At 52.8% G+C, this 112,072-nt stretch overlaps 6 protein-coding genes and 2 long non-coding RNA genes across 22 annotated transcripts; 6 read left to right on the plus strand and 2 right to left on the minus strand.

Annotated features, from left to right (window-relative positions):
* The first annotated feature begins 12,026 nt into the window (after nucleotides 1-12,026).
* Nucleotides 12,027-13,886, plus strand: LOC130683276 (testis-expressed protein 19.2-like). Its single transcript, XM_057499549.1, is given in 5 exon segments — nucleotides 12,027-12,088; nucleotides 12,385-12,617; nucleotides 12,620-12,703; nucleotides 12,706-12,753; nucleotides 12,756-13,886. Coding segments are annotated over 5 exon segments (954 nt in total). The 3' UTR covers nucleotides 13,283-13,886.
* Nucleotides 13,887-19,172: 5,286 nt separating this feature from the next.
* Nucleotides 19,173-24,043, plus strand: UTS2R (urotensin 2 receptor). Its single transcript, XM_057501888.1, has 3 exons — nucleotides 19,173-19,538; nucleotides 19,988-20,358; nucleotides 20,682-24,043. Exon 3 carries the CDS (start codon nucleotides 21,412-21,414, stop codon nucleotides 22,543-22,545), a length of 1,134 nt encoding a protein of 377 aa, XP_057357871.1. The 5' UTR covers nucleotides 19,173-19,538; nucleotides 19,988-20,358; nucleotides 20,682-21,411; the 3' UTR covers nucleotides 22,546-24,043.
* A 5,173-nt stretch (nucleotides 24,044-29,216) lies between these two features.
* OGFOD3 (2-oxoglutarate and iron dependent oxygenase domain containing 3) lies at nucleotides 29,217-50,097 on the minus strand. 9 transcript variants are annotated; one of them, XM_057501890.1, is made up of 10 exons: nucleotides 49,330-49,470; nucleotides 47,400-47,617; nucleotides 43,640-43,715; nucleotides 42,491-42,533; nucleotides 40,465-40,529; nucleotides 40,152-40,208; nucleotides 38,238-38,391; nucleotides 34,877-35,000; nucleotides 33,824-34,057; nucleotides 29,394-29,528 (listed from the first exon to the last, which is right to left on the minus strand). In XM_057501890.1, the coding sequence occupies exons 1-9, from the start codon at nucleotides 49,401-49,403 to the stop codon at nucleotides 33,867-33,869; spliced, it is 1,002 nt and encodes a 333-aa protein (XP_057357873.1). In that variant the 5' UTR covers nucleotides 49,404-49,470; the 3' UTR covers nucleotides 29,394-29,528; nucleotides 33,824-33,866. The 9 variants fall into 9 exon arrangements, with proteins under 9 accessions (XP_036766650.2, XP_057357876.1, XP_057357873.1 ...); XM_057501891.1 differs by having other exon boundaries at nucleotides 29,401-29,528; nucleotides 33,834-34,057; XM_057501896.1 differs by lacking the exons at nucleotides 29,394-29,528; nucleotides 49,330-49,470 and adding exons at nucleotides 33,595-33,713; nucleotides 50,008-50,097 and having other exon boundaries at nucleotides 47,408-47,617.
* HEXD (hexosaminidase D) lies at nucleotides 49,359-76,057 on the plus strand. Of its 4 annotated transcripts, none has more exons than XM_057501884.1 (14): nucleotides 49,589-49,805; nucleotides 50,106-50,232; nucleotides 51,702-51,839; nucleotides 62,502-62,611; nucleotides 66,862-66,949; nucleotides 70,397-70,561; nucleotides 71,706-71,889; nucleotides 72,578-72,649; nucleotides 73,073-73,268; nucleotides 74,051-74,133; nucleotides 74,607-74,685; nucleotides 74,753-74,854; nucleotides 75,007-75,096; nucleotides 75,631-76,057. In XM_057501884.1, exons 3-14 carry the CDS (start codon nucleotides 51,756-51,758, stop codon nucleotides 75,836-75,838), a joined length of 1,461 nt encoding a protein of 486 aa, XP_057357867.1. In that variant the 5' UTR covers nucleotides 49,589-49,805; nucleotides 50,106-50,232; nucleotides 51,702-51,755; the 3' UTR covers nucleotides 75,839-76,057. The 4 variants fall into 4 exon arrangements, with proteins under 4 accessions (XP_057357870.1, XP_057357867.1, XP_057357869.1 ...); XM_057501886.1 differs by having other exon boundaries at nucleotides 75,509-75,814; XM_057501887.1 differs by lacking the exons at nucleotides 49,589-49,805; nucleotides 62,502-62,611 and adding an exon at nucleotides 49,359-49,471 and having other exon boundaries at nucleotides 50,184-50,232.
* A 175-nt stretch (nucleotides 76,058-76,232) lies between these two features.
* LOC118925161 (cytochrome b-245 chaperone 1) lies at nucleotides 76,233-81,542 on the minus strand. Of its 4 annotated transcripts, none has more exons than XM_036910758.2 (7): nucleotides 81,386-81,542; nucleotides 80,680-80,797; nucleotides 79,945-79,986; nucleotides 79,275-79,348; nucleotides 78,492-78,588; nucleotides 77,832-77,976; nucleotides 76,233-77,486 (listed from the first exon to the last, which is right to left on the minus strand). In XM_036910758.2, exons 2-7 carry the CDS (start codon nucleotides 80,762-80,764, stop codon nucleotides 77,366-77,368), a joined length of 564 nt encoding a protein of 187 aa, XP_036766653.2. In that variant the 5' UTR covers nucleotides 80,765-80,797; nucleotides 81,386-81,542; the 3' UTR covers nucleotides 76,233-77,365. The 4 variants fall into 4 exon arrangements, with proteins under 4 accessions (XP_036766653.2, XP_036766656.2, XP_036766655.2 ...); XM_036910761.2 differs by having other exon boundaries at nucleotides 80,680-80,766; nucleotides 81,386-81,429; XM_036910760.2 differs by lacking the exon at nucleotides 81,386-81,542 and adding an exon at nucleotides 80,896-81,228.
* Nucleotides 77,845-79,264, plus strand: LOC118925162 (uncharacterized). The gene is made up of 3 exons (XR_005029929.2): nucleotides 77,845-77,991; nucleotides 78,581-78,756; nucleotides 78,885-79,264. It is a non-coding gene; the product is annotated as an uncharacterized LOC118925162 (long non-coding RNA).
* A 63-nt stretch (nucleotides 81,543-81,605) lies between the features above and the next one.
* LOC130683628 (uncharacterized) lies at nucleotides 81,606-84,478 on the plus strand. Its single transcript, XR_008997523.1, has 2 exons — nucleotides 81,606-81,913; nucleotides 82,358-84,478. It is a non-coding gene; the product is annotated as an uncharacterized LOC130683628 (long non-coding RNA).
* A 5,643-nt stretch (nucleotides 84,479-90,121) lies between these two features.
* On the plus strand, nucleotides 90,122-109,026 carry NARF (nuclear prelamin A recognition factor). The gene is made up of 11 exons (XM_036910765.2): nucleotides 90,122-90,277; nucleotides 91,327-91,407; nucleotides 94,145-94,288; nucleotides 97,805-97,937; nucleotides 99,475-99,609; nucleotides 103,078-103,196; nucleotides 104,368-104,497; nucleotides 105,564-105,627; nucleotides 106,464-106,601; nucleotides 106,845-107,002; nucleotides 108,403-109,026. The coding sequence occupies exons 1-11, from the start codon at nucleotides 90,251-90,253 to the stop codon at nucleotides 108,642-108,644; spliced, it is 1,371 nt and encodes a 456-aa protein (XP_036766660.2). The 5' UTR covers nucleotides 90,122-90,250; the 3' UTR covers nucleotides 108,645-109,026.
* Nucleotides 109,027-112,072: the final 3,046 nt, after the last annotated feature.

The raw sequence follows: 112,072 nt of genomic DNA on the forward strand, positions 1-112,072 counted from the left end.
GGAGAGACCGACGCGGAGGCTCTGTCATCACTTTACTCGTGTTGATGGCCCCTTGGATTCTCATCAGCATCGGTTATCAGAGAATTGCTGGTTGTCCTTGTCTTCATGCCTTTCTGATCTTTCTGGAAAATAACTAATTTTGTGGAGCAAGTCAGTGAAGAAAAACAAAGTTAGTGGACAGGCAGTTTTTCAGAGCACATCAGCTCCCCATGGCCCCAGGGGTGGCCACTGCCTCTTTGCCCCCACCGTGTGCCTGTTCCCTGGAGGCAGAGGTCTCGCCTTACATCCATAAGCCACGACTCTCTGGAGTCTCTGCAGTGGATTACACAGGGAAGTTATAACGCTGCCCACCTCCTTTCCTGCCTGTGACCAGGAATCCTAGCAAAAACGCGATGCAGCCCTGAGGAAGCTTCCTGGCTGACCTCTGCTTTGTAAGGTAAGGGTGGCGATGTGACTGTTTGGGGTCCAAGCACAGCTGGCCCCTGAGCGCTGTGAAGGTTAGGGGCACTGATCCCACACCGTCAAAAAGCTGTATATAACTGACTCCTCCCAAACTTAACTACTAGCCTACAGTTGATTTTATGGTCACAAACGATAAAACAGACTAATATCTGCATATATTTTAGGCATTCATGACATACTTTTTTCCTATTTTTTGTGATATTTTGAGGCTCTGTGGTTTATGTGTTTTTTTCAAATTATTGCAAATCTCCAAAATGTTTTCCAATATATTTATTGAAAAAATCCATGTTAGTGGTCCTGTGCAGTTCTAACCTGTGATGTTTAGGGGTCAATGGTACTCAGCCTTCATTGCAGTATGCAGTGTCCTTTCCTAGTCTTGATTATTATAAGTTTTCAAGAATATTCTATTTGGTGAATCACTTGATTATCTAAACACACTTTTCTTTCTTATTGGGGCTTGATTGCAACTGGGTCCCCTGTCCACAAGTCCGAGCCCACGTGGCCCTGAAGGCTTCTCGGGTTGGGCGTGGCCAGCCATGCTTCAGTCAGATCCCAGACACGCTGGCAGGGGCTGTGCCCGGGAAGGGCCAGGCCAGGCCGGCCCTGTGCCCAGGAATGCGCAGGTCAGTGGCGCCTCAACACTTATCCGAAGGACAGAGCCACAAGCCAGCCAAGAAGCAGGAATGTGTCCACACCACAAACATCTCTGGAATGTTCTCTGAGCCTCAGGAGCTGCATAAAGCCTGTGGGCGAGACAAAACAGCTACACCTCCAACACCCTGGGCACTGGCCTTGCTCCTCTTGAGGGTGTTGGCTCTCGATGGTGCCTGGCCTCAGGGCAGTGGGGCCCTTAGGCTTGGCCAGGGCAGTACACTCACGCCTTGCCCAGGCTCATCAGCTCCTACCCCTTCACCCTTCTCCACTGCAAGGCTTGTGGTCCCAAGCTGGTGGGGATGGGGCTTTGGAACGTGGGCAGGTCTGATTACCAGGCTTGGGTCCTGCTGGCCTCCAGGTCGTGACTTTGGCCCCATGAGGGCCAAATGGGTTAGGAGCATGTGGTGGGACCAATTACTCACTTTCTGTGGTGGGTCACAGTAGGGGTCTGAGTCCAGGGTGGGGGGACTGGGTGGCTGCAGGGACTATGGCTACTGCAGGGCCCTGTGGACACTCAGTTGGGCATCAGTTAAAGACCAGGTTTATCGGGGCAGGGAGGAGGCACCAAAGGGCCTCACATCTGTGAAAACGTCTGGCCTCACCCAGTGGTCAAGGCCCCAGTTCTCGAGTGGTGCAGCGTTTTGGAAGTATCTGAAAACATTTAAAAGACGGATGCCTGGGTCACGTGAAAATTGTGATATAACTGGAATGGAGTGAATGTTAGTTTTCTAATTGTTGCTGCATAACAAATCACCAACCTTCCTGGCTTACCACACACGTTTGTGTTTTAGTTTGCTTTCATACTTTCTATGGATTAGGAGTTAGGCCTCGCCCTGGCTGGCCCTGCCCAGGGTCCCCTACAGCTGCCACCAAGGTGCCGGCCAGGCTGCGCTCTCAGCTGGCAGAACTCATTCCTGTGGTTGAAGGACTGACCTCCGTGGCTTTACTGGGCGTACCCGCGGTTCCCTGCCCTGGTTTGTCTCCTTCTCAAGGCCAGCAGGTGAGAGCAAGCGCTGGCTAGGAGAGTCACACCAATGTATGGCAGTGTCATTGTCAGTGCAAAGGGACGCTGCTTTGCCCCATAATGTGGCTTCATGAAGGCAGTGACAGCCACGTCCCTTACCAATTCTGTTGATGGAAGCGGCCGTGGGGAGGTGATGCCTGCCTGGGGTCACCTTGGCTGTGCTGTGATATGGCAGTGGGACTCTTCAAAGCTCCCAAGAAAAGTTTAACGTGCAGGAAATTTGGGAACCACTCCCCTGAGGACTTTGCTGTCATCTAATTCTAGAGGCCGCTTGTCCCCTTCCTGCAGGCACCGCCCAGCCCAGGCCCAGCTGCCAGTCAGGCCCAGCTGTGAACGTGTTCTTACTGGGATGTTTGCCCGACGTCTAGGGGGACTTGCTGGTGCAGTAGGAGGCATCTGTCAGAAGTTTAGAAAGAATTGGATTACCTGATTAATTTGGTAAGTCATTGCAAAAGCCATCTAGCTACATTCTTATATTATTAGTAAAAGCAACTTCCATTTACACTCCATTTAGCATAAAAATGCAAAGAGAAGTGGGAGGGACTGAATTCCTGTGTGGAAGCCCTGACCCCAGGGTGACTGTACCCAGAATGGAGGCTTTAGGACGTCATTAAGGTTAAATGAGGTCATGAGGGTGGGGCCGTAATCAGATAAGACTGTGGCCTCTTAAGAGGAAGGGAGAGACATCTCCCTCCCTCTCTGCCATGTGAGCACATAGAGAGAAGGTGGCCATCTGCACAGCCAGGAAGGGGCCCCCCAGCCCTGACCATGCGGGCACCCTGATCTCAGACTTCCAGTCTCCAGAACTTGGAAGTTTTTCAGCCACTTATTCTGGTATTTTCTTACGGCTGACTAACAGAAGAAGCAACCAAACAAAATTATTAAAGAAAAAGGAGAATTTGCAGGAAACTAAGATTATGGCCTCGGAGTACTAACATGTACTTCGAAAGATGACAAAAATCTTTTGAAAGAAAAAATTAACATATTTGATAACATCCAAAATATTCTAAACAAGTCTTTGTTCAAAAAGTATCTGTTACCCACATAATTATAGTCCACTCATCTTTGACAAAGGAAAACAGGCAACACAAGAGAGAAAAGACAGGCTTTTCAACAAATGGTACTGGAATTAGTGGACATCCACATGCAAAAATGTAAATCTTTTCATAGATCCTTCACAAAAATTAATGCAAAATGGATCATAGACTTAAATGTAAAATGCAAAACCTTAAAACTCCTAATAGATACCAGCAGAAAATCTAGATGACCTTGGAAATCGTGATAATTTTTTTAGGTATAACACCAAAGACTCAATTTATCAAAGATATAATTGATAAGCTGGACTTAATTAAAAATTAAAACTTCTGCTTTAAGAAAGACAATGTTGGGGGAGGGGCGGAAGATGGCGGCGTGAGTAGAGCAGCGGAAATCTCCTCCCAAAACAACACATATCTATGAAAATATAACAAAGACAACCCTTCCTAGAATAAAGACCAGAGGACACAGGACAATATCCAGACCACATCCGCACCTGCGAGAACCCAGCGCCTCGCGAAGGGGGTGAGATACAAGCCCCGGCCCCGCGGGAGCCGAGCGCCCCTCCCCCCAGCTCCCGGCGGGAGAAGAGCAGGCAGAGCGGGAGGGAGACGGAGCCCAGGACTGCCGAGCACCCAGCCCCCGCCATCCGGGCCAGAGTGCAGGGCCCCGGATACTAGGAAAACAGGGCAGCAAGAACAGTGAGCGGGCACTGGAGGCTGGGTGTCGGAGGACATAAGAAAAGCGTGCGACCATTTTTTTTTTTTTTTTTTGCTTTTTTGCTGCTTTGTTTTGGCGAGCGCTTTTTGGAAGTCTTAAAGAGACAGGGACCCCAATACTAGGGAAACAGGGCAGAAAGACCGGTGAGCAGAGGCCTGAGGCTGGCACCGGAGAATAAAGAAAAACGAACGACCACCTTTTTTTTTTTTTTTTTTTTTAATTAAAAACTTTTTTTTTTTTTTAATTAAAAAAATTTTTTTTTCTCTTTTTTTTTTGGTGGGCGTTGTTTTGTTTTGGCGGCTGCTTTTTGGAAGTCTTAAAGGGGCAGGGCGGGTCACTTAATCCAGAGGTAGGGAATCTGGGATCTCTGGGCACCCTAACCCCTGGGCTGCAGGGAGCAGGGAGGCCCCTCACGGAGATAAATAGCCTCCCAGCCGCTCCTGCTCCAACGCGACTCCACCATTTTGGAGCAGCGGCCCGAGCCAGGCCACGCCCACAGCAACAGCGGAGATTAACTCCATAGCAGCCGGGCAGGAAGCAGAAGCCCTGTCTGCACGCAGCTGCCCAGCACAAGCCACTAGAGGTCGCTGTTCTCCCAGGAGAGGAGGGCCACAAACCAACAAGAAAGGAAGTCCTTCCAGCCGTCACTCGTCCCAGCTCTGCAGACTATTCCTATCACCATGAAAAGGCAAAGCTACAGGCAGACAAAGATCACAGAGACAACACCAGAGAAGGAGACAGACCTAACCAGTCTTCCTGACAAAGAATTCAAAATAAGAATCATAAACATGCTGACAGAGATGCAGAGAAATACGCAAGAGAAATGGGATGAAGTCCGGAGGGAGATCACAGATGCCAGAAAGGAGATCGCAGAAATGAAACAAACTCTGGAAGGGTTTATAAGCAGAATGGATAGAATGCAAGAGGCCATTGATGGAATTGAAATCAGAGAACAGGAACGCATAGAAGCTGACATAGAGACAAAAGGATCTCCAGGAATGAAACAATATTAAGAGAACTGTGTGACCAATCTAAAAGGAGCAATATCCGTATTATAGGGGTCCCAGAAGAAGAAGAGAGAGGAAAAGAGATGGAAAGTATCTTAGAAGAAATAATTGCTGAAAACTTCCCCACACTGGGGGAGGAATAATCGAACAGACCACGGAAATACACAGAACCCCCAACAGAAAGGATCCAAGAAGGGCAACACCAAGACACATAATAATTAAAATGGCAAAGATCAAGGACAAGGAAAGAGTGTTAAAGGCAGCTAGAGAGAAAAAGGTCACCTATAAAGGGAAACCCATCAGGCTAACGTCAGATTTCTCAACAGAAACCCTACAGGCCAGAAGAGAATGGCATGATATATTTAATACAATGAAACAGAAGGGCCTTGAACCAAGGATACTGTATCCAGCACGACTATCATTCAAATATGACGGTGGGATTAAACAATTCCCAGACAAACAAAAGCTGAGGGAATTTGCTTTCCACAAACCACCTCTACAGAACATCTTACAGGGACTGCTCTAGATGGGAGCACTCCTAGAAAGAGCACAGCACAAAACACCCAACATATGAAGAATCGAGGAGGAGGAACAAGAAGGGAGAGAAGAAAAGAATCTCCAGACAGTGTATATAAAAGCTCAATAAGTGAGCTAAGTTAGGCAGTAAGATACTAAAGAGGCTAACCTTGAACCTTTGGTAACCACGAATTTAAAGCCTGCAATGGCAATAAGTACATATCTTTCAATAGTCACCCTAAATGTTAATGGGTTGAATGCACCAATCAAAAGACACAGAGTAACAGAATGGATAAAAAAGCAAGACCCATCTATATGCTGCTTACAAGAAACTCACCTCAAACCCAAAGACATGTACAGACTAAAAGTCAAGGTATGGAAAAACATATTTCAAGCAAACAACAGTGAGAAGAAAGCAGGGGTTGCAGTACTAATATCAGACAAAATAGACTTCAAAACAAAGAAAGTAACAAGAGATAAAGAAGGACACTACATAATGATAAAGGGCTCAGTCAAACAAGAGGATATAACCATTCTAAATATATATGCACCCAACACAGGAGCACCAGCATATGTGAAACAAATACTAACAGAACTAAAGGGGGATATAGACTGCAATGCATTCATTCTAGGAGACTTCAACACACCACTCACCCCAAAGGATAGATCCACTGGGCAGAAAATAAGTAAGGACACAGAAGCACTGAACAACACACTAGAGCAGATGGACCTAATAGACATCTATAGAACTCTACATCCAAAAGCAGCGGGATATACATTCTTCTCAAGTGCACATGGAACATTCTCCAGAATAGACCACATACTAGGCCACAAAAAGAGCCTCAGAAAATTCCAAAAGATTGAAATCCTACCAACCAACTTTTCAGACCACAAAGGCATAAAACTAGAAATAAACTGTACAAAGAAAGCAAAGAGGCTCACAAACACATGGAGGCTTAACAACACGCTCCTAAATAATCAATGGATCAATGACCAAATCAAAATGGAGATCCAGCAATATATGGAAACAAATGACAACAACAACACTAAGCCCCAACTTCTGTGGGACACAGCAAAAGCAGTCTTAAGAGGAAAGTATATAGCAATCCAAGCATATTTAAAAAAGGAAGAGCAATCCCAAATGAATGGTCTAATGTCACAATTATCGAAATTGGAAAAAGAAGAACAGATGAGGCCTAAGGTCAGCAGAAGGAGGGACATAATAAAGATCAGAGAAGAAATAAATAAAATTGAGAAGAATAAAACAATAGCAAAAATCAATGAAACCAAGAGCTGGTTCTTCGAGAAAATAAACAAAATAGATAAGCCTCTAGCCAGACTTATTAAGAAGAAAAGAGAGTCAACACAAATCAACAGTATCAGAAACGAGAAAGGAAAAATCACGACGGACCCCACGGAAATGCAAAGAATTATTGGAGAATACTATGAAAACCTATATGCTAACAAGCTGGGAAACCTAGGAGAAATGGACAACTTCCTAGAAAAATACAACCTTCCAAGATTGACCCACGAAGAAACAGAAAATCTAAACAGACCAATTACCAGCAACGAAATTGAAGCGGTAATCAAAAAACTACCAAAGAACAAAACCCCCGGGCCAGATGGATTTACCTCGGAATTTTATCAGACATACAGGGAAGACATAATACCCATTCTCCTTAAAGTTTTCCAAAAACTAGAGGAGGAGGGGATACTCCCAAACTCATTCTATGAAGCTAACATCACCCTAATACCAAAACCAGGCAAAGACCCCACTAAAAAAGAAAACTACAGACCAATATCCCTGATGAACGTAGATGCAAAAATACTCAACAAAATATTAGCAAACCGAATTCAAAAATACATCAAAAGGATCATACACCATGACCAAGTGGGATTCATCCCAGGGATGCAAGGATGGTACAACATTCGAAAGTCCATCAACATCATCCACCACATCAACAAAAAGAAAGACAAAAACCACATGATCATCTCCATAGATGCTGAAAAAGCATTTGACAAAGTTCAACATCCATTCATGTTAAAAACTCTCAGCAAAATGGGAATAGAGGGCAAGTACCTCAACATAATAAAGGCCATCTATGATAAACCCACAGCCAACATTATATTGAACAGCGAGAAGCTGAAAGCATTTCCTCTGAGATCTGGAACTAGACAGGGATGCCCACTCTCTCCACTGTTATTTAACATAGTACTGGAGGTCCTAGCCACGGCAATCAGACAAAATAAAGAAATACAAGGAATCCAGATTGGTAAAGAAGAAGTTAAACTGTCACTATTTGCAGATGACATGATACTGTACATAAAAAACCCTAAAGACTCCACCCCAAAACTACTAGAACTGATATCGGAATACAGCAAAGTTGCAGGATACAAAATCAACACACAGAAATCTGTGGCTTTCCTGTATACTAACAATGAACCAACAGAAAGAGAAATCAGGAAAACAACTCCATTCACAATTGCATCAAAAAAAATAAAATACCTAGGAATAAACCTAACCAAAGAAGTGAAAGACTTATACTCTGAAAACTACAAGTCACTCTTAAGAGAAATTAAAGGGGACACTAACAGATGGAAACTCATCCCATGCTCGTGGCTAGGAAGAATTAATATCGTTAAAATGGCCATCCTGCCCAAAGCAATATACAGATTTGATGCAATCCCTATGAAACTACCAGCAACATTCTTCAATGAACTGGAACAAATAATTCAAAAATTCATATGGAAACACCAAAGACCCCGAATAGCCAAAGCAATCCTGAGAAAGAAGAATAAAGTAGGGGGGATCTCACTCCCCAACTTCAAGCTCTACTACAAAGCCATAGTAATCAAGACAATTTGGTACTGGCACAAGAGCAGAGCCGCAGACCAATGGAACAGACTAGAGAATCCAGACTTTAACCCAGACATATATGGTCAATTAATATTTGATAAAGGAGCCATGGACATACAATGGCAAAATGACAGTCTCTTCAACAGGTGGTGCTGGCAAAACTGGACAGCTACATGTAGGAGAATGAAACTGGACCATTGTCTAACCCCATATACAAAGGTAAACTCAAAATGGATCAAAGACCTGAATGTAAGTCACGAAACCATTAAACTCTTGGAAGAAAACATAGGCAAAAACCTCTTAGACATAAACATGAGTGACCTCTTCTTGAACATATCTCCCCGGGCAAGGAAAACAACAGCAAAAATGAGTAAGTGGGACTATATTAAGCTGAAAAGCTTCTGTACAGCAAAAGACACCATCAATAGAACAGAAAGGAACCCTACAGTATGGGAGAATATATTTGAAAATGACACATCCGATAAAGGCTTGACGTCCAGAATATATAAGGAGCTCACACGCCTCAACAAACAAAAAACAAATAACCCAATTAAAAAATGGGCAGAGGAACTGAACAGACAGTTCTCCAAAAAAGAAATACAGATGGCCAACAGACACATGAAAAGATGCTCCACATCGCTAATTATCAGAGAAATGCAAATTAAAACTACAATGAGGTATCACCTCACACCAGTAAGGATGGCTGCCATCCAAAAGACAAACAACAACAAATGTTGGCGAGGCTGTGGAGAAAGGGGAACCCTCCTACACTGCTGGTGGGAATGTAAGTTAGTTCAACCATTGTGGAAAGCAGTATGGAGGTACATCAAAATGCTCAAAACAGACTTACTATTTGACCCAGGAATTCCACTCCTAGGAATTTACCCTAAGAACGCAGCAATCAAGTTTGAGAAAGACAGATGCACCCCTATGTTTATCGCAGCACTATTTACAATAGCCAAGAATTGGAAGCAACCTAAATGTCCATCAATAGATGAATGGATAAAGAAGATGTGGTACATATACACAATGGAATACTACTCAGCCATAAGAAAAGGGCAAATCCAATCATTTGCAGCAACATGGATGGAGCTGGAGGGTATTATGCTCAGTGAAACAAGCCAAGCGGAGAAAGAGAAATACCAAATGATTTCACTTATCTGTGGAATATAAGAACAAAGGAAAAACTGAAGGAACAAAACAGCAGCAGAATCACAGAACTCAAGAATGGACTAACGGGTACCAAAGGGAAAGGGACTGGGGAGGATGGGTGGGTAGGGAGGGATAAGGGGGGGAGAAGTAGGGGGGTATTAAGATTAACATGCATGGGGGGGGTAGGAGAAAAGGGAGGACTGTACAACACAGAGAAGGCAAGTAGTGATTCTATAACATTTTGCTATGCTGATGGACAGTGACTGTAAAGGGGTTTATAGGGGAGACCTGGTATAGGGGAGAGCCTAGTAAACATAATATTCGTCATGTAAGTGTAGATTAGTGATACCAAAAACAAAGCAAAAAAAAAAAAGGGCAGTTCCTGTGTGGTAACCTCCAACGAGTTCTACACAAGGGTATAAAGGGCATATAAAAGTGTAGGCAAAGGGTCTTTTTGTGTTTATACAGAGGATCAAAGCCTAATTGGGCTACCCCGAAAATGAACTAAGATACGATATGAAAAAGAACTTCCAACATCTGCACTCTCTGGAAGACTCATGCCAGAAGATGATCATCAAAAAACCCCAACAAAGATCCACGCACTGCTACAGCTGTAGATGCACTCATCCCACCAGTTCCTGGACTTGCCATGGGAATGAGGAAGGAGACATCTAAGCTGGCCTGTGCATACAGTAAAACAACAAATTTGACTGGATCTCTACTGTTGGAACTCAACCAAGAATTTGGAGAAGTGCAAATTGTAGCGCTCCAAAGTCTTACAACTACAGACTATTTACTGTTAAAAGAACATATGGCATGTGAACATTCCCCAGGAATGGATTGTTTTAATTTGTCTGATTTCTCTCAGACTGTTCAAGTTCAGTTGGACAATATCCACCATATCATAGATAAATTTTCACAAATGCCTAAGGTGCCTAACTGGTTTTCTTGGTTTCACTGGAGATGGCTGGTAATTACAGATATGCCTTGGTTATGTAACTATACTCCTATTATGTTAATGTGTGTGCGCAATTTAAGTAGTAGCTTAAAACCTATACATGCTGAAGTTACTCTACAAGAAGATATGTCAAAGAAATAATCAATCTTCCCATGTTTTCTTCCGCCTGCTACTTCTATAGCTTTTCTTCTTCCTTCCTAATTACAACACTTAAATAGAATTCGTGCCTCATATCAAATTTACCGAGTATCATAATTCTTCCAAGTGGTAAAGATACCTCAAGACAAATGCTGGGCATAGAAGCCACAGGGCATAAATATGCAAAGAAGTAAAAAGCTAACCTTTTCAAACAATAAGGCTTCCCTCTCACTTACCAACTCTACATTTCCCTGTATGGCCCCGGAAGATGACTGGTTAGCCAGAGACGGGTAAGATTCCTCAAGGGAGGAACAACCTAAGACAGGCACAGTCGCAGGGGGGCCATCAGGTGAGAAATTGGGGACCAACAGAGGTGAGGCTTAGAACCTCACCCCCCCTGTTCTGAGAGAAATCTTCTGCATACGTGGATGTTTTATTGCCCTGGTCTAGCTTGGATTAACACACAGTCTACAGGCACACACCTGATCATCTACATTTGCTCCCTTACAACACTAAACTATGTTTTCTACCTTTATCTTGTATCTACCTACCACTTCAGCATTTTATTAAAAATAATAATAATAAAGAGAGAAATGTGGTATCCACATATAAATCAAGTATAAAAACCAAATGAGTATTCATATTTGAACCGACTGTTTATAGTTCATAATGCATGAGCAAAACCGAAAGTTTCTGTGATGACAGCCCTTGTACTGTTCACCATGTAACTTATTCATTATGTAAGAATTTGTTCTCCATGTAAGAACTTGTTTGTTATGCCTCAGAAGATTGGAGACTGACGAAAATTAGGCTTGGGGTGGATTAATGATTGTGCATTGAGCATTGACTCCCCTATACGGAATTTTATTGTCGTTAACAACCATTTGATCAATAAATATGAGAGATGCCCTCACAAAAAAAAAAAAAAAAAAAAAAAAAAAGGACAGACTTCCAATGGTAAAATAAATAAGTAACCGGGATGTAATGGATAGCGTAAGGAATATAGTCAAGATATTGTAACAGCCTGGTAGGGCGATAGCTGGAACCTAGAATTATGTATATAAATGTTCTACCACTGTGTTGTACACTTGAAACTCATGTAATGTAATACTGTGCGTCAACTACCCTTCAATAAAAAATAATTATTTAAAAAAAAAAAAAGAAAGACAATGTCAAGAGAATGAGAAGACAAGCCATAGACTGGAAGAAAATATTTGCAAAAGCACATGTGAAAAAGGGCTGTTATCCAAAATATGCCAAGAACTCTTGAAACTTAGCAATCAGAAAACAAACCACCTCATTTAAAAATGGGCAAAAGACCTGAACCAAAGAAAGACCTCACCAAAGAAGGTATATAGATGACAAATGAGCATATGAAAAGATGCCCCACATCACATGTCATCAGGTAAATGCAAATTAAAATGACAGTGGTCTGCGATCCCACAGTCATCCCACACAGATCTACCACAATGACCAAATCTGCCCCCGCCTCACCACCACCAAATGCTGGTCAGGATTGTGGAGCCTCAGGGATTCTTTACCATTGCTGCTGGGAGTGCAAAAAGGTCCAGTCACTTTGGAAGGCAGCTTGTAAGTTTCTTACAAAACTAAACATATTCTTACCAAATGATTCATCAGTTATACCCCCTGGTACTTGCCCAAATGCGTTGAAAACTTATGTCCACACAAAAACCTGCAGCTCTATTCATCAATTCCAAAACTTGGAAGCAGCCAAGATTTCCTCCAGTATGTACAGGGATAAATGGTTGTACATCCAGACAACGAAATATTATCCAACACAAAAGAAATGAATTATCAAGGCGTGAAAAGACTTGCAGGAACTTAACTATGTATTACTAAGTGAAAGAAGACAGCGTCCGGCCCCCACCTGCCCGCCTGCCCCCAGCCCCCGCCAGCCCCGCTCCTGCCTGCACCCTGCGGGAGGCGGGCCGCGTGGCCATGTGCCCCCGGTCAGCGTGCCGCGTGGGGCCGAGGGCGCGTCCGGCCTCCACGCAGCCTGGACGTATGGGCTTTGCTTCGCCTGCTTCAAGGCGGCCTTCCTGGAACTGAAAGAAGCGCTGGAGCTCGAGGACTGGCGGACGACCGCTGGGGCCCCGAGCTGACGGGCTCCGCCGAGGCGGGGCCGGGCTTTCCGCAGTCAGCCGCCGCGGGGCCGGACGGGTGGGCCTGGACCGCCGCCCCGTGCCCACCGAGCTGCAGCCTCAGGATGCGGCCCCCTGGGCCTGGGTCCCGAGGACGCTGACTGGACCCAAGGCCTCCCCTGGAGACTCGGGGCGCCCCCTGCCTGCTCGCACTGGCCGAGGCCCCCTCCTCCGTGGCAGGGGTTCCTCAAGGTGGGCCTGCCCCCCGGGGAGCCCATGGCGCTGGAACTGGGCACCACCCGGGCGGTGGACCCGACCGCGGCCGAGGCCTGGTTACTGGACCTGCAGGGCGTCCCCATGGAGGGCTGCTACGGTGCCACCTGCCTGCGGAAGGGGACGCCGGGCCGGGCCCTGAGGCCCTCGGGCCAGTGTTGGAAGCTGCTGCTGGGGCCCGAGGAGGTGTGGGTGGTGAGCCTCCACGATGCCCCGCAGGTGCAGGAGCCGCAGAGGTGGAAGCCGAGCATTCTGGAACCCTCTTGCCCAGGGCAGAGCCGAGAGCTGGTCCCGGCGCACTCAGCCCTGCTTGAGAGGGGGCTCGCCATCCTCCCCCACTCGCCCTGGCCTGGAAGCGAGGCAGGCGGGGGGCTCAGCCTCTAGGCCACAGTCCTCCCCGCCAGCACGGGGTCCCAGCACCACGGGGAGCTAGAGCGGCGGGCCCAGGGCGCCTGGGGAGAGCCTGGCTGCCCTGGGAGCCTCGGCTCTGGGGGAGCTGCCCCGTTTCCAGCCCTTCAGCCCCGGGCCCCAGAACTGAGGGACGGAGGCAGGCCCACCTGTCCCCTGCCTGCTGGTCCTGGCTGCCCCCCCACAGGAGCCAAGGGAACAGGTGGCGAAGGATGGGGACTTGCCCCTGAGGAGGAGGAATGCTGAGCGGCCTGGAGACTGAGCGGGGGACCCACCTCGTCCTCCTTGGGAAGGGCTTCATGCCCATCACGGGGACACGTTCCTCCCCGTCAGAGGTCACAGTCAGGCACGTGACGCTCTCCAGGACGCGCTGCGTGAACACATGCCGTACAGAGTGCGGAGAACCCCGCCCTGGATGCGGGGAGAGATGCCATGTGGGACACACTCCCAGGAACATGCTGGAGCCCAGGGGCCGCGTGGTGGCCTGAAGGGCTCTGGGACGCCACAGGCCCCTGTCGGCAGCACCGGCACTGCGGTCTGCAGTTGGGGACACCTGGTTTCACATGCAGGCCGTTTTATATGGTTGGCCGTCTAGTTCCCGTTTCTTTGGACGTTGTTTTTAATTAAATAGAGCAGCGCCTGTGCTGTGACCCCTCCGTGCGCCCTTGTTGGTCAGCCTTGTTGTCTCGGTGTCTGGGTGGTTTCCCTGTACAGTTTTCAGTCCCCTGGGAGGGGACAGAAGTGGGAGCAGCACAGGACAGACGAGGGTTTGGGTCAGGTTTTTGGCGCATGGTAGGAATTTGTTTCACAGGTGTTTATTACATTATTTGTAAACATCGAATACAAATACACATGCTTAAAATAGGAAGGGCCATGTTTTGGACAATAACAAGAGTATATCATCACAGATTTTTAATTAATCTAACTCTGTGCCCCTGATATACATGCATATACATATATATATATATAATGCAGGCAGAGCCACGTGTGAAGGGAGTGAACTATGTTTGTGAGAGGGGAAGGGGGGCACGGGGGCGTGCAAGGCAGCTTTCCCGCTCTGAACAGATTCATTGGAGAAGGAAGCTCGGGTCTGGTCACCAAGGTGCCATGGGCATGGAAGAACCTCTTAATGGGCAGCTGCTCCTTGTAATGACGGGTTGGAAGTCTCCACTGCCTTCCCTCGGTGGTCTCTGGCTGGTACAGCCTTCCAGTGATTCGCCAGAGGGCTGTGTCATTTCAGTGAAGTATGCAGGTCTCAGGGTTCGCATTGTGGGGTTTTACTGCTGCGTTAAGTATTAGCAATAGTGGCAAGATCCTTTCATTAAATTTTTAGGGCAGTCTTTCTCCCATGTACCTCTCAGAAGTGAGTCTCCAGACCTTAAATCATGAAATCTTCTGATTTTAATAAATGGAGAAAAGGCATAATGAGAAGTCATTGGAAGATTTTCAACATACCATCATAATTCTGTGAGCATTTAGTGACCTGGAGTCTGCATTCGAACAGACAGCTGCCTCTTCTCCCAAACAAACAGCCTGGTCTTGCTTCATCCCCTCCTCAATCTGTCCCTCCAGGTTAAACAGTCCATTCATTATTCCAGCAAACCCTTGTTTTGGCCAGCCTTTTTTAAAAAACATGACCCGGCTGCTCTGCAGTACCGGGAGGGTGCTGAGGTCAGGAGGGGCAGCCCTGTGGGAAGGCCCAGGGGGAAGTCCCAGGTCTGTGCATGAGGCTGCAGCTGGTTCCTCAGCATTTTTCATCTGAAGATGGGGAAAAACAAACTCACAAGGTTATGGTGAAACTGAAATGTGATAAAATGTATCCTAAAAACTAAAACATATCCTTATTGTATGACCTAGCAATTCCATTCCTAGGTATATGCCCAAATGAATTAGGAACATGTATGTGTGTGCTCATAGCACTTGTCACACCAGCCACAAGGTGAAAACGAGCCAAAGACCCACCAAAGGTGGGTAGAAAGGTGCAGTATGGCACGTCCACACAACGGAATCCAATTCATCCATAGACGGTAATGAAGCCCTGGCCCAGGCCAGGGTAGACAGACCTCAGAGACACGATGCTCAGGGAAAGAAGCCAGTTGCATATGACTGCATTCACATGAAGGGTCTGGGGCAGGCAAATCTAGTGACGGTGGTAGACAGTGGTTGCCAGGGACTGAGGGGCAGGTAGGTGGGGAGTAATCACTTAGTGGATGTAGGCTCTCCTTGTGCATAATGAAATGTTCTGAGACTAGAGGGAGGTGACGGTCACGCAGCAGGTGTTGTCAACTTACAGCCATGGATCACTCACCTAAATAGTTAATTTTGTGTGAATTTCACCTAAATTTTTAACAATTCAAATCTAAGTGTCACAGGGGTGGGGCCCTAGCTGTTAATGGCAATGCAGGTCTTCACAAACCACAGCCAATCACACGATCGACATTTGCAGTTCGGGCAGCGTCCTGTGGAGGCATGTTCTATCAGGTGTTGCAAACAGGTTAAAAATTACGTCCTCTTGTTGTTGACTAGAAACCCGAGTTTAGCTGGGAGTCCTGTGTTCTACCAGGCGATGCCACACTGCCCACAACTGCAGACCCGGTGTGTGTCATGAGGAACGGGGCCAAAGGCACTGGACAGACCTCTCAGGACAGCGAGGGTGGGAGCACGAGCCAAGGAAGGGAGCGCAGGGCGTGTGGCATCAGACCTGCAGCGCAGGCCCCTTCCGGGAACATCTACTGAGGCGTGCTGACAGCACCCCCAGCCCTGGGAGGGGCGACAGAGGCATGGGATCCCTGCAGGTCGTGGAGTGTCCTCCCACCTCACGGGACTTCCATCCCTCCCGAGGGCAGCTGCCCATCAGGTGGAGCGGGAGGTCCTATGACCCCAGGGGCCTCAGGATTTCCAAGGGGAGCCGGAGGTCAGGACTGGCCAGGTCTCCTGACATTCTGTGCTGGCAAGAGCTCTGTGAACGCCGTCAGGACGCATGTCCAGTTGCTGACCACAACCACGCCTGTGGCTCACCACCCCCCAGGGGACTGCACTGGTCTGAGTCCCTTCCCCAGGGTGTGGGGGCATCTTTGCATTGGAGGAGCCTGTTTCTGGGGGTGGCCTGGACCCCAGGTACTTGGTGGGACACTACAGGAAGGACAAAGTGTGTCCATAAACTGCCCTGCCAGAGTCCTTTGTTGGGGGGCAACATGGGTAGCAGTGGGTGCTTCAGGGAAAGGAAACTCTGCGCCAGTATGCAGATACAAATCATTTGCGTTCCTTGGGATTCTCTAGAACTTTCTGTCTTAGGTGGGGAAGACAACTGGAGACTGAGACTCTCCTACCCCAGCCTCAGGGTGATGGGCATCCCCAACACCATCTGAAGGCTGGGCTGCAGTCACTGCCAGGACATAAGGAGGTGACAATGGCTCCTGATATGGCCTGCACACCTCTTGGAGTCTGGTGCTCCGAAGACTGGGGTCTCTGGCCTCTTTGCTGGAGCTGCTGTGGGGCCTCACCCCCTGCATGGGCTCCTGCAGTGCAAGGCAGGCGTCCACATGTCCGGGGCCTCACAGCACCAGGGGACAGCCAGCCACTCCTTGGCTTTAGCCAGGACACTTGCGGTGGTCTGTCCCATCTCAGCCTGTCTTCTCAGGGCTTCAGCCTTATGCCAGGCAGGCCATTCTGCACGGACCCCTGAGACTTAGCGAAATCACTTCCTTCTTCCATGTCTCAGCAGCCCCAAGCCCAGAAGCCCTCTCCTCCACGACCCCCTCTGGTGCCAGCCCTGCTCCCACCTCTGTGACCGGAGGTGATGATCCCTTCCCCTCACTCAGCCAGAGCCACACACTGCTGCCCTAAGGCAGCGCCCTGCTCTCGCCGATGACCATGTGCATGGTGAATGCAGCTCCTTCCCATGGACTGAGAACTCCTCGAAGGCAGGGACCAGGGCATCCCCTCCATCCTCATCACCGTCATCACCCTAACAGCCAGTGGTTTCCAGCACTGTGCCAGCACTTCATAGCCATGAACATGTTTAAATCTCACAACACTCTGATGAGGTTGGTTCTACTTTTGGTTGCATTTTACGGATGAGGAAACTGAGGCACAGAAAGGTGTGGTACCTCCCCTAAGGCCCACAGCTGACAAGGGAAGGCGCCTGGATTCACACCGAGGCAGCTAGCATGCAGGCCTCTTTGGCCATCTCTATGTCTGGCCCAGAGCCCTGCCCCACTCTGCTCAGCATCCGGCCCTAGCAATGTGATGGAGAGGGGGTCCCTGTAAATTGCTGGGCTGTGATGGTGGTGGAATATCACAGAGCCTTTCCAAGGAGTGAATGAGCTCTTATCTGTCAGGTTGAGGTAAAAGAGGACCGTGCTAAAGGATAGATGCAGTATGGTCCCATTAATGGAAAAGATAAAGCACATTATTAGTTGCACATTGAAAAGATGTGGTCAGAAAAAAAGTTTGGGAGGTTCCCCTAAGTTAGGGCAGTGGTGCCTCTAGGGAGGGAGGAGAATGGGAATGTGGACGCCTGGGAATGTATTATTTCCTAAAACAATCTGAAGCAAACATGGAAAAATACTATCATTTGATCTAGTTGGGGGTGCCCGGGTGTGTGTTGTGTACTGTGTGTCTGTAAAAATGATGGTGGTGCTGGTGGTGGTGCTGGTGATGACAGTGGTGGTGGTGGTGGAGCCTCTGCGATTTCCACCCTCTGGCATTAAACCCCACCTTTTAGTTCCCAGAAGGGTTCTTGGGGGCTCTTCATGCAGCCTCTTCACTCAGAAGGTGAGTTTTCTTGGGTCCTGAATGCAGGCCCTTCTCCACAGGTCATCCAGCCGGAGTGGTCCCCCTGGGCCCTGGGAGGCTACAGGGTTCGGACTCCTGGCCTCTTTCCAGCAGGCAGGCGGCCCATGCGGCTTCCCTAGGGCACCCCATGGGTGGGTCCTGAGAAAGCAGTACTGTGTGCACTTTAAATACTTTCTCACTCTCCCCGCATTTCCACCTGCCTGAGTTTGGGTGTTTTTGCTCTGCACTCCACCATTGAGATGCTGGAGTCGCTGCACTAATTAACAGGGGCGGGGCCCAGCCGGAGACCTGTGTGTTTTAATTGGCTGGATTCATATCATCCCTCCAGCTGGGACTCAGATCTAGGAGTGTCTGGGACCAGGAATGGGAAAACTCGTTTCTGAAATTGAAAGCAAGGAAATAACATTTGTAGCAGCATCATGGGGAAGGTCCCTGGGGTGGGAGGGGCCCTGGGTGGGGAGGGGCCCCGGGAGGCACAGTCAGCCACTCACTACAGAGGGGCGCTGAGGGGTGGGCCCAGATGTGTTCCCCCTTCCAGGGCATGTGCTCTCAGCGGTGGGCACTGGGGCAAGCCCACAGCCGGGCAGGGTCCCATCTGCTGAAGATGGAGCTCTGGGGGCGGGCTTCCCACAAGCGCAGTCTGTGCAGAGCTCTGCTGAGCAAGGCAGGCCAGGTTCTGTCAGGGGCGCATCTCCAGGCCCGCGACCGCGAGCCCCACTCCAGGCATTTTGGGGGGCAGGGACAGGGTGTGCCTCTTGACAAGTCTGCAGTCGGGCAAAGGGCACCTGTAAAGGGGCCCATGGAGCCACATGCTGTCCTTGGAACCTTATTTTCCATGGAATTTGATAATACAACTGGAAATGAGTTCTTGCAGAAATACCATATTAAAACATAATGAACCCAGTATGTGCAGAGCAAAGCTTTGAGGTCATATTTGGGGAAGGTGCCGGCTTTATGATTGTGGTTTATGATTAATGGTCCATAACAGAACCACAGGCGAGTAGAGTCTCTTTTGCTCTCGAAACCGGGGGGAGGGGGTGGGAGGGGAGGGCCCTATCCATTCGGGCCTCGACCTCCCTCTCCAGGCCTGAGAGGTCTTGCCTCCACTCTCCCGGCCCCCTGCCCCTTACGCGGCCTCATCCCCCAGGGGCCCCCCGCCCCCACCCCCATTCCCCCAGGCCCCCCGGCGCCCCTCCCCCGGGCTCACCCACTCTCCCGCGCCCCTTCCCCCGCAGCCTCGGGTTATTAATACCCGCTCGCGGGCGCAATCCCAGCTGGCGGCCGGGCAGGTGACAGCGGCGACCAGGGCCCCAGTGGAGCGTGGCTTTCCTGGCGGGATTCCCGCGCGCCCTCCGTTCACGCGGAGCGCTTGGAGAAGTGCGACCGTGCAGAGCGCGACTCCGGCGGGAGCAGAGGGGACGGCTCAGCGAGCGAGGTGAGCGCGGGCGCTGCGAGGCCACGCCGGGACGCGGGAAGGGGGTCCCGGTGCGCGCAGGGGCTCCCACCCAGGAGCTCGCAGGGCCGCCGCTCCGGGGCTCGGGTCACGCGCGGGGTCGGCGGGAGTTCGTCCTTGTTATCACCAACCCTGGACGTGCGGGGGAAAGGCTCGGGGCCAGTTATCCCTGGGCTGGGGGGAGGGTACAGGGCTTCTCACCGTTTAAGTGTCCCCAGTTTTACGTCTTTCTTCTTATGAGGATAACTGTCATACATTAAGCGCAGATCTTAGGTTTACACGCGTCCACACCTGGGTAACTCCCACCCAGACCAAGACCCAGCACCTTTCCGCCCCCACAGGGCTCTCCAGTGCCCCGGCCCCGCTGACACCCCCGGGAGCACTCTGACCCGCGGGCCGCCTTCACCTGCTATCCCATTTCTTTTGCTCAGCACAGTGAATGCGAGTTTCATCCACGCTGTTGACTAGAGATCATTCCATCATCTTCACTGTCACGCAGAGTGTTCATGGAGATGTCACGGTGTGTTCGTCTGTGTTCGTGGACATCCGGGTTGTTTCCAGCTCCAGGCTACTCGAAATAAAGCTGCTGCGAACATTCTCAGCCTTGTCTTTTGTGGACAGTCGCATGCATTTCTCTTGGGTCCGAGGGGAACTGCTAGGTGAGGGGCACGCAGGCGCTTAGCGTCACTGACGGTACCGGATTGCCTTCCAGCGTAGCCGCACCGTCTTGTCCGGCCAGAGGTGAGCAAGAGCTCCAGCTCCTCCCAGCACCTGGCATCGGCCTTTCGGACTCACCGTCCTGGTGAGTCTGACCTGCATTTCCCCAAGACGGATGGTGTTGAGCATCTTCTAATGGGCTTCTTGGCCACTGGGTAATCCTCTTTTGAGCTGTTCCCATTCAAATCTTGTCATTTTTTTCCCCCAAATGAGCTGTTAGTCTTCACTGATTTGTGGTCTTTCATGTATTTTGGCCACTAGCTCTCTGTCTGATCTGTCTTCTGATGATCATTTCCCACACCACGGTTTACGGCTTTATTCTCTCAGTGAAGTTCTTCATTTTAATGAAGTCCACTTTTTTTTATTACAAATGTTTCTGTTCTTTTTTGAGAATCTTTGCCCCCCCAGGTGGTGCAGATACTGTTTCCTCGGGAGGCTTGCTTGCTTGACTGAACCTGTCACATACTGTCCCCAGTCCGTCTTGAGTTATTCCCTGCATGGCGTGAGGTAGGACTCAAGGCCCCTCTCCCTCTGTCTGGGTAAGGGGAGACCGCAAGGGCTTTCCTCTCTTTACCGCACGTATTTTCCTTTTGAATCTTAAAGTCAACAGATACTATTTTTGCAATCTGAACATTTTTTTGAACGTGTAGGAGAAATAAATTGGGAGAAAGCACTCTGGGGTCAGCATGGCCCCTGCTCATTTGCAGATGAGAATGTGGGGCCTGAGGAGGACTCTGGCTCTGTCCGCTGCTGACCCCACCCTGGGGGCAGCCCTGCTGTGGTCGGCAGAAAGGTCCCCTCAACCCAAGGCCTTGCGTGGAGACCCAGGGGCACACCCTGTGGGGGTTGGGTCCAGGTGATTCTCTGGTCCCCCTGGAAGCTGGGGAAAACGAGGCACAACCACAGTTCTGAACGGAGAGTCCCTGCAGAGGAGCCTGGGTGGTGAGCCCTGCCTCTCTGCAGGCCCCCAGCCCAGGGGGAACTGTGCCTTTGCATGGCCTCCCGGGAGGAGGGGGTGCGTGACCCACATCTTGAGTGAACATATTCTCCTTCAGGACAAGCTTGCTGCCTACAGAAGCCACCCGCCGTCTGCAGGAGCAGCACAGCTGCGACCCAAGCCCAGTGTGTGTCAGTGGAGATGGCACTGAGCCCACAGCCATCGAGCAGGCTCCCCGCACTGGCTACAACTGGCAGCGCCACGCACGTGCCTCCTAGCATCCCCAGTGCATCCCTCAACAGCTTGTGGGCCAGCCCGACAGAGCCTGGCTCCCTGGAGGACATGGTGGCCACAGGTGCCATCGGGGCAGTGCTCTCAGCCATGGGCATAGTGGGCATGGTGGGCAACGCGTACGCGCTGGTGGTCACGTGCCTCTTCCTGCGCACCTCGGCCTCCATGCACGTCTACATCATCAGCCTGGCGCTGGCCGACCTGGTCTACCTGCTCAGCATCCCCTTCATCGTAGCCACATATGTCACCAGAGAGTGGCACTTCGGTGATGTGGGCTGCCGTGTCCTCTTCAGCCTGGACTTCCTGACCATGCACGCTAGCATCTTCACCCTGACCGTCATGAGCAGCGAGCGCTACGCAGCAGTGCTGAGACCGCTGGACACAGTGCAGCGCCCCAAGGGCTACCGTAAGCTCCTGGCGCTGGGCATGTGGCTGCTGGCACTGCTGTTGGCGCTGCCCATGATGCTGGCCATCCGGCTGGTCTGCAGGGGCCACAAGAGCCTCTGCCTGCCAGCCTGGGGCCCGCGTGCCCACCGCGCCTACCTGACACTGCTCTTCGGGACCAGCATGGTGGGGCCCGGCGTCGTCATCGGGCTGCTGTACGCGCGCCTGGCCCGGGCCTACTGGTCGTCGCAGCGGGCCTCCCTCCCGCAGTTGCGGCGGCTGCCCAACCCCAGGGTGCCCTGCCTCATCCTGGGCATCGTGCTGCTCTTCTGGGCCTGCTTCCTGCCCTTCTGGCTGTGGCAGCTCCTCGCGCGGTACCGCGGGGCCCAGCCGCTCACGCCCCGCGCCACGCGCACCGTCAACTACCTGACCACCTGCCTCACCTACAGCAACAGCTGCGTCAACCCCTTTCTCTACACGCTGCTCACCAAGAACTACCGCCAGTACCGCCGGCGCTCGCTGCGCCCGCGCGCCGGGGGCGCCCACCGGCTTGCTGGCACCCGCAGCTTCCTGCAGGGCCGCGTCCGCTTCCAGCGCCACCAGCAGGCCGCCGGGGCCGTCACGCTGCCCCAGGAGGCCCCTGCTGGGGGCTGTGCCTAAGCGTCCTGGACCCCAACATAGACGTGGGGGCGGCAGTGCGATGGGGCCCTGCAGGGCCCAGGTCACGCCGTGGAGCCCCTCCCAAGCTCTCTTCCAGAAAGTTCCCAGCTCTCCCCCCTCGCTCACTTGAGCTGTCAGCCCAGCCACCTTCCTCATGATGCCCAGGAGCCCCGCCAGGCCACCTGAGAGGGTCTAAGGAGCGGGCCCAGAGCCAGCTGCTCGGGACCTCGGCCGGCGGTCACCAGCCACGGCAGTAACCACGAGCACACACCAGGGCCTGCTCAGCCCTCCCCTCTGGCTGGGGTGCGGCCCGGTGCACCCGACCCTCCCGTTCCTGCCCAGTCCCAGCCCCGGCGTGGCTCCGTTCCCCGCACTGTCAGCACTTGGAGCAGTAAACCCTGCGCTCTGGGACCCAGTCTTGCTTCGGCGGTGGGTGCACGTCGTCGGGGGAGGACCCTCCTTCAGGGCCCAGCAGTCCTCCAGGATATATTCCAAGGTGGCTGCACATCTTGGGCTCCATCGCACATACCACGGCACATCCTGTGGCGAGGGTCCCCATCCTCCCAGCACTGTCCTCCCTCTGGGCACGCAGTGATTTTATAAGGCAGCTGTTCTGGGTGAACCTGGATTAATAATGGACAGCTGGGTTACAGTGACCATCTCTGAGTCACGTGTCTGCAAGGCTGGGGGCCACAGGCCTGCTCAGATTGGCCCAAATTGTGCCAGGATGAGCTATCCACATGCATCTCGGCTTCCAACAGGAGCCAGCCCAGGCTTCCTTCAGTTCTGTCCCAGGAACCTGGGGCTTCCCTGCCTGACAGCATGTTAGAGGAGGCGGTGGCCAGCAGGGCCCTTCAAGAGAAAGGGATGTCATCACTGTGGATCATCTGAACGCCGTTTGGCTAGTTCCACTTGTCCCTGGGAAGGCACTGACCAGGTCCCCCACCCCCTGCCCCGCAAGGCCCCAGCTGGCTCCCCCAGGGGCCGAGCTGGCCTCAGAGCTGCAGGAGGCTGAGGGCTGCTCCTCGAGCTGGGACTTCCCGGCAGTCCCAGGGAAGGGAGGAGAGCTCAGGACCCAGCCCCTATGGACTCTCTGGGGTTCGGGTCACGGGCAGCTAGAGAGGCCTCTTGGCTCGGGCTGCTGGGGACCCAGTGGCCCCAGCCAGCTCAGGGACACAGGGGACTGTGCCCTCCTGCCGGTGGCGATTATCACTTGAAACATGAGGCTTGTCCACTTGTTTGGGCTCAGCAGGGCGTTGCTGCTGATCCTAGGGACGCCAGGCAGCATCGGCCCTTCCTGGGCAGTGGCTCTCGGGGAGCTGCACTGCTCGGGCTGCCACAGGAAGGGAGGCACCATGTCCTGCAACACTGGGCCTTGAGGGAGACAGAGGAGGACACAGGGCAGGAGGGTGCAGGCCGTGCTGCCAAGGAGCAGGGAAAGCAGCCTGCTGGGTCAGCCCGGGGGTGGGGGGTCCCTGAGAGCTACGTGAGACCAGGAGGGGGCAGCCACAAGGAGGTCTGGGCACCAGGACCCAGGACTGTCCAGGTGTGCCCCAGACACAGCCTGGAGCCGGAGCACTTTGACCTGGGCCGCGGGGACCCAGGGCAGTGGGGCGTGCTGGTCCAGCTGATTCAGACCAAACCCGGGGCCTGGGTCCTCCGGGGGCCCGGCTCAGATCCCGGTCACTCCTGAGTACGTCTGAGCTCCGCCTCCAGCAGCATTTCTGACCGCTGACCCTTGGCTGCCGTGTGACCATGAACCTGGTCTCCTATTTTGCTTCCCACAGCCTGTAACTCACCTCCCACCAAGGCCAGGACCCACATGTGCCCCTTGCACCCTTTGCACCTCACAGACAATAGCCCATGAACAGCAGAACGGTGGGCAGTATGGACACCACGGTGGCAGTGTGGACCCCATGGGGGGTAGCATGGACCCCATGGTGGGGTGGCCTACAAGAAAAGAGCTAGGGAGCCCCAGCTGGTTGCTTGGTCTGCACTGGTCCTTCCGAGCTGGGCCCCCACATGCCGGGTCCTGGCTGGACCCTGACAAGCTCTCAGGCCTGGGTGGCTGGGCCACCTCAGGATAGGCACGTGTGCTACAGGCACAACTGTGGGCTGCTCGCCTGTCTGTACCCCGTCCCTCCCCACACGCCCTAGATCTTGGGCCTCATGGGTGCTCCTGGGCCAGGACCTCTGCCTGGGGTCCTTTCCCTGGGGTCAGTGCGCCACGCGACCTGCACTGGGTGCCCTGGACAATAGCACTGGCCTCTGCTCATCCTCAAAGCTGGAGAAAGCTGAGTCCCAGGACTGTAGAGCTGTGCAGAGTCACTTCACACAGATCCAGCGTAGGGTGGACGTGGCCACCACTCTAGAAAAGTGAGTGTCCCTGTCCACTCTGTGAACATGAGACCCCAACCCAGAGGCCTCACCTGGGGCAACCTCCCTGCTGGGCAGAGGGGAGGTGGGTGTGTGGAAAAGGGGGAGGAGGGCTTGGCAGGATGTCCTCTGAGGCTATGACCTCTCTGGTGAGGTGGCTGGGCTGGGAGATGAAACAGACGGGAGTCCAGGAACCCCCAGGAAACAGGGCACCAGCACAGGATGGAGGTCACTCCACCGGGGGTCCTAAGCAAAATGAAATTCAGATGGAATTTGATGGGCAAATGAGTCATAAGGAATAAAATAAGGAAAAGAAAATACAGTGAATATATCTTTAACATGAGGAATGGGAAGGCCTCTGAAAGCAGGACTAGAACCCAGAGACCACAGAGAAATGAGCCCTGAAGAAAAGACGTGGCTGAACTTGTGCAGAGGCAGGTAAATGTTTATACTCCTGCTCCAGTAATCCTAAGGATTGTATCCCAAGTCAAAAATTGAGATGTGGATAGATATTTATGTACAAAGATGTTCGTTTTAGCAGTACTTTAAAAATCAGAGAGGGTGTGGGATGCTCTGCAGTGATTAAGTCGCAGCCTGGGGGTGAGACGCCCTCAGAACAGAGATGGCACCATCCGAGGGTCCATGGTCGCTGGTGGGACAGAGCGGAGACCACGGCAGTGGTGGGGGAGGGGGCGTGAAAGGCTGTGATGTGATCCCGTTCCCTTTAAAACTAACATGTGTGTGAAGGCGTGGGGCTCTGTGTGCACACGTGTGTGCATCTGTGATACAGCCTGACATCAACATTACCTGTCATGAGGTCGGGGATGCAAAGAGGTGGGAGGGACTGGCAGCCAATGTGCTCGTCCCCAGGGCACTGCCAGCCCCAGGGGCTCCAGGAACCCGCTCCACAGTGTCCCTCACTTGGGACCCACTGTCCTTTGTCACTTTGTCATTTGTCTTCCCTGGGGTGGTGGAGGTGGTGGAGGACAGGAGAGGAGCCAGGAGCCGGGTGAGCGCATGGCCAAGCCCGAGGTTTGGCTCTTGGGAGGCTGCTGCGTGGGGTCCGGAGCCTGAACAGTCCCTTTACCAGGTGTGGGCACATTCCTGCCCCAGGCCACAGCCCCCTGGTGGCTCTGGCTTGGCCACCGTGGCTGCTGACCACCACAGGGCAGTGGGGGTGGACCTCACCCCTGCCAGGCGGGGCCCCAGCCATCTTTGAGCTTTCTCAGGCCCTCCTGGTCCCCAGGAGAGTGGCACAGCCTAGCCCAGGAGCCGTGGGGTCCCACCATCCCACCTTCCCTGGGGCCCCAGCAGGGGTGGGGGGAAGAACCAGGGCAGGGAGGATGTCCCGACGCACAGGCTTGTGGAACGTGCATCACACCTGTCACCAGGTTGCACATCCTGGCCTGGCCCTGCGCTTGTGCAGGTTCCTTATCAACAAAGAAACACACGCTGCCGAGGCCCCTTTATCCTGATCTTTGCAGGAGCTCATTCTCTGAGAAGCGAGTTGCACCTACACCAGAGACACCACTGCAAACCCAGAGAGCTCTCTGCTTTGGGAGACAGAAATCCTCAGTGGAGCTGGGCTGGGGGCAGCACCGGGGCTTGTGCAGATGTGTGGCCCTGCCCAGGAGGCCAGGCTGGTGTGCAGAGGCCGCGACTCTTCCCCAAGTCCACACTGTGCACACCCAGCCGACAGGCGATGCTGACAGGGTGGCTTTAAGGGTCATCAGGGGAAATACACTAGGGCTCCCTTATGCCCCAGAGAAAGCATGAGGGCCCCCATTCCGGTGCAGGGGAGGCTGGGGTCTAACCTGGGCCCCCTTACCACACCCATCAAACCAGGAATGCGGGGGCCCCAGGGCCACATGCAAGGGCAGGTTTTTCTGCGGGGATTCCAGACAGATGACGGGGAGGGCGCAAGGCTGCCAAGGGCTGCCAGCCAGGAGCGCCGGGCTCTTGCTCTGAGGACGGCTGAGGGCCCAGTGCCACGTGGGGGCAGGAGGCCAGCTCTCCAGGGCTGGGCCCAGGCCCCAGAGGGGAGCCCTGGCCCCTGGGCAGGCCTGCAGGCCACGTGGCTCTAGGCTGGCACTTCTCCCCACACGGCGCCTTGGAGATGGAGGCTGGGCATGCCTGGTGGCAAGTGGGGCCAAGTGGGGCAGCGGCCGCGGGACTCAGCCGGAGCTCCAGACCCTCTATGTCCATATGCCGGCCCCACAGGGGGGCCCCTCTGTGAACCCACCACTGCGTTCTCTCTTTTCTAAATGTTCTTCCTGCTTCATAGCTAAGGAACTTGGACCCAGGGGTTGCCCAGGGCACATGGGACCCCCAGGTGGAGGTCGAGCCAGACGCAGCCACCCCCCAGTTCAGGGGGGCAGGGCCGTCCTCAGCCCTCCGTGCCTCAGGCGCCCCGCAGCATGACTGAAAGCCCAGAGCCTGTCTCGCCCCAGAACCCTGTCAGCGTGGAAGACGGCGGCCGCCCCTGTTGTGGGGACACAGCTGCCACCCTGCACCAAGGTCCCGGCCTCGGCCGAGCTCAGTCTGGGCTGGGCCTGGGGGCTGACCGGGTAGGGGGCACCTGTTTCTGCCCTTGGTGACCCAACCGGTCCTTCCCCTCCCCCAAGCCCACGGGCAGAGCTGTGGGGCCAGATGTGCCCCATGGGCCAAGAGCCCTTCCCATTCTAGATGTGGTGGGAGGTGGTCCTGGGTGGGCGAGCCTCAGTGTGCAGGGTGGAGGAAGGAGCCACGCGAGCCGGGTGCCCACCCGTGTCGGGCAGGTGTGGGAAGGGCCCTGAGCTGACAGCAAGGTCAGGGCACCAGCTGGGGCTCCAGAGCGGGTCCTGACGGGCTGAGGGCATGAGGGTGGGGCCGAGGGGGACAGCCCCACTGGCCTCATAGGGACATAGGCACAGAGGGGCCACCATGCTGCTCCACCTCCCTGACCTGTCCCCCTGACTCACAAGCTCTGACAGCCCCCTGTAGTCCCACAGTAAGGGGGTCCTTGGCTGTGTGGGATGGGCAGGGAGGGGCAGCCAGTGTAAGCATGTGGCCCACTTTTTCCTGGGTCCAGGAACCCGCCCCGGGGTGTGGAGACCCTGATGGCCCCCCTCTGGGCACAGTAATTTTCCTGAATGAGCCTTTGCTGAGCACCATCCCCCCTACCACCACCTGCTCTTTATTGAGGTGCACAGGAAGAGATGGGTGGTGCCCCAGATTGGGGTGGCTCAGGGGTGGCTGGAGGGGCAGGAGCTTGGGCTCAGCACCATCCCGCTGTGTGACCAGTGAGACTCCCCGCTCCCCACCCCTGCCTTCCGCAGGGAGTGGGGCAGCCGGGACCCCTGCACTGCAGGGGCCCCTGCAGGCCTCCTGGCCCTCTCAGAATGAGGACTGCCTACACCCCCAGCCCCAGTGGGACCTGCCTGGCCTCAGGGTGCTGAGAGAGAAGCCACATCAAGCTGGGGCTCAAGACCTGTGAGGGCAGAGCTCAGGTGCCTGCCTGGCTCCCCCGTCACTGCACACCTGCCCCGGCCACTCCCTCGGGCACTGGTGGACAGAGGGGCAGGACCCCCAGGGGTGAACAGGGGTCTGGAGAGGCTGCTGGGAGACTGGGGCAGTCAGGGGCTGCAGGGCCTCTTCTTGGGGGGCATGGGGTGTCAACCAAGTGAGGTGAGGGCCCCACAGTTTCTCCCAAAACATGGACAGCAGGTAAGAAACTGGTGTTTACAGTGGCAGCCCTCAGAGAGGACCCTGAGAGGGGGACAGGCGTGCAGCCGATGAGGACCCTCCCACCACTGGCCGCCAGGGACCCAGCTGACCAGCTCGCCGTCCTGCCTGCTTGGCCTCAGTCCATTCTCTTTCTTCCGTCTGCTTTGTGCTTTACAGGTGCCTCCCAGGTCATACCTACAGTGGGGGATGCACTCCTGTGGCCCCACCTGGCCTTCCCAGGGCTGAGCATGGCCCTCCCACCTTGCTAGGGGCCTGAGTGGGGAGCAGCTGGCTTGGCCTCCAGGGAATGTGGCAGGACTCGTGGCTGGAGACGCAGGTCCTCCACCCAGCAGCCTGCCGGAGCCGCTGCTTACTGGAGCTTCTGCAACAGTCACGGCCTCATTCTGCCTCCCCAAGCGGAGACTGCTGGCCTCATGACAGCAACCACATTCCACCAGTGGTCAACGGGCTAGGCGGGGTCTGAATTTGGACGAGCCCAGGCAAACGACTCTTCTGTCTGCCCATAGAACCCAGGGCAGGAGACCCCTTCCTGGGAAGGGCACTGTGTCCACAGCACAGCAAGGCAGACACCCAGGTACCTGGAGGGGAGAGCAGGGCCCCTGCGTTTACTTGCAGATGGAAAGTGATGGAAATGTTGGCAGATCAAAACTGGGAGGACCTGCAGGGCACCTACGGGCTGAAATGGGCTGAAACTGGAGGGAGGGGCAGGTGCTGCTGTGGCGTCCCCGGCAGAGGGGACCCGTGCTACGTGAGCGCTGGGTCTGCGATGGCATGGTGGGGGTTGCAGGTGAAGGCGATGGTGACAGCATAGCGGGTGCCCCAGTGAACCTTCTCCACCCGGTGCAGGTTCTCAGACCCTGAGGTGAAGAAGGACACCCGACCTGCAAGAGAGGGAGGCAGAGCGGTCTGGGCCCCAGGGACAGCTCTGCAGGCAGCCCCCCAGGAGAACTAGAGAAACCCACCGGCAGCAAGGTAGGTCAGAGGGACAGGCCAGCAGTGCTGGGGGACCTGCCGGCAAACCCCTGTGTAGGATGAGGGGCGCCCCAGGCCCCTGCCCAGCCACCAGGGGTTCTTTGCTGTGGGGAGGGCTGGGACTTGGGGCTGGGGTCCTGACAGCCATGCGATCACCTGGGCCCATCCTTCACGGCCTTTAGGCTGACACTCAGGGCCTTATTTCCAATCACACATCAAACAAAACCAGACCCTGGGGGTGATGACAGTCAGGAAGGTCAGGGGTCAGCTCCCTCCAAGGGGCGACACAAGACAGGAAGGCGGCGCCCGCCAGTCCAGGTGTGCTGCTCAGTGTCTGACTGCTCCCGCACACATCCCACAGGCCTCTTCACAGGGGAGCCAACATCAAGCCCCGAAGGAGGGGCCCTGGGGAGCCACAGGCGCCATCTTCCTGCCACGTGGCCAGGACCCACACGTTCCCTTTGAACGTCGCTGCTGGAAGCTCAGTTACTTCCTTTTGTATTTGTAACCTGCCTCTAAATTTTTGGAAAGGGGAGAAAAACCCACCCCTGACATGGGCTACTTGCTAGTTGTAAACAGAGAACTGTGCTGTCTAGAAATAGCAGCAAAAGAATCCACCTGAGCCAACGGGAAATCTCTGAGCACTGCCCTGGGGGCACCTGGAACTCACACAGGGCAGCTGTTTCCTGCTGTGGACCAGCCCAGCTGCCCCTGATGTGAAAGAAACGCTCTTTCACATCGTGGAGTAATGTGGAGTCATGACGCTTTCTGAGACCTACGCTTTTAAAAGACATTTTGTGCCCAGTTTCTTCCACATTGAATCAAACTTGAGACATTGGCCTAGTGGCCAGAGTGTATGCACAGTGCTGCCCGACAGCCTCCCACGCCCGCAGACAGACACGCTTCTCAAGGCGGCTGACGCGCACGAGGGCAGGGGTCCCTGCGGGCCCTCCAGCACGCCTGCACATACTGTAAACGGAAGCACCAATGCAGAGAAGGAAAGACCGAGGAAGAACGGAGAGCCTCATGAGGGTGGCACACGAGCTGCCCCCCCCCGCCGTGTCCTTGCAGCCTCACTGAGGAGAGCGGAAAGAGACAGCCTGAGGTGACAGCCCCCAGAACTCTCCCCAGCGTTACGGAAGACTCTGACTTTCAATCCAGTAAGCTCAGCAAACTCCAGGCAGGACAATCCAAATAAATCCACACAGAGGCATGTCACCGTGGAACTGCTGAAGGGCAGCCCCCACAGGGGCTGTGACACGGATGGTGGTTCCTGCCCTCCGCGGGGTGGAAGCCCGATGCATGAGGGACGCTTCTAAAGAGAAAGGAAAAAGTCTACCAACGCACAACTTCATATCCAGTGAAAACATCCTTTAGAAAAAGGCAAGATAAGGGCACTTTTGGAAAAATCACCAACAGACCTGCACTGTAATAACTGGTAGAGGCAGGCGAGGCCACCTGCCAAGCGCTGGGCCCGCAGACCCGAGAGCTCTGCAGGGGAGTCAGCCGGGAAGGCGCTGTGCGGCCTCCCTTAATTTCCACCAGGGAAAACTGTTCACAGAAACGCATAACAGATTTAACATGGCCTTGCTTGTAGGCAAGCCGGCCTGCCCTCTCCCAGGCCAAGCACGGCCCCGTGAAAGGAGATAGGCCATGTCCCTAAGTAACCTGGAATGGAAATTCTCTGACCCAGTCAAATGCCAACACAGGCTGTACATTTTGCCTCAGGCCCACTTCTGTTTTTAATGAACCAGCAATGAGCCCCACCCACGCTTCATTCTGACAGCGGGAGTCCACAGCAGTTAAGCTGACCACAGGGACTACAGCGGCGCCCTGGGAGGGCCCACGGGCAGGCCCGGTCTCCAGAGCAGGCGGGGAGCCGCCATCTGGGCAGAGCCAGCGGTCGCCCGGTACCTGGCCCCCGAGGCAGAGCAAACACTGCACATTTACAGGGGGGCTGTTGTTTGAACGACCGCCCACCCAACTTGGCAAGTGACACATTTCAGAATTCAGGAAAAGGTACTTTCTGCCTCTTAATTTTCTTCAATAAACAACTGTTAGATTATTACCCACTTCCTTAAAGAGGGATTTAGTTCAGCAACTGAGTAACCAGAATTATGAAACAGTGTCAGTCTTTGGAACCCTACATGCCTGTCTCCTCCCGGGCAGCAGGGACCCCTGGAAGCCTCCCAGACGCGCCCAGCCAGTGTTACAGCAGGTGGGCAGCCAGACAGGGGCAGGGAGGGGGCTGGGGACTTTGGCCAGTGTTTACATTCAGTTAGATGCTTGTTTGTATTCTAAATATTCTGTGTAGACTGTTCTCGGGAATGTGGGGAGGGAGGGTACAGAGAACAGACCTGCCAAAGCTGGATGGATCCAATGAGCAGAAGCTGACCCTGACCTCACTTCCTAATTAGACGCTCATTAGCATACCAAAACCACGCCCCTCGGCGACACCACAGTTCCAGGCTGACCATGTAAGGACAAACGAGGGCGTCACCCTATTTCCCAGAATCCCCTCCCTATCCAGGGAAAACCCCACCTCGCCGGATGAATCCTGCACCCCCGCTTAACCTCCAGCCACGGGGCGCCCAGCCCGACCCCAGCTGCCGCTCCCCTCCGGGGCCCACACCCCCGCCCTGGGTGCGTCCTTCCGCCGTATTAAACTGCTCTTCGCTTGTACCTGCTCGGCCTGCTCGGGTTCTTCCTTGATCCGAGTCAAGAGCCCTCCTGGGGGATGAGGTCTCACCCAGCGTGCAGGACATCTCCCCAGGTCGGGCTGCCCGACAACAGTTCGGGGACCCCGAGGGGCCTGACGCTGCGCTCGCTAACAGGTCGGGTGGGGAGGGACCCTGTGCTGCTCTGAGGCGCCCCTTGCCTTTTCCTCCTGGATCCTCGGCCGTTTTTGTCCCCTCCTTGGTGGGCATGATCGATCATTTAAAAGCCACAAGGGCGGTCACCACCTACAATGAGTCTCCTGTGTGCGGATAAGTCGGTTACAGAACAGGTTAGATTGGCTCTGGGCCACAGGCCAGCCGCAGGACAGTGTCCGTGCACTGAGGTCCGCGTGAAGCAGGCCCACCCGCCCCGCCCGGGGCAGATCTCCCTCCAGGCTGTGGTCAGCCTCCGAGGACCCATTTCCTCTATGCCTGGCGCTCCTGGCGCCTCCTCGACTCCGCCTGGCACCTCTTCAGTTCCACGTCTCTCCCACTGCTGGCATTACACCAGGCAGTCAGTAACACGCGGGTGGCCAAAGGAGGGGAGAGGTGGGAGCAGGCAGCCTCTCTGGGTGGGTTCGTACGGTCCGGGAAATCCCCGGGGCCAACTCCAGCACAAAGGACCCCGAGCTGCTCCTGAGACCTCGGCCCAGCCGCAGGATCGAGACAGTGCAGGGACCTGGGACGAGGGTCAGGCCACTGTACAATCTATTCTGCCTGTGAAAAAGGCCCCGCTTATTCCTTAATCTACATGCTGTTCTTCGTCTTCTTCCCACCCCTTCATCAATTAATTTTGTGACCAGGATGAGAGACAGACCTTTGAAGTGTAAATGAACCTGAGTGTGTAAAGAATGCGGAGATCTGCATCAACAGCACCTGAATAGCCCTTTCTTAAGAGAAAACTTCAAAGGAATTATGAATCATGTCTTATGCCGACCCCTACCCAAAAAGCCTTGTATAAAACCCCAAACCCTAAGCCCTTAGGTGCACCTCCTGAGGACGCCTGCACTCCTGTCTGACTGTGTACTTGTCTTATCGAATGACCTTCCTTGTTGCATAAGCTGACTCCTCGTGTGTCTGAGCTCTTCTCCGTGATAAAGACAGGAACTCGCCGCACTCCACCTCTGGTGGCCAGTGTCTCTGTCACTTTGCAGTTTCAGTCAGCTTTCTGGTCTCAACACAATCCTTTCTCTCCCCCAGTTTTATTTCAGACCAGTGGGGAAGTGGAAGTTCTCAGAACATCATCTCACTCCACCCAGGGCTCTGCGGCTCCCCCAGATCCTGGGGTGGTAGGGGCTCAGTTCCCGTGCTGCGCAGATTCAAGCAGACACTGGCCGCCAGGTGAGCCGGGCTTCAGGAGTTGGCAGGGGGTCTGCCCTGTGCTGGGCAGGAGTCCAGTGAGCCTCCCTCTCCTCCCTCTGCCCTCTGCTGCCTGCATGGCCCCTGCCACGCGCTGCTACTCTCGCTTTAATGAATTCCTTCCTTACCTGCACTCACCCAGCCAGGTGGAGAATTCTTTCTTGATCAGATTCAAGAACCCTCCCCCGTCCAGGCTGAGGCTCCACTTAGTGGGCCTGGTGAGGCCTCCCAGACGCAGCTGCCTGACAGCACGGTCATCAGCGTTCTCCCCATGTGTTCTTCTGTCTGCATTCTGAGTATGAGCATGTGCGGGGCCGCAGCGGTGACATGGTCTGCCACGGTTAACCACCCCTCATACTTGCCTGTAAAACCGAGTGTTCAGATAATCAGGGCTTGTCCTGACCTCCCAGGCCACCTGCTCTCCCTTCGAGAGGGTGTGTTCTCCTTGCTGAATAAGACTGTCTCTGGCCTCATCTTGCTTCATATTCCTCATCCGTGGGCACCAGAGGGGTGAGAAAGACCCTCTCTGTAACTGCAGCACCAGACGCTTCCCCGCTCTGGGTCCATTAATTCTTGGGGCAGCAGAGTGTCCTGAGGCCCCTCCTGCCCCCGGCTCTGCACCCTCCCGGCTCACCCACTGAGGGGTGTCGGTGAACCCTGGGCAAGTTAGTCCCTTTCTGACACCTCCTGTTTCGCAAGCCACTTTCATGCTGACCCAGCGCCACTGAAGGAGTAGTCTGCACCTGCTGGCTGGAAGGGCTTCTTCACACCGGCCAGGACATACTGAACCAGCACGAGTGCCGGGTGGAACGGCCCCGACCCCCAGAGCACAGGAGAGCAGAGCCCAGGCCCGAGGCTCTGCCCCTTAGGAAGCCAGGCCACCCTCCCGTCCCAGGGCCTGGCTCCCTCTCCCCACAACTTGGAGGAGGTAGATGACTCATCCCTGGGTGCGCTGAGCTCCACGCTGTGCGGGGCAGTGGGGCCAGGCCCTTCCCGCCTGCGGGCCAGTCCCATGGGTCAGAGCCATTATTGACACCACTAGGTCCAAACTACAGCCTCGTCTTAAGCTGCGGGTCCGGTATGTCTGGGAAGGGACTGGGCAGGAGCTGGTGAGGTGGGAGGGTAGACGCTGAGCACTGTGCTGCTGCAGCAGCAATGGCCGCGGACCATGGGCATCCTACCAGCTCTCGGCTCCACCGTCCTGTTGGCCCCCTCGTCCATGAACACGAAGCGCCCCCCGCCAAAGTCGTCCAGGTAGTCGGACAGGTACAGCAATGAGGTGTAGTCGAAGGAGCCATAGGTCACCTGTGGGCAGGGTTCCAGGGAGCACATCAGGGCCTGGCTCAGAGGCCAGACACACATGCAGATGGCCTGGACGAGGCACTTGTGCCTCAACCTTGCAAGCCCGGGAGCTGCTGACCCTGGGATGCCTGTGCGGCTCTGCATGGCTGTGCTCTGCAACGGCAGCGTGTGTGGGGTGCAAGGCACCCATTCCCCGTGCGCCCTGGTGGCACGCCATCACTCTCACACACCCAACCCCCAGGCCAGCACAGGGAACGCTCGCAGAGCTTCTCCCTTGCTTCAGATGCGGGGCAGCCCCATCTGCGGAACCCAGGCAGAATGCAGCTGCCCTGCCGCTTACCATCCAGCTCAGTGGCGCAGAGCCACCACTTCCTTCCACCTTCCCAGATGGAAGTCCATCCCAGCAAATACCAGTGCCCTCTCCCCGGCATGCACCCCTCTGCTGTCAATCTCTAAGAACGTCTCGCCTCTGCGGACCTCTTATGCATGGGATGCTACAGTATCTGTCTTCTCAGGTCTGCCCCCTCTGCGTGGGTGCCCTTCTGGAAGTCAGTATGGGCAGAGCAATGCAGGGCATGGGCGAGGGGTCTGGTCCCAGCTCGCTGGGACATGGGCCCTCTGGCAATCGACCTCCTAGGCCTGGGCTCCGACTCGTTTCCTAAGATGCCCCGAAGTCAGGGAGGGAAGGCAGCCACAGGCAGTCATTCCTGAGCATCTCGTCTCTGGGTCCTCAGGACCACAAGCCATAGGAAGACGTTTTCAGTGTGAGATTTTCGAGATTTAGTGTAACATCTCGTTCAGACTAAAGAGGGGCTGTCCACAAAATGCAAAGGAGGTGCTGTTTCTATGTCACCTAAGAACACACACAAATCAGCAACTGGTTAATACAGGAACTTAATGAGATGTGCTATTTTTTTCATGCAAAGAGAGTGATGTGCAGCATATGAGGAATCTGAATCACATCACAACGTTTTCCAGCCTAATGAATCATTCATTAGTAAGTCTGGGGAAAGAGACAGAGTAGTGAACGAGTTCAAGGCCTCCAGTCCAAAAGGTCACACCACTTCCACGCTGTCGGACCACCCCAGACTTCAGCAACTCAGCTGCTGGATTTAGAAATATAGACTCTAAAGTGACTTTACTGACACCCACGACATGGGGATAGGACACAGAAGCCACAGGCCAGTCCCACGTGACACAACTGATCAAGGCTCAAAAAGTCCAAAAGCTCTTCTCCCCCTGCAACAACCCTATGCAGCCCCCATGACCATGACCACAGCCATCACCTGACAGGAGGCAGGCTGGCCAGGAGGGAGGGGCAGCACGCCTGCCAGGGTGGCTGAGACCCGGGTGGCATTAGGTCTACACCTGATGATGTCACCTGGTAAATTCAGTACCCTGCAATGTGCCACACTGTCTGCAGGGCTGGACTCTTTCTACACACCTGGGCTCTGCCCCACAGCCCCACCCAGACCCCAGCTTGGCTTCTCTGATCAGCATGGGTTCACCAAACAGCACATGACATAAGCCCACAAGCTGCACAGGGCAGTGCGTCGTGCGGGCTTCAGCAGTGAACTTCACGCCCACGGAAACCACACATGAGCTGCACAAAACATAGAAGAGATCCAGGAGGGGTGGGAGGGGACCTAGGAGCCTGACCCTCTGCTACCCGCCCACCCCCACATGCTGCAAAGGAACTATCTGAGGACCACGTAAAGGCCAGCGGCCCGGGGAAGCAGGCAGTCGGGAGGCGGGTCAGCACAGGCAGTCAGGTCAATGAGCACTGACACGGGGGACAGCTGTGGTAAAGGCCTGAGGGGTCCTGCCCAGGTGTCTGTCCCTGAGCTGGGGTCCAGAAAGCTTCAGGGTGAGGGCACACACCCCATTCCCCCATTCCTGGAGCTCTCTCATGCCTGACGATGTCTCCTTGCCACGTCTGCGTCTGAGCAACCCCTCGGCTGTACTCACTATCCTGGACCCTGGGGACTGTTCCGTGGCCTCCTGGCCCTGAGCGGCACTTCTGGGGCTGGCCACCTTGTCATTGTTTTCTCATTTTCTCTGCCTGAGGAGTTTCTTCTTTATCTTTGAAGCTCAATAACTGAGCCAGACTCTGCTCAGTGTCATCTCTCCTGAACCGATTCTTCCCGGATCTTCCCTCTGTTGCAGGGAGATCCTCCCGGACCCTGTGCCCTACGTGTGGCTCTCTTTTCCATTTGCTGGATGCACCTGTCTGCCCCCATACACATCTTCTTTGCCCTTGAGGCCATAATACCTTATTTTTTTCTCTGCAATGTCTCAAATTTTCTCACACCAAAGGTCTCACCCCGGCCCCTAGTGAAATGATGGATCTGGGCAATAGTCACCAGTGGATCGGTTGCTGCTAAGGCCACAAGGTAAAGGCAGACATGGCTTGACCACAGATGGATCAGGCCAATGTCTGGGCCCACACATCCCCAGCCTGAATCGGACAATGCCCTCAGATCTGTGCCAGCCCACAAAGGGGCCACCAGCCACACATGGCTACTTCAAGTCAGCCTAACTTAACTAAGTATTGTGTTGCTCAGTTTCACTAACCACAAGCACGTGCTTGATGGCCACACGTGGCCCCCCTGCGTTGGTCTCCTGAATGTTGAGCAGACGTCAGAGCAGAAGCTCAGTTGGAAAGCTCTCAGCCAAACCTGCTGCTTTCAAGCCCTTCTGGTCACTTTCCTCCTCCTTCTGCACCGGCGTCCAGAGACAGAGGCTCACCCTGGGCCACCTGAACATGCCCACAGCTGTGGTGGCCATCAACAGCCTCATATGCTCCTGCAGCCAAATCTCCCCTGGGGCCACACTGGGGGTGCTGCCAGAGCAGGAGGGGTGGCAGGACGAGCGGGGAGAGGGAGCCGTCTGTGGGACACAGTCATGAGCAAAGGCCCAGTGGGGGCCTGCAGGGTGGCCACGGGCCACAGGCTGGTCAGGGACACAGAGCACAGCTCAAGGCTCAGGTGGAGGCCACCCTCAAGTGGGTGCCCACTACCTCATGACCTGCATGCCACTGTCTTCTCTTATCACCATCATGAGAGACAAATCTCACTTCCTCAACCGCATCAGCTAGATTTAGGGTGCTTCCTGAATGCCACCCAGGAAGACACCTAACGCCTACAAACATGATGCTGCAGAACAGAGGCTCACAGCCCCAGAGCCAAGCTCAGCCGGAGCCAGGTGGCCACCAGGCCGTGTGGAAGGTACAGTGCCCACCTTGTCCACGTGAGCACGCCAGTATTCATCGTGCGCCGTCCGGGCCTCTGTGCTATTGATGCGGGAGAAGAAGGTGGGCTTCGTCAGGTACAGTGAGGATGCACTGATGCCAAAAGCTTGGGCGATCGCAAGCTGGACCTTCTGCCGCACGTGCCTGTGGAGAAGACACACAAGTGGCCTTGGAGGACAGAATTCTCCGCCAGTCCCACAGAGCCTGCACAAGCGGGGCTGCAAGAAGACACGGCCCGGAGGGAGGCAGAGCGATGACACACACACATCTCCCAGTGCATGTGACAGGATGATACCTGCGTGACCAGGAACTGAAGACCAGTTTCTTGCAGAAATGACTGCAGTGCCAGGCCCGCTGTCCATGGGCCCTCCACACACGGCCCACACACTCCTGAGCAGCATGGAGAGGCCTGGACCCAGGAGTACACTGCATAGGCAGAGCTGGGATCAAAGCCTGACCCGGCAGGAGGGTGATGCCCCGTGGAGACAAAAGAGCCCTCCTGGACAGCCACTGATCCATGCAGCCAATTCCACAGAGCTCCAGGGAGCCAGCTTTCTGGGAGCCATAACACAGGGAGCAGTGCTAGACAGTTAACCTACATCTCTCCAGTATACACAGACACGTACATACCTACCTACATGCCTATCCATGTATGAGAACACATACCTGCCTGTGATGTACCCTACCAACCTATACACATTCCATTCACATGCACATAGCATGCCTGCACATCTAACTACACACATGTACATACCTATCTACACACGCACACACATGCCTGAACCTTATGTGCATCGACACAACACATATAGACACATGTATATGGATCAGTGTACTTACGTGTATACCTCCCTTGTTGCATACCTATGCAGTATGCCATAAACTGGGTCCTAAAACCATGTGCCAGGTTACAGTGTGAGCACAACAGCATGTGAGCCAACACTTTCTAACCACTGTTGACCCTCCAACAAGGTCACCGCTGAAGGGATCCCATCGAGGCAGGGCTCTAACTGGGGATGCATCAAACCCCTCCAGTGACCCTTTGAACTCATCTCAGTAAGTAGAGCATATATCTTAACATCAACGATAAAGTTCATGAAGCTTCTACTAAACCTACAATAACATTAAAAATGTTTCTAACTCTTCAACAGGGTATGAGATATTTATGCATTTAGTATTTTTTGTTAACTAAGCCTTCAAAATTATTTATGGGAAAGCCATCTATTGAGTGGGCTTAAGTTTCTTAATCTTTGTTCACCTTCAAGCCTTGTTGCTTTGCAAACAGCATTTAACCAAGTTTCAGAGCTCAACAAATCGAAAGACAAGTTCTTCCATCTTGTCATCCAATGACAGATCTTTCGCAAAATGCATTGATAAGCCACTCAATCCCCTCCTAGGTTGGCACTTTGTCGCCCTCCAAACGGCAGACTTTCTCCGCTTCTGCGCTTTTTTTCCCTCCCCTTATTCTCGTGGGGTCATCTCCCTGGCGGGTCAGATCCCCGCCAACCTCACAGGTTGGTCTTGGGTCTTGAGAAGTCAGAGGGCGGGGTGGTGAGCGGCCGTGGCCACGGAATGTGGTCTGGTGGGTGTGGCTCCCTGGGGGCGTGGCCAGTGGGGAGGGCAGGGGAGTGGCAAGTGTAGGGTTGGGTGGTGGGTGTGGCCAGCAGGGTGTGACCAACAGTGTGATGTGGGCGTGGTCGCCGGTGGGCGTGACCAAGGGGAGTGGCCAGGACCGTGTGAGTGGGCGTAGCGAGCGAAAGTTAGGGTGGTGGGTGTGGCCTGAGAATGTGGTCCGCTGAGTGTGGCCGGGTGGGCGTGGCCGGCGTGGTCTGGACCGCGAAATACGCGTGGCTGGCGTGGAGCCTGACCGGCCGCACCCGCACCTGTCGCCTCGCCCTGCTCACCGGTACAGCTGGAAGTCCTCCTCGGCGAAGACCGTTTGTATTTTATCCCCAAAGTATCTGTGGGAAAACAGTATTAACACATGTAGTTTACAAATCTTCCTTCTTTGCCTTAAATCCAGCGTCCCCCGCAGCGAACCAGGGCCCTCTGCATGAAGCGGGCCACGCTCAGACCCCGCAGCCCCGCGGCCTTCCGTGCGCCGCCCCGGCCCCCGCCTTCACCCCGGTCACGCAGCCCAGTGTCCCTGTGTCCCCGCTACGACGCGCAGAGGCGCGAGGTCACCCGCGGTTAGGGTCGCGGCTCCCCGGCTCTCACCTGTACAGGTTCACGAAGTGCTTCCCCACGGACAGGGCCCCGGAGTGCAGGTCCAGGATGGACGCCTGGAAGAAGTGCGGGGAAGCCAGGGTGAGGCCCGCCCGGGACACCGGGCCAGGCGCTCGGGGGGAACCCAGGCTGCTAGACACGCATACGCCCGGTCAGGAGGCGCTGCCTAGCGGGGCCGGTCCGGGAGCGCAGGTCGGAACTCATCAGACCAAGCTCCTCCTGCAGTGTTCTGAGGCCTTTCACAGAGGGGGTCCTCCACGTGTCCCCGCAGACTGCTGCTGCTGAATCCCAAACGCTCCCTCCCCAGCTTCGGCTGTTAGAACCCGTACAGCCAGCTGCTCCTGTTTCCAGCAGACAGCCTGGTAAGTTCTGACATCAGCATGAGGCTGCCAGACCGTCACTACCAAGGCGGTAATCACCGGTCACCCAGATTTCCTTGCACCCGTCACCCCTGCTCCCTGCCTCTCAGCACCCACCCCTCCCCATCCCCTGCCACAGAATCTTCCTGCTATGACAGCTGATTTGCACTTCCCAGAATGTGGGGGGAGAGGACACATGTGGCTGACTCACCGCCTTGCATGTATCCATCCTACCCCCATGCTCTGGCTCGCGAGCCCCCACTGGGGTGCCCACCCACCTAGACACAGCCATGTGGGTTGTTTCTAGTCTGAGGCGGTGAGAAATGAGGCTGCAGTAACTGGTGGACAGGTCTGTGCAGACAGACACTTCTGGAAGGGGAAGTGACCACCAGCACAGACTGTTTTCACCTTGTCTGTGGAGCTTTCACGTCTTTCCTCACAGATGCAGCAACCAGCCCAGGGGGTTAAACATAATTTGGGAGTAAGAAACGTTAACTGAACTTAAAGGTATCAAATCTGGTAAATTTGCTGCAAGACAGCTTCCCAAGTGAATGCCGAGCAAAGAGCAAGTACTTTAGTAAACACTCCCCTGAATTGAACCAAACTGAAATAAATGGAGCTTAATTTTCAGTACTCAAGAGAAAAGAGTTTGCAGGATAAAGTCACATGGCTAATCACAGAAATACTTGGATATTCTAGCAAAGTCTGTAAATTAATCTTCCTAGGAGCTTCAAACATGTTTAGGGTTCGGGTGCACACGGTGACTGTAATTCCGTGGTCATTCAGTGGTCATTGAACCACACAGAGATGGCATCTTCTCACATTTCACACAATGGGCGAAGGGATCCACATTCAAAAAGTGCAGAACTCAAGCTGAGGGGAGGTGCTGGTGGGGACAGAGCTGCACAGGGAGGAGCAGCTAAGCACACAGCTGCCCAGCCACATCTGTCCCTGTGGCTGCCCTAACCAACCGGGGCTTAAAACAATAGGAGTTCCTCTCCTGCTCTGGAGCCAGAAGTCCTAGATCAGGGTGTGGCAGCGCCGTCTCCCCCAGAGGCTTCCGGGGAGGGTCCTGCCTTCCTTTTCCTCTTCTGGGGTCTCCGTGTGTCCCTGGGCTCACGGCTGAGGCTCCCCTCTGCCCCCATCTTCACGGAGCTTCTCTTCTGCCTCTCTCCCGTAAGGGCACTTGCCTTGGGATTTAGGACCCACCCAGATGATCCAGGATGACCTCATCTGGACCCTTAACTTAATGACAGCTACAAGACCCACTTTCCAAATTTGCCCTATTCACAGGTTCTGGGTGGACACACCTTTCCGGGGACCCTTGGGACCCCTGCGGTCTCACATGGTGGACAACAGTGCCTACTTGGTGTCTGTGGGCCTCCGGCTTGAAGGCCAAGGGACACATTTGTCCCGGTTTCCCAGCACCCATCCCACTTCCACTGGCCCACCCGCGCCCATGACTTGTCATCAACCTCCCTGGGCTCCTGACTCCCCGCAGCAGCTCCCTGCCTGCCCCCAGCCCGTTGTGGGCAATGCCGACACAGGTACCGCATGGGGGGCACCCGAGGGCCCTGCGGTCCTGGCACCTCGCCTTCGCCTTGAGGGAAAGCAAAAGCACAGGGGTAAGAAGACAGCGGCAGCACCCGCAGACTCACCCCTCCTTCGGATCCTCCCAGCGACAGCCCCTTCTCAGCTATGCTGTGCAGGAAGACAATTTAAGTCAGAATCTAGTTGCTAAGCTGCGGTATACCTAGGCAGATATCAGTCAGTATGATAAACGGTATATTAACAGCTTGCTTAACGTCTAATGTTTGATATAAACACGTTTACACCAAAGACTCAACTTTCAAGGCGAAACAAGTAAATGGCAATATCTTACCAACATCTTGTTAATAACATTTAACACAGTTTAGAAACAACTGGGCTTAATTCCTGTCTTTAGCATTGAGACCCAGGGCCCAGTCGAATGGGCTGACTTGCTCCCAGTGGGTCCCTCCCCTGGCCAGCACAGGCTCGGGGTGGCCTTTGTAATCACCAGCTCAGGAGACAGACGCCCCCTAGTGGCCTGTGGTGGGCCTGCTGAGACCACCAATATGGCCTCTAAGAACCTCTAAGAGCCTCTAGCACCTGCAGCCCGCACTGCAGGGCCACCCAGGAGACTGGCGTGAGGAAGTATCGATCTTTAGCACTGGTGGCCCCCTCTCAAAGAACACCTCCAATGCTATCTAGAAACAGAAGCCCAGTGGATGGGCAGAGGTCAGCTCAAGGGCATGTGTCTAAATGCATTCTGTATCTGAACAACTGGAAAAAGTTTTAAGATCTTGTTTTTAAAATCTCAACAAGCAGAAGTCCAATGCCGGCTGCTTCTGAGTAAGTCTTCCTGCCCCATCAGGACTCACAGCCAGTGAGTGGGCTGCAGGGTGAACCAACCGGGTTTGGAGCAGAGACTGAAACACTATTCAGCCGCCACCTACTGCTGTGGGCGAGCACAGCATCTCCACCGGGGCCCCCACTGGGATGGGATGCGAGGGGGCAGCATCTCCCCAGCCTCCCAAGCAGGTCAGAACCACTTCCCTGGAGATGGGCTGGGCTCCAGAAGGTTCTGTCAGCAATTGTATCATTGAGGGCAATGGTCTTTTCTCCTGGAAATCGTAAAAACCTAACTTTGACCTCAGAAGCACACAAAGAAATGCTTACAGAATTCTAAGTGAATTTCTTTACGTCACCTTTTCATTAGTAATTCCTGCTTCCTGCTGCCCAGCCCCACTTTCCAGATCATTAGGAGGCTCAGAGGTACGTCATACCTGCGAATCCGCTGGGCTTCATCTCTGGTGATGACGGTGTCGGTGACACCCCGGCCACACTTCCTAGGGGAGCAGCCTGGAGAGAGAGAAGCCAGGAAGCGATGATGACCCCACACAAAATCCCAGTAACAAAGATGCTGCATATCTGGGGGGCTTCCCTGTGGGTGGCCCTCCCCAGGGACAACAGAATTATGTGGGGTGGGGCCTTGCCTTCCACACGATTAGGGGGCCAGATTTGGCAAATAAAATAGAGGACACCAGGTTAAATTTGAATTTTAGATAAGCAATTATGACTTTTCAGCATGAGTGCATCTGCAGGACATACGGACATCTCCCTGGGCACACTGCATTTCTTCTGTTCCCCCAACACCCCTACAGGTCACTCAGGAAGCACCTGGCACTCTGCTAACCCTTGGGAGGACAGCTCTTGAGCCCCAGAGGCAGCCTCCGTGACATCCTAGAACCACGGCTGACGGCAGTCCTAAGCACCTGTCAGAAAGTCTCTCCTGGATGACCAAAGTTGTGCCTATGCACTCCAGGCGGAGCGGATTCCCAGCTCTGCACAAGCTCACTATGGATTCGATGAGACCCAGTAATGACCAAGGAACGTTGGGGGCAAAAAAAGGGGCTCATACCAAGCTTTATTCTCACGCTGGTCACCTAACTGTCTACAAGCGACAAGCCCGCCTCCGTCTCTGCCCCAGGTGCTGCCTCCACTCCAGGCTCCCCAGTCTCTGCTCTCTTCTCTGGGCTCCGCTCTCCTGCTTCCTCCCCCTTTAGCAAGGGGCGGAATCTTCTCCTATCAGTACCAGCCATAAATAGCTTATTGCTAACAGGCATGTAAGTAGGCATCTGTGCAGAAGGCTGAGTATTATCTTATCGCACATGTACAATGGGCGAGAGATTAGGATTGGGTGAGAATCCTGGCCATGGAACTTCCATTTTCCCTACAGCTTATAATTCTACTCGTTGTCCTTGCCCAGGGTCCCAGCAGAGGCTGCCACCAAAGGTGCTCACCATAGTCCACCTGGCACTCCCTCCGCCTCTCTGTACCTGGGATCTGCAGCTCCTTAAGGGAAGAGGCTGGGGATGTGGCCAGGGTCAGGTGGACGGCGCCAGGGTCAGGTGGACGGGGTCAGGGTCAGGTGGACGGGGTCAGGGTCAGGTGGATGGGGCCAGGGTCAGGGTGGACGGGGCCAGGGTCAGGTGGACGGGGTCAGGGTCAGGGTGGATGGGGCCAGGGTCAGGTGGACGGGGTCAGGGTGGATACAGCTAGCACGAGTTAGAGTATCGGAGACAGATGAGCGCAGCAAGCTCCTTGCGTTTTGGCACAAAGGGCAGGCCAGCTCTCGCTGACCAGGTGGGTCAGCTGCCTCACACTAGGCGGGCCATGGGACAGTCCCAGCTGATGAGATGGGGACCTGGGACACTCTCAGGACACACTGGGCTGGCTGACCTTTAATTTCCATCCTTCCTCCCTTCTTCCTGCCTGGAACGTAAGCCCGTGCCTGGAGGTGGAGCGAGCCTCTGGGACCACACACACCGACTGGCGCTAAGAGGCTTGGCCCGGATGGGCTCACAGGGCGCCAGGCCCACTGGGTGCCTTTCTCTGAGCCTTGTCGTGTGGGAAGAATAAACTTCTGCTTGGCGGCCACTAGGGGAGGGGTGCCTCAGTCCCAGGGGGCTGCCCATGACCCCACTGATACAGGTTCTTCATTATAAACGCAAGTCAGATAGATGCTTTTCATAAGGGTTACTCCCTACACATAACCCAGAAGGATTGAAAGTAAAGGCAAACACGATGAGAACCAAAGGAGCTTCGGGGCTGACACCTGCAGAACTAATGTGCTTTAAGACCAAAGAGGTGTAAGACTCATCAGGGATGACAGGAACAACTCACAGGGAGATAAAGGCGGGACAAACGGCACAGAAGGACAACATCTCCAATACATAAGGAAGCCAACCCAGGAAGACCAGCCAGGAGAAGCCACCAGGCCCAGTCATGGTGGAGATTCTAGCACACAGCTCTCAGGACGGATGCAGGAGACGGAAAACCATTAGAGAGAGTTTGTAAACGGGAGACTGGACTAGGGTGATGCTCAGAACTCTGCAGGCAACTCTTAGAAAACACACGTTCTTCCAGGTACACGTGGACCATCAACAAAAACATATTAGGCCACAAAGAAAGTCTGAGCCAATATCAAAGGATCTATACAGATTATATTATCTAACTACAATGCTGTAAGGTTAGAAATCGATTTTTAAAGAGAGAGAACCAAAACCCCATGCATTTTGAAATCTGAAAATCTGGCAGATACAGCACATCCAGTGTGAATAAGCATCAAAGATGTAATCCGAGTTAAAAAGCGAGCTGTGAATGGTACAGTGTCAGCGCACACACACGAGTGCACACTACGGACACGCAGTCACATGCTACCTGGATAGAGGGGGCTAGGAGGGCCTCACCGCCCCGACCTGGAAGCCTCTGTGTGAAGGGCTTGCTCTCGCCTCTGCTGTCTCAGGGAGGACTGAGGAAGGGGGAGCCCAGAGGCTTTAAAATGCACTTCAGCTATTTTTTTGCACTGTGGTAAACACACATAATACAAAATTTACCGCTTTAGCCATTTTTAAGTATATAGTTTAGTGGCATCAGCTACATTCAGATTGCTGTGCAAACATCACCACCATCCTCTCCAGCACTTAGGAAGAAAAACTTTACTTCATTTCTAGCAACTGAAAAACATTTTCTTGAGAGCTTGGACTTACAGGGAAGACTTAGAGGGACTTAGAGGGAAGACACTGAGGGAGACAGCGAGTGTGCAGGCAGCACCACATTCCCTGGCGGACCACTGCGGTGGAAACAGGCCCTGCAGCACACCTGCCAGCTGAGCGAACCGCACACCCCTTCACCACTAAGGCCCACTGGTGGGCATCACGATGGTGTCCCTTGGTGGAAATACTCAGCAACCTTTTTTTAGTTCAAGTATTATTACTTTAAAAAATAATAATAAATTGGATTCTGTCTTTAAAGCCCAGTTGCTCAGGCTACGTTTTTAAAACTGAGAAAGCATCTAGGCAGCAGGGAACATGCTGGAAACTAAAGCAACCTGAGAAGGGCCCAGAGCCACAGGGTCTCCTGTGGCCTGGCTGGGTCCCCCAGTCAGAGGGTGTGCTCTCTGGGGAGCTGAAGCCATGACCTGGCACGGCTCAGCCTCGCAGCTCCTCTGGGCACAGCCTGCCAGCCTCCAACCCAGCCACTGGCCACTCCATTTGCCTGTCCTCATCAGAGACGGTGGGCACCAGGAGGGGACACGTGACGCATGACGATGGGGAGGACCTCTGGCGTGACATTCCACGTTACATTTTCTCGAGTGACAACGCTCTATGATACTTTCTACAGCCAATGCCGTTTCTGGTTTTAGCTTTCGTATCCCTACCTTTCCGATTCTGACACATGCTTCAGACAAGCCATCTCCTCCACCAGACGGTGCGCACAGTGTGGGGCACCTCCAGGAAGTGCTGGCCATGGTCTGGGTGGTGGCCAGCAGGCCTGTCCCTGCTCGGGAAGAACTGAAACACCTGCCTGTCCCAGCCCAGGAGCCAACCAACCTGGGGGAGGAGAAAGATCACCTGCCCCTGACCTCCCCACCACTTTCAACCTGATTCCCACAATTCATTGCGGCAAAGGACAGATGCATTTTTAAGGTGCCACGTTTTACATTAACTGCGCTGTCTCTTGGACCGCTGCAGCACTGAATACCTTCGAACCTTCGGTGACTGTCGTAGTCCTCGGAGCAGGGCACCTCGACGAACCTGCCTGGCAGGACCTCACCACGGTGAGCCAGGACCTCAGTGATGCTGTCATCACCCCCTAGACTGCCCCAGAGCAAGAGCCCGGCGAGCGAGGCCCAGGCACCCAGGACTGCAGCTCTCAGCCACTTCCTTTGTGCTGCCCTCGGCGCCCGGAAACTCTTCCCGCTGAGAACAGAAAACAACCGTGGTCACACAAACACACCTGCATGTGCTGAAAAGGGAGACCACAGTATCCACACTTAGGCAGAGCCAACCTCCAACTGTTCCTGCACTAGCCATTGTCACAGTGACTCTCAGTCAACCCAGAGGCATGCACCAGCTTGGGAGAGCATGGTGGGGAACGTGGCCCCATCTGACCAGGCATGCTGGCAATAAGATAAACTGCCAGTTGGTGTCTCTCCCAGCCCAGCCACGCCGCCAAGAACCCACCTGGGGGGTCCTGCCAGGGTCTGTGGCACTAATCATGTTGCCTGCGTCAGAAAATAACTGTCCACCCCATGCATGTGCCCCTGCTATATGCATGTGCACACACATCGTGAACTAAGTTAAGTGTGGGTCAAACCAACCGAACTAAAGTCACAAACCAGCCGGGAAGAGAACACAAACACAACGGCAATGACTGGAAAGTGAGTTGCTCTCTGCATGACCCAGGTAACTGCGTGGTCCAAGTGCAGATGCTGAAGCTGCACGCATGTCTGTGTGTGCACACGTGTCTCTGTGTGTACTTGCATGTGTGGGTGCACATGAATGTGCCACCGAGCAGCCGTGTGCTATTGTCTAGGAAGGGCTTGGTGACTGCAGAACTTGAAGGACTGTAAGGAAAGGAGAGGAGAAATGGGGGCTCCTTTCGTGGAGGGTGCCCTCAAGTATGCAGTTGATTCCTGAAAAGCAGGGAGACTGCCTTCTATTTCTTCATGTCCTTCAACACTCAGTAGTGCTATATAAACAGCACACAAATTCCAATTACATAAATTCCAAGGTGGGCCCAGCCCAGTGAATACATGAGCATTTGAAACAGGGAGCATGAGTGCCCCTGGAACTGCTGTCCAGCCCACACGACCTCCTCTGATCAGACCAGGGTGGACGCCTGACTCTCATGGGCCCTAGTTTCTCTTCCCCAAGCATTTTGGGACCCAGCAGGGAGACTGCCAACCAGCCCATTCCAGCTGCAAGCAGCAGAGAGCTGGTGGGGTGCTGGTTCTCCTGACAGCCTGGCTACTCAGACAGTAAACTGGGTGTAGGTGCAGAGGCAAGAGTTGAAGTAACAGCCTCTGGGACCAGATCCGGATGCCAGATACCCCGTGGAGTCTCCTCAACATAAGCACCTTTTGGGGTAACCTGGCTGAAGCTGCACCCGAGAACCTGCACCCGACAAAGCAGAAGGAGCCTGCTTTTCAGGTCTTGGGGCACGGTCCATGGCCCATGGGGCACGCACCACGACACAGGGACTTGGCCCGAGGGATCAAAATGCATCCTGGCTCCGGAAGCTGCAGGCACTATCCCCTGGAAGGCTACGTGGTGAGATGTCGCTTATTCGCTAGTTGGGGACCCTGTGCGGGGCGTCCCCCGCACACAGGGACCGGACGGCGGGGGCCGCGGTCTCGTCCTCGTGCGGGCGGCCCGGGTGGGCCCTTTGCGCGCGGGGGGAGGAGTGGGGAAAGGTTCCCGGCCGGGAGTTCCAGGCCCCGGGCCGCGGACGCTGAAGGGTTGCACCTGTTCCCACCGCCGCCACGTGGACGCAGGGCGGGACCCGCCAAGGGCCCGCCCACCACAGCACGCCCACAAGGCCCCGCCCACGCGTGGGTCCGCCCCTCGCGGGGAGGCCCGCCCACACCCCGCCGCCGCCGCAGCCCGCCCCGCCCGGCGTTGCCGGGTACCTGCCCGCGCGCCGGCGGTCAGTCGCCCCACTGCCGTCCGCTGCCTTAGGCGCGCTCCTCCGCTGAGGCGCCATCGGGCCGGGCCGCTACGGAGCCCGGGGCACGCAGCAGCCGCCCGGACCCGGGACGAGCGCCGTGAGAGGTAGCGCGAGGCCGGCGCGGCGGGGACGAGGATGACGCGCTCGGCCGTCGGCTCCGGGGCTGGCGCCAGGCCCGAGCAATCGCAGGCCGAGCGCCGAGCGGGCGGGGCGGGCCGGCTCCGCGGGCGCTCGGGCCCCCGAGCCCCGTCAGCGCTGCGTCCCTGCCGCGCCGTCCTCCGGGGTCCCCACGCCTTCCGAGGATTCCCGCCCTCCTCCGGGCTCTCGGAGCCCTTCTCCGGTCGTGCCACCCGGCGCTGGGACGGTATCTCCCCAGGGCGCTGCGTTGTTGACAGCCTTGCGTTTCCCCGCAGGACCTTCCTCCGGGGTGGGCGGGAAGTAAGAGGGCTTCCATCAGGCTTCCCAGGGCTCCGAGGGACGGTTACGGCGAGGGCCGCTCCTCAGGATGAAGTCGGAGGGGCGCCTCCCCGACGCAGGGGAGGGGAGACCTTAGCGTCCGCTCGGAGAGCTTCCCCTCACCCAGTCCTGAAACGGGAAACGCGTGCCCATCGGGCGACATTCAGGGCTCTTGGTTACTTGCCTGGAAGCCCGGAGGGATGTGACAACCGCAGAACGACCAGTTACTTTGATAGGTAGTGATGGTTGACCCGAGTCTTTGAAATGATCTTGTTCCTCCAGACCTCATGCAGGAGGGACTCCAAGCCAAGAAATGCAGCGCACACAAGATCGAATGTGACTTCGGTTCTTTTTGTTTAGGTTTTGCAGAAATGTGTTGTTGAACAACTCTTGAGTGTGTCTGTCGCAGGTAAAATATGTTTGTTTCTCACTTGAGTGTCGCAGGAATAATGACTTCTCTCTGAGTATGAGGGGGCACAACACTACCAATGCAGGTTTCTCAGCACAAAGATTTTCCCTTCAAATCTATTCCCTGGAAAATAGATTTGATCTGAAGAATTTTAAAACAATTCAGCTTTAAAAGCATTGCAGTTTTTAAGAATGCTCTTTCACAAAATCACCCACCCCTCAGCTGGTAATTTAGTAATTGCTTTGAGAATGTTTTCGAAAGTATCTTGAATATGATTTCTCTGCCCACTCCATCAGTCTGGTTGGTTTCTGTGTGCATATATTTTCTGTCCCTTTCTGTAGGATGGATTCCTTAAGGTCAGGGATTTATGAATCCAGCACAGAACAGGCAGCTTCAATTACAGAACTGAATATATGACCAATATACAAACATTTCCTTTCCTTTTCCCATCTGATTGATTATCTGTGTTTTTTGGTTGGTTTATTTATTTATTAAATTTTGTGAGCTTTGTGAGCATAAATCTACGATTTGTGAGCATAAGTCTACGATTACATGAAAGACATTATGTTTACTAGGCTCCCCCCTTCACCAAGTCCCCCCCCACCCCATTACAGTCACTGTCCATCAGTGTAGTGAGATGCTGTAGAATCACTACTTGTCTTCTCTGTGTTGCACAGCCCTCCCCGTGTCCCCCCACTATACATGATAATCATAACGCCCCCTTTCTTTCTTCCCGCCCTTATCCCTCCCTTCCCACCCATCCTCCCCAGTCCCTTTCCCTTTGGTAACTGTTAGTCCATTCTTGGGTTCTGTGATTCTGCTGCTGTTTTCTGTGTTTTTTAATAGAAGGAAAAAATAAGATTTCAATATCTCCTAGCTGCTTTGTCATCATGCAGACACTTCCCTTGGTTAATACAGAATAGTCAGCCCTGATGGGGCCCATTTGTTTTTCAAGTTATCAGTGGTGTATTTTGAATCCTAGACAGTTTTCTCTGACTTAGTTTTTTCAGTTTCTTCCATACAGCCAAGCTGACTTGAGCTCTAGAAGTGTAAATTATTTTTAATGCTACCCTTAAGTAAAATAAAACTGAAGATAAAATTTCTACAGGCATATTGTGGGGCCTGAAAAATGTTCACAGATAGCTGCCTGGCTGTTTTCACTGGCACAGTATCTATATAGCACCTGAGGGTCTTTAAAACAGAAAATGATTTTGTAGTCATTGGTGTTAGGTCATAGCTGTCTTAGAAGGAAACCAGTGCTATTCTATTTTAGGGGCAAATCACAATTAAATGGTAGAGGTCCCTCTATCTGAACATGAAGATAGACTTGGTTCATTTTCATGTTGGTGAAATGAGTTTCCTTCTAGTGGATAAAGCAAAACTGGCCCTTTTAGAAATGGAGCAGAAAGTGGGAGGGCAGAGGGGTGGAGGGATGTCTCTGCCTATTTACAACTCTGTTTCTCTACCAGCAATAGGTGCCAAAACACAAGACTTTGTCATACGACTTCACAAAAAATAGTAAAATGTCGGTTTCCTCGCCATTCAAGATGCGGTTAGTTCATCTGGACCTCAAAGGGGCCCCCCCAAAAGTGTCCTACCTCGCCGAGGTGAGTGCCTCCTTTGCTCTCTGGAGGACGCCCTCTGCCTTGGGTGGGTCGTGCAGTTGTGAGCAGCATTCTGTGGTTAAGGGTGCTTAGAGGGTAGCCGTGGGTTCTGGGTTGGGGCATGACCGTGACAGCATGAGTCCGAGTTTCCCCAAAATCCCCAATGAACAGATAGAGCACCCAGGATTGAAAAAGGGGAAAAAATAGAACAAAAGAAACCCACAGCATCCTGTGTGAACATCATTGGGTCCCTATAAGATAAGTTCAGCCCTAACCCCCATACCAGTACCTGTGCAGGTGATCTGATTTGGAAATAGGGTCTTGGCAGATGAGGTCAAGATTAGGCAATGTCACCCTGGTACAGGGTGGGCCTAGTCCCATGAGTGATGGCCTCAAAGAAGAGGGACATTTAGAAACATACACGCACACAGAAGGCAGACTGTGGAGACACAGTGGGGACAACATGTGGCGAGGAGGCAGAGATTGGAGAGAGGTGCTTCCATGACTGCTGGCAACACCAGAAGCTGGAAGAGGCAAGAAGGACCGTCCCTGAGATCGATTCAAGATGGTGTGAGACGTGAGACAGAGAACTCCTCCCAAAACCACATATAATATGAAAATATAGTTAATACAACTAATCCTAAAAGAGCAACAGGCAAGAAGGCTGCACCAGACTGCACACACCTGGAGAAGAGAGCAGACCTCACGGAACAGGGGAACATACCAAAGCCTTGATCTGACGGGACCTAGGCCCTCCTCAATCCCCAGCTCACCGGCGGGAGGAAGAGAAACGGAGCGGGGAGGGGGGTGGAAGCCTGGGGCTGCTGAACACCCAGCCCTGGATATTTGCTTTGTGAGCATAAACCTACACTACATGGTGCTCTGGAGATTAGTGGGGTTGGAAAGCTAAGACAGATGGAATACTTGAGAGACTGAGATTTCAGACAATTGTGGAGGACAGGGATCCGCATCCAGCCGCTCTGGGACAAAGGAAAGGTGGGCAGTCTGAGAGGCTTCCTAGCAGCGAGAGGGCTGCTGAAGGGGTGGGGTTTGCACGGAGCTTGCTGCACAGGAGAAGGGATAGGTGGACAAGGTTGTCTGGGCGCACTCTGCCCAGCAGGTTGGGAACTTTGAGGAGCTTCAGGCACTCTGTCCCCCTGGCTGCCTGCTCAGCTCCGAGGCCCCCCACTGAGTCATGCAGCCTGCTGTGCCTACCTCTTGGCCTGCTAGCACCGGCTTGCAAACTGCACTCACTGTGCTGGCGTCAGGCCAGCCAGAGGGAGGCCCCACCTCCGACAGCTACAGATGCAAAAGCACAGAGGCTCACACCTGCATGCTCAGCCCACTGGCTCTGATACGGGAGACAGGCACTGCAGCCGGAAATCAGGAAACATCTTTCCTCCCCCCAGTCATCACAAGCGCCGCTCCCCTGTGAACCCCGACCTCACTCCAGGGGGTGAGCAGTTCCAGAGACTAGAGCTTCTGGGATCTAGAGGGCGCCACATAGAAATAGGAAACATCAAAGGAACCTGGTTCAGAAGAAAATATCACAAACCCCAGAAAAAGGGCCCAAAGAAACTGAATCACCAATCTTCCTGAAAAAGAGCTCAAAATAAAAATCATAAACATGCTCATGGAGGTACAGAAAAATATTCAGAAACTCAGGGACAAATTTAGGATGGAGAATCAATCATTAAGAAATTCCATATCTGAAATGCAACATACAATGGAGTTATTTAAAAGCAGATTAGATGTAGTAGAAGATACAGTAAATGAAATAGAAATTAGAGAAGAGGAATACAAAGAAGCAGAGGCACAGAGAGAAAAAAGGATCTCTAAGAATGAAAGAATATTGAGAGAACTGTGTGACCAATCAAAACGGAACAATATTCACATTATAGGGGTACCAGAAGAAGAGAGAGAAAAAGGGATAGAAAGTGTCATTGAGGAGGTAACTGCTGAAAACTACCCCAATCTGGGGAAGGAGAGAGTCTCTCAGGCTGTGGAGATCCACAGATCTCCCAACACAAGGGACCCAAGGAAGACAACACCAGATATATAGTAATTAAAATGGCAAAGATCAAGGATAAGGATAGAGTATTAAAAGCAGCCAGAGAGAGAAAAAGATCACATATAAAGGAAAACTCATCAGGCTATCGTCAGACTTCTCAACAGAAACGTTACAGGCCAGAAGGAAGTTGCATGATATACTTAATGCAATGAAGTAGAAGGGCCTCGAACCAAGGATATTCTACCCAGCAAGGTTGTCATTTAAATTTGAAGAAGGAATTAAACAATTTTCAGATAAGCAAAAGCTGAGAGAATTTACCTCCCCCAAACCGCCTCTGAAGTGTATTTTGGAGTGACTGCCATAGATGGAAGTATTCCTAAGGCTAAGTAGCTGTCACCAGGGGAAATAAAACCACAGCAAAGTAGAACAATTAATTACTAAGCAGATGCAAATTCAAATCTACTAATCCCAAAGTCAATCAAAGGATAGACAAAGAGTACAGAATATGATACCTAAAAAAAAAGAATAGAGGAGGAAGAAAAAGGAGGAAAAAAAAAGAACATTTAGGTCATTTGTAATACCATACTAAGTGAGTTAAATTAGACTGTTAGATAGTAAGGAAATTGCCCTTGAACCTTTGGTAACCGTGAATCTAAAGCCTGCAATGACAATAAGTACATACCTATTGATAATCACCCTAAATGTAAATGGTCTGAATGCACCAATCAAAAGACATAGAAGCACTGAATGGATAAAAAAAACAAGACCCATCTATATGCTGCCTACAAGAGACTCACTTCAAACACAAAGATATACAAAGACTGAACGTGAAGGGATGGAAAAAGATATTTCATGTAACTAACAGGAAGAAAAAAGCAGGAGTTGCAGTACCTGTGTCAGACAAAATAGACTTCAAAACAAAGAAAGTAACAAGAGACAAAGATTATGTAATGATAAAGGGGACAGTCCAACAAGAGAATATAACTGTTATAAATATCTATGCACCCAACACAGGATCACCCACATATGTGCAACAAATACTAACAATTAAACGGGGAAATAGAATGCAATGCATTCATTTTAGGAGACTTCAACACACCACTCACTCCAAAGGACAGGCAAACCAGACAGAAAATAAGGAGACAGAGGCAGTGAACAACATATTAGAACAGGTGGACCTAACAGACATCTACAGAACACTCCATCCAAAAGCAACAGGATACACATTCTTCTCAAGTGCAGATGGAACATTTTCAAGAATAGGTCATACACTAGGCCACAAAAGAGCCTCAGTAAATTAAAAAACATTGAAATTGTACCAACCAGCTTCTCAGATCACAAAGGTATGAAACTAGAAAGAATTACACAAAGAAAATGAAAAAGCTCACAAACACATGGAGGCTTAATAACATGCTCCTAAATAATCAATGGATCAATGACCAAATAAACACAGAGATCAAGCAATATATGGAGACAAATGACAACAATAATTCACAAAATCTGTGGGACACAGTGAAGGCTGTGCTAAGAGGGAAGTATATTGCAATACAGGCCTACCTCAGGAAAGAAGAACAATCCCATATAAGCAGTCTAAACTCACAATTAATGAAACTAGAAAAAGAAGAACAAATGAGGCACTAAGCAGTGAAAGAGGGACATCATAAAGATTAAAGCATAAATAAATACAATCGAGAAGAATAAAACAATAGGAACAATCATTGAAAGCAAGAGCTGGTTCTTTGAGAAAATAAACAAAATAGATAAACCCCTAGCCAGACTTATCGAGAAAAAATGAGAGTCTATACACATAAACAGAATCAGAAATGAGAAAGGAAAAATCACTACAGATACCACAGGTATAGAAAGAATTATTTGAGAATACTATGAAAAATTATATGGTAACAAACTAGATAACCTAGAATAAATGGACAACTTTCTAGGAAAATACAACCTTCCAATGCTGACCCAGGAAGAAACAGAAAATCTGAATAGACCAATTACCAGCAAGGGAACTGAGTTGGTAATCAAAAAACTACCCAAGAACAAAACCTCTGTACCAGATGGCTTCACTGCTGAATTTTATCAAACATTTAATGAAGGCCTAATACCCATCCTCCTCAAAGTTTTCCAAAAAGTAGAAGAGAAGGGAATACTCCCAAACTCATTATATGAGGCCAACATCACTCTATTACCAAAACCAGGAAAACACCCCACAAAAAAAGGGAATTGCAGACCAATATCCCTGATGAACATACATACAAAAATACTCAACAAAATATTTGCAAACTGAATTCAAAAATACATCAAAAAGATTATCCATTATGATCAAGTAGGATTTATTCCAGGGATGCAAGGATAGTACAACATTTCAAAATCCATCAACATCATCCACCACATCAACAAAACAAAGGCCAAAAACCACATGGTCATCTCCATAGATGCTGAAAAAGCATTTTACAAAATTCAACGTCAATTCATGATAAAAACTCTCAACAAAATGGGTATAGAGGGCAAGTACCTCAACATAATAAAGGCCATATATGACAAACCCACAGCCAACATTATACCTAAGAGTGAAAAGCTGAAAGCTTTTCCTTTAAGATCGGGAACAAGACAAGGATGCCCACCCTCCCCACTTTTATTCAACACAGTACTGGAGGTCATAGCCACGGCAATAAGAAAACACAAAGAAATAAAAGGCATCCAGACTGGTAAGGAAGAAGTTAAACTGTCCCTGTTTGCAGATGATATGATATTGTACATAAAAAACCCTAAAGAATCCACTCCAAAACTACTAGATCTAATATCTGAATTCAACAAAGTTGCAGGATACAAAATACACAGAAATCTGTTGCATTCCTGTACACTAATGATGAACTAGCAGAAAGAGAAATCAGGAAAACAGTTCCATTCACAATTGCATTAAAAAGAATAAAATACCTAGGAATAAACCTAACCAAGGAAGTGAAAGACCTATACTCTGAAAACTGCAAGACACTCATGAGAGAAATTAAAGAAGACACCAATAAATGGAAGCCCATCCCATGTTCATGGATAGAAAGAAGTAATATTGTCAAAATGGCCATCCTGCCCAAAGCAATCTGCAGATTCAATGCAATACCTATCAAAATACCAACAGCATTGTTCAACAAACTAGAGCAGATAGTTCTAAAATTCACATGGAACCACAAAAGACCCTGTATAGCCAAAACAATCCTAAAAAGGAAGAATAAAGCTGGGGGGGATTATGCTCCCCGACTTCAAGCTCTACTACAAAGCCACAGTAATGAAGACAATTTGGTACTGGCACAAGAACAGAGCTACAGACCAGTGGAACAGAATAGAGAGCCCTGATATAAGCCCAACTATATATGGTCAATTAATATACGATAAAGGTGCCATGGACATACAATGGGGAAATGACAGCCTCTTCAACAGCTGGTGTTGGCAAAACTGGACAGCTACATGCAAGAGAATGAAACTGGATAATTGTCTAATGGATCATTGTCTAACCCCATACACAAAAGTAAACTCAAAATGGATCAAAGACCTGAGTGTAAATCATGAAACCAGAGAACTCTTAGAAAAAAACATAGGCAAAAATCTCTTGAATATAAACCTGAGCAACTTTTTCCTGAACGCATCTCCTCAGGCAAGGGAAACAAAAGCAAAAATGAACAAGTGGGACTATATCAAACTTAAAAGCTTCTGTACAGCAAAGGACACCATCAGTAGAACAGAAAGGTACCCTACAGTATGGGAGAATATATTTGTAAATGACATATCTGACAAGGGGTTAACATCCAAAATAAATAAAGAACTTACATGCCTCAACACCCAAAAAGCAAATAACCCAATTAAAAAATGGGCAGAGGATATGAAGAGACACTTCTCCAAAGAAGAAATTCAAATGGCCAACAGGCACATGAAAAGATGGTACACATCATTAATTATCAGGGAAATACAAATTAAAACCACAATGAGGTATCACCTCACACCAGTTGGGATGGCCACCATACAAAAGACAACAACAAATGCTGGCGAGGATGTGGAGAAAGGGGAACCCTCCTACACTGCTGGTGGGAATGTAAACTAGTTCAACCATTGTGTAATGCAGTCAAAAAACTAAAAATAGAAATATCATTTGACCCAGGAATTCCATTCCTAAGAATTTACTCTAAGAATGTAGGATCCCAGTTTCAAAAAGACATATGCACCCCTATGTTTATCGCAGCACTATTTACAATAGCCAAGAAATGGAAGCAACCTAAGTGTCCATCAGTAGATGAATGGATAAAGAAGAGGTGGTACATATACACAATGGAATATTATTCAGCCATAAGAAGAAAACAAATTCTACCCCTAGCAACAACATGGATGGAGCTGGAGGGTATTATGCTCAGTGAAATAAGCCAGGCAGAGAAAGACAAGTACCAAATGATTTCACTCATCTCTGGAGCATAAGAAGAAAGCAAAAACTGAAGGAACAAAACAGCAGCAGACTCATAGAACCCAAGAATGGACTAACAGTTGCCAAAAGGAAAGGGACTGGGGAGGGTGGGTGGGAAGGGAGGGAGAAGGGAAATAGGGGTCATTACTATTAGCACACATAATGTAGGGGTGGGCATGGGGAAGGCAGTATAACACAGAGAAGACAAGTAGTGACTGTAGCATCTTACTATGCTGAGGGACAGTGACTGTAATGGGGTATGTGTGGGGGACTTGATAATGGGGGGAATCTAGTAACCACAATGTTGCCTATGTGATTTTATATTAGAAATTTAAAAATTAAAAATAAATAAATAAAAATATATAAAAAATGCATCACAAAAAAAAAAAAAGGACTATCCCCTGGAGCATGTGGAGAGAGCAGGGTCCTGTGGACACCTTGAGTTTGGACTTCAACCTCCAGAGCTGAGAGTGTAACTCCTTGTTTTAAGCCCCTGTTTGTCGTCTTTTGTCATGGCAGCCTAGAAAACTAAAACACTCTTTAACAAAGTGGGTGTCAGGGTATCCGCATGAATTCCAAAGTACAAGAGGGCAGAGCCAAGTCACACACAACATGAATGGACCCATGTGGGGTGAGCAGCCTGGCAGGTGCAGTGGAGGAAGGAGAGAAGGATTCCAGCAGCACTAAGACCAGAGAACCTAGAAAACAGCACCACAAGCAGAGGCTCCCACGAGGAGAAACTGGGTCCAATTTGAGGCTGAGCATAAAGAGACCAAAAAGAAGGTGCTGGGGAGCCCCAAGGCTCACAAGAATACCTTCCAGAAGCTTCCTTCCTGAAAGACAGCCCCATACAGAGGACATGGTGTTGGGGAAGGAATTCACGCTGAGCTGGGTGGACCATTGAGGGTGGAGGAGAGAGAAGACTCAGGCACCAGGTGGGATTCCCCTGGGTGCTATGACTCCTAATACTTAATACGTAATGGAGGAGGGGCTGCCCAGGCTGGCCCATCTACATCTGGAACACAAGAACCTTTTTTAAAAAATACAAGAAAACACATCTCATTTGAAAATGAGCAACAGAAAAGGATTAAATACCATAAGAGGTGCTGTGACAACGAAGAGGACAGTGATGGGTGATGAAGGTGCAGCAGGAATGTGCCCACAGGGTGAGTGAAATAGGCCCGTACTTCAGAGACTAGGCGATATTAAGAAAATGACAGGAACTGTGAAAGAACAACATAAATCAGAAATAGGAAAGCCCAGAAAAGTGACCGAAGGCGGATGTGAGAAGATCGCCCAAGAACTCCAGAATAAGTTCCAAAGAAAAAGAAAAAACTCAGAAACTAAGACTAGGTGGGAGCAGAAGTGGTTAGACACCACAGGAAGTACAATACTGAGAGAGAAATAGCTGGAAAAAATCAAATGTGAAGAGAGACTGAGCACATGACCAATGGATGGGCTTGGAAGACTGGTAGGGAGCCCGTTACCGGTAAGCAGGGCGTTTTAGCTGCTGTTGCCTTGACACACCTGAAACTTAGGAGGCTTAGGCAGCAATTCATTGCTCCTCCCCTTTCTGCAGGTTGACTGGGGGCTTCTGCTTGTCTGACCTGGGCCCCCTCGGGGTTGCAGTCCCATGACAACTAGAAGCCCCTGATAGCCCACTAAGGCCTACACCCGCCCAGGATTAGTGCTGACTGTCCCCCAGCACCTTGGTTCTGTTCTGCATGGGTGCTCGTGCCCTCGGAGGCCGGGCCAGGCTCCCCATGTGGCAGTCAGGCCAGTGCTGAGAGGTGCAGCAAGGCCGGAGCCTAGTGTTCTTGAAGAAACATGTCTGGCGTCATCCCAGACACAAGGCAGGGAGTAGATGCCTCCTCCTGAGGGGGAATGCACAGAATTGTGGTCTTGTTTTCGATTTTCAGCAGTTCCCAAAGAGAACCAAAGCAATGCTATAGAGCAAGTGCTAAGAAACTACAAAACACTTTCCTGAAATTGAAGAACACTTTGGTCTACATGTTGAAAGGGCATACCACATGCCAAGAAAATTTGTCTTGGATGAACTACACTGAGACATCCCTTAGTCAATGTGTCAGACTTTAAAGAAAATGGAAATGAGAAAATCTTTTGACCACAGAAGAAAAAGCCCCAAGTCATATATAAGGGGAAGAAAATCAGATTGGCTACAGATATTTTGACAGCAACATTTCATGACAGGAGATAAATAAGTAACATTTAAGATACTCAAGAAGATAAAATAGGAATCAAGGACTTTTTTATCCAGCTAAATTGCCTTTCAAGTATAAAAGTCACAGACTGATTATTATAAGCGTCCGAGAACTGAGTGCATTTACTGACGAATAAGCTGCAGCTGCAGCGTCAGGACTGGAGTGACCACCAACAGTTGCTGACAGGAAGTCCTTCCTCAAAGAATTCCAGCTAGTAGACGCAGAGGGAAGGACGTAATTGGAAAGTCCCCACCTGCTGTTCCTATAAAATGCTAGCTAGGCAGTAAGTGCCAGTGGTTGGTAATCCCATCTGGCAGAAGTTGGCTGATTCTCCCCAAATCTGCTGATCAGCCCAGCATCACTCCAGCAGGACCACCAGACTTGTGTCTTTGAGAACCGCTATGAAACATTCTTGGCAAAGGAATGAGACTGGATCCAGTCACACCTTCGGTCTGACTACCACGCACAGGAGTGGGGAACAGGGATGTGCTTGAGGGCATCTTGAGAAAAATTCATCCAATCCACTTTTGGAAAACCACACATATGCTTGCTTCTTCCACAAGTACAAGTTTTGAAAGAGACACTGTTAAAAATCAAAGGAACATTACAAGATGCACTAAGAAAAATGCACCTGTGGACCTTGTCTGAATCAGGTTCAAACAAGCCAGGCATGAAAAGATCTTAGAAACAGGAAAATTTGAGCATGGATGATAATTAAGGAATTATTGATTAGGTGGAATAATGGATTGTTGGGGGTACTACTTTTTAAAAAGTCCTTATTATGGAGATACATTGAAGTATTTGTAGGTGGAAAGATACAGTGCTAGGATTTGTTTTAAAATACTCCAATCAGAAAAGAAAAGTAGAAATTAGGTGAAACAAAGTTGGCAGAATGCTGAATCGTGATGGTAGATGCGTGGGGGCTCGATCTCTAGAACATCCCACATTTGCATGTCTGTGCAGTCATGCAGAAACCCCTCCCTCTTAGCCCCCAGACTCGCCCAGGCCAGGCTTAGCACAAAGGGTTGCCACCCACCCCAAGAAAAGAAAGGCCAAGTGGGTCTCCAGGTGCCTGGACTGCACAAGGGGCCAACAGGGAACACGAGTCCGATCACTGTGGAAGAGGGACACACCGCGACTGTCCCGCTTCACTGCTCCGCAGGTCTCCCCCGGGTCAGCCTACTCCGCGCACCGGCAGTCGGCCTCTTTGTAATTTGGAGTCAGTTCTCCATTACCCTTTCTATCAATTATCCATAACAAATGTTTGGTCCCGTGTGGGTCTCCTTCCATCCAGCTTGCTTCAGGATGTTCCATGTTCTCTGGGATAGAAAGCATTGACCGTAACATCAGCAAGAGTGCTAAGATCGTGTAAAGTCCCCAGCAGCACTTATCTGCAGATGGGTTAAATACGTGCAGGGAGCCCCTCTGTAAGCACCCATACTGTGCTCTTCACCCCCGCCTTGATGTCAGACTCAAGAAAATATCAATCTCAGATGTGAACTGGTCCCCCAAATCCTTGAGGATAGGAATTCATGTCCTTTGAAATAAAGAGAGAAAGTGGTGGGGGAGGACCAGGAGGGGCCCCCAGGAGCCTGGCTGGAGCGGCCGTGCCTCGTTCCACCTCCCTCCTCTTCCCGCGCAGAGCCCTGCAGTCCCTGCCCCGGCCCCAGGTCCCTCTGCGCCAGAAGGCTGCTCTGGGCCGCAACTCTCCCAGAGGAGGAGCTGCCTCTGGCTCGGAGCTGGTGCCCCGCTCAGCTGGCTGCTGCTTAAAGGCAGCTCCTCGCCAGTGTGCAGCCTGCCCCTCGGTGTCATGGGAACGTCTCACCTCATTGGGGAGTTTGCTTTGCAGAACACAAAGTTAAAAGTTTGCAGGAAAATGTATCTACCACAGTCCACGTCCAGAGGTGAGAAAAGTCCACAGACCATGCACGTGTCACCAGCCTCCAGAGAGCCTCCCTCAGTGACATCTCTGTCATCCCCAGGTCTTTCCTCTGTTCCGTGCCCTGGGTGCAAACGGCCTCCTCATTGAGTATGAAGACATGTTTCCGTACAACGGCCACCTGAGGTTGCTGCGAGCCAAGCACGCGTACAGGTGCATGGAGAGCTGGGGTGTGTGGGCAGCGTGGGGTGGTGGTGAGAATTAACAGCAATGAGGCAGTCTTTACTATCTTTTTAAAAGTGTGCCTTTGGTTATTTAAAAAAAAGCAGAACATGTTCCCCAAAGAGAATTTGGAAATACTTAAAAAGGAACACAAGCATCAGCTACGATCCCCCACAAGGAAGAGCTGTGGTCCATGGTTCAGCCTCCCAGCCGTATGTATGTCTGTAGCTATGCAGAGGGCAAAGGGTGTTTATCTGAGAGACCAAAAAGATAAAAAAACAGCCAATAAGCATATGATAGTAATAAAACAACAATGAAATGCCATTTTGGCTACCAAATTGGTGAAGCTTTAAAAAAAACTTTTAATGTTCTGTGTGTCCAGTCTCTGTTACAACTACTCATGTGCCTAAAGCAGCCCCAGGTGATGTGGACATGAGCAGTGTGGCTGTGCTCCCACAAGACTCTTTTGCAGACACTGAAATATGAATCTCCTATCACTTTCACATGTCACAAATTATTCTTTTTTTGATTTATCTCAACCATTGTAAAATGTAGAAACCATTCTTTTATATATATATAGGTATCATTAATATAAAATCACATGAGCAACATTGTGGTTACTAGATTCCCCCCATTATCAAGTCCCCACCACATACCCCATCACAGTCACTGTCCATCAGCCTAGTAAGATGCTGTAGAGTCACTACTTGTCTTCTCTGTGTTATACTGCTTCCCCATGTCCCCCCTACGATATGTGTGCTAATCATAATGCCCCCTTTACCCCCTTATCCCTCCCTTCCTACCCACCCTCCCCAGTCCCTTTCCCTTTGGCAACTGTTAGTCCATTCTTGAGTTCTGTGAGTTTGCTGCTGTTTTTTTCCTTCACTTTTGCTTTTGCTTATGCTCCAAAGATGAGTGAAATCATTTGATACTTTCTTTCTCTGTCTGGCTTATTTCACTGAGCATAATACCCTCTAGCTCCACCCATGTTGTTGCAACAGCTACAATTTTTCTTCTTCTTATGTCTGAATATTATTCCATTGTGTATATGTACCACCTCTTCTTTATCCATTCATCTACTGATGGACACTTAGGTTGCTTCCATTTCTTGGCTATTGTAAATAGTGCTGCGATAAACAGGGGTGCATATGTTTTTTTGAAACTGGGATCCTACATTCTTAGGGTAAATTCTTAGGAGTGGAATTCCTGGGTCAATGATATTTCTATTTTTAATTTTTTGGTGAACCTCCATACTGCTTTCCACAATGGTTGAACTGGTTTACATTCCCACCAACACTGTAGGAGGGTTCCCCTTTCTCCACATCCTTGCCAGCATTTGTTATTCCTAGTTTTTCTATGGTGGCCATCCCAACTGGTGTGAGGTGATACCTCATTGTGGTTTTAATTTGTATTTCCCTGATAATTAATGATGTGTACCATCTTTTCATGTGCCTGTTGGCCATTTGAATTTCTTCTTTGGAGAAGTGTCTCTTCATATCCTCTGCCCATTTTTTAATTGGGTTATTTGCTTTTTGGGTGTTGAGGCATGTAAGTTCTTTATTTATTTTGGATGTTAACCCCTTGTCAGATATGTCATTTACAAATATATTCTCCCATACTGTAGGGTACCTTTCTGTTCTACTGATGGTGTCCTTTGCTGTACAGAAGCTTTTAAGTTTGATATAGTCCCACTTGTTCATTTTTGCTTTTGTTTCCCTTGCCCGAGGAGATGTGTTCAGGAAAAAGTTGCTCGGGTTTATATTCAAGAGATTTTTGCCTATGTTTTCTTCTAAGAGTTTTGTGGTTTCATACTTACATTCAGGTCTTTGATTCATTTTGAGTTTACTTTTGTGTATGGAGTTAATAATCCAGTTTCATACTCTTACATGTAGCCATCCGGTTTTGCCAACACCAGTTGTTGAAGAGGCTGTCATTTCCCCATTGTATATCTGTGGCTCCTTTATCATATATTAATTGACCATATATGCTTGAGTTTATATCTGGGCTCTCTAGTCTGTTCCATTGGTCTATGGGTCTGTTCTTGTGTCAGTACCAAATTGTCTTGATTACTGTGGCTTTGTAGTAGAGCTTGAAGTCGGGGAGTGTAATCCACCCCGCACATTTATTCTTCCTTTCCAGGATTGCTTTGGCTATTTGGGGTCTTTTGTGGTTTCATATGAATTTTAGAACAATTTGCTCTAGTTTGTTGAACAATGCTGCTGGTATTTTGATAGGAATTGCATTGAATCTGTAGATTGCTTTAGGCAGGATGACCATTTTGACAATATTAATTCTTCCTAGCCAAGAGCATGGGATGAATTTCCATTTATTAGTGTCCTCTTTAATTTCTCTTAAGAGTGTTTTGTAGTTTTCAGGGTATAGGTCTTTCACTTCCTTGGTTAGGTTTATTCCTAGGTATTTTATTCTTTTAGATACAATTGTGAATGGAATTGTTTTGCTGATTTCTCTCTCTGCTAGTTCATTGTTAGTGTATAGGAAAGCCACAGATTTCTGTATATTAATTTTGTATCCCACAACTTTGCTGAATTCAGATATTTGTTCTAGTAGTTTTGGAGTGGATTCTTTAGGGTTTTTTATGTATAATATCATGTCTTCTGCAAACAGGGACAGTTTAACTTCTTCCTTGCCAATTTGGATGACAAGACTCTTTGTGTTGTCTGATTGCCGTGGCTAGGACCTCCAGTACTATGTTAAATAACAGTGGGGAGAGTGGACATCCCTGTCTAGTTCCCGATCTCAGAGGAAAAGCTTTCAGCTTCTTGCTGTTCAGTATGATGTTGGCTGTGGGTTTATCATATATGGCCTTTATTATGTTGAGGTACTTGCCCTCTATACCCATTTTGTTGAGAGTTTTTATCATGAATTGATGTTGAATTTTGTAAAATGCTTTTTCAGCATCTATGGGGATAATCATGTGGTTTTTGTCCTTTTTGTTGATGTGGTGGATGATGTTGATGGATTTTGAAATGTTGTACCATTCTTGCATCCCTGGAATAAATCCCTCTTGATCATAATGGATAATCTTTCTGATGTATTTTTTGAAATCGGTTTGCAAATATTTTGTTGAGTATTTTTGTATGTATGTTCATCAGGGATATTGGTCTGTAATTTTCTTTTTTGTGTGTGGTGTCTTTGCCTGCTTTTGGTATTAGGGTGTTGCTGGCCTCATATAATGAGTTTGGGAGTATTCCCTTCTCTTCTACTTTTTGGAAAACTTTGAGGAGGATGGGTATTAGGCCTTCACTAAATGTTTGATAAAATTCAGCAGTGAAACCATCTGGTGCAGGGGTTTTGTTCTTGGGTAGTATTTTGATTACCAATTCAATTTCTTTGCTTGCAATTGTTCTATTCAGATTTTCTATTTCTTCCTGGGTCAGCCTTGGAAGGTTGTGTTTTCCTAGAAAGTTATCCATTTATTCTAGGTTATCTAGTTTGTTACCATATAATTTTTCATAGTATTCTCAAATAATTCTTTCTATACCTGTGGTGTCTGTAGTGATTTTTCCTTTCTCATTTCTGATTCTGTTTATGTGTGTAGACTCTCTTTTTTTCTTGATAAGTCCGGCTAAGGGTTTATCTATTTTGTTTATTTTCTCGAAGTACCAGCTCCTGCTTTCATTGATTCTTTCTATTGTTCTATTCTTCTCGATTTTATTTATTTCTGCTCTAATCTTTATTATGTTCCTCCTTCTATTGACTTTGGGCCTCATTTGTTCTTCTTTTCCTAGTTTCGTTAATTGTGAGTATAGAGTGTTCATTTGGGATTGTTCTTTTTGGTCACTGATCCATAGAAACCATTCTTAGGTCCAGCCTGTACAAAAACAGGCTCCCTTAGGCCCATCTGCTGACTCCTACCCTAGGCTATGATTCCATGTGTGGCCAGATTCTTGTAAAACCACTTCAGCTGCTTATATAATTTGGGTAAGAACAGCTGTAAAAAGCAAACCATTACTTAAGGACATAACAGGACACTGTTTGCCCAAATTCTAGAGTGGGAGCTTTCTCTGAAACCATAAGAATATCTGTTGTGCTTTTCAGAGTTAATGACCATACTAGTTTTCCCAGGAAAGCCCCCAAGGATCCTGATGTGGAGAGATCGGAGGAGTGTGAATGGGGGCTAGAGTGTGAATGGGAACCAGGGTGTGAATGGGAGCTGGAGTGAACAGTGGGTGTGAACAGGAACTGGCATGAACCTCCATGAGTGATCTTTGTGTCTTTAGCCCCTCTGAAATCAGAGAGATCCTGCATCTGGCCACGCTGAGCGAGCTAGAGGTCATTCCCTTGGTGCAGACTTTCGGACACATGGAGGTAAGTGGGAGGACCTGAGGTTAGCAGGGGACCAGCTGGGGCTCAGTTCATGGCCATGGCTGGGGCAGGCTGGGAGTAGCTCAGCGCTGCATGAGAGAGTCTTGCCCCCAGAAGCCCCTACCCTGTGAAAAGCAGAGAGCATGAGCACTAGGTCCAGACACCCTCCGTCCATGGAATAGAGGGCAAGAGTCAGAGTGGGTGCAGGATGCCTATCGAGCCCCCCGTCAGGAGGTTTCCTTTCTAGCTTGTGCTCATCAGGATGAGCTTGTATAACGTAAGGTACAGCACCAAGTGCTACTTTTATGTCCTTTCCCATGGAAAACTGCAAACCCTTCCCAAGCCTGTGAGCTGTGCATCCTCACGCCTGCATCAGACAGCAGGAAACAGACTAAACACAACATGGATTTTGCAGCCATCCGGTAGTGTTTTCCTCCAGAGCATACACCGCACATAGTCGTTCAGTGGGACATCAGGAGCTGTCCCCGCACGTCCCCGTACCTCACGCTCACGTTTCAGAGCGAGCCTTCCGGGGTCTTCTCCAGTGACCACATACTTCAGCTTTTCTCCCTGACTCCTACCAGCTGTGCTGCCTGGGTTCTCATCACTGCCCACCCCCGGGGACCACATCCTCATGCAGAGCATTCCTTCTGAGGCCTCTGGTGTCTTCCCAGTCATGGAGTCCAGTGGCTTTGCCATCACCAGCAAGTCCTGAACCCCGCACTCTCCTGCTTCCCCCACCGTAGCTGTGCCCCGGCTTCCCTGAGCTGTGTTCCATCCTGTGGGTGCTACCGGATGTGGTCCCCCTGGCTCCTCGGGAGACCGTCTCCTCTCCCTGCACTTTTTCTAGACGATGCTGTTTCTGCTGCCTCTCTTTCCTGTCCTCAGGGCCCCATGGGCCCCATCTCCCCGTGCTGCTCAGTGTCTCCATTGGGAGACCCTTCCAGCCTCAGGCGTCCGTGTTTCCTTAGTTGGGCCCATCTTGTGACTCAGCATTCCCTCCATCCCACTGTCACCCCACTTGTCTAAGCTGCCTGGCCTGCTATAAAGACCTTATGGTCCCCCACATCACTGTCCCCCTCACTCCTCCCACCCCAGGTCACAAACTACAGCCTGGCCGCACCACACTCCTCCAGCCCGCCTCTGTAAGGGTCCTGACTGCTCTCAAGTGGGTTTATTTCCTGGGGTTGCTGTAACAAAGCAACGCAAGCCAGGTGGCTGACAACTACAGGGATTTGTTCTCTCACAGCTCTGGGGGCCAGAAGTCCAGAGTCAAGCAGTCCTCAGGTTGGTCCCTTCTGGAGGAGGACCTTTACATGCGTTCATTTGCCACACTACCTCCTCTCTGGCGAAATGACTGTTGAAGTATTTTGCCCATTTCATTTTCTGAAGTTTTTGAGTTTTTAAAGTTCTTTGTATATTTTGGATACAAATCTTTTGTTAGATATATGACTTGCAAATATTTCCTCCTAATCTGTGCTTTTCATTTTCTTAGTGTATTTCAAAAGCAAGGGCTACTTTTGGTGAAATCCAGTTTATCAGTTTCTTCTTTGATGGATCATGCTTTTGCTGTCATTCCTAAGAACTCTGATGGTCACCAGGTCACAAGGTTTTCCTGTTTTCTTCTAAAGTTTTACACTTGCACATTTTCTACTGAGACTTACAATCCATTTTGATGTAACTTTTGTGTAAGGTGTTGAGGTTCTTTTTTTTGCATATGGTATGTAACCAATTGTGCCAACATTGTTTGTTGAAACTGTCCTTTCTTTAAAATTTTGAATTGCTTTTATATCTTTGTCAAAAGTCAGCCCTATTTGTGAGCATCTATATCTAGACTATTCTGCCTCACTGATCCATGCACTGATCCTCTTTGTCAGTACCACATCTTGATTGTTAGAGCTTTAAGTCTGAAAATTAGCTCATGAGATTCCCCCAACTTTATTCTTTTTCAGAAATGTTTTGACTGTTTTAGTTCCTTTGCCTTTCCATATATAGAGTCAGTTTGTCTATGTAGCTACAAGAGACCTTGCCGTGATTTTGGTTGGAATTGTACTAAATCTATAAATCAGTTAGGGAAAAAATTATCTCTTTACTATGTAGAGTTTTCCAATCCATGAATATGGTGTATTAACCATCAACTGTGTTGTTTTCCCTTCTATGTTTTGTTTTGTTATGATGCTTTTAGGACTGTTTGCATTTGCCTTTTAGAAGTTTGGTTATGATGTGCCTACATTGGGTTTCTTTACATTTGTCTCACTTGGGATTTGTTGAGCTTCTTGGTTCCATAGATTATTGGTTTTCATTGCCTTTGGGAAGTTTTGGGCCATTTCCTCAAGTGTTTTTCTGTCCCCTCCTCTCCCTCTGACACTCCCTGTGCACATATATTTGTATGCTTGGTGTTGCCCCATGGATCTCTGAAGCTCTGTTCATTTTCTTCCACCTTTTCTGTTATTCAGATTGAATAATTTCTTTGGATCCATTGTCCCAATCACTGACTCTTTCTTCTGATGTATCAAAAGTATTGCTGAGCCCTGTGAATGGATTTTTCTTTAATTCTGGGAACATATTCCTAATAGTTTTTTTTTTACATAATTGTCTGGTAAATCCAACATCTGGGCCCACTCAATATCAGTTTCTATTGACTTGTTCTTCTCCTGTCTGGGTTCCACTTTCTAGTTTATTTACACATTTCAAAATTTTTCATTGAAAACTGGACAGTTCGGGTAATACAGCAAGTCTGACATTTTCCCCTGTGGGTGGTTGTAAGTTGCCTGGATTTAATCTGAGGGTGTCCCCAGCTGTGGGGTTGCTGATGCCTCTGCAGGGGGCAGGGGGCACTCAGTTCCGCCAGTTCTCAAGCTGCCGCCACTCCCCAGCCAGCTGGGGTGAAAGGGGAGTGTGTGCTTCCGTCCTGGTCTTCAGGGCCACCTGTGGGCAGCTCGCTCCAGGGGGACCTGAGTGTGGGAGGCCAGAGCCGGAGCCAGCCGAGTCGGGGGGCAGCCTAGACAAGGAGCCGCAGGAGCGCTGCCCTCCCCCAAGGTTCTTCCTGAGCACTCGCCTCCCGGTGTGTTGCTCACCTTTGGTTGGGTTCCCGAGCCCCAAAATGGTTATTTTGACAAATGGTTCCATTTGGTGCTTGTTTGGGAGGGGAGTCACTGACCTCTTCACACCATGCTGAGGACCCCCCAGCCGTGACTCTGCGTGAGCCTGTCTTCCCGCCTTCTCCCTCAGTCCTGCCAGCATGAAGGGAAGAGAAGGGCCTCGATGGGTGGCCGATGCTGGCAGCTCACAACTGCCAGTGGCCTTCTGGTGACCCTGAGCAGGCACGAGAGGCGGACATGGAGAAGCCAAGCCTGCTGGCCCGAGCCAGGCAGCAGCCAGGAGCGGAGGGGGCTCAGGTGCGAGCCTCTGTCCCGCGTCACTGAGCTGCCTCTTGCCCTCTCTCCGCAGTTTGTGCTGAAGCATGACGCTCTTGCTCACCTCCGGGAAGTGGCGCTTTTCCCCAACACCTTGAGCCCCCACGAGGCCGAGTCCCTGGCACTGGTGCGAACCATGATCGGCCAGGTCATGGAGCTGCACCCGGGCGCCCGGTGGCTCCACATCGGCTGTGATGAGGTGGGTACTTGCCAGCGGCTGGGCCCCAGTTCTGCAGCAGCCAGGCTCTGTATTGCAGTACCTCTCCTCCCACCTGGCAGGCTCTTCTCCTAAGTAGAGAAATAGCCCACATCCCAAAGGGTGAAGGTGCTGGCGGAGAGGGTCCCCAGGGAGGTGGCGTGCTGGTGCTGAGCTGAGCAAGGTACAGCTGGGTGCAGGCCGCCTAGTCCATGAAGGCGCTGTGGAGCCGATGAGGGGCGGCCTGCGGCCGAAATGGCCATCCTGCCCCCAGCCTCCAGCAGCAGGGCCAGCTCTCAGCCGGCCGGAGGCTGTGTTTGAGCTGGTGACTTTCTCCCCAGGAAAGAAATGCAGGGTGGGGAGGGGTGTACTTTGAGGCCGCGGTTGCCAGTGACACCCCCCCCACCTGCCACGTCCCTCCTCCAGAAACAGGCGCAGGGACTGGAGAGCTGAGCACAGCTGGACCTGAGCTTGGCTGCTGGGGTTACAGATCATTTTAGCCCCAGAGCTTGGGCTTTTTCTTCCAAGGGAATTTTCTTTTTGTAGTAAAATGCACATTACATAACACTTACTGTTGTAGCCATTTTAAAGTGTGTGATTCGGTAACTGCTAAGTATGTTCACAGTGCCGCATGCCCCTCACCACTGTTAGTAGTTCCAGGACCTTGGATCTCCCCAGTGGAAGCCCTGTCCCCATTAGCGGCCCCCCGCCAACTCCTGCACCCTTGTCTCCTTTGTGTTCAGGGACCTGCCTCTCCTGGATGTCCAAATAAGTGGAGTCCTACAGTGTGCAGCCTTGGGTGTCTGAGCATCATGTTTTGAGCTTCAGACACACTGTGGGGTGTTGGCACCCCACTGCATGTGGCTGAGGGACATGCATGTGCGGGTGGCCACATTGTGTTTATCTGCTCTTCTGTAGGTGGACATCTGGGTGCTCTCGGCCCTGTGGCCACTGTGTCCCACGCTGTGAACAAAGGAGGTGACAGTGGAGGGTCAGCTCTTGGAAGAGGCAGGGTCACCCTCCACCCCCCGACACACCCCCTCCCTGGCCAAGGCAGCTGCCTAGCGCCTCAGGCCCAGCCTGAACTACACTGTCTGCCGGCAAGGGTGGGTGAGCCGGGGGCAAGCCCGTCCTGTCTTACTTCCAGGTCTATTACCTTGGGGAAGGTGAGGCCTCAAGACAGTGGCTGCGGCAGGGACAGAACAACAAAGCAAAACTGTGTCTGTCCCATGTGAAGGCGGTGGCCAGCCACGTTCTGGCCCAGCACCCCACCACGACACCCCTGGTGTGGGACGACATGCTGCGCGCCATCCCCGAGGACCAGCTCTCAGGTCGGCAGCCCGGGGAGCAGGCTGACCCCAGTGGGGCTTCCTGGGGCCGTGAGGGGAGGAAGCCGCGTGCTCCTGACCCGGCCGCTGCGAGGAGGCGCTGGCTGAAGCAACCGCACGAGGCTGCAGCCTCAGGCAGCTTAGCCACTCCAGTATTCTCACAGGAAAATGCCTTTCCCCTGAAGGGAGTTTTGGGAACCAGGCCCTAGGGGTGGGGCAGGGAAAGGGCCCCACACAACCTCACATAGCCCTGCGGGTGCCGGTGCACCAAGGGTGGTAACAGCTCCCAGGTCCTCGGGGTTGCCTGCCTGAGGCTTTGGGACAGCGCAGGGACCCTGAGTCCCAGTGCCCACGCCGCTGCCAGGCTCAGGCGTCCTCAAGGCAACCGCGTGTGGCCAGTGGGGCTGAGATTAACCAGAAGTAAGTCTTTGGCAGTGCATCCCTGCTGCAGGGTGCCGGCATGGGACCTGCCTGGAGGTGCACACTTCAGACTCCAAGAGTCTGGTTGTTTCCAAAGCTGGCTGGCTTGTGGTTGTGGCATTTACCACCAAAAACAGCATGATGTTGGGTCTGTACTTGAAATCCGTATGTCCTCAAACAGACGCTTGTGTTCCATTTTAACACATGGAGCATAGGCTGGAGGAACAAGTTTCTAGATGGGGCTCAGCACTCACGGCCTCTCTGCCCCCAGCGTCGGGGGTGCCACAGCTGGTGGAGCCTGTGCTCTGGGACTACGGGGCCGACCTGGACATCCATGGCAAAGGTCAGTACTGCGTTGCTGGGGGAGACCCGTCACCGCCCCAGACCCTGTATCTGTGACTGCCCAGCTGTGGGGGTGCAGGGTCTTGGTCACGTGGCTGTCAGAATTCTGTTTATTGCCTGTCACCTTGAGCCCCAGCTGGCCCTGGGATAGCACCCCTTAGCATGCGTCCTGCAGCCCAGGCCACTCACAGGGTGGCCTATTCTCCACAGTGTTTTGCTAACAGTTGAACTGGGGGCCACTATTGAACAGCTGGGGTCTCACTGAGACCGAAGCCTGTGGGGAGCTAAAGCCGGCGGTCACAGCAGCTAACGCCTCTGGGTTTTGTCTGGACAAGCGTGGCGTTGCCCGGGGATTCCTGATTCAGGGCTGGCATGCAGCCTCCTCAGGACCCAGGCCCATTGTGCCTCTTGCTTTCTCGCTCAGCCCTTCTCATGGAAAAGTACCGGGAGTGTGGTTTTTCCCGGCTGTGGGCTGCCAGTGCCTTCAAAGGGGCCACGGGGGCGAGTCAGGCCCTGACCCCCATCGAGCACCACCTCAGAAACCACATGCAGTGGCTGCAGGTGGCAGGCGGCGGGCCAGCGGACATGCTGCAGGGCATCATCCTGACTGGCTGGCAGAGGTAAGGCTGCGCAGGCCCTGGGAGCTCTTCCTGGCCTGCCCCAGGGCCGACACAGCGCCCATTTCCCCTCCGCGGCCGGTCCATCCGGGCTTGCCTTTCCCCAGCCAGCTACCGGGAAGGGCCAGTTCTGAGCACCGTGTGGGAAGACCCCGGGCCCCAAGGAGCAGGTGCACATTGGAGTTGGGCTTTTCACGCCCTGCAGCTGCCCCAAACTCTGCAAAGAGGCCCCCCTAAAGGTGTTCTGGCCCCAGGCATGCTGGCCCTCCTGAGCCCCACTTTCATCTCTGCGTGTTCAGTCTACAACCTGGCCTCTGAGAAGCCACATATAAATTTGCATCCTGTACACGGAGGCAAGAGGGCAGATTTTGGCTCTTTCACGATTTCACATCATTTGAAAAGTAGGGCTGCAAATAAAACAAGCCCCTGTTCCAGGCCAAGTCCTGGCCACTGGGAGGGTGGAGGGGAGGCCAGGTGGCCCCTCCCTGGGGGAGGGCAAGTGCCCTGATCCCACAGGAGGCAGCTGGCGGCAGGGCCTGGGGAAGAGCTCTGGGCCCCCTAGGCCCCACTGACCCTGAGACCTTGCAAAGCTGAGTCAAAAATGAGCTTACGCTGGGTTGAGGGGGGCGGCCACAGAGGAGTGAGCTCCAGGCAGGGCTTTTGGGGACACAGGCAGCAGCCAGCTGGGTGGGAGCTTTCAGATGCCCGCCCTGTCATGCAGGAGTCAGGCACACATGCTGTGCAGCATGGGCTTCGGAAACTGAGCGCCCCTCTCCTGGACTCAGGTACGACCACTTCTCTGTGCTGTGTGAGCTGCTGCCCGTGGGGATCCCGTCCCTGGCCATCTGTCTGCAGTCGCTGCTCCGCGGTACAGCCCCCACCCCTCCCAGGCAGACAGGTGGCAGGAGGCACAGAGCCGGGTCCCGTCGCCCTGCCTGCTGTCCCCTCCAGGCTGGACTCTGCTCTCCTTCTTGGTAGCTGCTCAAACTGCTGCAGGAGCCGCAGACCCCTGGGGAGTGGTGGGCAGTGCAGGGTGGTTCCTGCCTGGCAGGAAGGCTCACCCCCTGTGGCATCATGGCACCGTCCCTGGCGATGCTGCCAGTGACATTCAGCTTATTTCCATTTTCCACTTTCCCTGTGCGCAAGGGGGAGCAGCAGGCTCACCATTGCTGCGCTCCCCGTGGGGTTGGTGGGGGCACCACTGGACCTGGCCACCAGTCCTCCCGGGTCGCTCTGCCCACCGCCCAGGGCCCAGAGGTCCGCCCGGTGCAGCCAGGGCAGGTCCAGTCTCCTGTCCCTCCAGAGCCCCCCCGGACTGCCTCCATCTGTGGTTGGTTTCAGGAGGCTTTGCTGAAGATGTGAAAGCAAGAGTGGAGGACTTTCTCGGGATTTCAAGCCTGGAAATAACCGACTTTGCAAGGTGACCACCCTCCCCTCGGCCCTGCCTCCCCCTGGCGGTCCACTGTCTCAGCACGGGCTCTCTGCAGTGAGGAGGCCGCCTCCTTCCCCGGCAGCGACATCCTGGCGCTCGTCACGCAAGTCAGCCTGCAGCTGCGCAGCTCCGTGGACGCACTGCTGGAGCGGGACAGGTGAGTGGGCAGTGGTGAGCCCCTCCCCTGCACAGACCTCCTAGGGGAAACAACCTTTTTACATTGCAACCAGACTTCAGTTTTTTCAAAGGTATATTTAAAACACCCTGAGAATGTGGTACTACCCACCTCTGAGTGTGGTTTGCCCCCAGGTATGTGACCGGCTGGTTCAGCCACTACCATCGCAGGCGGAGGCTCATCCACCCCGTCATGGTTCAGCACATCCGGCCCCAGGTGCTCAGGTAGCTGCCCTCCCGCATGGCTCACCTGGGTCCTCTACCCCTGGCAGCAGCTTTCTGTGACAGCTGCCTTTGAACTAAGACAGGCTTTCTAGATGTCACAGCCAGGAATTCCTAACCCGGCTGTGCCTTCAGTGTCAGAGAAGCCAGGGCTTTCCCAGCTGAAAGCCCAGGCAGGGGCCAGGGCTCATCGCCACGCCAGGCTGCCTGGGTCAGTTCTGGGCCTGCTTCGTCCTCCCCAGCACCGCGGGGATGGGTCCTGTGGGCTGGCCAGCCCTCCCTGTGCTCTCCTGGCTTCTGGTGCTGAGCTGAGGCCAACACACTGTCCCCACTGTGTGTTAAGATGCTGTCAGCCGTGCACAAGCTTGTGCACCAAAACCCTGCCAGCCAGTTGTGAAGTGCATCCCACTTTCAGGTGTCAGAATGTGACCATCACTCAGGCATCCCCACCAAGCCCACGCGGCTGGTGCTGATGGCCATCCTGCAGAGGGGCAGACAGGTGTGCTCCCTGGGCTCACTGCTGCCTGCCGTTCCCAGCCTCCTGGCCAGGTGGAGCACCCTTGAGCAGGAACTGCAGGCTGCCCTACAGCGCGTTTTCTACCCAGACGCCGTGGAGGAGTGGCTGGAGGAGAACGTGCATCCCAGCCTGCAGAGGCTACGGGGTCTGCTGCAGGACCTCAGCGAGGCGGCTGGCCCCCAACCCCTGCTGGCCAGCCCCTGCCCCGACACAGGTCAGGAACCCTGAGGGGAGGGCCAAGTGTGGACTGTTGACCTGGCTGTCACTGGGCCAAGTGTGCCCCCCACAGCCTCACCCAGCTGCACCAGACCACGATTGCCTCCTGCTGATGGCAGCACCCAGGCAGTGAGAGGAAATAGGAAACACCGAAGGAAAAAGCTTGCCAGGTGGGCCTCCTGATCTGTGCATAGACCTTTGATTCCTTTGAAATAAAAAGCACAAGCTAGACGAGCCCGTGGAGATCTGAGACCTCACTGCTGCCCTGGCCCCAGCTGGCTGCAGTCAGCCCTTCACGGGGTCCCCAGGCCCACCTCAACCCTAGCACCGGGCCCAGACAACCCAGCCCCAGGGGAGGGGAGCCAACCAGCCAGACTAGAGCGCCTCCCAGCCCACCAGAAACCAATTACAGCATTTCACACTTTACTTCAGCAACAAAAGCATTTCAGACTTAACCATTTAAAAGCCTAACTTTGGCATGTTTAAATGACTGTGTTCCTAAACAAAGGCTGGTAGGTGGCCACGCTGAGAAGGGAGGGGGGTTTCTCCAGAGCCCTTATGAATGTCCTCACTCTCAGACAGAGGGCCGCAGCCTGGGGTCTGGGCGGCACTGCCTTCTGGGTTTGCCCAGCCCTTCCCACGCAGCCTCCTTAGCGCCTCTCAGAGTGCCCTTGGGGACCCAGCTCGGGGTAGTCGCAGCTGCCCAGGCCCAGAGGTGGCAGTGAGCCCAACCCACTTCCTGCCACACACAAAGGGGCTCAACTGCCAGGTCTTCCCAGGGTTCAAGAAAAGCTGGAAATCTCATTTCTGAGAGAGGCCTGGTTTTTAAGCACTGCCCAAGACTAGAAGAGACCTTTTCTAGCCAAGATGCCTTTGCTTAGGTGCTGTGACAGCCTGACTGGAGTCCTTTAGGGTCCTGGACGCGCCATGGGGGCAGAGCAGGCTGCACTGGGGAGGCCTCGGGAGCGGCTGCAGCCTGGCAGCCAGTGGACAAGCCCCACTGAGGCCATCCAACCAGAGAAGGGATGCTGGTGGGATGGGGGAGACACTGGGATTCCTGGGGACAAGCCAGTGCAAGCATCCTTGGAGCCTGACCTGGCTGCAGGCTGTTCCCTCGCTTGCTGAAGCCTCCCTGTACCCTGGGAGCTGAAATCCTATAGAACTGGGGCTGGCAAACCACCCCCCAGCCCGGCCCAACGCCGTGGGGAGCCTGGTGCCCTTCCTACTTCAGAGGCTCTGGCTGGCGGGCTGTGGGGTGGGTCTGTCCAGACCAGGCCATGCTGCCTGTCACCCTCACAACCCACACTGCGCTGGCAGAGACCATGTGACTCCAGGAGGCGGATCTGGGCCCGTGCCTCCCGGACACCTCAGGCCTGCAGGGAAGGCCCAGCCTGTGGTTTTGTTCAGAGGGCAGAAGCAAGCAGCAGGGATGGCCAAAGGCCTGGCCTGGGGCTGAAGAGGAACACTTGCCAGCAGCCCATGAGGCCTCTGGGGGCGCCGTCAGAACCCAGGCTGGGGGCTCTGTGGGCTCTGTGGGCGTCAGCTCTGGCGCCCGGGGCCCTCAGCCTCACTGTCGCTGCTCTGAGACAGCTCCATGGGGCTCTCAAGGCGGTGCAGTTCCAGGAAGGCGGTGATGAGCTTGGCGATGGCTTCCACATCACTGGGTTAGGCCAGCAGTGGGAGGGAGGGGGTTACTGCGGGGGCGCCCCTCCACGGTGCCAGCCTCACCCCAATCCACCCACCTGCACACCCTTGGGACTCCCCACCAGGACCCAGCACCTGTCCTGGTCCCCACTTGCACCCCAGCTCAGCCCTGTCCTGTCCCTGGGAGGACCACCCCCTAGCAGTGGTGGCAGACTTGTCCTCCGTCTACACCCTCCTCCCCCGCGTTCCCCGAGGCCTCCTCTCCCTGCACCCCACCATGTCGGGTGGTCCATTACGGGGGCTGTCTGATGGGGGCGCGGGGCACAGGCTGACAGCTGTGGCCAATCAGCTGCCAGCTTACCTGCGGTGGCCCATGATGGCACTCTGGGTGAGGGGGTGGGAGAAGCCTGTTGCAAAGCGCAGCACCGCCACGTAGCCCTTCCCGAAGTACCGGACCTTCTCCTCCTCCACATTCACATCCTGGATGTCATTCAGCAGGACCACCACTGTGAGGGGGGCAGGTCAGTGGCAGCGTCCTTTGCCCACCCTGCCTCTCCTGCCCATATGCTGGGCACAGCCACTTTGGGGCCACCAGAGGACATCATGCCACGAAACAGCATCTGTCACTGTGTGACAACCCTAGGGGATAGTCACAGGTCAGTGACACAGACCAGTCATGCAGCTGCTGGTCGCCATCCAGCCTGGGTGATAAGGAACATCCAGTGGACCCACCGCTGCCTAGGAAAGCCCTGCTGGAGCCCTGTGAGGAGTCTGACGTGTCCGGGTGCTGCCCACCCTTCTGCTCATTAGCCCCGGATGCTGGTCCCTAACAACCAGTCACCGAGCTGAGGGCTGCCTGACAATTTCCTTTGGGACGGGTGCACCAGGGGCCCCATGCATCTGCCCTGTGCATCAAACAGCAGCTTGGACTCAGCCCGCCGCCAGCTGCAGGCCTGGGCTACCTTTGCCTTTCCACCCAGCCCAGAGTAACCCGCCTTCCGTGGCGCCCACACCTCCTCACCTTGGTCGTGGCCTGCTCTGCAAAAAGTCAGCAGCTTCTTGTACAAGCTGAATGTCTTCAGCACGACCTTCCCTGTGCTCTTGTTGAAGATGGCTTCCTGGAAAACCAGCCAGAAGGCGGTCCCTCCGTTGCTGGCCTCTGTGCGCTGGCCAACCACACAAACCCTGGGGGATCCTGGGCCTGCCCACCGTATCCCCACCCTCAGCAGCGCAGACATGCAGGAAGGGGGTAATCCCACTTCCTTCCCATCCAGTCAGAACCCCAAGTATTGCTTCACCAGAGCCAAACACCTATAGCCCAGCCCTCTGCCCCTCGTCGGGGAGAAGGGGGTGGCAGGAGCTGTGGTGTAAAGAGGCAGTGGCAGTGGAAGCAGGTATTCTCCCTTCTTTGCAGGCAGAAAAAAGTAAGTATAGTGGCTGAAGTTCTTCAAATGAGAGAACAGAGGTCAGAAAGCAGCTCAAAGGACTCATCAAGAGGACTGAGGTGAGCGGAGGGTGCTGGTCACTTTGGCAGCGGACACCCTCTGTTCCACTATGCTACCGCGACACTCTGAGAGCCTGGGTAAAAACAGTCATGACGAGCTTCCCAGAGAAAAACGCCTTCAGAGGATCCTTAGGGATGGTTGCAGACAGGTGACGGCCAGGGCCAGGGTCAGCTAACAAGATGCCACTAAACTAAAGCGCCAGAGCAGGGGTGTCAGGCCCCGGAGCCTGCCTGCCTGCTGTTACCCTCAGCAGGGACACCGGGCAGGGAACCTAGCGCCCTTGCCTGTGCTGGGCTTACCTCCCAGTCCTCCAGGTGCTGCACAGCCACGAACAGGCAGCCCGTGACGTAGAAGAGCTTCCAGCCCAGACTATCTGGGGGCAGACACGGGACACAGCCAGGTGAGGGACGGCAACAGAGGCCTGATGTGCCCAGGGGTACCCCTCCCAGCATGGCCGTTTTCCCAGATGGGCAGGATTGTGTCTGGGGCTTGCTAACTGCCCAGGCCTGCCAGGGCTCCTGCCCAGGGTGGCCAGCAGTGCTGTGAGCCTGTCATGCAGGACTGCCGGGGACTCTCTGTGGCACTGTGCTCTGTCCCCTCCCTGGTGTCTCCCTGAGATAGGCAGTTGGGGATCTGCCCACACAGCACAGTTCTGATGGTGAAGACGTGGGGGGACTTCCAGGGAATGGCTGAGAGCGGAGCTCATCCTGAAGCAGCCTTGGGCAAACACAAGAGCACCTTTTTGAGGAGTACTGTTTGTCAGGAAAGTGCTCGAGATCTAACAGGGAAGAGCTCAGGCGGGGAGGGACAGGCATTCTAGGAAGAATACGCCTGCAGGGGGAGGTGGGGCTGCGAGGCAGGGGCACTGGCGGTCCCAAAGGCCAGGCCTTGGTGCATCACAAATGGCGGATTTTCCTCTATTTTCCGAACAGCCAAGGAAGTAACTGGGAGGCAGGGGATGCCCCTCACCCCCACTGTAGTAGGCAGCAGCCAGGCCGATCGACAAGATTCCTGTGAAGAGAAAGCAGGGCCTTCCTATTGGGCCTCCACCAGCCCAGAGCCCACCTCCTCCCAGGAACCACAGCCAGGCGGGCAGGCCCTTCCTCTTGCCAGCCTTGGCTGTAGGCAGAGAGCAGAGGGACAAGCCCAGCAGGGTCAGAATGGGGGGAAACAGCCAAGAAGTTCATTCAGGAAGGCACACTACAGCATTCACAGTATTCACTGGACGTGCCTGTCGCCTCCAGGCTCCGGAGCCGACTGGGGAACCAGAGGAGCCAGAGGTGCGTTTAGCCCAACAGCAGTGTGGGATGAACCCAAGACCGTGCACAGAATCACCAGAGGGCACGCAAGGTGAACCGAGCAGGAGGCCGCTGCGGCGTCCTGGGAAGGATCAGAGCCTACTGATAAAGGGAAGCAAGCCTCGGACGGGCAGGGACAAGGACAGAAGGGAAAAGGAATGCACTGTTCCCCCTCACGTGGGCCTGCAACATACAGAGACCTCAGAAGAGCATGCAGAGTATTAACAAGATGTTAAACGGGGAAAAAAAGACAAGGCAGGATCCTCTGAATGCGCACACAAAATAAAAGCTGGAAGGATACTAAGGATACAACAGTTGATATATTTTGGTTAGTAGAACAAAGTTTTGTTTCACTTTCATCCTTAAAGTTAGGTTTTTAATTTGGGGGAAATATGGAAACCCTTACCAACTAACAGGGACCAAGACCTGATGCCTGGAGCCCTCTTCAGATGGAGGCGGGAGCCGGTGCGGGTCTCCACCTGCATGTACATCCCTGGGGCGAGAGGCACCACTCACCGGAGGCTCTGGGGAAACGCAGACACGGACAGCGGGCGACTTGCAGGGACAGGCGGGCAACCGGGCAAGCGCCCGCCCGTCAAGAAGGCCCGCTCTGCCCAGTTACCCCGGTCGCAGTGGGCTGCATCCCGTTCGGGTCCTGGATCATCCCCTGCTGCCGTCCCGCCCGGAACCCGCCAGCCCGCAGCCCCTGTCTTCCTGCAGAACCTACAGGTCGCCCTTGCCCCCAAGTCCGCCCGCCTGGAGAGGGGCCCCTAAGTTTCGGCAGCTGAGCCGGTCGCACGGACGCCCGCGGCTCCTGCAGCGGCGGCACCCGAGGCCCGGGTTCCAGGCCAGCCCGCGACCCCGCTCCCCGGGTGCCCCGGGGTTCCGGTCAATCTGACACTGCTTGGCGGCCTCGCTTCGCATGACGAGCCCTGGATCCCTGGATTTCGGCCCCGGGCCCGCGGCATCACCCGGTCTCCGCAGCCCGCCCGACACCCCCGCCGCGCTCCTTCCTCGGCCGCCCGCGCCGGGTCCCGATCCGCGCTCCGAGGCGGGGCGCGCAACCCCGCCACGGCCCCCAGCCCCGACGGCCGCGCGCCCCAGGCGCCTACCGTGGGCTCGAGCCGGAACGCGGGACGGCGGCGGGCCGCGGGCTTCCGGGTTGGGGGCGGGCCCTCTGACTTCCGGGTTGGGGCGCGGCCTCCGGGTTCCAGTGTTGGGGGCGAGCGCCCTCCTTCCGGTGTTGGGGCGGGACTCCGACTATCTGGTTGGGAACCGGGCCCTCCGACTTCTGGAGTTGGGGGCGGAGCCTCTAACTTCCTGGTTGGGGCGGGGCCTCCGACTTCCGGGTTGGGGAGCGGTTAACGGTGCCTCTGCGGCGGGACAGGGGGACGGCATTAAGTTCCGGGCCCGCCGACTTCCGGCCGTGTCTCCCGAGCGGCGCGGTGGCCTCACAGCGCAAGCGGAGCCGGCCCAGCAGTCAGGAACCAGGTGGTTCGCGCTGCGCGGCGGCCGCTGGTCCGTAGGCGCCCGTTCCTGCTCCGAGAATGTCTGGGGGTCACCGAACCCTGAAGTGGGAGCAAAATGTGAAGAACCTAAAGGAAATGTAACCGCAGATGTGTACGAACTATGCAGAAACGGTAAAAGCTTTAAGAGAAACATTAAGGGATGTTAACCTAAAAAATTTAATTTTCGGTTGTCTTATCAGCAAAACCGGTTGATTCAGGACAAGCAACTACCCCAGAAGAGAGGGGCAGAGGCTCTTTTACCGAGAAAGGGCATGTGGGGCCGTTCTAAGCTGAAAGCCCTTTGGAGGAAACGGGAGTAATGGTTGCCGATTGGCTGGGCTGTTGGGGGGCAGGCAGAGACTCCCTCCTCTTGCTCGGTGGTGAGGAGGCCCAAACAGGGTCCCGCGGGGTCTGCAGTTGGCCCCGGGCGGCTCGTGGCGGCTCGTGGCGGCTCCCCCTGCAGGCCTCCCGACCGGGCAGTGAGGCTGCCCTTCATCAGTCTTCACAAACAGAACCGCAACGGTCGTTCATGAATGGGAAATTACTGTAAAAATGTTCTCCCCATTTGACCTGTAGATTCATTGGAATCCTAGTAAGAAGGTCAGCACATTAAAAAATTAAACCTAAACAGCACGTGCAAGATACAACGGAGGAGGGTAGGAGGAAACCAGATTATGTCTGACCGGGAAAACCTCAGTGTGGCTGGGAAAACATTCACATGTTCGCGATGGCAGCTTTTCTGTGGCTGAAAAACTTGCCCTAAAGTGTGGGCAGAAGGATTGTAGTAGGAGAGACGGTTTTCCCCAGGAAAACCTTGTGGTGGCCGCTTCAGTGGTCTCCCTGCTCCATTCTCCACCAGAACCCGCACCACCTGCCCCCACTGCGGCTAGATGAGGACTGAGTGGGGCGCAGTCACGTGGTGCCGGTCAGGACCCCAGCTTGCCGTCCTATTCCGAGCCAGATGGAGGAGCACCCTATGTGGAACGGAGCCACACAGCCACCACTTCAGTCAGTGATCTCCAAAGGGTGGTCAAGATGAACTGCAGGGTCCTGGAAGAGCATACTTATTTTTAGCTTTTTATATCTTTTATGTGTTGTAATTTACATAAGATTAAAACAACAGCTCATAATATCTGAGCAAGAAATATACACAGGTTGGTGTGCATAACTCTAGTTCAACCAAATATAGGTACATGATAAATAATTCATAGACAAATCTACCAGTCCGCTTCAGGTACTCTCCCTGCTTGTGGTTTCCACACCTGAGCATGAATCAGAATCACCTGATGGCTCGTTGAAACAGATTGCTGGACCAGCAGGGGCTGGTGCTTGGAGATTTAGATGTTGCCAGTGCTGCTGGTCCAGGAACCACACACTTGAGAGCCTCTGTTCTAAGCTGCAGCAAAATGCCCCATCCTGAGCACAGCAGGTTCCGACTTGAAGCCTCAGCTCACATTGTATCTTGAAATGGTCCTCCTCCCCTGTGCTCAGGTTCTACACCATCTTGAAAATCCTTTGGCTTGTTAGCACCTCTGTTAGTCCTGCTTGCTGCAGCTGGCAGTGACCTTATTCCTCAGAATTTAGGTAGAACTAAGCCGATACTCAGAAAATTCTACTTTGCTTTACACTTAGTGTAATTTCAACTTTACTACTAGGTTATAAGCCATTTAAACATGAAGCCTACACTGGCATTCCACAAATGTTATGTGTGAGTGAACAAGTGATACCTGAGTTAGTTAAAATCCTGATGGATATTGTAATAGCCAAAGACTGGACATAAATATAATATCTATAAATAGGAGACTGGGTAAGATCTGTATTTTGCCAATTATCAATGCATTATATTTCAGCCTGAAATTCAGATTTCCTTGTCTGTTCTGTTATTACGGATCTGAGCCCCTTATATCTTTTGTGCTCTCTGGCAAGAGGTTAAGACTTGTCAAAAGAGGGCGCTGAAGAGACCCTGCTGGAGGAAGAACATTTCTTCATGGTTCTGTGTGTTAGAGCTGCAAACTTCAGCTCACAGGGCTTCTTCAGCACCCAGCTCTTTCCGTGCGCTCAGGCCAGCAGCACCCAGCATCCACCAGCTTCCCAGGGTACCCCCTTGAGTAGTTTTGTAGCAAAGTGCCTCCAGTGAGACTCCTGGGAAAAAGCTTAACATGGCACCCCTGGAAGGATTTCCGACAAGTTCCACTAGTGCAGCCCCAGGAGGCTTGCCTACCAGTCAGTAAGCCACGCTGATCCTCTTCCACAAGGTCCAGATCTCATCCCTGAGAACAAAGTGGCTCCTCACTGGGTGCTCCATCATAGCTCAGGGGATGATGGTTACCCCTGATGTCTTGCTATTCATACATTCTTTATAGTCCCATGTACTTCTTAGTAGCCAATCCCTCCTTGCTTCAATATCCAGTAATAGGTAATACTTCTCTCTCTGTTCAGTTAAACCCTCTCTATTCAAATAACTGTATGATTTCTCTTCTCATTGCACCCTGCCAAATACAAGTATCCACACAATGGAGTACTATGCAGCTATGAAAAAGGAACAAGGACTTACTAGAGTGCTCTACAGCATACACTGTTGAGTGAAAAGAGCAAGATAAAGGAAAGTGTGTAAGTATACTATAGTTTAAGAAGGTTACAGGATGGAAATATATGTAGAGAGAGATATAACAACATATAAAATGTATTTTTGTTATGGATACGAGAGTTACTATTTTTTTAAATTAAGGTATCATTGATATACAATCTTACGAAGGTTTCACATGAGCAACATTGTGGTTACTACATTCACCCATATTATCAAGTCCCCCCCACATACCCCATAGCAGTCACTGTCCATCAGCATAGTAAAATGCTATAGAGTCACTACTTGTGCTATACTGCCTTTCCCGTGACCCCCCTACATGATGTGTTCTAATCATAACACTGCTTAATCTCCTCCCTCCCTCTCCATCCCTTCCCTTTGGTAACCACTAGTCCCTTCATGGAGTGTGTGAGTCTACTGCTGTTTTGTTCCTTCAGTTTTACTTCATTGTTATACTCCACACATGAGGGAAATCATTTTACTCAGGTTGTTTGCTTTTTGGGTGTTGAGGCACCTGAGTTCTTTATATATTTTGGGTGTTAACCCCTTGTTGGATATGTCATTTGCAAATATATTCTCCCACATTGTAGGATGCCTTTTTGTTCTGCTGATGGTATACTTTGCTTTTCAGCTTGATTAGTCCCATTTGTTCATTTTTTATTTTGTTTCCCTTGCCCAAGGAGATGCGTTCAGGAAAAAGTTGCTCATGTTTATATTCAAGAGATTTTTGCCTATGTTTTCTTCTAAGAGTTTTATGATTTCATGATTTACATTCAGGTCTTTGATCCATTTTGAGTTTACTTTTGTGTATGGGGTTAGACAGTGATCCAGTTTCATTCTCTTGCATGTAGCTGTCCAGTGTTGCCAACACCAGCTGTTAATGAAGGGGATGGCCTTTGTTTTCCCCCGTGTCTGCACGCAGAATGGGGAAGCATCTGTAGCACTAGCTTGAAAACAACTGGTGCAGTCCTTGGAAGTTATCTGCTCACAAGAGCGTATCTTGTCCTCGCAAACGAGCCAAGATGCCTTACCCTGCAAACAGGATGGCCTTGGGGATGTGTGAAAACACCGCCCCTACTTACGGGGCAGATTCTATAAAATCAACAGAATGTTCTGGCCTGTTCCCCCAGAGTAGGGAAAGATATGTATAGCATTTGGCTGAGGTCCTAGAAAGGCAGTATAAAAATAAAGGAGCTGCGCCATATTGGGGCTGCTGCAGCCATTGTCTGTCTGTCTTTGTTGTCTGTGTTTTTTGTAAATTCCCAGTACACCTCAGCAGGTCGCAACAGTTGAAGAGGCTGTCATTTCCCCATTGTATGTCCGTGGCTCCTTTATTGTATATTAATTGACTATATATGCTTGGGTTTATATGTGGGCTCTCTAGTCTGTTCCACTGGTCTGTGGGTCTGTTCTTGTGCCAGTACCAAATTGTCTTGATTACTGTGGCTTTGTAGTAGAGCTTGAAGTTGGGGAGCGAGATCCCCCCCCACTTTATTCTTCCTTCTCAGGATTGCTGTGGCTATTCGGGGTCTTTTGTGGTGACAGCTAGTTAACCTTAGGAGCACTTCCATCTAGAGCAGTGCCTTTAAAATATACTGTAGAGACTGTAGAGATGGTTTGTGGGAGGTAAATTCTGTCAACTTTTGCTTATCTCGAAATTGTTTAATCCCTGCTTCAAGTTTAAATAATAATCTTGCTGGGTAGAGTATTCTTGGTTTGAGGCCCTTTTGTTTCACTGCATTAAATACATCATGCCATTCACTTTTGATCTGAAAGGTTTCTGCTGAGAAGTCTGGTGATAGCCTGATGGGTTTTCCTTTGTATGTGATATTTTTTATCTGTCTGGCTGCTTTTAATACTATGTCCCTGTCCTTGATCTTTGCTATTTTAATTATTATGTCTTGGTGTTGTCTTCCTTGGGTCCCTTGTGTTGGGAGATCTGTGCACTTTCATGTCCTGAGAGCTATTTCCTTCCCCAGATTGGGGAAGTTTTCAGCAATTATTTCATCAAAGACGCTTTCTATCCCTTTTTCTCTTCTTCTTTTGGTACCCCTATAATGCGAGTATTGTTCCGTTTGGATTGGTTGCAGAGTTGGCTTATTATTGAGATCCTTTTTTCTTTCTCTGCCTGAGCTTCTTTGCATTCCTGTTCTCTAACTTCAGTCCACTGACTGTCTCCTCTACCTCATCTAATCTGCTTTTAATCCCTCCATTGTATGTTTAATTTCAGCTACTGTATTTTTCAAAGTCTCTCTTTCTTGAAGTCATCCCTCAGATCTTGGATATTTTTCTGTAGCTCCATGAGCATGTTTATGATTTTTATTTTGAAATCTTTATCAAGAAGATTGGTGATTTCAGTTTCACTGAGCCCTCTTTCTGGTGTTTGAGGGATTTTGGATTGAACAAGGTTCTTTTGATGTCTCATTCCTGGTTGAGTAATATGGAATGATAACTTTGTGTAGGTGGTGCCCTCTAGTGCCCAGGAGCTCTACTCTCTGGAGCTACCCAGCCCTTGGAGCGATGGCAGGGGTCACAGGCAAGCAGCACTGGTGCCTGCCTTGAGGACAGAGCTCTTTCCTGCTTCCCTGCTGCAATGCCTGCCTCCAGTGCTGAGGTCAGTGGGCCAAGCATGCAGGGAACAGCCTCTGTGTTAAGACCCTAACTGCTGTAAGCGGGGTTGCCCTCCAGCTGGCCTGGCACAATGGTGGGAGCAACAGGTTTGCGAGCAGGTGCTGGTAGGGAGGAAGGAGTGGCAGGCTGCATATCGCAGTGGGGGGCCTTGGGGCTGTACTGCCAGCTGGGGGATTAAGCACCCAAGTGTCCTGAAAGTCTCACCCTGCTGGGCTGAGTGTGCTGGGACGATTTTGTCTACCTGTCCTTTCTCCTGAGCAGCAGGCTCTGTGTAATCCTTGGCCCCTTTAGCAGCCTCCTCACTGTTGGGAAGTCTTTCAAAGTGCCCGCCTTTCTTTTGTCCCAGAGCGTCCAGTTGTGGGTATCTGTTCTCCACAAGTGGCAGGAATCTCAGTCTCTCCAAGTATTCCGCCTGTCCCTGCTTTCCAACCCGTCGAATCTCCAGAGTACCATGCAATGTGGGTTCATTCTCCAGGGGTGGGTATTTAGCAGTCCTGGGCTTCTGCTCCCTCCCCACTCTGTCTCTCTTCCTCCCACCAGTGAGCTGGGTTGAGGAGAGGGCTTGGGTCCCACCGGCTTGTGGCTTTGCTATTTTTCCCTTTTCTGTGAGGTCTTCTCTTTTCCCCAGATGTAGGCCATCTGTCGCAATTTCTTTATGGTCACTCTTTCAGGTTAGTTGTATTTGCTGTGTTTTTGTGTTATATGTGGTTTTGGGAGATTTCTGCCTCACTTCTCATGCTGCCATTTCCCCCCCACCCCTCTTCCACATTTTATATCAAGAGTTAGTATTGTTAGTCTGAGATTTTTTGTGTGTGCCATGTGAGACATTATATTTTATGTAGGTGCCACTGTGAAAGGAGTCACAGATGTAAGGTCAGTGAGGTTATTAATTAGAATCTTGTATTCCTGGATTTGCATTAGAAGGACCAGTGTGAATTCATTATGTTTTGTCTTTAAGAAGTACATGTTTCCTAATACTGTCTACTGGAAAGTCTTAGAAACAGTGACCAACCCAGTAACAATAAGCAATTCCTGAATCCATATTGTGGCTTTTTAATATCAATTCCTACTAATGGAACCAGGCTTCTTAAAGATAAGGACAGATTCAGATCTAGAGCAGGAAATGTACAAGGAAATGTGTCAAACAGCAAAGAGACTATTAGCCATCTTGCCAAAATAATTTAGGAGCCTAACTGAAGAGATTCTCATTGCCAGAAAAACAAAAGGATCTGAGCATCAAAAAAAACAAACGAATAGAAAATCCTCATGTGTTAAAATCCATAACTCATTATGATATGTTTTTTAATTATTTTGTTTACTTTTGGAAGATGCTGACAAACTCAGATTTTTTGACTGGTTAATGAAGAAACAATCATATATCCTGCCTTTCTTTAGTATCCAAGTAGTGGATGAGAGGAATTTCTCATTATATACGTATTCCTTTTAATAAGTGAAGAAATGGTAGGGTGAAAGGAAACATCACCTTAAAGAATGGATTCAGGCAATTTCATCAGTGGATGCTGATGTCACAAAAAGGACAGTTAGCTATGTTAACCTTAAAAACGAACTCAGTTACTTCTCCAGCAGAAACAGGTTTATTTGGGAGCAGCAGAGAACGACGACTAAAGCCAGGCAGCTACAGCAGAACCACAGGTAAACACAGGAGAGGAGGCTTTTTTACAGAGAAAGGGTTGGAAGGACTGTTCTTATGAAAAAGCCCACTGGGGAAAACTGGAAGGCCCATGTGTCCTGGCTGCCCACTGGGTAGGTTGTGACCTCTTCCACTAGCTGGGCTGTTGCAGGGCTGGCGGGAACCTTCCTCCTGCTTGCAGCATGGCCCAGCACCCCCCACCAGCGCCCCCTCAGCCATGCCCTGAGGTTCCCGTTACTCGTTTTCACAAACACTGAAGCTCCTGATGGGATTACACACCACTACCCATAGTCTTGACAAAAAATTTAACTGATCAAGCCACTAGACTGTTCTAACTACTCTCTACTGGAAATTCAGAAGACCAAGGTGTCTTAAGGGACACCACTAGCATGCAGCAAGCAGTTGCGGGAAGACCTACGCCAAGCAACCTAATTTCTTTATAAGGACGAAAGGAGAAAGGATGTTCAAGCAACCTACAGATTTAAAAAACAAAACAAGCCCCACAAAACCTTAAGACTGGGAACTCTCTGTGGTGTCTTTGCAACTTCTACGGGAGCTTCAAGTTAATTTTGAAACTTTTTTTATTTTTTAAGAGAGACTTAGAAAACACACAAACCGATTGCAATACAGGCTAATTGGACCTTATTTAGATCCTGGTTTAAATAAAAAGACAGGCAAAGGGGGAAACCTGGACAAAAACTACATTATTTGATGTAATTAGGTAACTGAAGTTTGCTTTTTTCACACGATATTGTAGTTTTTTTTAAAAAAACATTAACTATATATATATATGACAACCTAAAATGATTGTCCCTGTCACGGTGAAGAGCGAAGGCAGGGGTTTCCCAAGGTGCTGATATGGATTTGCGGAATGCAGAGGGTCATCTGGACGCCTCCCGAATTTGATGCGTTTGCAGAAGGCTGTATGAACCAAAATTTCAATAAAAATGTAATGAGAAGACTTAACCTAGTGAGGTAGCGGGGCCTGGACGAGCCCTAAGTTGTTGACGTCGGTGCGGCAGGGAGGGCTGAGCCCCTGGGCCGCGATCGGCCAGACGCACCGCCACTTCCCGGAAGCCGCTGCTGCGCGTGCGCGGCGCCGCCCCCCCAACACTTCCCACCGCCCTGCATACGTGACGCGCCCTGGGGCCGCGATGGCGGCGGGCTAACCCGGGAGGTATCCGCCTGTCCGCACCCAACAGGTCGGCCCGGACGCCCGGGGCTACCCCAGCTTGCTTCCCATAACGGTCCGCGCTCGCCCCGCCAAAAGCTGCGCGAGAACCTGTACGGGCCTCCGGCGGTGCCGAAAACACTGGTTGACACAGGTCGCCCCACCCCCCGCGCGCTCCCATTGGCTCCGAGGTCCTGCCCGTCCCTTCCCGAGTTCTCGTTGGCCTGGGCAGAGCCGTGTTGGGCGGTGCTCGCTGTCCTCTGCGCGCTCCTATTGGCTCGAGGGTGTGGCCCGCCCCTTCCTGGAACTCTCATTGGCTAAGCCGAGCCGCGGTCTGTGGGGGCGACAACAAAGGGCGGCTGCTGGCCGTGACCGTGTCTCGTGGAGCTCCCCTCAGGCCGCGCGCCCTGGCCTCTGCCCCTCCGGCTCCAGATGAAGTGTGAGCACTGCACGCGGAAGGTGGGCCCCGCGCGCCTAGTACTGTGGGCGGGTGGGGGCTCCGGCCGGGGTCGGGACCGCTCGGGGGACGGAGCTGCTCGGGTAACGGTCGGGGTCGGGTGGCCGGCCCGCAGCAGCCTGCGGGAGCCCCTGCCCCGGAGCTGGCAGTGCGGGAGCGGCCCCCGGAGTCGAGGCTCGAGGATCTCTGCGTCCCTCGCTGACGTGGGGACCTCAGGGTCTTGAGACTTACTTGGTCCGGGTTTTGGGGTAGAGTTGGCAAGCTCGAGGCCCAGCGGGGGTCTGCGCACCGCCGCTGCACCCCGCCAGGGGTCAGGTTGGTCCGGTCACCTTGTGGGTCACGTCACGTTGGCGGTCACTCTTGGTCTTTCTAGCTCTCCGTGCACCTGCCTCCGTTCGCAGCAGTGCCCGGAAGCCAAGGCCCCAGGAAACAAGCCGACCTCCGGTACCACTCAGGCCGCCTTAGAAAACACCATTCCTGATGTGAGCGATTGGTAGGATGAGGGTGTTTTACCCTGTCTGAAAATTTACATTTTCAGAATGGCAAGGCAATACAGAAGTGTAGGAAGGAAACGTGGCCTGTCCTCCTGTCCACCTGGGTAAACCGGGGCTGTGATAAGCCTTCTACACTCGTTTCCTCGCGGGGATGACAAAGAACCGCACAGTGTGCCTATAGGCAGTTTGTTCTTTTTTTCCAAAAATTGAATCACATCATAAATATTACTCTATCACTTGTTTTTTTTAACCTAACAATATACAGGTGGTCCCTTTTCAGTGTTACATGTAATTTTAGTTCAACGTGTTCTGAGTATACATGTGTCCAGGTAGTTGGGCCTGAATCTGCCTGTTGCTGGAAGGCCACACTTGCAGCTTTCAGTTACTGCAGTGCATACAAAGGAGTGTGTCTGCCCACATGCCCGCAAGGACAGTTGCTTCTATTTCTGTATGAAAGATTTCTAGATTTGAGGTAAATTGATAACAGAGTAAGTGCATTGTATTAACTGAGTCAGATTATAAACTGTTTCATATGTTTCTTTGTTTGCCTTCCCAAGGAATGTAGTAAAAAAACAAAAACCGATGACCAAGAGAAGGCATCAGTGGATGTACTGAGTCCAGCCTGGGAAGATGGAGAGGCAAGTAGACTTCTCAGTTTTCTGTCAGCCTGGGTACAGAGTACCTGCTGTTTTCTCCTTTTTGGGGGTTCATCACTGCTCTAAGAAAGCAGAGAGAAATGAAGGAGGTAGAGCAGCCCCCCTGCCAGGAGCCAGGCATGTGCATGTCAGTTGGTCAGAGGCGAAAGCACCGAAGAGCACGTCTTCTCAGAACATACGCAGTCCAAACAGGCCACGTTAAGAACAAAGAAAAATGTTATCCATGGTTCCTTATTAGAAATAGTGGTATAACATTAATTTTTTTAACTAAAATTCTGTAAAGTAGGAAGTAAGGTTGGTAATTGATAAAATAATTCAGATTTCATGATTCTTTAAGTTTGCTTTTCCAGTGGTTTCTCATCTAACTCAATTCTTGAGTTTTTAAATCGTCCTCAGCTGGTAGTGGTAGTTTATGATTGCTGGGTACATATTCTGAGCTGGGCACTAGAAAAAGTGCTTCATTTGTGTGATCTCATTATAAGCCCAGAACGAGCATTTCAAGTGGCCCTGCTGTTGTCCCCCTTTTACAGAGAGGGACGTGGTGGTGGAAGGTTAAGGTCACCTTTTCTCCTAGAGAGTACTCTTGCCGGTTTCAGAAACAGAGGATTGGCAACGCGCGGGAGAGGCAAACAGCAGGTTTTCTCTTTGGTTCAGCAGTCCTAAATGATGTTTAGCCTGACAAGTGTCCGTCTGGTTCCCTTGAGTACCATGGTGGCCCTGTGCTCTGGTGACCTGAGGGCTTAGTGAGCAGCGGAGGATGGGACAAGCACCCAGGGCACTACAGCAGGAAAGGCAGGCAGTGCCATGGCCTCCCATGCTTGTCCTCTGGCTCCATCACCTTGAACAGACATCTAACCCTGGGAGCCCCAGTTTCCTTATCAGTGACAGGGAGGGTTGGGTCACTTCTCTTCTAGGGCTGTGGTGACAAGGAGATAAGATGTATACACAGCCTCAGCAGGCACCCCCGCCAGCGTTGAGAGGACCCCTCTGTTAGGATGAGCAGGTGAGGGAAGAGATGCTGAAGTGGGCCATGAGGGCAGTGAGACTTGGGGTGAGGGCGCAGGCATGGGTGCTCACCAGGCACACCCACGGTGTGGGTGTGGTGTGGGGGATGGGTGGCAGGGGCCACTCATGCTGTCTGGGCTCAGGAATACATCAGAGGTGTGCGTCCTGACAAGGGGAGGACTCAGGAGGCAGAAGGCGGTGGGGCCTGGACGGGCCAGCAGAGCGGCAGAGGCAGGAAGGAGTGCAGCTCTGGGAGCTGGGGACGGGCTGGAGCCCTGTGGACACTGAGTTTTCTGCAGGTTGTCGAACTGGAGGCAGGAATATCAGAGGTGGTACAGAGCTGGCACCACGCTGGAAAGTGAGACTGCTGCAGAGAAGGGATGGTGGACAGACTTCTGCAAGACACGTAGTCAAGGAGGCAGAAGAAAGAGGAAGGGACATGACCTGCCCCCAGAAAGCCTGCAGAAGGAAGGGGCGGGTGGTGCTCAGCAACACTGGGCACGGGCCAGAGGAAGCCTGCTGGGCATGGCAGTGCCGAGCCTGGTCATGGGCACCCCTGCAGGGGCGGTGGAGGCAGGACTCTCAGTGCAGCTCAACAGTACCTGTTAGGCACTGCCTGTATGCCAGGCCCAATGCTCCAGACCTTTGGCATGGCAAGCTCTGGCCCCACTTGGTAGCCTGTCAGAACTCTTTGGTGCCGTTCAGGCCTCTTGGGTGTGCGTCTGCGTAACTAGGTTCCAGGGTGAACACTGCAGGGGCACTTGGGCACGTAGGGAGGAGGGAGGGCAGTGTGGGTTCCCACGGGCCTTCCCGAGTCACATTGTGTTGGAAAGGAAAACATGCACAACCATAGGAGCGCTCATAAAATTTTTTAAATGGCTGCAGTAAGCTGCAGAATGTCAGTACATTCATCCTCCAAACATTCATTGAACGTCTGTGTGGGGGGCATCTTGGAGGTGCCGGGGAACAGAAGGGAGTAGGACAAGGTTCCTATCCTCAGTTTGTTTCCCGAGCCAAGATAACACGTGCATGCCAGGTGGTGCTGCATGCTGCTCCAGCAGGTATCTGAGGATCCAGGGGTCAGCCCCCGGCTCCCAGGGAATCGGGAGAGCAGCGCGAGTGCCAGGGACGAGGGCTGTGAGCTGTGTTGATGAGGACGAGGACCTCTCAGCAGAGGAGGTGTGGCTTGCGCTCAGGCACGCCTGTGCTGTTGCAGGGAGGGGCTGCAGAGGGCTGGGGGTGAGGTTTATCCTCTCCGCATCTGGGTGAGCAGAGCTGCTCCCACTGAGATGCAGGTTTGGGCTTCCACAGCTCAGCCTTGGATGGAGTGAGGGCCCTGTGCACATGCTTAACCAGAGCTGGCGCTGGGGGCCAGGCAGTAGGCATCCATAGAGACTGGGGTGCAGAGCAGGCAGGGAGGAGGAGGCCCCACAGGCAACAGAGGGGCTGTAGAGATGAGAGGGGCTAGGCCAGCTCCCAGGACATGGGAATGTCATTCTTCTACCACGTGACAGTGCTGGCCTCCTGCCAGCCCAGATGGTCACCGGTGACTCTCTGGTGTCATCGCGGACTGCGCCCTGGCTCCTTGGACCTGGCCCTGTGCTGGTTCAGGCGTTTAGCACTAGTTATCCAAATTGGGCTTATGCTGTTACTATCCATAAGTATTGGTTACAGAGTTTTTGTTAGAGTCAGGCCAAAACATCTTGTTTTGTAGAAGGGAGAATTCCATAAATTGGCTGATGCCAAGATATTTCTGAGTGACTGCCTGGCATGTGACAGCTGTGTGACTGCCGACGAAGGAGTCCAGGTTTCCCAGCAGAATGCAAAGGACTTCTTTCGCGTTCTCAACCTTAACAAGGTAGGGTATCTGCGGTGCTCACTGGTGCTGTGGCCTCGGAGATGGGGGGGTCGGGGGGAGGCACCCGGTGAGCCCCTGTCCAGAGGGCCCAGGCCCCGTGTCCACCACTCAGAACAAAATCCCTGTGCAGAGTCCCACTTTCTCACTACCTGGAGCAAGGCAGCCAGTATCACCAGCCAGGCTCCACGGCTTGGTGCCGGCCCCCCTCACAAGGTCAGGGGTGCCCATAGTAGTCTCAAGGCCCAGGGTGGTGCAGTGCCTCTGGGGCAACCTCAGGGGCATGCCTTTGTTTTGGTGGTCTCATTTGGCCCAGCAAGGCTGCAGCCCCTCAGCTGTCTCTGCTGACCTGCCTTACCGGACCAGCCGGTGTTGCTCCACTCCCAGCCACTGCTTTCCTGGCAGGAAGACAGACAGACACTTTGCTCAGTAGGCACGGCCACTTGGCAACCCACACCCCACTCTGCATGGGCTCCTGCTGGGCAGTGCAAGGGCTGTACCCGGCCCTTGTTGTTCTCTGGGCAATACGTGGGCTGCCAGGCCAGGCAGAGTCCATGAGGAACACTGGGTCCACTCGAACATCGTGGCCCAGATGCCAGGGCCATGTGGTCTTCTCAGTGTTGCCAACCACCCTGTGGTACGCTCTGGATGTATCACCCAACACGTTAAGGCCACGGTTTCAGCGGAGGTGTATGTGGCCCTTTCTCTTCTTGGCAGTAACTGTGTCTGGGTGACCCTTCCTGGGTGCGGGCCCAGGAGGTCTGTGAGCAAGCAGCAGGGTGGATGGAACCTGAATCAGAAACCCTCGCCGTCCGCCACATTCACTGTGCACACCTGTCCCCACCCCCTCTCCCTTATCCTCTGAACAAAGCGGCTTCAGCTGTTTTGTAGCAGTGGGCAAGCTCGGCTCGCTGATGGCACAGCTCAGCGTCTCCTGGTGAATCTTACGGAGCAGCTGCTGGCTGCTAGCTCTGTGGCACCGGTGTTTTGCTAGAATGCCCCTAATTGGCTGTGATTGAGAATGCCGATGTCTGGCTATCCTGACCACACACAATACCAGACTTGGTTTTCCCATGTGCATCTCCCTGAAGGTTTTGATGACCTTATTGACAGTTTGTATTTTCTGCTGCCAGTTCATAGTCTGTATCAGCTGGAAGTTTCTGCCCCGTGCTAGTGACAACTTGGGGGCTTCTTCTCACATTAAAGACGTCCAGAGGCGAGCTGGCCCCGGGAGGCTGCCTGGGACCTCTTGCCGTGCTCAGCCCCCAGCCCAGCCCCTTACTGCCCCCACTGCAGAATTCCCTTGCAGGTGTTGCTTATCGCTCTTGTACGCCCTCCACCTGCTTCCTCCGTTAGCATTTGGGCTTCACACCCCATTCTTGCTTCCATCCACACTTTGCAGGAGCCACGTCCTGCCACGCTTGAGTGTTTGATTTCTTGGAACTGTGTAATCAGTCTTTTCCTTATTAGGTTTTGATTCACATTTCTTAAAGAAAGCCTTTGTTACTCTAAGACACAGACACATTTTATCATGTTCTGTTTTTAATGTTGTGCCCTGACATGTGGTAGGACCCATCCTTCTCTTGTTCTGCTTTCTCAAAATTGTCTTGGCTGATCTTATATTGTTCTGTACTAACTGTGTGACTTTGGCTGGGGTCGCACTGAATGTGTAGGTTCATCTGGGGAGAAATGGACCACATAGAGTCTTTTCATGGGTGAACATGGTGTGTCTCTCCCGTTACTCGGTGTGACCTTCAGTGGAGGTCTGTCTCAGTTCTCTGTATTTATCATTGCTCTGGGTGTGATTGGGGTTAGTTCTATTGTTGTTCTGTTCTATATATTCCATTTTATTCTCATGTTCTTTAATGTTGAATATTGTTGGTGTGTTAGAAAGCTATTGATTTTCAGGTCTGTTCTTTATGTGGCTATTTTGTAAACTTAATATTCTAATAGTTTCCTAGATGATCTTAGGTTTTCTAGGTTTATTGACTGCAAATAAATTTTCTCTCTTCCAACCTGTACACCTGATTTCTTTTCCTGATTGTATTTTCTAGGACTTTTAAGTTAATTTCAAATAGCAGTGGTGAATGGTACTAAGTCTTGTTTCAGGCTTTACTGGAAATGTTTGTAAGATTTTATTATTAAATGAGTGTATGCAGAAACTTCTGGTAGATAGCTGTATCAGTCCACATTTCAGCTGCAGATAATGGGCACCCAACTCACGCTGGTATAAATAACACAGAAATAGTTATTCCAGTGAAACTGAAAGCTCAGAAGTCCGGAGACTCTGGGTTGGCTGAGTGACCTTCAGGCTGTCATTGGGGATAAAGCAGTTTCTGTTCTGGCTCTGGGCTCAGGCTGATGTCCTCCTGGTCACAGACCAGCTCCCTCAGAGGAGGTGACTTTAAAGTGAGAATGACGCGAGGAGGAAGCTGGGGAGATAGTGTCAGGGAGGGTGGGTCTGGCTCTGGAAGTCTGGGGAGCCCACCCTCCACCCTACTTCCTCCGTTAGCATTTGGGCTCACACCCCATTCCTGCTTCCAGCCACACTTTGCAGGAGCCACATCCAGCTGGCATGGACACTGCCAGAATTTGTGGGAGGCCTCACGAAGGCAGGATCTATCCAAAGGGCACAGGCGGCCTCAGCACTGGCTCATTGTCCCACATCTGCGTAGGTCTGTACCCCCAGCTGCAAGGTCCCTGTGGCTGCCCAGACCAGACCTGCAGACCTGTGGTGGGAGGTCGCTGCTGAACACTGCCAGTCAGGTCTCCACTTTCCCTGACTTGATGGCAGCATGGACATGACCGGCCTGTGCTGTGATAGTTCCGTGTCCTCTCTGATCTCAGGTCACGGGGTCACACTGGTGACCCAGCACCTCACACCCTCGCTCACCTTGCTTTCCTGGGTCATATCCCGCATGTCCACAATGATTTGCTCATGTTTTTCCAGGCATTTCTTGAGCTCCAGTTTCTAGTTTTGGTTTCAAGGTGTTGATAGCCGTGTGGTTTTATGCTTGTTTGTATGATATTTTATAGAACAGAGTATTTTTAGAACAGGAGATGAGAGTGATCCACTCCTTAAAAATGTGCTAAGATTTGCCATGACAACCTTGGTTGGGGCGTCTTAGGGGACAGATCTCTGGACCCCATTTTGGTGGGTGTGTATTTTCTTTCAATTTAAATATACTTGTATGGGTATTTTTTTTCATTGTTATTGGGTCATTTCCATTACTTACAGGCCAGTATTGTAATTTTTATTTTTCCTTTAAAAATACCTGCCTTTCTTCAGATATTCACATTTACTGATACAATGTTGTTTTTAAAATTGACAAAATCTCTTGAGATATCCGACATTTTAATCTTAATTTTTTTTCTCCTTTTTTCTTGATTATACTTGCCTATGTCTGTCTATTCTATCAGACTTCCTAAAACATCTATTATGTATTTTTGGTTCTGAGTTTTTGTTAAGACGTCTGACTGTGCCCTACATAGTCACCACATACAGTCTGTTTCTCCTAGACATGTGACACCTCGAAGCACAAGGTGCTGGCAGTGTCCGTGTGTCCTCAGTCTCTGCCCTATTTTGCTGCTAAATTCAACCTCAGTGTGACCGATGCATCCAGAAGACTCTGTGGATTCCTCAAAAGTCTTGGTGAGGCACCTTTTGATGCTATTGTGAGTTACTAACTTTATAACCGCCCTTTTCATCTCTCGAGCTCAGTTTTCAAAGCACAGGATAGACGAGAACTTACGTGACAGTCTGGTGGGACACGAGAGGACCTTTCCTCTGCCCCATGGTCGGCTGGTATATTACAGCCAGGGGAGCCCCTCTGAGAAACACAGGTGACCATCTGTGGACACAGTGGCTGGGGACCAGGGGTGTCTCTGCTCCCCAGGCACCATCTCATCACCCCGGCTCTTGGGGCCACCGGGCGATGTTTATTTGAGAGAGATTCCATCTGTAGTGATTGGATCTGGCTTCCAGGGAAGCTGTCAAAGCAGGAAGGGTGTGGGCTGTGTCCGTGTGAAGAAGGACAGGGGGCTTCCCCAGAGCAGAGCGCTCGTGCGCGAGCCCCCGGTTCCCGCCTCCAACAGCAGGCAGTGGGCTCAGGGCTCCCGTATCGCCTGCCTGGGCAGGGGAGCTGCGCACCCCGCCCAGTGGCCCACAGGCAGCATCAGAGGAGGGGCACTGGAGCCATTTGCCAAACACGTCTTTGCTGTTCCCCAGTGTCTGTAAGACCTGAGCACACTGGTTGCTAGTAAAGTGACCCTCGGAATGCAGCTCACCGGAAGCCGTCCGCCTGCTGAGCCGCCCACCCTTGCCTGGTGAGGCACCACTCTGCATGCAGGGTGGCACCAGACTAGGCGGCGGCCCCGCCGAGCTTGCGAGTCCCACTTCAGGCTCTCAGTCTCCGACAGCCCAGCGTTAGCTGAGTCTTCCCAAAGATCTGGGCTATGAGACCTTGTATCTTTTCACAGTGGAGGCCTATTTTGCGGGGAAGATTTTAAGAAAATAAATAGAATCATATGTTAAATAAGTTATGTTAATATTAACAAAGTAGTTATCTACACTGATTTCTTAAGATAATGCTATAAGATGACACGTTTATAATGTCTTTTTAAGAGTAACTGGCTGCTTTTAAGATTAGACTGCCTACAGATATTACAGTTATTTGCTTAGTTTATTATAATTTTTGGAAGTATGTTCTTTTGTCCCAGGCTTATTTACCAATATTAAGAAAACGTATTAAGAAAAAGATAGTTAAAAGCATAAAAATTAAGATCATTAAGGTGTGTATAGCCAATTTTCTCATTTTCTTTATTTTAAAGATCTCAGGAGCCATCACAGACTGAAATTTAATTTAGCCAGGTAATTAGAAGAGAATGCTGCTGGTACCTCACACCAGTCCATTAATGTATAAGTGGATGCTGTGCTGTAAGGCATAAGTGTAGGTTTAAACAGAAAAAGAGGAAGCAGGAGAGAGAACGTAGGTGTCTTTACCGTGAAAAGCAATTCATGCTTATTGTTTAAAAGAGTGATGTGCAGAGCCTGGCCTCAGGCAGTCGGTGCTGAGGAAGCTCGGGAGCGGTGCTGTCTGACCGCCGCTGTAAGTCCAACTCAGTGTCCAGACTCAGGGCGCACCCCGCACCGTGTGACGGGAGGGTAAAGGAGCCCCTCTCTCCCGCAGGGGTGCACTATGTCTTTGATACAACGGCAGCCACGGATTTCAGCATCCTGGAGAGTCAGAAGGAGTTTGTGCGCCGGTACCGCCAGCACACCGAGGAGAAGCCCGCACTGCCGATGCTGACCTCCGCCTGTCCCGGTAGGCCCCTGGCCACTGCGGCCGTTCCACACTGGTCTGCGCGTGGCGGCGTGAGCCCACGCCACTCAGGAAGGAGGTGTTCGGGCCTGGTGCATACTTTTATGTCCACCCGCATGTCTATTAATTCTGCAGGGGCAGCAGGGAGACCTGACAGCTGAGAATTAAGTACTTACCTATATTTCTAGTTTGAGACAAACATTAAAATTAAATATATTTTCTTGTAAAAGTATGACGTATTCCAGACATCCAAATACACAGATAATAACATGACAAACAGTTGTGTATCCTTTGTCAGCTTAAATAAAAATTACAGAATGAAACATTTCTTTACATGAATCCTCATATTCTATCCAGGAGCACTTTTTAAACCAGTCTAACTAGTCTTTTTATAGAGAGTCAGGTGCCTGAGGTGTAGAAAGATTCACCACAGGCTTTTTAGTTCTAGAAAAACCAAATTTGGGATAAGGAACTGTTTAAAGAGCCTGCACAGGGAAGAAGGACCCTCCATGCTGGAACATGATGCTCAGTGAAAAACTATTTCTAGATACTGTCTGCCTGCAGTGCACAGGGAAGTCACCCCATCTACACTGGCCGTGGACTACCTGATTTTTAGGTTTTCATGTTTCGGTTCTCAGTTTGTCCCCTCTTCTACCACAGTCCCACATTTTTCTAGCATTTTACATTCACCCATCAATCATTAGGATTATAACTTCATAAAATAGAATGTTGATGTTACGATTGCCTTCCCATCATATGCCAAACCATGGAAGGAAAACTGCATCTGTTCAAGAGGCTGCACGGTCAGCTCACTGGGTCATGTGGTTCACCCGCCCCGGCCTGGTGGCATGTGGCCCACTTCAGATGGGACGCATTTGTCCTCCTAGCAAAGTGACCCACAAAGGGATGCCCAGCTCTCCTGGGCTTGGTAGGCATTCCTGGGCTCAGGGCCTCAGTATGAAACGTCTGATCATAAATGCCGACTTTGCTGGGCTGTGGCGTCTGCTCCACGTGTCGTCATTGAGGGTGTTTGTGCTGGCGCCGCCAGGTCAGGTGTACAGCTGAGGGCTTCGGGAAGCACCCGGCTCTCCCACTGACCTGCAGGGGTCCCTGGTGTGAGCCTGGGGCCCCAGCACCAGACCTGAGCGCTCTTTGTGGGGCCAGTCACTGTGTCTCAGGCCTGCCCAACCGAAGAAGAGGCAGCATGAAGTGACCTGCCCGGGACCCCTTCCCCTGGAGCAGTGGTGCCACGCTTTCTGCGACGTTCCCATCAGCAGGCTGCACAGGGGCTCCGGGGTCTCCTGACTGCACACAAGCAGATGTTGATGGGCTCCTTGTGGGGTGAGCCCAGGGTGGAAGCCCCACTGCAGTGGAGGTTGATGCCTGCGGGGTAAGCGCACAGCTGGAGGCCTGCCCCTTGCCCCAGGAGGCTGAGGCCTCTGAGCTCCCCGCCTGCCAGCCTGCAGCATTTACAATGTTCTCCCAGGTGGTGGCGCCTGTCCCTCTGGGTGCCCTTTCACTCGAGTGTGTTACTCCACCCGCCGAATTCAGGGATACGAGAGGTCTCATTCAAGACCAGGCCTTTCCTGTGATTGTGGTGTCATTTTTGCCTCCCTATGACAACTTAGGGCAGTTAAGGCAACGCCAGGCTCGGCTGATGTGGCTTAGCACACGGAGCTGGGGCCGTGGGCCACCCTGGGTTGGCTCACGGGGCGTGGCTGCCTCTTGCAGGGGCCCTGTGTCCTGGGGGCACAGGCCCCCCACCGTCTGGTGCTGCTTCAGACCGATTGGGCAGAAGCATGGCCAAGTGGGACGGGTGTCTGGGCCCTGCTGCCCACAAACCAGCGGCACGCCGTGCCCCGCACCTGAAAGAGGGAGGGACACACTCGAGCCATTCACTCCTGCAGGTTGCTCACAGGCCTCAAGGGGCTTTGTGAGAACCCCGAGGTTTTCTCCCGACCTTGACCCTGTCAAGAGCACCAGTTAAGCAGAACTATGGGAAGTGCCCTCTTCAGCCCAGCAGAGAGCGGGAGATCCCCGGGCACCTCGAGCTGCCCATGTCTGCTCATGTTAGCACTCATGCTCCGTGCGATGGTCACTGAAGGTCTGGGGCGGTCTGGCGGGGAAAGTGTTAGAGGCCGTAGGGCCGGACCAGGGCTGTCACACCGTGCTGCCGCAAAGCTGCCTTGGCTGTGTTCCAACAGGCGAGGTCTCCCCGGGAGCCAGCCGGTTACCGCCCCAGCCGGAGCTCAGTGCTGGTGGTGTCTTCAGGACGACGCCCGTCTGCCTGGCTCCAGTGGCCTGGGTGCCGAGGGCCCTGGCATCCCGGTCCTGCCTCAGCCCACTTGGTCCTCTCTGCCCAGGCCAGGGCAGCCTTGGGAGCCTGGCTCCTGCCTCCTGGTAGTGTGCCTGGTCGTGTGCAGCCCTGGAGGCCTGCGAAGCCGCCCCTCAGCACGGCCAGCTTGCCTGTGGCGCAGAGTTGCCATAGCGTGAGTGCCACGCCTGGAGGTGCTGGCACAGGTAGGCGGGGCCTTGCAAGGCCAGGCCCGGGCCCCAAATGCTGCACTGCCTTTGATTAGTCTTTCTTGAACGTGAACCATCGCACACATGCCTGCAGAGGCTGAGTGAGGGCAGCGCTCCACCAGCAGCACTTCTCCAGGGGCTTCGGTGGGTATTTCCTGGGTGCTCACAGGTCTGCCTGCACCCGACGGCTGCGGGTGAGAGCATTCGGACAGGACTGTCGCATCTGACTTGCCCACAGCTTCTCCCCACTGGGAATGGACATGGGAGGCGGCTGCCCCAGGGGTCTGGTGAGCAGCTTGTTGCCAGGCTTCTGTGCCGCTGTGGTCTGTGGTATATGCCCTCTAGAGCATCAGCCGGTGTCACCAGACGCCCTCCTCATCAGGCAGTGCTCAGCAGGGGAAGGGCGCAAGCCATGGCTCCACAGGTCACAGGTCGAGCTGCAGGCTGTGTGGTCTGCCAACCTCCTTAACCTGCATCTGCAACGGTGCCCCAAGAGGGTGCGGTGGGAGCCAGCAGCCGGGGAGTGCTTAGAACCGTGCTGGGCACCCAGTGGGCACAATACAAACTGCCTTTTGTCATTTATCACTGGGTGTGGCTTCTGCTTCATTGCCCTGAGAAGCAGGTGGCTGTTGCCTACCTTCCAGTAAGTGATGTGCCTGCCAGTTCCTGTTCAAGCTGTGGCCTCCAGCTGCAGGAACACTTTGTAGCTGGTGTGGCAGAGCTGGAGCCTGGGATGCTGTCTGAAGCTGCTTCTCCAGGCCACGTTCACTGCCGGGGACCTGCCGCCCCGGGCCTTCCTTGCTTGCCCTCGCCCCGCACAGAGGTGCCCAGTCCAGCAGCCTCCAGCCTCCCACGTGCAGCTGGATCTGGTGGGCCAGGCGGCCCCAGGGAGGGCTGTGAGGATCCGGGCCAGCAGCCGTGAGGGGCTGACAGGTGCTCTCTCCCCAGGCTGGGTCCGATATGCTGAGCGGGTGCTGGGTCATCCTGTCACTCCCCACCTCTGCACCGCCAAGTCTCCCCAGCAGATCATGGGCTCTCTGGTGAAGGATTACTTCGCCAGGAGGCAGGTAAGCCAGCCTCTTCCCAGAGGGCAGCACGCGGGTCAGGAGACAGACTTCCCTGGGAGATGGGTGGTGATGGAATGAGGGCCAGCTAGGGAGGGCGGGGCACGCGCCTCCGGGCTGTCCCATCTTCACTCCAGGCCCCCACTCAGACCGCCGGTGCCACCTGGGCCACCTCCAGGAGCTCTGGCACCAGCCAGGCCTGGGTCCCTGGAGTTCCCTGACAGCCCAGTGCTGCCCCTATGTGGTGCCCCAGGCTTCTGTGCCCCTGTGGTCTGTGGTGTATATGCCCTCCTGTGACCTATTCTGCAGCTGTCCGGGCCCCTCATGGTCCACCTCACTCAGACCGTTAAGTTCCTCCAGGGAACAGATGGGGGGGTCACAGGAGCTGGGAGAGCGGCCAAGAGAGTCAGAGCCTTTCAAACACCGGAAGCCACACACTCCTGGCAACCCTGTTAACAGAGCAAAAGGGAATGTTTCCTTTCTTCCCTGTGTGCTCGTAAAATCACCAGTTGGCAAATGATAAATGTGATGTCAGCATGTGCGCACCGTTTGGGGGACAGGAATGCACTGTGGGGCTTTGTGTCTCATGCTGCCTGGAACCGACTATTTAAGGGAACCAAGGAGTTCCTCTGCTGAACGCTGCCGGTCCCGCAGGAGGTGGCCGTGGCTTGGGGCAGGTGTCCTCGGGCTCTGCCCTGCCCTGAGGAGGGCCTCTCCATCCAGGCATCCCCACGGAGGCCCCCCAGCAACTGCCGGCTCCTGGAGCTGCCACCGATTCCTGCCAGCCTGGACGTGGAGAGGGGTGTCCTGGGAGGGTGTCTGTGGGGAAAGCAGCTGGGTGCTCAGGGACAGCGAAGTGTGGCCTGTTGTGTCGGATCACCATTCACGTAGGCTTGGGGAACCAGACCCAGCTTTACGTGCTTCGTTCCACTGGTGGCCAGGCTGCTCTGCCTTTCGGACTCTGGGTGACCTTGGTCTGAAACGAAGCGTGCCATGGGTGGGCCTGGTGCTGGGCTCGGGGGCAGGCGCAGGCCAGAGGCTTGGTCAGCGGGAGGCAGGCTGGGAACCAGAGCAGCTGGACCCAGGGGTACCCGGGCGGGGGTCGGCCGCCAGCACTCAGCTGCCCTCCTCACCGCTCCTTGGCCTCCAACACAGGTTTGCTCTTTCTGCACAGAACCTGTCCCCAGACAAGATTTTCCATGTCATCGTGGCCCCTTGCTATGACAGGAAACTGGAGGCGCTCGGAGGGGATCCCCCCACAGCCCTGCATGGGTCCCGTGGTGCCGACTGCGTGTTGACCTCAGGTGAGCGGCTGGCGTGTGACCCACCACGGAGGGAGAACACGGGAGCATGGGAGATGGTAACGGGGGGGATGCAGGAACACCTTCTCGCCCACAGGAAAGTGGGAGATGCACAGTGGCCCCGCAAGACCAGGGCCGCCTCCCTGCAGCAGGCCTGCTCCTGGGCTCACGTGCAGAGCCTGCATCGGGTTCTTTGTGTGTGGGTGCGAACAATTCCCTGCAGTCAGCAAAAGTGGTAGCTCAGGTCTTTTAATACCCAGTGGGGGTCCTTTAAAGGGGCTCAGGTCCCCACTGCGTTCAGGCCAGTAGCACTTTAGATTGGGGGTGGCTCTGGAGGCAGCCTTTGAGGGCAGCAGTTCCCTGCCTGGGGCCCTGGCCCTTTTTCTGCCCATGGAAGGGCCCCCACTACCAGGTGCAGGCTCCCGTGGCCTGTCAGGAGGGGTGAGTGGGGCAGAGAGGGCCCCCAGCTGTCCGATCCTCTGCTGTCCAGGGAATGGGGCCAAGGACCCTCTGCCCACCCTCCTATCTGGGTTTTCACGAGCACCGTGTCCGGCCACTTGTTTCTGAGTGCAGAAGCAGCTGTCACTCTTCCTCAGAGTTGGGGGCACTTGTGCACATTTGGTGCCAGTGTTCACCGAGATCACCAGTCTTTCTGCTGGCGGGTTTTCTCGGCAACCCTCGTTTGTGGGAAATAGGAAAGTCATTGGGAATTTCGGCTGCCTGCTTTGCTGATAGCTGTGCATCATACAGACACACTCGGTGTATTTGTATGATATCCACATGAGGTTGTCTTACACAGAAGTTCTCCACTTGGGAAACAAACATGGAGAGGTCGTTTACAAACATCCCTCCTATTTCAAGGGCAGAAAGAGGAAGTGGACTCTCTGCCGCACTCTCGGGTGGGCCTTTTCCCTTGCAGCGGGCCCCTGCTGTGAGGGACAATGTCCAGGATCACCTTAACTAAAATTCCCTGTGAGGAAGAAAATAGGGTCGGAAAAGCTCTTGAGGAAGTATGGCGTCCCACGGCGTGGGCTGTGAGTCCTTTCACGGTGCCTCTGCCTCTTTGTAGGCGAAGTTGTTCGAATAATGGAGCAAAGTGACCTTGTGGTGAAGGATGCCGCTGTGGACTCTCTGTAAGTGGCCCTTGCAGGGAGGGCACCCTTGGGTGGTTCCCTGTGTGAGCTCGCCAGGTGCGTCCCAAGCCTCCCTACTTAATGATGAGACCACAGGCAGCCCCCAGATGGGCAGAGTGGCCCCTGACCTGGTCATCTTCCCAGCTCCTGAACCAGACATGGGTGGGACCCTGCTGTGGGACACCATCCACTGAGGCTGCGGGCAGTCAGGTTCCCGTGGACTGATAGAGGGCCGCGTGTGCTCACCAACACCCTCTCTTCTGAACTTAATACGTCCCTGACATTCTGCATCTGGACCTGCCCAAGGGCAGGCACCTCGGGGAAACAGAGCAGCCGGCTGGGTTTCTCCCATCGGTGGAGACCGTCACCGATGGCCAGTGTACCTGCTGTGTCCTGGCACTATGCAGTGTCCACGGACTGCTCAGCCGGCCCTTCTGGCAGCAATGTCAGGGCTTGTGTGGCCCTTTTGTGGAAGACTAGATGGAAGTTTATAGCATTTAAGCAGCTCGGGTGCCCAGGCTGGAGCCTGTGGTTAAGTCGGCCAGAATGCGTGCTCTCCTGAGTGGTCCTCAGGCTCCCGGCTCTGTTCCCAAGGCTTGAAGCTCTGAGGGACTCGCCCTGGCCCATGTGCATCAGAGGCGCGAGTGACCGAGCAGCGTGGAGCCCCACTGCCCGGTGTCTCAGGCTAGGTCACATATGGTCATTAAAACTCAGTAAAAGAATTTGACCCCAGGTATAATGCTCATAAAGGATTTCACTTGTCGCGTGGCATCCTTGGGTCATAAAACCTTGCAAGTCTGGCTGACTCTTGCTGTTGCTTTTCTCTGCCTGGTGAGGTTTGGAGATCTGGAGGAGAGGGGAGTGAGGCGTCACGACGGGGCAAGCTCCGACGGGTACCTGGCTCACATCTTCCGACACGCGGCCAAGGAGCTGTTCAGCGAGGACGTGGGCGAGGTCACCTACCGTGCCCTGAGGTCTGCTTGTGTGGTAGTGCTGATTTTCTGGGTGGGTGGCCCAATGCCAGCTCTGGGCATGTGCATGTGTTTGGGGCTGGGCATTGCTGTCCTCTTTCTGGAGTGTTTGCCAGCCACGATCGAAAGGCCTTTTGTGTTCGTTCACAGCCTTTGTACTTTGCTGATATTCCAAACTCAGATCGGAAAGTGGCCCTCGAGCCTGAGGAAGGACACAGGCCAAAGGCCACCTTGTTTGTTGTGCAGGAACAAAGACTTCCAGGAGGTCACCCTTGAAAGGGATGGGGAGGTTCTCTTACGCTTCGCTGCTGCCTATGGCTTCCGGAACATCCAGAACATGGTCCTCAAGCTGAAGAAGGGCAGGTTCCCTCACCACTTTGTGGAAGTCCTCGCCTGTGCTGGGGGTGAGGCCCGGGCCTGGGCGGAGGGGCCCTGCACAGCCCCTCAGGAGACTGGCCCTCGGGGGCCGCCCGCACCGCTCAGCTCCGGAGCCTTCGCTCCAGTTGTGATGTGGTGGTCCTCCTCCTCTGTCTACCACGTAATAGGCAAGAGCGGGTGGTGAGGCGGCACTGTGGAAACCCCCTGGGGGCTCGTCCCAGGTCACTGGGCAGCACCGGGTGAGGGGCACCCGGGGTGGCAGCTCCAGTGGCCCGCCCCCTCCAGCAGGTTCTGTCCCCGAGTGACAGGAGGGGCTGCGGAAGGACTTGCTGGTGGAGTGGGCGCGGGTGTTGGGGAGGAAGGGAGCCAGGGGCCCCTGCTGGGTTTGTGGCAGAGCCGACTTGGGGTGCAGACCAGGGACAGGACCTTGCTGAATGGAGGTGGCCGTGAGATGCTCAGGTGGAAGTACTAGGTGAGCAGTTGAAGGCTTGAGAAGGGTTTGAGGGGAGCAGGCACAGCTCAGTGAGGCGGTGAGAACCCAAGGACAGGAGTGAACACTGGCCCCGGGGATGGATCAGAGCGGGCCGACTGCGTGGCCTGCACGGAGGAGCAGAGACAAGGAGGTGGCCTGAGGGCTATGTTGCACGTTCACCTTGAGGGTGTCCCGCACCTGAATGTGGTTGTGGGGTCTGGGCAGGACTCACCCGCACCCTGTCCTTGGAGCATCAGCCAGGGAGCAGGTGGTTGGGGATCGGAGGAGAGAGACGGCCCCTTGCGGTGGGAGCAGGGTCCTCGGCCACCGGAATGTCACCCTGAGATCTGAGGTCAAAGTGCACCTGTTGGATGCTGCCAAGGGACAAGAGGAAAGAGGTTTGGCTAGGATGGAAATTTGCTCCAAATTCTTTAAAATGAATTTTTATGGTATAAATCCTGACATCTAACATGTTTGAGGGTGAGTGGCATGAAAACGTAGGAGGCGTGTCCTGTATTCAGGCCACAGTGCTGGGTGCGTGGGCTCTGGGTACCCCCCCCGGTCACCCCAGTGTGGACCAGCACACTCAGGTGTGATGCAGACACAGATGGTCTCACTAACAATTTCCATGCTCTTCTGGTTTTGAAAGTTTCAAGAGAAACTGAAAATCCAGATTTGCATACAGAGGCACCCAGTTACAAACGATTGACCAGTTATATATTAGGTTTTAGGTAAAAACATTTCACGAGTGATACAAATAGGTAGGAGCAGGGAGTCCTGGATAGGCCTGTGAGCCCGTGACCTGGGTTCTGAGGCCTCGGGGGACATGTGTCCAGGGTGCAGCGCAGACTCCAACTACGTCACTGCACACCACTGCTGTTGTGCCCCAGAGCTGTCTTCCCTGTAAGACAAAAGGGGGGAGAGAGTAAGCTCAGCTCCCCGCGTGTCTTCCAGGATGCTTAAATGGCAGAGGCCAGGCCCAGGGTGAGGACGGGCGCACAGACAGGGCTCTGCTGAAGCAGATGGAAGGCATCTACGCCGACATCCCCGTGCGGCTCCCCGAGTCCAGCAGCCACGTGCAGGAGCTGTACCAGGAGTGGCTGGAGGGGGCCGACTCCCGCAGAGTCGAGGAAGCCCTGCACACCAAGCGCCAGGGCCCAGGGCATCCTGCTAACAGCCGAGACATCAAGTGGTGACAGTGCCATGGCGGGGGCAGGGGGCAGGCCTGCTAGCAGCCTGAGGAGGCAGGAGACACCGAGCAACAGCCAGCTTCCGTTCCTTTGGTTTCCCAGAATCCTCTGCCCCCGTGCCTCCCTCCTACAGCCTCTTGGCTCTTTCTTTGTCACAGGTGTGAGACTGGAGTATTTTAACAAGAGGATTGCTTCAGTTTAAGTATCCTTTTATTCTAAGACTGAAAAATCCTGAAGAACAAGAATGGAAATAGACTACTGTCTCTTAGGCTTAAAAACAAATCCAAAAAGTGTCCTGTGAAGAGCTGAGTCCCAGCAGTTCTGATTCATGTGCCTCAGAGGTTTGGTGAATAAACAGCGACCTTTTGGAATTAGGCTCATACACAAATCTGGGTTTCCAGATTTTCTTAGAAGAAAAACTAACTTGTGACCACGACGAGCCACGTTCCTCACTTCTCCGGGCAGCAGACTCCCACTGTGGGGCCCTTTGGGTGCCGTGGTCCATGCCCCAACCTCATCATTTTACATTCAGTCTTTAAGGTCAGCTCACCTGGAGGCAGGGGGCGCCTGGCAGGGGTGACAGGTATTAACACGGGTGGTGGGTATCCCAGACAGGATGGAGAACAGAGGCAGCTGGGTAGCAGCCAGGCTGCCTCAGCCCCTCAGGTTAGCAGGTGGAGGCCCTTCCAACCTGAACAGGTGAGACAGTATCCCACTGGTCCACCTCACACACTGGGCCTTGTGCGTCCTCAGCTCGTGGAACCCTGTGCACCCTGTGACAGTACGCCTTCGCCCTGCACGCACGTGTGCCCCTTGGGGGAGGAGAGAAAGCAGTTGGTCTAGGCAGTTAAAGCTGAAGGGCTGTCAGACATCTGGAAATGTGCAGGAACATGGAGCATGGTGCCCAGGCACGTGTGAATCAGCCTGGGGGCTATTTCTCAGCACCTGGATTTACCAACACGAGTGATGGCCTTGAGACCCTCCGTGCTGTGGAGCCCCCTTCTCCCTGCTCCATGTCACGTCGGGCCTGTATACCTATCATGTTTCAGTCTCTACAGTGAGTGGAGTTGCATGAACCTGCTGCTGTCCCCGCAGCCAGGGGCCAGCGAGGGCTCTAGACTGTCCGTGTGTCATGCGTGTTGCCCTCCCCGACCACACCCAACCCCACACCACCTTGCCTGTTCTTGAGCCAACACCTGGCCTGGAGCAGGAGTCCCCTCCCGCAGTCTGCCGTGTCCTCAACAGGCCGAAAATGCCGGAGTCTGGGAGTGGGCCTCCCTTGCTTCAAAAGCTGCCTTGTCCAGGTGAGGAGGATACCTGGTGGCTGGGGCCCAGGCTGACAGACTTGCTGTCACCACACGGAGTGGCAGGGCCCCTGCCTGCCTCTCATCTTGGGTGTGGCCGCCTGAGAGCGGGGCGGGCGGGGGCTCTCTTTCCCTTCATCGTGACTTGGTGACAGGAGCGGTCGGGGTGCCTGGGGGCTGGCCGCGGTGGTGTGATGGAGAGCCTCTGCTCCGAGCCATGAGGTCCCACCGCAGGCAGCTGGGTGCGGCACGAGTCCCCACTCACCGTAGGAGCAGCCACTCTGCTAGTAGCGTGAACAGGGAGGAGGTGACAGGTGACCACCGAGGGGCCGGGTTCCCTGTGATCTGAAGAGGAAACAGCAGCCCCTTCCTCACCCAGGAGGGGGCTGTCCTGGCAAGGGTTGCTTTTGCCATTCTTGGGGGGTAGGGAGGACAAAAGGGCCACAAGCAAGGCAGGTTCTGCAGAGACTTGAACTCGGATCACTAGATTCAGAGTCCAGAGTGCTGGCCATTAACACCATGGAACCAGCTGCTGCTGAGTGCCCTGCACACCCCGACGGGGACTCAGAACTGGGACAGGGACAGGAGGAACCCAGCCTGCCTCCCGGGGGGCTTCCCACCCGTGGTGGGAAAAGCCAGGGAGAGGTGAGTCGTAGCAGGGCATGGCTTCAACCCATCAACCTCTCAGCTGTGGGCCCAGCACGCTCCTGCGGCACCACTGTGCTGCCTGTGTCACCTGGGTGACCCGACAGTGATGGATCTGGGCTCCTCGCCCAGGAGTCGCCACTGTGGGCTGTGGGGGGAGGTGTGGGTGGCTCCTTAAGGGCCCGGCCAGGGCAAGCTAGGTGCTCATGTATGAATCAGGTGTCCTGCTCCCCTTCCCTCAACTTCTTATGGAAATGCCTGAACTCATGTCCTTTTCTGCTGTTAAAAAAGACAAAACAGCTTTCGTAACCCAGAGAGTCTGTGTCCCTGAGAGCAGTGGGTTCTTTCTGTATTGTGGTGATTGGAATTTGACTCCTAATCATGCAGCTGTGAACAAACTGTCCTTACAGTCCTGCTACTTCTGGCCTGCTTCCTGGTGGTCAAGGAAGACGTTTCTTCCACACCAAACTGCTCAAGTGGTAAAATCTTGCTGCTCAGCTTTGTAAGAAAAAAAAACCCAGCACTTCAAGGAGTATATATACACTGTTCACCTAAGAACACTAGATAAAAATCCTTTGGGAAAGAACGTCTTTCGTGTTGAACCTCTTCATGTAGACAGCAGCTGAGGAACTTGCTTTGCAGATAGGACATCTCAAGTCAGCAGAAGCATCAGGAAAAAGAAACACTGAGAAACTTCTGGTGTCAACCACGAGCACGAGCCAGGATCAAGGGGAGCCAGCAGGAGTGGTGTGCACCCCAACACTGAGCAGTTGGGAGTCCCAAGGCCAAGGAGCAGCTCCTGGGCCCTGTGAGAGCGGAAGCTGATGGAGTGGGCGCCGCACCGCTGCTGGGGCCTGTCTGTGGAGCGCTGCCCCAAGGCCAGGCAGGAAGGAGCTGAGCAATACCCCGACCTTTTCCCTTCCGCCTCATCCTTGCCTTCCCACTTAGGGTTGGTATTAGAAAGGTAGAGGGGGACCTGGAGCACAAATGACATCCAGGGTGACAGGAGACAGCTCTAACCTAGGTGTGCAGCCACTGCTGATGAGGGGGACCTTTAGTGAAGGTCTGGGCAAAGCCAGCTGTCAGGGACTCCTGCCGTTTGGTGCCAGCCCAGCACTTGCCATGGTGGGGTGGGGCAATGCTCCCTGAAACAGACCAGGGCTGTATTGAGCCCGGATCTCACCACAGGTGTCCAAGGCTACCGACCGGGTCCTATAAACACGGGCATCCACCTGTCAAAGGTGCCTGCCTGCCAGGAGAGGACGGCGGGAACCCCCCAGAGCAGCACACCCCATCGATTCCCCGGCGCGGCGCCTCGCTAAGAGCAGACTGGAGGGTCGCTCTCAGAGAGCCTGGCTGATGAGCTGTGGAGGGAGCCCAGAATTCAAGATTCACCGTCCACGTGAAAGCTCATCAAAAGGCCTCCACTGAGGAACAGGTTCAGTCGGGTGGGTGGGGTCGTCTACAGACGCGCGTCACGCTCCA

The sequence above is a fragment of the Manis pentadactyla genome, chromosome 4 (assembly GCF_030020395.1).
Source record: "Manis pentadactyla isolate mManPen7 chromosome 4, mManPen7.hap1, whole genome shotgun sequence".
NCBI lineage: Eukaryota > Metazoa > Chordata > Mammalia > Pholidota > Manidae > Manis > Manis pentadactyla.

Excerpts from the sequence above, each read along its gene's own strand:
- UTS2R (XM_057501888.1), top strand. The coding sequence starts at position 21,412 with ATGGCACTGAGCCCACAGCCATCGAGCAGGCTCCCCGCACTGGCTACA.
- OGFOD3 (XM_057501890.1), bottom strand. The coding sequence starts at position 49,403 with ATGGCGCCTCAGCGGAGGAGCGCGCCTAAGGCAGCGGACGGCAGTGGG. Across the intron at positions 42,534-43,639 it reads GAAGCCCAGCGGATTCGCAG|CATAGCTGAGAAGGGGCTGT; the intron begins GTATGACGTACC and ends CTTCCTGCACAG. Across the intron at positions 35,001-38,237 it reads GGCGTGCTCACGTGGACAAG|GTGACCTATGGCTCCTTCGA; the intron begins GTGGGCACTGTA and ends CCCTGCCCACAG.
- HEXD (XM_057501884.1), top strand. The coding sequence starts at position 51,756 with ATGTCGGTTTCCTCGCCATTCAAGATGCGGTTAGTTCATCTGGACCTC. Across the intron at positions 70,562-71,705 it reads TCCACATCGGCTGTGATGAG|GTCTATTACCTTGGGGAAGG; the intron begins GTGGGTACTTGC and ends TCTTACTTCCAG. Across the intron at positions 74,686-74,752 it reads GAAATAACCGACTTTGCAAG|TGAGGAGGCCGCCTCCTTCC; the intron begins GTGACCACCCTC and ends GGCTCTCTGCAG.
- LOC118925161 (XM_036910758.2), bottom strand. The coding sequence starts at position 80,764 with ATGTACATGCAGGTGGAGACCCGCACCGGCTCCCGCCTCCATCTGAAG. Across the intron at positions 79,987-80,679 it reads GTCTTGGTCCCTGTTAGTTG|GAATCTTGTCGATCGGCCTG; the intron begins GTAAGGGTTTCC and ends TTCTCTTCACAG. Across the intron at positions 77,487-77,831 it reads GCCATCATGGGCCACCGCAG|TGATGTGGAAGCCATCGCCA; the intron begins GTAAGCTGGCAG and ends GGCCTAACCCAG.
- NARF (XM_036910765.2), top strand. The coding sequence starts at position 90,251 with ATGAAGTGTGAGCACTGCACGCGGAAG. Across the intron at positions 94,289-97,804 it reads GCGTTCTCAACCTTAACAAG|ACATGTGACACCTCGAAGCA; the intron begins GTAGGGTATCTG and ends TGTTTCTCCTAG. Across the intron at positions 99,610-103,077 it reads GCTGACCTCCGCCTGTCCCG|GCTGGGTCCGATATGCTGAG; the intron begins GTAGGCCCCTGG and ends CTCTCTCCCCAG.